The 102184-nt window shown below is 44.3% G+C and overlaps 4 protein-coding genes across 9 annotated transcripts; 3 read left to right on the forward strand and 1 right to left on the reverse strand.

Annotated features, from left to right (window-relative positions):
- Window positions 1–14108: 14108 nt before the first annotated feature.
- Window positions 14109–28524, forward strand: RAB14 (RAB14, member RAS oncogene family). Its single transcript, XM_032708167.1, has 8 exons — window positions 14109–14325; window positions 20923–20981; window positions 21912–21965; window positions 23372–23549; window positions 24481–24547; window positions 25393–25480; window positions 25781–25811; window positions 26604–28524. Exons 2-8 carry the CDS (start codon window positions 20930–20932, stop codon window positions 26779–26781), a joined length of 648 nt encoding a protein of 215 aa, XP_032564058.1. The 5' UTR covers window positions 14109–14325; window positions 20923–20929; the 3' UTR covers window positions 26782–28524.
- A 541-nt stretch (window positions 28525–29065) lies between these two features.
- Window positions 29066–57004, reverse strand: CNTRL (centriolin). Of its 4 annotated transcripts, XM_032708490.1 has the most exons (45): window positions 56778–57004; window positions 55514–55753; window positions 55041–55174; window positions 54384–54514; window positions 53008–53149; window positions 52336–52522; window positions 52048–52241; window positions 51180–51236; window positions 50259–50378; window positions 49182–49407; window positions 48644–48753; window positions 47940–48134; window positions 45637–45790; window positions 44809–45029; window positions 44022–44198; window positions 43579–43713; window positions 43340–43485; window positions 42619–42799; window positions 41984–42163; window positions 41556–41735; window positions 40897–41013; window positions 40343–40487; window positions 39714–39853; window positions 39019–39205; window positions 38433–38749; window positions 38064–38272; window positions 37715–37907; window positions 37222–37352; window positions 36947–37087; window positions 36701–36827; window positions 36380–36544; window positions 35516–35675; window positions 35278–35393; window positions 34598–34815; window positions 34055–34212; window positions 33732–33805; window positions 33180–33368; window positions 32727–32952; window positions 32339–32544; window positions 31933–32073; window positions 31111–31368; window positions 30956–31018; window positions 30222–30422; window positions 29844–29947; window positions 29066–29363 (listed from the first exon to the last, which is right to left on the reverse strand). In XM_032708490.1, exons 2-44 carry the CDS (start codon window positions 55719–55721, stop codon window positions 29852–29854), a joined length of 7056 nt encoding a protein of 2351 aa, XP_032564381.1. In that variant the 5' UTR covers window positions 55722–55753; window positions 56778–57004; the 3' UTR covers window positions 29066–29363; window positions 29844–29851. The 4 variants fall into 4 exon arrangements, with proteins under 4 accessions (XP_032564381.1, XP_032564380.1, XP_032564383.1 ...); XM_032708489.1 differs by having other exon boundaries at window positions 29066–29947; XM_032708492.1 differs by lacking the exon at window positions 51180–51236 and having other exon boundaries at window positions 29066–29947; window positions 38433–38743; window positions 56778–57003.
- A 1464-nt stretch (window positions 57005–58468) lies between these two features.
- C5 (complement C5) lies at window positions 58469–80337 on the forward strand. Of its 2 annotated transcripts, XM_032708566.1 has the most exons (41): window positions 58469–58602; window positions 58834–59026; window positions 59583–59745; window positions 60088–60158; window positions 60735–60826; window positions 61457–61539; window positions 61688–61778; window positions 62094–62199; window positions 62830–62956; window positions 63297–63412; window positions 63592–63792; window positions 64328–64531; window positions 64962–65171; window positions 65421–65570; window positions 65954–66083; window positions 66371–66436; window positions 67073–67273; window positions 67886–67976; window positions 68360–68436; window positions 69011–69150; window positions 69394–69606; window positions 70189–70249; window positions 71154–71243; window positions 71474–71686; window positions 71810–71885; window positions 72324–72483; window positions 72959–73054; window positions 73328–73499; window positions 74136–74341; window positions 74783–74935; window positions 75305–75367; window positions 76121–76202; window positions 76805–76856; window positions 77206–77308; window positions 77398–77472; window positions 77568–77673; window positions 77848–77934; window positions 78280–78369; window positions 78929–79012; window positions 79397–79535; window positions 79754–80337. In XM_032708566.1, exons 1-41 carry the CDS (start codon window positions 58538–58540, stop codon window positions 79881–79883), a joined length of 5028 nt encoding a protein of 1675 aa, XP_032564457.1. In that variant the 5' UTR covers window positions 58469–58537; the 3' UTR covers window positions 79884–80337. The 2 variants fall into 2 exon arrangements, with proteins under 2 accessions (XP_032564457.1, XP_032564458.1); XM_032708567.1 differs by lacking the exon at window positions 66371–66436.
- Window positions 80338–88653: 8316 nt separating this feature from the next.
- Window positions 88654–101721, forward strand: TRAF1 (TNF receptor associated factor 1). 2 transcript variants are annotated; one of them, XM_032708651.1, is made up of 11 exons: window positions 88654–88758; window positions 90166–90374; window positions 91479–91563; window positions 93003–93101; window positions 93682–93843; window positions 96078–96149; window positions 96724–96789; window positions 97216–97629; window positions 98097–98274; window positions 98826–98974; window positions 100090–101721. In XM_032708651.1, exons 2-11 carry the CDS (start codon window positions 90166–90168, stop codon window positions 100303–100305), a joined length of 1650 nt encoding a protein of 549 aa, XP_032564542.1. In that variant the 5' UTR covers window positions 88654–88758; the 3' UTR covers window positions 100306–101721. The 2 variants fall into 2 exon arrangements, with proteins under 2 accessions (XP_032564542.1, XP_032564543.1); XM_032708652.1 differs by having other exon boundaries at window positions 90166–90341.
- Window positions 101722–102184: the final 463 nt, after the last annotated feature.

Below are 102184 nucleotides of genomic sequence, written 5' to 3' on the forward strand. Positions count from 1 at the left end.
TTTGAGGAGCAGCACAGTTATTCCCAGCAGCTACATCTGAACAGGCACAGCCACAAATCTAAAAGAATTTGAGCTGAGTTGCCTAACACAGATCAACAGCCCTGGACAGGAAGCCCAGCATTAGCTGTGAACTGGCAAGCAGGGTTTTTTTGCATTTGTTAAGTTAAAATTCCTACCAAACCACTTTGGTGAACTAGAGGCCGAGAAGATTTGAGTATTGTTCACTTTTTCCAGCTGTTTGTTTGCACTATGAGTCACATCAGCTCTATTCTGGTCTCTACCTTTTGAATAGACCCACTTAGTAAACACAGAGGGCTTGGTCGATGCACAGAGGTGAAAATTTCAACACAAAAGCCTGAGTTTCTCCTCAGCTGCAGAGCTGTAAATTGGGAAGAACATTTACTTACACCTGAGAAAGCTTTGGAGGATATGAAGGTCTCCCATGTGAACACACCCAGATACAATCAGCTGATACAATACAACTTCAGAGCCCTGCCTTGAGAGCATTCGTGAGAGCTGAATCATGCTCTTAAACACACACAGCCCAGGGAAGTCTGCATCACTGGCAACCACTGACTGCTCTCATTCAGTTGGGAGCAAAAATTAATCCTGAGTTACGCTCAAACACAAATCATTTTGCTCAGTGCTGAAAAAATATTTTCTAGAAGTGCTTATGTAACACATAAGACATAAACCAGGGCGTTAAAATGTGACTCCCCCCCCCCCAGAATATGTCCCCTAGAGAGAGCCAGAACACATGAAGGGAGGCAGTGAAGACATGCCTGTGGTCAGCTGCAGGGAAATGACACAGATGTTCTTCCTCCAGTCACCAGGCCCTGACTGTGTCCAGGGGAAATCATCTGCAGCTTTGTGCAAACCCTGTCTCCCTGGAGAACGAGCCAATACATTCCTCTGCAGCACAGAAGGCTGTTCAATCCATGATCCATAAACCGAAGAAGGAGAGAGTAATTCATTATTGCCAGAGAAGAAGGGCTGGAAACCAGGAGAGAGTCCAAAAGGGAAGCGTGGAACGAGGTCTTTGCTCCACGTGCAGCATCAGGCACAGGCAGCTGGGGGAAAGGACTTACAAGTCACTGCTACCCGTGGGACAGGGACAGGAGAAGGACCTGTAAATGTTAGGGCTGAGTGTAAGAAGCACACAAATGACTTTTCTTAGGGCACAGCAGGGCAGGTCCCACAGCCCCTCACCAGTGGGACTGCACAGAACCTGCCCCCGTCAGCTCCCACCCTCCACACCAGCTCCACACACAGTTCACCTTCCCACATCCAGAACCTCCCCAGGAGACACGAAGCAACTCCGAATCAACAGACATTGCTTCACTTAATGCACATTCAAAATCAGGGTGCTCCCTCTAGCCCGGGGCCAAGGCCCAGGACGTGGGGTTGAGGGTTCCAGGGGCTCCCCTGCTGACAGGGCACACCCAGAGCTGCTGGGGGGACAAAGGCCTGCCCAGCCCTGCCCAGCACACACCAGTGATGGAGGCTCCTGCAGTCCCCAAGAGGGACAGGACCCCCCAGTTCCCCATTTCCCATAAAGCAGTTTCCCTCACAAACACCAACTTCCCAGTAAATCAGTGTGGAGCCAGAGGGAGTTGTCAGAGTTCCCCTTTCCACTCTGAGTTCTCCCAGCACAGGCAGGTGTGGGCACTGTGTGAATGACTGTGGGTGAAGATCCAGAGCTGCTCCCAGGGCTGTTCCCAGCTCCAGCCCAGCCCTGGCAGCCCGGCTCCCATCCCGCCGGGCACAGCCAGCAGAGGGCAATGCTGCGAACACACACGCCAAAATTATCCCGGCAAAGTGATTAACAGAGGGGAGTTCTTAATTTTATTTCATTTTAATTCAGGTTTTGGTGTGCAGGAACCACAAGCATTCCCAGAGCCAAGAGCCTGAAAGAAGGGAAAGTCCTGATGGTGTGAGTTGCTCCTCGCAGCAGCTCCATCCATCTTGAGAGATCCCGGGATGATTCATTTCCTCCAGTGTTTTAAAGGCACCGTTTGGAATTGTAGCTGTGTTTTTACTGCGTGTGGAAACACTCAGTAAATAACATATGTTTAAACTTTGGGTTTGGACGGTGTCCCACTGACTGACTGTCCTAACACAGACAAACGTTGTTTCTCCCTCTCCAACTGTGCTGGGACATCAGCTGAGATCAGTCCAGCTCTCCAGGTTCTCAGTGGGAGGTGAATGAGGAACAAGAGAGGAGAAGAGAAAAGGAAGGACCAAAACCACAGTCTGCAGTCAGAAAAGAACACTTTGAAACAGGCAAAAGGAAAAAAAAAATAAATCTTCAGAGCCCCTACCATCCAACCCGAATTCTGATCACAAAACCCTGACAACCTGGTTTGAATATCCTGACTGAGGATGCAGTTACTCACCGAGTCCCAAAATGGGGAATACTGAACAAACCAAAATAAAGGTCAGTCTCCAGAGGAAAGTGTGAAATCCCTGGAATGCCAACCAAACCAACCACTCCCAATGCCAGCAGCACCACCAGCTGTCCTTGATCCAACGTGGCTATTCCAATCTGGCACTTCCAGACTGTCCTGTACTGCAAAGCACCCCAGGACAAAACTGCCAGGGCTCTCTTTACCCCCACTAATGTCAGAGCTCTATTTAACCTTGCAAATGCAGCATTAGAGGATAATCAGAGATAAACACCTGCTGGGAGAGGCTGCTCCTGCCCTTCCTAACTTCTCTGACCAGGCTTTCCTTCCCTGAGCAGGTGTGAAGTGCTCAGAGCTGACATTTCATGGACACTGTCTGACCTGATTTCATCTGTGAGGGGGTTTATCAGTGCCTCATTATGCCTTCCAGTGCCCTGGATCCACACGTGGATCAGCAGAGCACAGACTCTGATGGACACAACCGGACCTGTGCTATGTGAGGGCAGCATTCCCTGCTGCCAGCAGGACATTCCAGCAGTGCAGCTGGATCTGGAGGGGATGGACATGGACACAGAGTCACCCAGCAGTGGCTGGCAGGCAATAAGAGCCTGATAAATCTGCCCTGGCAGCTGCTGCACTTTTGCTATCAGGGTGTAGGACACCGGTGTAAATACTGGAAATCTGCCAACATCCGTGACTTCTTGGGAAGCAGGGATGAGGCAGCAGCATATCCTCTGAAATCCAGGCCTGGTGCAGCCCCAGTCTGCTCAGACACCTCTACCACCAGTTCATTTACCTTTCCTCTCCTCATTTAAGCATCTGAGTGAACCTTCAGTTCAGAAACCCCTGGCCCCGACAGCTCCCAACTGCTCGAGCCACAAGGACAGACCTGGGGAAAACTGCCCGAGCACTTTTGCAGCCTCCTCTTTGTCTGAACACTGCTGTGATCAGCGGGACAGCTCTGCTGCTGTGCCCCCGGGGCTGCCTGAGCCCGCCCTGCCTTTCCCACTGCCCCTGCTGTGTGGAGCCTCCTGCAGCAAAACGCTTCCCCAAGTGCCAAACTCCAGCGTGCAGCTCAAGAGCTGTGCACTATCCCCACCTAGGGAGTCGTGTCTGACACAAGGAAACAGTTCCAGCACGGCTCCAGCTGAGAACTCCTGCGAGTTTAGTGCTTTTATGGGAAAAGAACTAATCAGCCAGAGCATTTCTTTCCGATTCCCTCAGGCTTCTTAGTGTCTGAAGTGATTAATTAGTGATTAAGAGACAGAAAAGACACGGACTTGAACTGATGCTGTGAGAAGCAGAACAAATGACGTGACAGAGGTGCACAAAGAGCTGCACCAAAAGGAGAAAAAAGATAACTTGAGGTTTTCTTCCTAATGCAAAACCTCAGTGACCTTTGAAAAGGTGTCACTGGACAAGACACCCTTTGAGTCTGGAGTTTAAAAGGATCCAAAAGAGATTACAAGCGGCCATATAAAATAATAATATATAAAATTCTCTTTTCAGTTTGTATTTTTAGAAGGGATATCAAATACCTGGTCTGGAGAACCAGACAACGACTAATAGCAGAAATAATACACAGCTTGTTACACACAGATCACCCATATGAGAATCTTCTGCCTTTTCAGGAAAAGCATTGGATAGTAATCAGGCAGAGCAGAGACACACTCAGAACTTGATTATCCAACTTACAATTCCCAAGTGCTGTGGAACAGAAAACAAGAGCAGCTGTTCCTCCCAGGCAATACCTGGTTATTGTGCCCAAACTACTTCGTGTCTGTGTTTTTTAACCGTGTTCCGCTTTGCTGCAACCAAACTGCAAAACTCGACCATTTCAGCTCAAAATAAAAATCTTGTTTCTTTTGGTGTCAGAATTCCACAGCAAAACAGGGAAAGGGCTGGTTTGTGAAGCTGCACGTTCCTGTCCAAAATCCTCTTTCACATGCGTGCTACTCAGTAGCAACACTGATGTCTGAGACTGGGATTAAAATGGAAAGCTTGTATTTGTAAGTGAGCTGAGAGCAGATATAAATCCTGAGTACAAAATACATCACAGGGCTATTTTAAGAATGGTTTGGTTCCCACTGGGATTCTGTAAAACACCCAACCGACAACAAAAAGTTATTTTATCTGAATTTAGAGTGGGAGAAAGCACTGGCTCATGTGGGTCAGATGCTTCTTGTCCCATGGGAAGGCCTGTCCCTCTCCTCTGCCACAGGAGCAGCACTCAGTGACACTGCTGATCGTGTCACCAGCTCAGCAAAGGCCTGAGGCACTCACCAAATTATATAAAGCAACAGCAAAAGCAGCCCTGCAATGGAACATGTCAGGCAGCCTTTTAGCCAGAGCTGGCAGCAATCCCCCTTGGTAACATTATCAGAACCATGAAACTGGACTGTGGAATGCTGCCATCCCTGCTTTGGTGATGAAAGGAATGAATTCACAAACGGGCTGGATTTGTGCCTGTGAAATCCAAGTTACATTAGCACCAGCAGCAGCATTTTTGCTTTGTCACCCTTTCCACATTGAGAAGCAGCCAAAGATTGATGGCTGGTTTGGTTTCCCCAGGGTTTTCCCCATAGCACTGGAATTTCATCCAGCTGGAGAAAGCCTCCACTCTTATGAGAGGAGGAGACATTCCCCTGGGGACACGGCAGGTACTCAGCTCTCACTAAAATTGTTATCTAAACTCTCAACCAACCCCTGGAAAATCCCTCCCTGTATTTAAACATTTCAGCAGCTCACCATCCACCCCTGTCACCCAGGAGGTGGAACTAAAATTCCTGCCCTGTCTTCTCACTGAATTCCAATGAAATCCCTGCAGCTGGACTTCCCAGCACTCCAGCAAGTCTGGTGATGGCAGGGATGGACACTGATCCCCCGGGCTGGTGCCGAAGCACAGGCCAGCATTCCCATTATCCACTGCTCCAGGGATGGACAGAGCTCAGCCCAGAGACTGGAACCCCACCAAGCCCAGGCAGGGCTGTGCTGCCAACAGAGCCATCCCATGGAGCTGATGTTAAACTGGGCTGACTTCTGCTGCTCTCTGCTCGTGGCACAGGCTAAGCTGTGATCTCCCACCTCTCTGGAGTAAAAACTATGGAATAAACTCTCTCATGGACAAGAGAAACCAGCTGCAACAGCCAAGGTTGTGCGAGACCCATTCCTCAGTACTCGGGTTTCCCTTCATTTTTCCAGATGGATGTTACACAATGTTCTGTAAAACAGTTTGAGAAACCTAAAGGAGAAGAGACATTTCAGGAACCCCCCCCACCCCAGGACACCCTGAGCTGAGCCATGCCATACTCCCACAAAGGAAATACAGGAAAATTTGTTTTGCTGATAAACTTGCATCATGCAGAGTTGGTAGTGGAAAATGGAAATTGTAACGATCAGTAAGAAAAATAAGAGACTTAAGGGGAAACAATGCCAGTATCATCCTTGTTAGCAAAGTCGGATTTTTTACATCCAAAAGCAAATAACATTCAAAGCAGTTTTATTCCAAGAGGATCTACTTACTAATGAGGCCTCCTTGAAACAAGTCATCCCCATAACTTTTTTTTTTTTACCACTCTTCCTAGGAAACATTTTAAATAAGTTTTCAGTGTCCACATCTTTGCGGAATTTCTATTCAAACAGAGCTTTCAAACATTCTTCCCCCAGGCAAAGAACAAAGCAAACAAACCCCCGCTGTTCCCCGGGCCGCTCGCTCTGCTTTCACCGGCGTTTGCGGGGGGCTCCTCCGCCCCCCCCGGCCCCGCACCGACCGACGGACGGGAAGGGCTCGGCGGCACACCCCGGCGGGACCTCGCAGCTGCCGCAGGGATCGCCCCGGGACGGGATCCCGGCGCCACGGCCGCCCCTTCCCTTCCCTCCCCCGGCCCCCCCGAGCCCCCGCGTTCCCTCCGCCCGGAGGGGACTCCCGGCAGCCGCTCCCGGCCCTACCTGGTGCCGGCACTCGCGGGGCAGAGGCTGGGCAGGGCCGGGCAGGGCTGGGCAGGGCCGGGCACAGCCGGGCAGGGCAGGGCAGGGCAGGGCAGGGCAGCCCCCGGGGCGGGACCCGGCGCGCCCCCAGCTCCGCCCTCCGCCCGCCCCCGCGGGGCGCGGCTGCGGCACCGCCGGGAGGGCACCGGGACCCCGGGCACGGGTACCCGGGCACAGAGACCCCGGGTACCCGGGCACAGAGACCCCGGGTACCCGGGCACAGAGACCCCGGGTACCCGGGCACAGAGACCCCGGGCACGGGTACCCTCCAGTGCCGGTACCGCCTGTGCCCTCCCTGCTGCCAGGGGCACCTCGCCCTGCCCAGGCGCTTGGCCTTCCCGGTGGATCCGGGCTGTAGGAGAGGCTGTCCCTGCCCTCCCTCCCTCCCGGACAGCCCCGCTGGCACAGGGCTGTGAGTCAGGGCTGACCAGGGGCATCATCCCGGGAAAGGGGCACCAGCGAGTTTGGGCAGCGCTCGGTGCTCCCGCCCCCTGCTCCGCTCCTCGTGGCTCCCCGGCGCTCCCGAGGGAACAAGGCGCTGTTGAGTCCCCGGACAAAGCCGCCCTTCACCGGGGGCCGGGGGAGGCTCAGGCTCGGTGCCGTGTCCCCTGTGCGGCGGGGCCGGGCGGCTCCATCCCCGGCACTGGCACAGGGCGGGAGGGGAGGCCAAAGCACAGGCTGAGGCCACAGTTTCCATGTGGCACCCGGAGCCAGGGCTGCGGTATTTGGGCTGTGGCACACACGGGGTCCGTGTCCCTTCCCACGGCCCTGGCAGGACCATAAGCAGCTTTTCCCTGAGCTCCACTTCACCCATTTCCAGCTCTAATGGCCACAGCCTCTCTTCCAGACTCAGCCTTCTCCACCCTTCTTCTACACTTCTGAGTGTCCATATGCTGAGGTTTGTTCTCTTCTCTGGGTGTCAGTAGCTTTTCCCTGGCTTTAGCCCTGTCACACTGATTTTCTGTTGAGCTGGGATTTTCCTTGTGGTGTGCAAGATGCTGCAGTAACTGGCAAATATTTCCCTGTTTCTTAACATATCACTCTCAGCTGTTGGGATGAGTTTGCTTCTGCCACATCCTCCCACCTCTTCACTTCCAGATAATGTTTTGATGATTTGTTACAAGAATTTCCTTGTTTGTTTTTATCTGCTTTCATGCCAGTATCTGTGTGTCCACACAAACACAGGGAGCCTGTAGAACTGTCTCCTTATATATTATAGTCGTTAATCAAACATCTTCCACGATCCAGTGTGGAATGTCCCAATAAACCCTCTGTGTGGTCTGGGAGGTGTCAGAGTCTCAGAACATCATCCTTGCAAGACTGAGCACCCCTGGGCACGGTGTGTGTAGGAGTGTGATGAACAAATTGGGATGACAGGGGTAACAGAAGTTAAAATTGTTGGTTAGATAACCCAGTTAAGCTCCTAAGAAATTCAACACAACATTAAATTACTTCTATATTAAGTACACACACAAAGACATGGACTTTGTGGCTCATGGACTTGGGAATATCACACAGAGCACATTCATCCCGCCTGTGATCGAAGCTCGAGAAAGGAACACGATCCTTAAAAGCAAAATAGTAACCATTTCTGTGAAACATCCCATGCAATGACACAGCTGAGAGCTCCTCATCCACTGTCAACCCTACTCAGAAACAAGAAACATTTCTAAATTGTTGCATTTTCTCCGTAGTTTTTCCTCCATACCCCAAGTGAGTCGTGGCAAATCCAAGGCAGGCAGGGAGGCCACAGCCAGCTGTTGTTTTTCTTTCCCTTTCTCCATCATGTAATCAGAGAACTGTCTTGTGCTCTCGAGAGGAGCACTGTACCGAGACAGTGCCACCCTGCAGTGGGTGCTCACAAAAAGGGTTTCTATGCCACCAACAATGCCCTCAGTGCTGCTGGAGTGGCACAGGAATGGAACAATGCCACGGGTAATGATAAAGCCAGTGGTGGGGGGTTCTCCTCTGTCGTGGCTGTAACTGAAGAAGATTGTTGTTATGCTTTTGTGTATGAGAGCATTATCATCCAGAATATCTTAGCAGGGCTAAAAGCCATCTGCTAAAAGCCATCTGCTAAAAGCCATCTGCTAAAAGCCATCTGCCAAAAGCCATCTGCCATTTTGATTCCGTGGGCTGGGAGAACTGTGCCCAACCAAGGCAGTGGTAGAACCTTCATTAAATCAGGAACATCCTTTGCAAAGAGGCACCAACACTGTGCCACAGTCACACAGATTTTTATAACTTAAATTTGTCTCCTTGATGTTCTGCACTGTGTTCATATCAAGCACAGGTTCTGTTTAGAGCTCCAGAGGGACAGTAGAGATAATAACTAAGGGAAATTCTACACTTTCAAAATGTTTTTCATCCCAAATGTAAATGTTTGAGTTCTGTTCTTGACTAAAAATAGAGACATAATATAGTGCATAATATGACTTGCATTTGTAACATAATCATTACACAGCTAAACCAAAGATTCTTTACCTGTCCCTCAAACATGATTAATGTCAAATGATTTAACCTTTTAAAAAGTGTTCAGGTTTTTTTTGTCTTGGGTTTTTTTGGGGTTTTTTTTTGGTTTTTTTGAAGTACTGTTAAATTGTAATGTTTCCATGGAAATTTTAGGTCCCAGTTTCCACAAGGAATGTATTCAACTGGAAATGCAGCCACAGCTGTGCTGTTGAGTGTACAAAAGTGAGCCTGGCACACTGAACCAGCCGAGGGAGTTGCTTTTCAGGAAGAAACCTCTCACTGGAGAGTGGGATGTGGAATCTAAAGCAGAACCAGGATAGTCATTGATGTCAGGAGGAGCCTTGGGAATCACTGTGAACGAGGAGGGTGTAAAGTTTTTCAGGCAAACTCATGGCACTTCAATGCTCTGCACTTGCAAAGCCCTGCTCTGTACTGTCCTGGGGGAAGGAAACCCCTGGGATGGTGCCCAAATCCCTGAGGGTGTTTGCTGCCAGCTCCAGGGGTCCCTCTCTGTGCAGGAGCAGCTCTCTGTGGGGCAAATCTTGCCTTGTGTAAGACTTGACTCACCCACTCGTTCACCACTGTCAGGATCTGGGCTCTGGGCATGTTGTCATGTCAACCAGGAAAACCACAGCACTCGCCTGGCTTTGAAAAGCAGATGCTGGTATTTTGCAGACACTTCTATTGCTGCAACAGTTGGGTTTGGGCTAAAATAGAAGCTACTTGCTCATGACACGTACACTGAATGCTTGGGGGGAAGAGAACCAGGCAGCAGAGCTGAAATGTGATCTGCAAAATAAGTCAGATAAACCCAGCGAAGCTCAGATTTATCTTTAGTCAGGATAAAAGGGGTCACAGGGAGCACTGGCCCCATCAGCTGGGCTCGCTGCTGCATTTGAAAGTATTCCTCAATATTAGTGTGGAAATCCAGGTGGGAAAGGGGTGAACTTCCACTCTGTCCCTCCATTCCCTGCCTTCCATGAAATATTTACAGAGAGAATCCAGCTGAGCTGCCTCTATGTGCACAGGAATTACCACTGGCCCAAATTTTCCACTGTTATTAATTTCAATTTGAAGCACTGAGATTGTAGAAGTGCCAGTGAAAACATGGGTTTGGGCTGCCTGCTTTACATGATATGAAGGAACTGAAGAGATAAAGAAGGAACTAAAAAAAAAAACCCTGACCACAGGGACATTTGTACACACACCACAAAACTGAAATGGTAAGAGATGAAAGGAGAACTGGGCAAGTCAAACTTAAAATACAAGTAAAGACCAGTTAGTCACCTCAGACCAATGCAGTGTTATGTGATCAGCTCCCACAGAAGTGCATTTCAAAAGAGTTCCTGAAAAATCCCATGTTTCTCCTTTCTGTCTGTGCCTACATGAACTTGAAGAAAGCCAGAAAGTTGGGGTTCAGGGGAAGGAGACAGACAGACAACCAGGTCTGGATGAACCTTACTTTTGCTCCCTGTGTTTGTGACCTGACAGTTGAAGTTCTGGCAGTCTGGGCTCCAGGTTTTCTGAACTGTTGCTAATTCCTGCACCCACATTGCCCTGGAAGTGTCAGCAGTGGTTGTTTCCTGGAGGTGTCTGTCCAACAGGGCTGGTTCCAACAGGCCTTCCTGCTGCTGCCCTCAGGAAAAACAGTGCTGCAGAGAAAAGATGACTGGGGCTTTCTGTGCTGCTCAATCCCATGTTCTTCATCAATGCTGACATGTAATTTAATCATATTTTAAAAGTATTTTAAAGGCTGCATTCTAAAGAGGGAAGCAGATACTACAGAACATCGTGTGTCATTCATTTGAAAAGAAGAAAACCCTCAACCCTTCTACCAGCTGTATTAACTTGGAGTCTTTACTTTTCCTGGGGTTTGTGGTACAAAAATAAACCCAAGAGCAGAGCTCACATGACCAGAAAATTTGGATGCTGTTCTTACTTCAGGAGGAGACACGTAGAGAAGGCTTTTCAAGAGCAGGCTGGGCTGACCCTGCACAAATCCCCGGAGCAGGGTGGGACCACAGGCAGGATCCCAGCTCTGGCAGTTGGGGATTGTTACCAATTTAGTGGGTTTTAATTACTGCTGTTAGGTTCTGTCCACGTGTTCAGGGTGAACAGGCTGAAGTCAGCCTTTTCTCAATAACTGCTGCAGTTTTTTCGAGCACTCACGAGAACAAAGAATCAAAGAAATCCAGATGCTGTTACTTGATCTGTCTCACTCACATCTTTAAACTTTAAACTTTACAGGAATATTTGAGAAAAGCGTACAAAATGATCCAAACCCAGGAGCTTTAAAGCAAATCTCTGTTGCCTTTTACCTCATCTGAGAAAGGAAGGCAGTTCTTTACAAAATGTTTGGGAATTTTAGATTACAAAGACGGATCTTACTCATATTTAGGTAATGGCTCCTAACTGTCTTCGTTGCAGGTAAGAAATAACAGTAACTATATCCCAAAACTGCTTTTCTTTTCTGTTCAGAACTGAAATTCCTCACAACCCAGACTTGAGATTAAAGTGATTTGCAGAGCTGTGCAGTAACCCTGGAGCTGTGGCCGTGGAAGGAGGGAAGTGCCACCCTGTGAGTGTGACTGGAGAGGTGGAAAGTTCTGCTGCTGGATCAGGGCAGCAGCTCTGAGCAGGGCAACCAAACCCCACAGGGAGCCCAGCCCAGGGCTTGGAATTCCCACTGGAAAAGAAGCTACTGCTTGAATCAGCCACTTACACCCTCAGCAGGCTGTGCAGTTCCAGGGGATAATTCCTGTCCTGAATTCCACCTTGCTCACCCCATCTCACTAATTCTCCCAAGGCTGAACCACAGATAGAAGATTAATCAATGGGTTTTGTGTGGGATATTTGAACCATTTTGAATTTTAAAACCTGTCAAGCAAACCTTACAGTGTCTGTGTTAACAGAATAATATTTGGGGCAATACCAAGGAACCGTATTTTTTTCCAAGGCAGTAAAACCAGACTGTAACTGTGTCAAAACAGTCAGATCGTTCTCCACTTAAAGACTCCCTCTCGTGGAAATCATTCTCACTGGCCTGTTTTGACCTATTTTTTTCTAGTAAAAGTCACTCCATATAAGGTCTTGCAAGACTTGAGAAGGTCTCTGTTGCACAGTGTCACCCGTTTTGAAGTCAGAACCCTGACAGCAGCAGACAGGAGTCCTATATCTGGAGCAGGCTGCCAGCAGATTTTGTATTTTTGCTACTTGGGTCTTTGCTTTTTATTACTCAGAGATTTATTTTTTTTTTTTTTCAGTAGGTAGAGGAAGGGGAAAAAAATTCTAATTGCTTTTTATCTGTGATTTTCACCCCGTGTAAGAGGCTTCTACCCAGGTAACATGGAGTGTTATCTACCATCCAGGGCCTCCCTGGTAGGGGTGGAGTAATAATTAGGGTTTGGGTGATTCATGGGAAGCAGAGGATTCCCTGCATGTTGCTACACTAAGAAAATGGAATTAGTGATGTCACAGAAACAGAGGTGGAAAATGCCCATTCTGGAAATGCACTTCCACAGAAATGTGTCAGTGGGGAAAAGCTGCAATACAAATCCTGGCCAGTGACCCACAAGATTTCGATATTTTCCATAATGTGTGGGACTGAAATAAAATCCTTATTGTCCCCTGGTTGTCTGTCAGGAGAGGAAATCACATTATTTGGATTCCACGTCCACGTATTCGGGCAGGAATTGAGCTGTTTTCCATCACCCTTAAGCCCCAACCCGACTCTCAATCCTAAAATAAGTGGGATCCCCCCACATGCTTTAATTGGAGCTCTTGGCTTTTGTGGCACTAAAGCTGCCAAAGCATCGTGTTCCCTGTGGAATCATAAATCACCCCCTCAGCACACAGTGACAGATAATTCGTATTTAAATAGAGATACAACCACCATTAACAGGTCTGTTGGTCCTAAAGCTTTCAAAAAAAACCCCACTCTCAAAGAGTTTTTGTTAAACACAAAGCAAAACTTAAATTCTGAGTATTAATCTGGAATTTCGGCCTCATTAACTCATTCTGTGTTCCCGTGTTCACCTAAGGGAAGGTTGGACGTGGAGCTGAAAATCGGGGTAAGTTCATTGAACTGGGGATACACAGAGTCCTTCATAACATTACTCAAGTTAAAGTTTTTCATCTCCTGATTTATTTCTAATAAAATTTGGGCAGCGTGTTGTGGTTTTAGCACTTTAGCACCGCCCGCCACAAGCGTTCAAAAGGCCGATTTTAAAAATAATTTAAAAAAAAATCAAAGCCCAAACGAACAACTTAGAGCATTTTGCAGGATATGTTGAAACATATATTTATATATAAAATAAATATATAAATATATAAAATATAGACAATATATAAATATAACTAATAAAATATAAATTATATACATCTAATAAATATACAAATAAATAGTATTAATGAAATAGAAATAAAATATATAAAGAAATACAATTAATAACATATAAATAAATCTAAAAATCTATTAAATATATAAATAAATGCAATTAATAAAACAGAAATAAAATATAGAATTATATAAATAATATAGTTAATTTAATATAAATTAAATAATAAAAATATTATAAATATATAATAATATAATTAATTTAATATAAAATATATAAATTTATTAAATGCATAGATACAAATACTAATAAAATATAAATAAATATATGATTACATTAATTATATAAATAATATAATTAATAAAAATATAAATACATTAAATGTGTAAATAAATATAATTAATAAAATATAAACAAACATATAAAAATAAAATATAAAAAAAAAATATTAAAAATAATGTTACAAGGGACAGAGGCCGAGCTCTGCAGCCCCTCACTGTGGTGGAGCCCCGTACCTGCATCGCGCCGGGCTCTTCTTCCTCGCACCATTTCCTGGCGGGGCTTTGCTGGAGGCCTTCCAGGGGAATCACTAATCGCTTCCTCGCTTTTTCCGTGAGGGGAAAAGCGGGTGAAAATCCGGGATTTTTCCCGGCGGGCTCCTCCCGTTCCCGCCCTGAGGCGGTGCCGCCGCCTGAGGGCGCGCGAGCGCAAGGGGCGGGGCGAAGATGGAGGCGGGGCCGAGTCGGGGCGTGAGGGGCGGGGCCACGCGTGAGGCGCGCGCGCCTCACGCGTGGCCCCGCCCCTCACGCCTCGACTCGGCCCCGCCTCCGGCCCCGCCCCGCGAGGGGCAGCGGCCGCTCTGATTGGCCGCGACGCGGCGCCCTCGCGCCCACTCTTTGTGCCCGTCGAGGGTGGGAGGGGAAACCCCGTGCGAGCGGCGCCGCCATCTTGGCTGCGGGGGTGATGGGGGCGCAGCGGAGCCGCGTCTGAGGGGAAGCGGAGCCAGCGCGGAGCGAGGCCCCCGACCGGAGAAACACACACACATACACACGGAGACACACACACACCGCCCCGCCGCGGGGAACGGGCACCGCGCTGCACAGCTCCCCGAGCCCCGAACACAGGTACGGCGCGCCCGGGGAGGGGCGGGCGACCGCCCGGCCGGGCCTGAGGCGCCAGGCCCTGCGATGGGCTCCACTGGGTTCCGCTGGGCCGGGCGGGTCCTGTAGGGAGGTGAAGACCACCCGGGGCCGCCCTGAGTCGAGGAACGGTGGGCCTGCAAGGAGCCGAGCGGCCCCGGGGCCTCAGGAGGGGAAGGGGCGGCCGGGCAGGACTAGGCCGCTCCGTCCGTGTGGCACCGCCGCCCCCCCGGTAACGCCACCCCCAAATCCGCCTGCACACGCCGTGTATTTATGTGTATTTATATATATGCGTCCCTTACTAGCTGTTGCAGTCGCCCGCAGGGTGTGTAGGTGTATATTATACTCTGTGTGGTCGACGTGCAGCGTTATCTGGACTTTTGATTGTTGTGTTGACCTGCGCTGTCATGAACTTTGACAAAAAAATGACTTTGAGGGCTGAGGGAAAAGCCACTTCCCATTCGAGAAAGCAATGAAAGTGCACTAGATTCGTATTCTGTTTTCTTTTGTCAAAGCTTGTTGGGGCTAAATAGAAGAGAGAAATTCTGCTCTTTCACCTGGTTGTGTGTTCCCACATGGAGTTTCTCTAACGTCTGTGAGGAGCTTTGTCTTGAATCGAAGTTTTACTGAATTGTCCTTGCACTAAGGCCAGGCAAGGGGAGGTGTCTGCACTGGGGTCTGGCTCTGGAGGTTGTTTGGTGTGGCCTTTGCTTTCTGTGGCTCTGAAACAGGCTCTGTGTTTGACATATTCAAAACTTACAGAACCCCTTTGTGAACAAGATTCACTCAGGTTCATTGTGTCCTAAACCACTAAAAAACCCCAAATCACCACAACTTTTTCAATGGCCAGATGTTATCTTGTGGAATGCTTTGGCCTTGGGATTGATTCCTGTCGTGGTTTGGATTCAGGGGCTCTTAGGATTTGCAAAATCGTAAATCTGAGTGGAAGGAAGAAGTTCCTGTTTTCCTTTTCCATTTTATGAATAACAAAAAAAAAAAAGAGGAGTTATTGTGAAGGACAGCAGTTTGGAAACAAACCTGTTCTACTGGAGGTACTGGGATTTAAAATGTAAATAATATTTTAAAATGGCTTGCTCACTCTTGTGCATCTAATGGAACCTGCTTGTGGTTGGTTCTCGTTTTGCTGTGTCTTCTTGAAGCACGAGGTAGATCTTAGTTCATTTTGTTCTGAAATGTCTGTGACTTGTGTTTTCCAAGGTGATGACTCCAGAGGGTTGTTGGGATGACAACAAAACTCTGCTGGTGTCTGTATAAACTGTCCCAAACTTCCCTGATACCTCTGGACCTTGGTTCTCCTGCTGTGAACTGACTGTTCTGTAGGAAGAGGAAAATGAGATAAGTGGGGATATCCCAGTGGATAAGGGATGGCTGAGAGGATGGACATGGGAAAAGTGCTGGTGAGGGCAGGTGTGCCATGATCTGGGTGTGGTCAGGGAGAAATGAGGTGTGCACACAGAAAAGCAGGAAGTTTAGGGAGCAAAATGGAGTAACTTTGTGGAGCAGGATGTGAAACCATGAGAAGGATAAAGCAGCACAATGTGGGAAGCGCTGGAGAGCTGGTGGGGAGATCAGAGAGTGAAGGAAGTGTGATGTATGGCTTAAAGTAAAGCCAAAATTCTCGTGTGGAAGGAGAAGTGAAGGCCTGTGAAGCCTTAGAAATCCTTCCTGGGCCCCAGGCTGGGTTGAGGTGTTTTACATGACTGAAGAATATATTAAATACATTTCTCCAGGAACAGCCTGGAAAAGGCCCTGCAGGGCTGGAGCTGGGGAGGCTGAGCCCCAGAGCCTGCAGGGCATGGGGGCATCCAGGGAAAGAGGAACTGGACATGGGGATAATAAGGAAATGCAGAGGGATCTTGGACAGCAGATCACAGAGACCTGCTGGGCTGCTCTCTGCTCTCAGATCAGCTCAGCCAAATTCACTGCCTTGTGCTCATGGGATGCCTTGATGAAATCCAAGGGGGGAAAGCTGGAGAGGATGACTCTGGAAGAGCTGAGGGGTGAGGAAGGAGCTGGCCAGCAACAAGTGATGTTGTCAGACAGGTGTGGAGGCTGCAGCAGGCTCAGAGTCCTCAGGGATCAGGCTCAGCAGGGCTTTGTGAAGCCAGGCCTGCAGAAATAAAGCAGCAGAGCAGGGCAGCATCTTCAAGAGGGCCAAGATGCTGGTGTGGGTCAGGAACCCTGAGTGTCTTTGGGGTGTGGAAGTCAGAGAACCACAGTGGAATTTCATTGGAACAGACCTCGTGGCTTGCTGTGGACAAGAGACCTGTGGGAATGAATTGCTTGGGGGAATGAATTGATAACAGAACTGTTATCACCTCCCAGCCTGCTGGGATTTTACAGAAGGCCACAACTGAGGCAGTGACAGACTATTCCTGAAGGAAGGTACCACTTGGACCACGTTTTGTGTGCTTGGCAGAAGTCTTCCTCAGGGGAAAAGTGCAGTTTGGAATTGATATAATTCTACCTCTCCATAACCCCTTCCCCTCATCCATCTCAGTGTTCTCTGCTAAGTAACATCCAAGGAAATCTGCAGCTTCAACTGGGAGATCCTTTTCTGTTGCACATCCTTGAAGAATGATGGGAAGAACACCTGGGTGGCTGATGGAACACAAAATCCCTCTGGCTTCAGAGTAATTACCCAGTGGTTCCCTGGCTGCACTGGTGTGGTTTTGTGGGGAACCTGTAGCAAAGGACAGTCCTGAGTTTGAAGGGGGTGTTGTTTCCACAGGTGTGATCCCTGGGGATTGACCATCCATCAGTTAATGGCATTACCCACGTGCAGTGTCTGATAAAACCTGTGCATTGCAGGTTCTGCTCTCTTCTCATAACACACCTGCTGCTTGCTGAGCAGAAAAATATGACATTTCTCTATGTAAATGATGTCCAGGCTGGAGTTCAAACTGGATGTCCTGGAGCTGAGCTGGAAGGAACTGCCCAGGTCCCACAAAGGCTGGTGTGACTCTGATATTTACAGTTGTGGTGTTGTGATACAGAATCAGGGCAGTGTGCCTGGAACTGCCTTTTCTGGGGGGATCAGATGTGCTGATGCTTGGAATAAGGCTGCAGTGAGATCTCTAAATACCTGTGGAGTGCTTGTTGATTAGAGGAGGAAATGGAGATGTACTGGGATCTCATTAAGGTCATCTTTAACTTTCTATTAAAAAATGCCTCTAAGGGAGAAGTCGATGTCTGGAAATGGATGACGGTGCCACTGCTCACTGTGAGATTCCCAGGCTTAACTGGAATATGGAAATTAATTGTGCAGGCTTTGAAATGACAGAAATCTGTGCACAGTGAGCCACGAGCCTCTGGCTGGTGGCCAATCTGGACTAATGCTCTGAACTCCTGGGAAGTGCTGCCTCTGAGAGGGGAGCCAGAGCTTGTCCTGAGCTGGCAGCCTTTCCTGGAACAGGGATGGCAGGTAGGCCAAGCTCCCAGACTGAACTTCTGCTTTCTGGTAACAGTAAATTCATGGCTGGGTAACTTTGATGTCAGCAGTGCTGGAGCTGAGCTGGGGATATTTATGGGCAGTTCTTGCCCTCCCAGAGGAAAGCCCCAACCCCTCATACTGGGATTATTGAGATTCACGTGTCTGGAACAGGGAGAGGGCTGGGAAGTGGAGGTGGAGCTCCAGTTTCTACAGATGGGTGCTGATTTTAACAGCTAGGAGCCCCTTGCACTGCCATGTAGCTGATATTTCAGTGTTTACTGACTCCTGGTGTGCCCTGTCCTTGTCTGGACTTCCTCCTTCCAGCTGCAGTAAATGCTGAGGTGTCAGTTCTCCAAGGCTCAATTCTCCCCAGAGCTTCTCTGTTCAGTTTGTTGCATTTATTTTTCCCCTTCAGCACAGAGTCCTTCTGGAATATCACTTTTATTCCAAGGTCTGAGTACAGTTTGAATTCCTGCTAATCCTTACTGGAATTTGAGCGTTTAGAAGTTTGTTATTTGGCTGTTTTAGTATTGCTTTGGGTTTTATTTCATTTTTTCTAAAAGAAGTCATCTGTTCCCCAGAAAAGATTCCTGACCTTTAGTAATGATTTGGAGTATTTCAGAATCTTTTTTTGTAATGTGACCCTTGGAATAAATGTAATCCCAATACCCAAGTGTTGCTTTATTTTTCCATTTAACTCCAGAAATTCTGATTAACCTTAGTATCCCTATTTCTGCAGCTTTCAGTACAGATGTGTGCCAAACACAGTGACTTCTGCAGCAGCTCTGGGTCTTGAGAGAAGGTCCAGACTCCTCCTATGAGCGAATTCCTTTATGATGTTGCTGTTCATAATGTTTTTTGAAGCCATGGGGCTGTGTGCTGGGTACAAAGGGTGTGTGGTACCTCCACCTCTGGTAGAGCCTGATGTCACTGGAACCATGAGGGTGGAGTTCTAGCAATGAGATGTGGCTTGAATTGGGTCCCCCTTTCCCACCCATTTCTTAACAGAACTTGTTGCCAAGCACAGAATTTGGTTTTCTGTCCCTTTGAAGTGGTTTTGATGCACGGTGTTGGAAAGCTGTGGCAGTTTCTGTTGTATTGAAATAGCACAGTTAGACTTGTTTACTTAAAGGGTATAATGAAGGTGGACATATCTGAGCAAGCAAACCCAGTCTGGTAAATAAACAGAGATAAAGGCTCACTTCAGTTCAGTGTGTGATCCAGCCTGCACAGAGTTCCCAGCTTGTCCATCCTTTGAAGGAGAGTCCTGCTCACCTTCCAGTGCTGCTGATTACAGGCTGGGATAGCAGGATGCATCCCCTTGGCATTCCTGGTGTTGTGAAGGAAGAGAGGCCACCCAGGCTTCTCCAGGACAGATTTTACAGGGGTTGGTTCCCTGTCTTGGTGCTGCTTGGTTTGGTTGGGTGTTTTACCAGCATGAGTTACAACACGCTCCTGTCCTGGGAATCAGGTCTCAGGTGCAGGTGAAGTGTCCTGTCAGAACACAGACACTGGGGCAGAAGATGCCCAGTTTGAATATTCCTGCACTGGGATGTGCTGGAGAAGAGAAGAAACCATCATATGTGAGGATGTTCAGGAAACTTGAAGTACTGGATGTTTCCACAGTGACAAGTTAATTTGGAATTCCATATGGGGCTGTTACTTGTCTTTGTTTGCTGGTATTGAAAATAATCAGTGCATGTATTGGAAGAAAATGTAACCTTAGAGTCTTGCAGGAAATAAGGCAGAGGAGCTGCTGGCCTGCTTGGTGAATTACTGTCCAAAACTGTCTTTAGTTTACTATCTTGGAACACACTTGGTTTGCTAGAACAGCGTGTGTAGGATTTAGTGTGGGTGCTTTGCACGCTGCCTGGGATGGAAGGCCTGGAGTGTTCCCATGTCCTGAGCCAGGCAGGAGGAGAGGAGGTGCAGAGCAGAGCCTGGCACTCAGTAAACCCTTCTTAACTGCTGCTGGAGTTGTGGAGATAAGCATGTTTGCCTTCAATCTCTGCAGTGTGGAGGCTGTTGGTGTGTGCTGGGAATGTTCCCCTTCCCTATGACTGCAGTTCACTGGGAGGGATTAATTGTGGTTCAAGAAACAGTACTTTGCTTTTCAGAGGGTCCCAGGCCCATAAGCTTTCCCATGTTTTTATTTCCTTCCAGTCCTGGTTTCGTTTGCCATGTGAATGACACATGACTGAATGAAAATCTCTCTGGGCTCAGTGTTCCTGCAAAGAGTGCCCTGTGTTCCTGATGGCTGGCTGCCTGCCTGCAGGAGCAGGGAGGGAAATGGGGAATTCCTGGCAGAAACCTTCCACTTGCTTAGCTGGTCTCAGTGGAGTTTAACTTGAAGCCTGTGGCAAAAGCAGGCATTTCTCATCCCTTATGTTACCTGGCCTGTATAGTTGTGGGATCTTGGTAACTGATGTATTAGTTGGTAAGTCAGCCTTTACTCCTTGCAGATTTACACAGCTGAAGTTCTAATTCCCTCTACATTCAGGAAAGCATAGGAAAACTGTGACTCTTTAAAAAAGAGCAACTGCTGCTGTAGCACAGCCCTGCTGACAAAGCCACAGCCCTGGAGACCAACTTCCTGACCATCTGATTTGTGGCTGCACCACTTTCCAGCGTGGCCAGAGCAACCCAGGGCTACTCCAGCCTTCTCAGTAATCCTCAGCTGTCTGCTGCAAGCTGCACTGTTTCCTTTGTTGCTGTTGCAAGTCTCCAAAGTGTGATGTAATAGTTCCAACTCGCTGGTTTTGTAAAACCTCTTCAGATTTTTGTGTTGGAGTCAGATTTTATTTTGAGTTCATACATCAGCTGTTGGGGGGTGAGTGCTGCTCTGCCAAGGGCTGTGAGAGCAAAGAGGGACTGAGCTTTCCAATAGCTTTCTGGATAAAATTGAATAAGTATCAGAGCATTGTTCTGCTTAGAGTTCAGAGCAAACGATGTGGGAGCTTTGCTGGGTGTCTGTGGCACTAAGTCAGTGACTCTGGGGAGCTGCACAAATTTGAACTGGGAATGAAAGGGTAGCTGGGGGGAGTTGCTGATATGAACTAAATTGGATGAATGGGGTTGAGTTTGGTGACCAAGTCCCAGTTCTGACGTGTTCTGTTTTTCTGTTTTAGTGCCACAATGGCAACTGCACCTTACAACTATTCCTACATCTTTAAGTACATCATTATTGGTGAGTACCACTGGGCACAGCCCTGGTTGTGTGGGGGTGTGGATGGGTGAGGAACCTGGGGCTGTGCCACTGCTGCTTTCAGGGGGTGTCTGTCCCACCTCAGTCCCCCCAGGTCACCACACTTGCTCTGAAGCTTCAGCAGCAGTGACAACATGAAGGCAAAAATGCCTTTGTGTGCCCCAGAACTGCTGTGGGGGGAGGCAAGGCCCAGTGCCTGTGCTGAGTTCCCTCAGTTGCTGAGGGAACCAGTTCCTCTTAAAAACTGGTTTGGATGGGAAAATGGGGAAGAAATGACTGGGAGTCAGCACAGCTGGGATGTTGTGTTGGTTCAGGTTTGCTCGAGCACTTTGCATTGTTAATCTCAAAGGTTTCAGAATTTCTGTTGAAGGCACAAGTGCTTATAAACCTCATGCAGAGAAGACAATTTTTGTGTTCAAATGTTGCTTTAGCTGCAGCTTCCTTGGCTGTTTGGAGTCAGGGACTTGATTACATTCATTACTATCCTGGAAGAACTGGTCTGGCTGTTAATTGTTTAATTGCTAATGACCTTGTGTAGGTGTAAGTGATCTGCAGTGTTACTGTACAGGTTTGTGAGGCTGCTGTGAAGCCTCAGCCTCTGGAAAAGTTAGTTATTAAAACATCTTGCTGTGCCTCACTCTTGGCATTGTGCAAGTGGATCAGTGGAAGTGATTTCTTGTCAGTATTTTTATAACCTTGTGAAATACAGTTGTAAAGTCAGGAATACAAATTCAGTTATTTTTGGAGTTGCTTGCAGTCCTGTACCTGTACCCAAGGCTCTGGGGCAGAAGTGACAAATTTAAGGGCTGGAGCTCTTGGGAAAGGAGTGGCTGCCTGTCTGCACCATTTGTTGTGTGGGATGAAGGAAACGTGCTTGTTCCAACAATGATTTAACTCTTCTTTCTGTAACAGGGGACATGGGTGTAGGAAAGTCCTGTTTGCTTCATCAATTCACAGAAAAGAAGTGTGAGTATTTCAGTTCCCAGCATTTTTCCTGTATCTCCACCCCTCTTTCCTGCCTGTTTGCTTCCATCGTGCATGAGCTGCATTTGGTGTGTGAATCTGTCTGGACTGTACTGGGTCAGGTTTTTGCTTTGACTTCTGCAGATGTAGAGACAAAATGTTGATGTAGCAATGGTAAAAGTCCTGCCTGTGAGGAGTGGGAAGAACAAGATCTGGTTTTACAGCTTTTCTGGGGAATTTTGACACGGAACAAAGCGAAATCTCTTGTCTGAAATGTTATGGTTTCAGTATTGGTGTAACTTGCTCACAAGCACCTGCAGTTTTTAGGGCTATTCAGGAGTTCAAAAAGAAAAAAGAATTAATTTTTCTTGTTTGCAGCCTTGAGCAGCACTGCCATTGCCTGCAGCTCTGTGAGTCAGGACACTTGGCCTGCCCTGGGTGATGGTGTTTCAGGCTTACTGCAGTCTGTCTCAAACATTCTTTTAGACATGGTATCATCCTTAATTAAGAATTAGCTCCTAAAGTGTGTTGCCTTGTGGTTTGCAGCAGTTGTTACCTCACTCCCTGAGTAATTCTGCAGGTATTTATCAGCACAAAGTCAGTCTGAGCTCACCATGTGCTGCTCGAGGTGTGGTAACAAGTGGGTAGGAGCTGCAGTTTAAAATACTTGCTTTTTAGTAGAAATAGGATTTTCTGACTGTTATTTTTGATTAAAATGCAGTATCAACCAATTATTTCAATGCTGCTTCACCTGTGATCAGATTCTCAGTGAGGATGTGTCTTGTTCTTGGTCTGTCAGCACCAAACCCCTCTGCTGTGACTGTCACTAACTGCAGGGAGCTTGAGGAGCTCCTCACCCTTCCTGTATTTTCTTGCTCTTTCTCAAAGATGAGCTTGTTAACATGAGTTCATCAGAAGTAGAAAGATGCCTTCTGGGGTTTGATTTGTTGTGTTTAGAGCTCCTTATGAAAGTGGCATTTCCTGTGCACAGTCCTGTGGTTGCCCTGTCTGAAACAACCCAGATACTTATTTTTGAAGATGTTACAGACTTTTGAACTGTATCTTTCTTGGTAATTCCCTAAAAGTTATCTTTTCCCACTGCATTGAAATAGTTTCTGCAAGGATAGACTGGGAATCAGCTGACTTGATACCTTCTGATATGTATGGCCAAACAGCAGCAGAGAAGGCAAGGAATTTTATAACTGTTTTTAAAACTTAACTGCAGCTCAGGAAATACAGCATTTTATTTCTGTTTCAGTGATACAGTTTGGGAACTGTAGCTGTAAAAATGCTTTCTTAGAGACTGAAAATCTAGTAAAGATAACTGCAAACTGCTGGTAGTCACATCTTTGCAGCAAGGAAACCTTGTCCTGGAGAGATCTGATCTTTGCTTTTATTTCTCATGGCAGTTATGGCAGACTGTCCCCACACAATTGGTGTTGAATTTGGCACAAGAATAATTGAAGTTAGTGGCCAAAAAATTAAACTACAGATTTGGGATACAGCAGGACAAGAGAGATTCAGGGCTGTCACACGAAGCTACTACAGAGGAGCAGCAGGAGCTCTCATGGTCTACGACATCACCAGGTAAGGGCAGGAGCTCTGGGTGTGCTTGTCACAGCCTCGTGTGTCCTGTCTTGTCTGTGCCCTTGGCTTGTGTCTGGATGATCAGTGTCCTGTTGTGTGACAGTTCCACACTTTGTACAGATACTTCAGGAGTTGTGTGGCTGCTTTCCTTGGGAAATGTTGCTGCTGACAGGCCTGAGGATCTCGCCATTTCGGGCCGTGGCTGCCCGGGTTGAAGCTTTTTTAAAGAACTGGCTTTGTCCTTAAAAGCTGCTCCTCAGCACGTGGGTTTGTGTCTCCTGGGAGGCCCTGGGTGCTGCTCTCACCTGGCAGAGTGTTCCCAGCGTGGGCACAGCCCCGGGCACTGCTGCAGTGCTGGGATGGTGTGTGGAGGGAGCACAGCCCTGCTGCCCTGGGCCTTCCCAGGCTGGCACTGCCCAGGAGAGGGGAGAGCTGAAGGTGCTGCTGAAGCAGCAATTCAGCAGATGCACCATGAAGTACCTCTGTTTCACACCTCTCCCTCTGGGGCTGTTCTCCATACTTGTCAAGCACCTCTTGTTTCTTCCTGCACGTGGAGGTGCACTTCCTGTTAAAGTCTTGAGTAAAACATCATCTGCAGTTTGTTACCAAAGTGCTCTTCTGCTGCTCAGTGTTCTGTGAGAATGACTGACAGGAAACCTTTAATGTGTTCTGTGCAGAACAACACCAAGGTTGTCTGTGTGCAGAAATGGGAATTGCTCTGGCTTTCCACACGTGTTGTAAGAGCTGCTCCAGGGGGTTAAAGTTGACTTGAAATTGTGGTCTGAGCCCAAACTGCTGCTTTGTGTGTCTGGAGTTGGGGAGAAGAGCAGGGATGGTGGATGTTTGCTTGGTGGATGCTGACTGTGCTATAGGCACTTAAATATTTTATAAAATACCCAGGCTAAAACTGTACTCGCTTGGTTCTTTGCAGAAGAAGTACATATAATCACTTAAGCAGCTGGCTGACAGATGCAAGGAACCTCACCAATCCAAATACTGTAAGTTGGACTTTATTTAGCTGGAAAAGCAGCATTTGCTGCTCCCTGAGCCAGAGGGGGGAGGCTCAGCCCCAAGCACCTGCAGTGGCTCTGCAGGAGCTGCCTGTGTTCTCTCCACTCCTCGTGTCCCCACTTGCAGTGCTTCCCTTGCTTCCTTGACTGCAGCTGCAGCAAAAGGGGCTCCTTCTAAAAGTCTTGCTGTGCCACTCACCTTTCAGGGGCTGCTTGAAGCAGTTGGAGATAAACTGTGGTGAAGTTGGACCAGCTCTAACTTCTGTTCCTCTTCTTGCTCTGTGGTAGTAACGAGGTGAACGCTCTCTTGTCTGAGGTTGGAATGTGAATTGGATCTTCAGCAAAAGCTGACCAGGTCTTTCAGAGGGAGGGGGAGGAAGGTTGAAGGTTCTTCTTCTGTGTCTCTCTGACCATACCACACAACTCTTGTCCGTCAGCCTTTCCCTGAATGCCTCTAAAATACTTTAGCACCAAACTGATGAGAAGACTCTGCTGTGACAAAAGAAACCTCTAAAGATTCTGTCTGGATTAGCAGATGATTAAACAAACACAAGAAGTGGCTCAGGGTCCAGCTCATGAACAAAGAGTAGCACCACTGCTTTTTAGGACCTGGTCTCCTGAGAACAGCCTAAAGCACTGGAAGGCTGGAGATGCTGTTCCTGCCTTCCCAGAGTGGGGAATGCTAGAGCAGAGCTCTCCTGGAGGAGCATGGCCTCTGCAGATAATCTGCTCTGCATATTTTCTTCTGGTTTTTCAGTCTTATCACTAACGAGGACGGCAGTGAAAAGGCTCACGAGCTTTTTCCCAGACTAACTCTGTCTCTCCCAAACCAGGTGATAATCCTCATAGGAAACAAAGCAGACCTGGAAGCACAGAGGGATGTTACATATGAAGAAGCCAAACAATTTGCTGAAGAAAATGGTGTGTTTTTTTCTCTTGGGCTGGTACATTTCCTACGAGATAGTGCTGTTAAAGTGACTGCTGAGCACTGATAGCTGCGAGTTTACTCTTCCAAACTCATGGAATTGTATGTACAAACTCCTGTGCCCAGGGCAGGCTGGCTTGGTGCTCACTGTCTTAGTTCTAGAAATCAGTTTGTGTCGATAATGTTTAGTACTAAAATAGTGTCTTGCATGTAACTGAAGGTCATGTGTGTCTGTGTCTGACTTGGGGCTGTTTGGTGTGTTGTGCATTGACTGTTAAACCTCTGTTTCTGAACAGGTTTATTGTTCCTCGAAGCAAGTGCAAAAACGTAAGTGGCTTTTATCTGCAGTAATGGTTCAGATCCATCTGTTTAAGAGGAATATGTTGGTCCTGACCAAGAACAGCCATGGAGCTGGGTATGGGAGGGGGGTGCAAATGCATAAGAAAGCAGACAAATGTTTCTGAGCTCCCTTGGAGGGTGAGGTGTGTTCAGCAGCTTTGACTTGAAGGTAACTCAGGAATTAGAGCTCTGGCTACATTTCAAACACTGGTTGAATCCAAATGAACCAACTGGGATATAAGGCCTTGTCTGAGCGTGGAGTGTGTACACGTGGGTCAGTGTTTCCCAGCCAGACATTCCTTCCCTCGGGTTTTTTGGGCTGTAGAGTTTGTTCTGGTCCCTTCAGTCCCTGAGGAGTTGCTGTGCCTGGGGCTGGCTGTGTCCCTGGGGGAGCAAGTCTCAGGGACACCAGGAACTGGGGCTCCCACTGGCACCTGGCAGAGTGGAACTTCTGCTCTGGGGTGGCTCCCTTGTCTTTGGGCCTCTGTCAGAGCTGTCCCGTGCCCGTGGCTCGACGTCTTGGTTTACTTTTGCTGCTCAGTGGTTCATTCTCTCATTCCTGCTGCCCCTGCTGGGTGCAGTGGCCAGGAGGGACCTGCTGCCGGGTCCGTCCCACGGACGGGGTTGGAGCTGGGCCTGGGATCCAGCACGGTGGGATCCAGCACGGTGGGATCCAGCACGGTGGGATCCCAGCATGGTGGGATCCAGCACGGTGGGATCCCAGCACGGTGTCCCTGCCGTGCTGAGGGGCAGCCCCGTGACTCTGCCGCTCTCTTGCAGTGGGGAGAACGTGGAGGACGCGTTCCTGGAGGCTGCCAAGAAGATCTACCAGAACATCCAAGACGGGAGCCTGGACCTGAACGCGGCCGAGTCGGGCGTACAGCACAAACCATCGGCCCCGCAGGGCGGGCGGCTAACGAGCGAACCCCAGCCCCAGAGGGAAGGCTGTGGCTGCTAGTGACCCTCCAGGGCTCCTCTGACCCTCCAGGGCTCCTCTGACCCCACACCTCTGCTCTCGGGAGCGCTGCTTTTGGCCGCTGCCCCGTCTTCTGTACATCTTACTGGGTTTAATTAAAACTCTGAGACAAGTTTAACACAGTACTAAACTGCTAAACAACTTTAGATGTAATCAGGTTATCAAAGGCAAGTAGAGTAATAAAACCTCTCCTGCATGGTAAATCTAGAAGTTTTTTTTTTTTCCTTGATTGTCCTTGTGATAGTGTCACCGATACATAATTTAAACTGAGCACTGATGCTGGACTCCTGATTTTACACTTTCGCAGGGCTTTTGTCTTGTATGGTTTAATTTTATGGTTCTTTGGCCTTTCTCCCCCACCTCTAACTGTTGGAGCTGTCCATAGTAAAGGATGAGTTTTTGCTGTGAAATGACTTCCGATGGTAGCGAGGGGCTCTGTAACGATGTGCTTTGTTGGAAGAATTCCCTGTGGGATGTGTTGGGGGTCGGGGTGGCGCCGGGGAGTGACCTGTTCATTCTTGTGCTCAATAGCTTTATGTCCTTTTTTTTGCCACTTCTCTCCTTTCCATTTGTTAACAGAACGTAAATATGTATAAAATTTGAAGGAACTGAGCTAACAGTTAAATACATCCTGTGTATATGATTTTATTGAAGAAACCGATGCCTGGCATTAGAACAGTGTGTAAGAAACCCCGTTTGTACAGTCTGAGCTCTCTGTGCCCACCTGCCCTGGCAGCACAGCCCGGCCCTGGCTGCAGCTCCCAGGCAGCATTCCCAGTGTCCCCAGGGATGTGGTGCTGGGGACACAGACATTAACACTAGTGGGATCTGTCTCATCTCTGCACTGGGGGTTCTCTCCCCTCTGCTTCTCGTTGCCCTTCTCGGGCTCCATCCGTGGCCGGGGCTCTCGCACACCCCCTGCTTTTGTACCTGTACCTTTGGGAATGGGCAGAGGCTGAACTGGACACTTGGAACAACATGTGCTCTCCAGGGATTTTAACTGCTGTTGTATTTTTTACCAGTCCTGTGTGAGGGGTTTTTTTAAGGGTTTTGCATCCAGCCTTGGAGTACATCCTTCCTGTGTGCGAGGGGTGTCACGTGGTGACCCTGCACGGGGGGGTGTTGCTGCACTAAGGGGGGGTTTTACTGTGGCTCCAAGTGCAGCTTCACTTGGAAAACATCACATGGTTTAAAAATGGAAGGGTAAGTGCTTAATGTCCCACCTCAGGCTCACTGCAGCGTTTCAAATACAAAGTAGCCTTAAAATCCCGCTCTAGACACTAAAACTCCACAATGTTCAGACTTGTAAGTAACCAGTGGTACCAGAGTATTGTACAGTCCTTGTTAAATAAAAGCCAAAACTGGAATGTGCAGACAGTGGGTTTGGGTAACTTGTGCGCTGTCCCTCTGTTTTGTCTGGTTAGTCCTTTTTTACCTCCTGTTCCTCAGTAGATGGGTATGTCTGAGATCTCCAGCTCCTGCATCCTGCTTCCCCCGAGGCTGCACCAGGGCTTGCCCAGGGACCACGACCTGCTGCTGGTGTGAAGTCAGTGTTGTAATGACTACAGCTTGTTGAGGTGCAATACCTGTACTCCCGGAGTCAGTTCAGTAGGTCTGATTGTTTCTGTCACAGAAAGGATCTGGTTGGACTGCTGTACTCCTCATTTGATGTAACAATGCTATTAATCTAAATATTTGTAAATAAAGTACCTGTATCTAGATAAACGTCACTGCTGTCTGTCATTTGCTGGGGGACCTCTGAGGGCTGAGAGATCTTTCTAGTGCTGGGTTTTGTGCTCAGCCTCCACTCTGGACCTGATGGTACAACCCCCAGTTTATAGAAGGAGTTTGTCCCCCTCTTCCAGAGCTGTTCTTTAGGGGGAACAGGGCAGAGCCAGCAGGGCTGTGGTGTTTGTTTGTTCCCAGTGAGCTGTGAGTTGCTGGATGATGCTGCATAGAACAGGTTTATATTAATAATGTGGATGAGAAAGGGCAAGACTGAGAGTGATTCCAAAGCCTGTTCCATAGGACAGGGAGAGAGGGCTGGGACAGAGTCACTGTGTCATTTCCCAGGAGTTGCTTGGAAATTTGTTTCTGAAGCCATTGACTGTATCCACAAAGCCTTTGGAGAGCCAAGGGTTGCTGAGAACTCAGCCCCAGCAGCCAGGAAGAGTTACACACATTCCTGCAGTGGGAGCTGCTGCTGTCCAGGGCTCAGTGTCCTGGAGAGCAGCTTTAAGGAAAAGAACCCACAACCACCCCCCTGTAAAAGCATCGATCACAAAAGTTTATTTTAAGGAAGTACTCAAAAAAATAATTGTATTTAAAACCTCCATGTGTTTGGCAACAGGTCAGGGGACAAGTCCAGCCTCGTAACAAGGTTTCTGTAAAGTCAAAATTGGCCAAGAGCTGAGCACTTAAATAGGAGGTGGTTTTGGGCACATTTAAATACTCATTTAAAATAGTTTGTTTTTTTTTTTTTTTTTAAAAACCCAACATATACATAAACCTGTTCTTCAGTTGTACAAAACCTTCACAGCACAGTGCAGGCCCTGCAGCAGCTCCTGTGGGCAAAGGCCTTGTCAGACAGGGCTCACACAGTGAGGTAGGAGAAGTCTTCAGAGGTGGCAGCTGAGGGCCCACATCTGAGCTGTGGGTGTGCTCTGAGCTCTTCCAATGTGAAGCCACTTTTCAAGTACCAATTTTAACTTCAGCTGGTCCAAAAGAACAGTTCTGTCCTGGGCTGCTGTGGAATCAGCCCTGCCAGAGGTTCAGCCACTGGGCTGGACAGTTCCTAAGCCAAAAACGTGTTACTGAAAGGCCAAGGATGGCAAAGCTTAATGTTTAACTTGGTCCCTCTGTGTTCCAGGAGAGCTCCCAGCAGCTCCTGCCCAGAGACTCCTCCTGCAGAACACACCCCTAAACCAGGACAGACACCACGGCCCTGGGAAGGGACAGTGGGCTGGGAACCCCCTCCTGCCCCTGTGTCCCTTGGCATTCCAGGCTCTCAGGGAGGCTGGGACCAGGCTGAGGTTGTGTCTCACCTCTGGCTTCACCGAGAGATTCCTTGGGAGCAGGAACGTGTCGTGGGAGATCCTGAGACGCTTCCCAGCCTGCTGGGGACCCCGGCAAGGCCTGGCAGAGAGGCCTGGGAAAAGCAGTAAAGTCTGAGTAATTAATGCCTTCAATTAACAGAGACATTAGACTTTGTAAAAACAAGAAAAAATTTGATTTTAGAGAACAAAAGATTAAGAAAAAAAAAGCCCAAACCACTCCGAGGAAAGCTCAGCCTTTCCAAATGCATCAGCTACTGCCAGAGTAAGTGCAGGGTGTGATCACCCCCCTTCAGAAGCCCCTGCCCAGTGAGAAAAAAAACATTAAAACCCCCCCAAACAGAATTGCTGCCCACAGCAGCACATTACCTGAGTTCTTGTTGAATTCAGAGTGCTGTTGAGGGATCCCAGGCTGGAGCTCCTGGCCAGGAGCAGCGAGTCGGAGGCAGAGCTGAGCAGGTGGTGGAGCTCATCGAGCTGTCTCTGCAGGCTGTGCAGGCTCCCGGCCGTCTGCTGCTTCCCCCGGAGCAGCACCTCGGCCTGCTGGGCCAGGGACTGCCAGAGCTGGGCCTGGGCATGGACAGGGGGGTCACACCAGGGCACTGCCCACTGGACACAGGACAGGCCTGGTTACACCAGGCAGGGCCACTTCCCACCCTTTTGAAAAGGTCAAGTCAAGCCATAAGGGCTGGAATGTTCAGTCTCACACCACAAGCAGGGGGCAGTGGGTTAGGGAATTGTTTTTAAACAGGCTCTGTTTTGATGGCCTTTGCCATGTTCTAACTGAACCCCCCCATCACCTTCATGGGCGGCCCTGAACTCATCTGTCATGTTGCTGATATACCACCGTGTGATAGAAGTGAGGGAATCTTCTTGGAATACTCTAAAATCCAGTTAACTGCTAATTAAAATTACTCATCTTGCTCCAGCCTGCATTGCCAGGCTTCTACTGTTTTACTTTTCCCCCACCCAAAGCTCCTGTCCCTGGTCACTCCAGAGTGGATTTGGCCGAGCTGGGGGTGGATCCCCCACCCCTGGGGTGTTTGGGGGGGGGTGGAAGTGGCCCCGGGGCCGTGTGGGTGTGACAGGCACAGATGTGGCACCTTGAGCCGGTCCTCGTGCTGCTGGAGCTGCTCCCGGAGCGCCTCCCCCCGCCACTGCTCGTCCTGGGGAAACAGAGGCACATGAGCACAGCAGGGACAGGGACCCCACACATGGCTGCAGCACCAGCAGCAGCTGCTTTCCCAAAGCTTTTTACCATTATGAAGATACTGGAGATGTTCCACTTGTCTCCCCGGGACAGGAGCTGTCTGTCAGCAGCAGTGAAGGGCTCCCAGTCCCCAGACTCACACAAGAGGCTTCCCTTTGCTTCAGAGGATGTTTCCAGATCCTCCAGCGGGTACAGAGAAGAGGAGTTGGGAGATTTAAACCCCGTCCTAATTTCATCTTCGACCTCCAGGTTAAGCAGTGTTGCTGCACTCTCCATTTCCCTTTGTCTCTCCTCCAGGGTTTTGACCTGCAGCACAGAACAGTCTCAGCACTGGGTTACAAACACCTCATCTGTCCAGAGGGGCTACTTTGAAAGGGTTACACCAGGACCACTGCAGTCAGAACCCCCAAAACCTCTGCCCAGCTGCAGCTCTAGTTCCAGCATTAACTCTGCCAGGGAAACCCCCTGGATGGAAACAGGAAACTCCAGGACACAACTTGTTCACTTAAACCTTGCAGGGCCTTCCTGAATACTTTCCAGTTGCCAACAACATTCTTCTCTGCAGGACCCTGTTTTTAAAGGGCTTGGAAGCAATTTATAAAGGATTTATTAAAGGACTAGAAGGCGTCAGACAAGGTGGAATCCCTTTTAATTCAAAGTGAGTCTCAAGAGCAGAAGCTGGCCCAGGCTGGCACTGACAGGTCGTTAAAGGCTCCCTGAGTAGCCCTGAACGTTGATAACATTTAGTGATTTGCATAAATCATGACTGGTTATGCCAAGGAGGTGTATTTGTAATTGTGACAGAGCAGACAGGAGACTCAAACCCAGCACAAATGAACTTGACTGGGAGTGATCAACCCTCAAACCCACCTGGCTCTGGAGGTCCCTGTAGTGCTGCTGGATCTGCCCAAGGTCCTTCACGAGGCCCTTGGCTCGTTGGTGGTTCCTGAGGGCCACTTGCTCAGCTGTTGCCACATCACTCTGCAAACTGGTGTTTTCATGCTTTTGTTCCTGGGAAAATGCAGGAAGATGCCTTTTAGTGGGAGCATCCAGTGCACAAATATGAACTGAGAGAACCCACATAATTTCTTCAAGTTAAAAGGCTGAAACAGGATTAAAGAGGAGTAACTCAGGTTCTCTGCAGCACAGCCTGGAAATACCAGAGGTTGGTTGTGTCTGGCCAGGGGGTTTTGTTCCTCCTGTACAAAAATGGGTGTTCTATCATTTTGCTGTTTAAAATAACCCCCCAAACCTTCTCCCCTCAGCCAGGACTTACCTGCAGTTTTCTTTCAAGCTCCATCCTTTGCATGTTCTGTTTTTCTTTCAGACTCAAGATTTGTTTTTCTGCTTCTCTCCTCTCTGACACCATCAGATCTTGGAGCTGCTTTAGCTCAGACTTGGAGACTTCCAGTTCCTCCTGAAGACACTGTATTTCTCTGTCTTTCCGTTGTAACTGTGATTCTCTTTCTGACAGCTGCTGTTCTGTAATTAACATGTTTTAAAACCAATCCTGATTAGCAGAGCCTGAACCATCCTGGCACATTTCACACACAGCAGACGCTTTTCAAACACCAAGAAACCAAGTGAGATGAACAGAAATGTTTGTTGGTACCCTTAGACTGAGGGCCCAGAGGTGGAAACAATTAATTTGGGCAATGACTTACTGCTTTTTCTGACAGTTTCTTCCAGAGCTGCACATCTGGACTCCTCCTTTTCCAGCTTCCCAAGGTTTTCCTCTGCCAGCCTGACTTTTGCTGTTGTCTGCTCCAGTTTCTTGTGTTGATCTGCAAGTTCCTTTTCCAAGAGGATTCTCTCCTCTTTCACTTTAGCTGTACATTCTTCCAGCTTTTTTCCTTCACGCTCTGAACTTTGCTTGAGGTGATGGAGAACCTGCCAGAAACCCCCCCACTCAGAGCTTGAACACCAAGGAGAACAAAAACCACCTCTAAGAAACATTACAGAAGCTAAAGCAGCACAAATTGGAGAGAACTGGAGGAGCTTTAAGGTCCCTCCCAAGCCAAGCCAGGCTGTGGTTGTTTGTAAACTCTCCCCCCACACTTTTTGGCTGCCTTACTTTTCAGCTCAGGGGAAGTGAGGCAAGTCAGGGGGCTCGTTACCTCTTCCTGTTGAGCCAGTTCTGTTTCCTTCTCTTCAATCTTTTTCTGGAGCTCCTCCAATTGGTTCTCCCTCTTCCTCTGCCTCTCCTGGTGATCCTTACGCTTCCTCAAATACTCCTGGATGTCTCCTCTCAGGGCTGCCTGCTCCCTCAGCAGCTCCTCCTGCTGCCTTGTGTTGTTCTTCAAATCCTGCAACACAAACCAAACCCAGGTGAGAGGAGGGGCTGGTGAGAGGAGCAGCTCTCTGGCCAGAAGGGTTGTGTCTGAGAGCACAGAACTCACCAACCCTGGTCACCCTGAGCATTTCCTTCCATGCAAACCCCCTGAGTGGACTGGCACAGCAGGAACCACCAGGGGAGAAACCAGGGCTGGCTGGTTGGTTGGTTTTAAAGTATCTTAAAAAACAATCAAACCCACTCCAGACTCAGTTTCTGAGCTCTGCCAGGCTCTGAGGCTGAGCTGGAGTGCCCAGACAAACAGGGATGGGCTGTGCCTGCTGTGCCTCAACCTCCTCCCCCTGTGGCAATAAATTTGTGTTTCACTAAAACCAACCTGTGCCACTACTTGGAGCTGCTCCCTGGAGTCACTCAGTTCTCCTTTCACTGTTTCTAGTTCTTCCTTTTTTCCTAGAAAAAATATTTGGCAACAAGAGTCTTTCAATCAGCAGTTTGAAATCCCTGCACACAGAAATTCTCTCTTAAGTAAAGAATGAACAATAGAAGCAGTTTCTAAAATTTCCATCTTCTTGACACTTTCTGCCTAGAGACATCTGAGCATGTTGGATATTTAACATAAGACACCTGAGTTAAAGTGTGTCTTTTAACACAATTTCTCTTGAAATGTATTACAGCTTAAGCCCAAAAACTGATCTTTACCTTGAAGATCCTCCTGGACAGCAACAATCTCTCCATTCAGTGATTTCTTCTGCTTGCTCAGTAGCTCCACCTCCTGCTGCAGGTTCTTAACCTTCAGTTCCATTTTTTCTACATTGGACAGTGCAGCTCTGCTGCTGTCTTCAGCAGCAGTTAAGTCTCTGTAAAATGTGAATAGATATTCTTGGTTGGTTGAAAATCCTTAAAAAGTGTCAGTGAAATCTCCTCAGCCCAAGGGGGTGGTACCCAGCAGTCAGAGCAAGACAAATGTCCCGTTCCAAGATTCAATATTTAACTTTTTCAACGTTTCTCGTGGCAGTGCCAGGATATAACAAATGCTGTTGAATTCACCAGCTCCACTGCTGAGTATTTTCTCTAAGTTATTGCATTCAGGCTTAAAATAAAACCTCCCCAGGACAGAAGGAGCTGCACATTCTGTATAATGGGGCACCTCAAAGTTACAGCTGTATTTTTAATTCCGACAAACGGGCATTCCAAGCACTTCCCAGCCCTTCTGAGCTTTGCAGCAAGAAAATATCCCCCCACCTTCTGGTTTGTGACAACCTCTTCTCCAGACTCCAGGAGTCTTCCTGGAGCTTTTCCTTCTCCTTAGCCAGGGCCTCGAGGTTGTTCTGCAGAGTTTGCATTTGGGAAACCAGCTGTTGGTTCTCCTGCCGGTCTTTCTCGAGGAGCTGTTCCTGCCTCTCCACTTCCCCTTGCTGGCACTGAAATAACCTCTGAACCTTCTCCAGTTTTAGCTTCTCCTGCAAAAAAACCCCAAAAAAACAAAAACCAACAGGCATTTTGAACATGTTTCTATGATCCAGAAGGGGAACAAGTATTAATGTCCTGCAGCAGTTTGAAAACCTGGCCGGGTTGGAGGGGATTTGTGAGGAAGGTTGTGGTGGAAATGAGACTCACCCTGTGCAAGTGAGGACACAAACAGAATCCAGAGAAAAAGACTCTGGAAGCTCATGCTAAGGAAACTGTTCCCATCATCCAACAGCCACAGAAGAGCCTTCTGTGTTTCTGCCCCCTCTCCCCCCCATGCACCAAAAAATCCCATTATTTTAAAGGGTCTAAGCAGACTTAAGGCTTTTCTGTGATAAGCTGAAATCAGATTAGGAACTGATTGATTTAAAAGCATCAGGACTCTCTTACCCAGAGCTTCACAGACCCACAGAACCTCTCCCAGTCCCTGTATCAGCTCCAGAGGCAACACTCACCTCCAGAATTGCCACCTGAGTCTTCTCCAGCTCATTGACCTTCTGCTCGTGCTGCAGTTTCAAACCTTGAAGTTCGTTCTTTTCGAGCTCCAGCATTTCCAGAACATGTTTCAGCTCTAGAAAGGTGAAATAAATAAAGGTTATTGGATTAGGATGAGGAGACTGTGGTGATGCACAATTAAGAGCTCTGTGTGTTTCTTTCCAATCAAAACAGCAGTGAGTAAATGCAGGGACATACCCATCTTGTGCTTGGTGATCTGCCCAAGGATTCCTTGAAGGTTTTCTTCCTCCTTTCTAATATCCTTGTTCAGGAATGAAAGCTGTGCTCTTTTCTCACTCAGCTGGGCATCCAGTTCTTTCCTCTCAACATTAAGCTCTTCTAAAATGACTTTTATTTCCTGTGGAAATATATCAGTGTCACAAGGAATGCCATTATTTGCAATCTTTTAAATATAAGGTCTAAATATTTATAACATCATTTAATTAAGTCTGTCATCAATATTCTGCTCCATTTGATTCCATCATACTGTTTAACAAACAAAAAATACAGAATGTTTAGGTTAAAGTCTTGCTTGTTGATTATTTACAGTAATTCTGCAAAGGTTTTGATCTACAAGTCTGACCATAACACTGTCATTGCAGTGAATAACAGCCATTAAAACAAAGCCAGACAGGAAGCCCCCACGAAAAAAACCAAACCACAAAATATAATTAACCTCATACTTTGTTTTTATTTCAGAAAGGAAGCACAGAATCCTCTCAGTGTAAGTGGGGCTGGGCACAGGCAGCTGTGTTGTGTTTGACACACACTGATCACACTGACTTGCTCCAGCAGCTGCTCATCTCAGCAACAGGAAGTCATTAATGTCATTTAGTTCTCAGGGGACCAATTCTGTCAGAATTACTGGAGCTGGGGAGTTCTTAGTTGTGCATCTGGACCAAACCCATAAACTTGCACGTTTATTTTTCATAACCCCATTTTTCAGCGGGTTTGGGGAGGTGGTAGAAAGCCAAACTGACTTTGTGGAAACTTCATGGAATGTTTTTGCTACTCCAATCCTTTTTCTCGAAGGAACTGGGAGCTGATGTGGAACAGACTCACCCTTATCTGGCGCAGTTTCTCATGTGCTTCTGTCTCTCCATCCCGAAGGGCTTCCTTGAGGTCCCCTTTCTTTAGGGAAATGCACTCCTGCAGGACATGGAGCTCTTCTGTTCTCTGGTTCACCTGCTGCTCCAGGAACAGGAGCTCTTGCTGCTGAGCAGAAATCTACAGAGCACAAGGTTAACAGAAGAATCAGCTGAAAGATTCTGGTTTTGTGGCTTCACACACAAAAAAGAAAAAGTGACTTAAGGCTCTTCTCAGCCTTCAGTTCCAGCAGAACCAATAAAATTGGTAGCCCAGGGTCAGTAAGCTGAGCTTTACCTGATCTTTCAGTGTTTCCAGTTCAGTTTTCTTGCCCTGAACAAGGCTTTCTGCTTCTCTAATGATCTGGAGGTGATGGTCCTCATTGCCTTCTGCCAGTCTAATATCTCCTTGAAGCTTCTGAAGACTGGGAGGGAGGATAAAAACATGAGTCAAAACAGGAGAGAATATTTAAGGCAGTGACTTATTGGAGGAGGACTTCTTTATTTAATCTAATACAGTTTATGGTAAATTCCAACCCCTTACCTTTCAGAGAGCATTTCTATCTTCTGGTTCAGTGACTGGAACTCAGAGTCTCTTGCAGCCACCATTTGGTTGATTTCCTTCAAAATACCTTCTTGTTCCCTCTTGTACTGTTCCAAATCCTTTGTATCTGCCTGTAATAACCTAAAAAAGGATTTTTACCTTTTTATATTAACATTTGAACAGCTCTCCCTCTCCAAAAGCACTACTTTGATACTGGAAAGCATCTAATCCTTCTCCTCATCCCCCTGGGTCACAGACCCACAAGAACAGTGTACCTGAGTTGCTGAGCAGCTCTCACAAGTTTAGTGGCCATTTCCTGAGCCCTCTGCTCCAGCTCCTTTGCCTCTGACTCGGTGCAGGACAGATGCTGTTTGGCATGACTGTACTTCTGAAGAGTCTCTTTAGTCTAGAGAAAAATTGAAAACTGAGACAACACATCCCATCTTGTGATTTCCACATTCATATCCTGCAGTCAGCTGTTGGAAAGGGACCTCCTAGCTTGAATATTCCACCTGAGCCTTCTCCCTCTCTACCACGAAGTAGAACCTTTTGTCTTGGCCAGAGCAGGAAATCTTCCTCCTCTTTGGCAGGGACTAAAACATTTTCTTTTAGCACAGGTTATCCCACGACTTATTTTCATATAGAAGCATTTTAAGAGGCTTCAGGTTATCCACATGAAAATGAACTGCTTAGACAACCAAAAACCCTCTGCTTAAAGTAACCAATGCAACACTTAAATCCTTCTGCTCTCAGTTCTGGCTTTCTCACCTTTCCCCTGGTGCTCTCCAGTTCCACCTGAGCCTCTGAGAGGAGCCTGTCTGCCTCCCTGAGCTCAGCTCTGCGCTTCAGGAGAGTCTTCTCCACACACCCAACCTCCTCTGCAACGTCCTCCTGGTGCCTCAGAGACCTTTCCAACTGCAGCTCTGCCAGCAGGTTGTCGGGGTACCCATCAATGAAGTCCCTAAAAGGTCAGGGAGGAAAAACATGGAATTAAAATACAAAAATACCAGAGGTCTGGAGCCTCTTGGAGTTCTAGAGCTGTGAATGAGTCAAAACTGACTTTTACTGGGCAAGAGTTCAGTTATTTCCAATGCTGACTCCCAGAGCAGTCCCTCACCTGCGCCTGCTCTGCCTCTGAGCCGCTCGCCGCAGCTCTGCCACCTCACACTCCAGCTCTGCCCTTTCGTGCTCAAGTTCTTCAACATTTTGAAGCAGTTTCTCCACCTCTCTCTTGTATTTCTGCTCAGCTGCCTCTGAGCACCTCTCTTTGTATTTCTGAGACTTCAGGTAGCACACGGTGTCCTCCAGCCTCGACACTTCGCTCTCCTGCACACGGGGAACGCACCAAGAAAATCAACATCCGGGGTCTGGTTCCGTCCTCCCGAGAGGAGAGGATCTGCTCCTGTCAGGAGCAGATCCAGAACCCTCCCAGCACAGGGATTTTTTTTCTAATCCATTTGTCAGGCAGTTCCCCCCTGGTTCTTACCAAATCGTGGTGTTCAGGCACGTTGCAGTGGAGCACTCCCAGGGGAACGAGAGGGACAGTGAAGTTTGGAGGCAGAGGGCCATAAACCACCTGGGCTCCCACAGGAGGAGGGCCATGGATGATGGATCCAGGAGCAACTGCTCCTACACAGGCTGCTGCAGGAGGGGGGCCATAAACCCCTGTTCCCTGAGGGGCAGGGGCACCATCTGGAAGGGCAGTGTACAGAACTGTGCCAGGAGGTGGCACAAAGGGAGGCTCTTCTGGAACAGGAGTTCCTGCATTTCCTTCACCATCTTCTTTCGCTCTTCTATCTTTACCTAAAAAAAAAAAAAACCCAACAAAACCCAAACCACAGGTTAGTTTAAATCATTTTTTTAGTAGTTTAACCCCTTTTTTCAGTAGTCTTCAAATATTTTAAATTCTATAAGGTACAAAAATGTATCAAATGTTGCTGAAACTGGATAATGAGTTCAACAGTAATAAGCATTTATATTCCCTCATGCACATCAAAACATTCACTGTGATCCCTAAGCAAGTCCATCTTTAGTGGGCTCCTGAACATCCTGAGCCTGTGGCACTGACTTACCTCTACCAGAACTGGCTTTGTACGACCTATTTCTGGCTGGGGAATAAACCCAACACCCTCCTTGGCTGGGTAAGTCTTCCCTCCCACGTGGCCTGTCCTGGACACCCCCTCTCCTGGATGGGGATGAGCCAGAGCACCCCAAACACACTCCAGAGTCCTTTGTGCTCTGGGAAGCAGGAGTTGAAGCCTAAAGAAAAAAAAAAATACAGCGTGTGTTAATCTAGAAATGACAAATCATGTAAAATAGAGCATTTGTTGTAGATGTTCTAATGATTTTTCAGGAGCAGGCTACACAAACACTCTGCTGGCTCATTTCCAAACATGATGTTGCTTTAAAAAAGGACCATTAAATATATTTTAACAATATTTCTTTTAAACTCAGACAAATGCTCCTTTCCAGTAAATGCCTGTCTGTAACATCCCCTTTTAACCTTTACCTAAATGAATTTGCAGCACTGCACTTTGAGGAGCTGTCTCTAAATGTTATGTACACTGGATTCCTGTTACACACAGTAATGGGCTTTATCAGGGAACATTTGGGTGTGTTTTGTTTCAGTATTTCTCTTACATGGCATCCAATGTTTGTTCTTCAGTTCCTCCCAAATCCAGTAAGTTTATAATGCACTTTCCCACACCAAATGGCTTTCCATAAGGGAAAAAAAAAAAAAATCTATAACAGGGTTTTTATTCCTGACCTGTGATGGTGGCAGGTAATACCAGTATCCTCTTCTTTTCCAGGGATCTGCTGTGCTGGGGATACAATCACTGTGGTGGGAGAGCACATTTCTGAGGGCTGCAAGTTCCCCCTGTAAGTTGTCAACTTCATCTTTGTTAACTGTAAATTAATCACAGTTTTAGAGGCATGCAAGGCAAATAATTAAATAAACACTGCATTCAGCTTTCCCCCTCATTATTATCCTGGTAACCTGAAAAAATAATAAAAAGTTTAACTGCTGGGGGAACCAAACTAAATGTTGGATTTGGTGACAGACATAGACTGGCCCTGGGGGGTTTGGCATTTTAAGACTGTAGAAATACAAGTTCATATCCAGGTAACTGCTGCCCATTTTCCTCACACAGATCTCTGACAGTGTTCCAGAGCAGCATAAATTAAATTCATAGCACAACCTGTTTTCCAAATAGCTATAAAAAGTGCTGTTAATACAAACTAATGAAAATTAACACCTATCCTGTGTAGAGCTGTACAAGGAGGTGTTCTGAACACCTCATTCTCCAGATTCTCAGCTCAAACAATGAGAAATTTGGAATAGTCGTCTTTTTTGTCCCTGCCTCTCTGCAATAAGAGGAGAGAAAAGAGAATTACCTGTCCCAATATTATCCAACAACCATCTTAAACGGTCGATTTCTGCTTTTTGCTGCTCCATGACTTCATTTAATTTATCCATTTCAAACTTCTGAGGGCTTGATGCAACAGCCTTCTCTCCAGCTTTCTCCATTTCACGCTGAAACTATTTGAAATGCAAGTTTAAATCAAGGCAAAGCACTTCAGCTTAAATCAGAGATTGTGTTAAAACTTTTTGCCCATGCCCAATCCATCCCTACAAAAATTCTCACTCAGCAGAACACAGGTATCACTTTGAGGGAACAAAATTGTTCTTCCCATTCCCTCATGAGACAGAGGCTCATGGGGAGATGATTGAGTGAACAAGGAATGATTTTGCTTAAAAGTCAGGGAGGGTTTCATTTTGTTCTTGGGCAGGTGACGGGGGGGGGGGAAGAACATCATGACTCAGGAAAACCTGGGGGAAAAGGGCAGGGCAAGAACCTCTAAATGTGGCATTCTCAGAAACTCACTGATAGGTATTTTCCCATAGAACATGATACAATATAACATGAACAAACACCAGTGCAACCTACTTGCTCTTCCTTCTCTTTGAGTTGTTGTTGTAGCAATTCTATTTCTGCTTCTGCCCTGGCCAGATCCCGGGCAGCACGAGCTGCCTCAGCACAGAACTCCTCAGCTTCCTCAATCTCCTAAAATCGAGATTTTTATTGGAGCTTTAGTTTGCAGGAACACTTCAAAAGCTTGCATAGGTGTCATTAGGAAAAGCTGACCAAAAAGAAGCATCAGCATCTGCCTGTTCTGGCATTCCAGAAACTGGCAAAGTTCATGGAGAACAATGTTTCTCCTTTAACTTTGCAGTATTTGTACAGAGGAGGTGTCAGCACAGAGCCAAAAATGGTTCCCAGTTTTAAAACCTGTTTCCAGTTTGTGCAAGCACAAACTTCCATAGTCCTTTCTTTTGCTTTCCTATCTCCCAGAACAATAGATTATCTATTGCTTGACTTTCCACTAACAAGAGGTTTAATTTGCCTCTCTCTCCCCTTCCCTCACAGGAACACCTGCCCATACCCAAATCACTCCTTCATCCTCTGGATTTCAAACCCTGGCCCAAGCAAGAGCTCCTGTGCAGCAGGACAGTGCAGAAGGAAGCTCTGAAGCTGATTTAAAGGACACCAGGACTGTTCCCACTGCGATGGCACTAACAAGCAATTAATTAGCAATGCTGATTTACCTCAGCCCTCTCCTGATTAATCCTGAGCACAGTCCCCCGAAGAGCCTTGAGCTGGTTTTTAGCAAGGGAGAGCTCTGTGGCTGCCAACTTATCTGAGGTGACAATGGCTCTCTGCAGTTCCTTCAGCTCCTTATCCAGACTCACAACCTGCAGTTGTGCCCTGGCATCTTCTAGTTTTTTCTGAAAGCAGGAAAATGGTATGTTTGAAAAGCTTGAAGTAAAAAAGGCTCTCTATCCCATTTTGTATTATATGCACAGAAAAAAAACTAAAGCAAGAACAAACCATAAAATTTAAGGAAAAGGAAGATGTTATATTTAACCTTTTTATTCCTGCCTGTTTTATCTTAGAAAGCAAAATAAGGCAGAAGTTTCTGAGTCTTCTTTTCTGAGCAAACACAGTGCATGGACCTGCCCTCACTCATTCTTACCCTCTTCTCTAAATCCTCCAGTTGAGCAAGAATAGCCTCCTTCTCTTCATCTGCCTCCTGGAGCTGCTGGTCAGCAAGGCCCTGAATCTCTTCCATGTTCTTTATTTTATCATGTAAATGCTGGATTTCATTCTCCAACTGATGGACTTTGTTCTTATTCTGCCTGTTTTCAGCTTTAACCTGTAAGTGAAATAAGTTAGAATGAGTAGCCAGAAATACTTTTATTTCTTTTCTGATTTAATAAAACAAACTTTTGGAAAATGCAATCACCAGCACACTTGGTACCAAAAGAGAAAGGAAAAATAACTGCTTTGCCCCTGTAACTATAACATTTTAAGAGTGCCCAAGTTATTTGTTAGTGATATATACAGTGATCTTTCAAGAAGGTTAATAGCTGTAATTTTCTCCTGATACTTCAATTCTTTGTTGCCTCTGAGACATATTATTGAGTCTAAATTCTAATTTGCCAAATAATCAGGCAAAAATCAGAAAGCTACTAAAAAATAAAACCAGACTCCACTGTCACATGAAAGACAAAGTGTAGCAAAGCTCCATCTGTAATGAAACTTGATCCTTCAGCTGCAAGTTTTTTAGACTAAGCTGAAATACTCTTGCTTTAGTTGTTTGATACTTGCCTGTCTATATTTCTCCTGTAACTCTTCCAGCTTTTCCTGCTGGGATACCATTTCTTCCTGCAATTGTCTCTGTCTAGCCCAGGCTTTCTCTTTTTCCCTCTCAGCATCAGCAAGGATGTCATTAAATTCCCTCTGCAGATTTGCAAGGCTTTTCCCTACAACATCAGCTGAATTTGGGCACCTGAAAGAGAAACAATTCAGGTTCCAAGACAGAAAATAACCATTTGAAATTGTGATGCCCAGTACTGAAATAATGAATCCTGAGACAATAGTGCAAGTTTAAGACATACACTATACATTCATTCTGCCCTGGGCAGCCTCTTCCAAGGCTTGACAACCCTTTCAGTGAGGAAAATGTCCCAAATATCCAATCTAAACCTCCCCTGGCACAGCTTGAGGCTGTTTCCTCTTGCCCTGTCCCTTGTTCCCTGGGAGCACAGCCTGACCCCCCTGGTTCCCCTGCTCTTGTCAGGGAGTTGTGGAGAGTGAGAAGGTCCCTCCTGAGCCTCCTTTTCTCCAGGCTGAGCCCCCCCAGCTCCCTCAGCCTCTCCTGCTGCTCCAGCCCCTTCCCTGGACATGCTCTAGCCCCTCAATGTTTTTCTTGCCCAAAACTGCCCCCAGGATTCGAGGTGTGGCCTCCCCAGTGCCCAGCACAGAGGAACAGTCACTGTCCCTTTCACATGCACACATCTCACACTATCTGTACTTCTGCTTTACTCACTGAATCTCTCCAGCCCCTGACTGAAGCTTTTGCCTGAGTTCATTTATACAAGCCAAGACTTCCTCAGGGTGAATTAAGTTCCCAACTGCATGGTTTAGCTGGTCCTGAAGATCTTTAAGCTGTTCTTTCAGGAGATTGTTGTCTCCCTAAAAAAAAAGACCGAAAAAATCCACACAGACATAAGTAAACAAATCTACAAATGATAAAAGCTTAAATTTTTAATACAACAAACACTTCACCTGCAGCTGTTTGAACTGAGAAAGGAGCTTGTAATTTTGTTGTTCCTTCTCTTCTGCCAGCTGTGCTTTGGTCTGAGCATTCTCTAACACCTGCCTTTCTTTTTCAAGTTCAGCTTGCAGGGCTGACAGTTCCATCTACAAACACAGAAAACCTTCAGATTAACACCCCCACTCCCCAGCCCAACCTGGCACTAAACACACAACAACAGATGCATTCCTTAAAACAGTAACAGTATAACAACACCTCCTAAAAATAAATCCAACAAAACAACTCCAACCAAACCATCTGGACCCAAGCAAAGTTCTAAAGCCCAGCAAAGTGGTGCCACCTTCCATTTGGGGGCACAACTAAACCAAAAGTTGGAGGTGTGGTAGGGAGGGAAGTTTGGTCCCTCATGCTGGGGCAGGTAACACCTCTGGCAGCACCAGAGCTCTGTCCTTACCTGGCTAAGTTGTTTCAGTCTTTCAAATTCTTCTTTTTGCTGCTTGGCTTCAGCATCCCTCTCTCTCAGCTGGGCCTCCAGCTCAGCCTCATAGGCACTGACCTTCCCTTGGGCATCTCGGAGAGACTCATTTATTTCTTGCTGCTCTTGGAGGGCCCTCTCCAGCACTGCAATTTCCTGGAATTCCAGAGTCATTTGAGAAGGATGTACACAGAGAGCCAGGATTTCTTAGGAGTACAGTGCCTCTCTTCCCCTTTAACCCAGGTACTCACTAAACATTAAAACTTGAAGGGTTTAATGTTTAAGGTCGGGTCAGTGATGCTGCTCTGACTGGTCAGAAATGGACACTCAGGTTAGAAAGGTGGAGCTCGAGGTGCCAGAGTGACAGAGTGATGTGTCCCTGGAATCCAGGCTCACATCAAACTCCTCAGGGTGCCAGGACAGCTCTAAATCAGGGCTGACAGGACAGATCCAAGCTGGTAACACATCCCTGGCCAGTGTCCCACTCCCCACGGGGTCACCTGCAAGTCCATTTGTAGTGATGCCTGAAAGGTAAAACCTGCATTTCTGAGGCATCTCCCATGAAGTTCATATTTACTGTAAGTCTCTGGCAACTGGTTTTAAAGGCCAGATTCTATTCTCAAGGTGTGTGGGCACATCTAATTGATGTTACCATACCAAGTCCAAGGAACTGTGCTTCCCTAGTCCAAATCTGCTCATCAGCCTTTTGTTTTTTCAAGGTTACTCTTAGACATCTGAATTTGGGAAGAAAGGTATTAAGCCTTACTTTTCTCATATTTTCTGCATCCATGGCAACCATTTCCAGGTTGTTTTTATCCTCCTCTAGATCTGCCAACCTTTCTAGCAAAGATTCTTTATCCTTCTGCAACTTCTTACATTCCTCACTGGCCTGTTTTGCCTGGCACTTGACACTTTGCAGGTATTCCTGCAATCCCATGATGATACTTTCCAAGTCCCTTTTCAGGGCTTCATTTGTTGCTATCTGACCTGCAGAAATGCAGAACAAACGTGAGATTGTTAAGAAGTCACATTTCTTTACAAAACAAACAAAACTTGCTTTCTTCATCTTCTTTAAATGTTTGCCTTTTGGAGTAAGTAATTACAACAAGTACCTAGAACTCAAGGAGAAAATGTCTGTGCTTTCAGGATTTCCCTGACCACTGGGAGAGTTAAAAAGAAACTCTTTTTAACTCTCATTCCTCCCTCCCACCTAAGGTGACATTTGTTACCTTTACACCTAAATCAATTTTGTTTCAATTTTTATAATCATGTTCTTTTCTGGGATAGTCACTTTTACATAGATTAGGTGTGTAGTAAATGCATAAATTTACTTCATTGACTTCAAGTCAGTTTTCAAACCCTAGCCCTTACCTTAAGGAAAAAGAAAACAAGGGAAAAACCTCACAAATGACCTTCCCCAACCCTGTACAAGTGAGGTGAACACACACAGTGCCCTTTTACATCAGTTAAGAATAGTTTTTCAACATTTTCCTACACATTCCGTATTTCATTTGCACAAAGATAAACAAAACTGAATCCTTGACTGTCATGTTTTCCTAAAAATAAATACTGTAAGAAAAAAATTCAAATTTACCATCAGTGAGCTGCTGCTCCAAGTCCTTGATTTCCTCAGTCTCCTTTGCAATCCTGGAGAGCATTTCATCCAGGCGACTCTCCAGCTGTTGGCAATGTTTGTTCATCATATCCAGCTGCTGTTCTTTACCTGCTTTCTGAGCTTTCATGTGAGCCTGGTAATGAGCAGTTGGAAAGGGAAAGCATAGATTTAAAAAACTCCAACCAGTGATCTGTCTCAGCTCTGCAGTGTCCCTCTATCAGCAATAAAAGTCATACATTGTGGTGTTTGGGGTTTTATTTTCCCCCCCTCCTGCCCCACAAAGAACCCCAGATAAGCAGCAATCTGTGACCAGCAGCATTGTTTGGAGCCTCCCCCTTGCCCAGGCATGGTGGATAAAGCCTGCATTTATAAATCATTCCTCATGACTACTATCTTTCTTCCTGCCTTTACATTGTGTTCTACCATTTCCTCTCTCAGTCAAGAACAAACATGATTTCTTCCAGAACCTTTAATCCTGTCGTCCTGCATTGCCTTCGGAGCAGATGATGCTTTAGAACATGTCAGGTCAGCACTCCAAGGAAAATACTCTGAGCAACCAGCAAGTCTGGCCAACTTTACAGTTAAGCTTTACTTAAAGCAGAATATTTATTATTTTGTTAAAACATTTCTCGGAGATACACAGACTTTGGTCAGGACTTGATGCATTTAGGATGAATCAGCTGATTGTTTCAGCTGTATACAAAACGTGGTTGTCAACAGAATAAAGTGTTGTTTCTCACTGCTATGAAATTGCTCAGAAACGACTCAAATGCCGGAAACTTGGGCAAATACAGAATTATACTGTCACGACAAACAGCACCTTTTTGTCACTTTTCAAAAAGAATAAATCGAGCCAGCAGTACAAAATTTAAATGCAAGTTCTCAGGAAAATAGAAACCAAAACCAACTTTAAAAGTTGCTTCCATAACAAAAGTAAAATCCATATTTTCTTGGATTTTTAACGGATTAAACCGGAAGTTAATTTTTAACATCCATATCAGCGCGATTCGACTTGTAACCTTGCTAAAAACAAACCACCCCTCAGCTTTCAAAAGTGAAATATCAACAAGTAAATCCCAAACCGAGTCGCCGCTGCAGCTGCTGAATGTCACCAAGAAATGATGTTTAAAAACAACAACCGCGAACACTTACAGCTTTGCCTTTGTCCTCTCTCCCCGAGATGCCCCTTGCCGAGCGCCCCACCCCGGGCCGGGCTTCATTTGAATCCCGAGCCGGTGCCTGGGCTCGGGAAGGGATTAAGGGGCTGTGCCATGGCTGCCGCTCGGGAGCGGGGCCGGAGCTGCCGCCCTGGCCCGCTCCGTCCCCGCTCCTGCTCCGTCCCCGGTCCCGGTCCCGTTCCCGGCCGTTGGCCCCGGCAGCGCTTCCTGTGTTGTGATTCGAAGCGAGGGGGGCCGCGGGAAGGGCCGGGCTCGCTCCTGCCGTGCCCCGGGAGCCTCCCCGGCCCTTCAACTACCCAGCAACTGCGCAAAAAAAGTTTTAAAATGCTCTTTTCCCCCCCTTTTTTTAAAAGAGTGTTTGCGGGCTCTGCCGAAAACAGGAGCCAAGCGTAACAATTCTGCCATTGTTTCCTCAGAAGCATCCAGCCGGCCCGACACGCTTCCATTGGAGATAAGCTTTTTAAAAACACCAACTCAATTTCGGTTCGGTTTAAAATGTCTACAAGCACGTGCTGTTCCTGAACGCAGTGAAGAACCCAGAAATCAAAAGCCCTGCCTGCCTGAGGGTAAAAACAATGAGACTGTGAAGCTCGAGCTCTGCTTGGCACAGCCGGCTTTGCCCCAGCCCTGGAAGAGGTGACCTCGGAGACCTTGATTCTGTCAGCACTGAGGGGAGTGTGTGTGACAGGGAAGGGCCATCAGTCCCCCCAGAAAGGCTGGAGAAGCACTGCCAGACACAGAGCTTTAACATCTTCAAGGCCAGGTTCCACAAAGGGAGGCAGGAAGGGCTTCTCCCACAGGAGTTGCCCCCCAGGCTCTGCACAGTGTGTTTGTGCAGAGCACAAAGATTCAGTTCTTAACATGCTGGGCAGCAGCTGCTGTGGAAATTAATTGTTCAAGAGTTTTGCCAAAGTCAGTTGGTTTGGAGGTGTTTTTTTACCTGTGAGGAGTTGTGTGTTTTTCAACTGGTAACAGTTAATGACTTTGATAAACAGAAAAGGAATATATAACTGATGAAAGGGGCACAATTGAATGCTGGTCTGTTAAAGCAGCCTTTGCTCCAGTTCTCAGTGCATAAAAACTTCAGATTTTGGTTTTACTTACATGTCTTGGATCCTCAGGATTTACAGAAGCAAGAGAACTCTGCAAGTCTTCCAGCTCTTTCTGTTTTTTCCCTATTTCTCTTTTCTGTTTCTCTATTTGTTTTTCCAGTTCTAAGGTTTCCTTCTGTAGCTCCTGCAGGATTTGTATCTTTTCACTCAACTGCTGCTCGACTGCTTCTCTGTTGGCCTGGGATATCTGGAGGCAGCATTAGGGGGTTGAGTGGGTTTAACTGGAAATACACAGCTGATCAAGACCATACTTACCAGTCAAATAAAGATCCTGGGCATTGATTTTAAGGCGAGTTAAAAGACTAAAAATACCAATAATTGATGACAGTTGAAGTAATGGAAAATACAATTTTAGCTTAATGCTGATAAATGGCTTTAAATTAATTCTTGCTGCCAATTATGGAGCCAGGTTGCTTATTAACTGCACCACTAAACCTACACAGCAGGTTTCTCAAAAGCATTCTGGGGAAAGTCAATCAGCAGCAGCAACACATGTTTAGATGCCATTAATTGCACCAAAACTCTGACAGGTGGTTTATAAACAAGCTCTTTAAAGCCTCTCAGATTTTTCTGAGGCATGACAAATGGGTTTATATATGTGCAGTGGCCTCTTGAAAAGAATGGGGAGAAAAAGTTACATTTTCTAGATCAACAGTTCTTCAAACACTTTCCTTTGTCACTTGTGGAACAACTTACTTTTTTCTGATCCAGAGCAGCCTCCAGTTGTCGCAGTTCCTCTGTTACCTTCCAAACTCGTTGCTCTGCATCTCCAATTGCACTTTGCAGTTCTTCCAATCTTCTTTGTGCTGCAGACAAAAAAAAAACAAACCAACATAAACCCCACAATCCCACAAGATACTTTATAATATTGTGTATGACATTGATACACAGTTTCCATCACCAGAAAATCAGCGTTTTCTTAACACAGTGATAATCACAGCCAACACATTCTGGTTTCTCAAAAAGTGTGTCTAAAGTTCTTTTAGTGAGTCTTACACAATGAAATTAATGCATCAAACATGAAACCTCCCTAGCTTTGTGCTTTCAATAACGTGCAATCCTTTCCTATGGAGTTATAGTAAAATAACAGCCATAAGAAATGGCAAGAGCTTTGACCCAAAATGCAAGCACAGTGTGTAGAAATGACAGCACTTCTTATGTCAGCGGAATAAACCACATTTCATATGATATACATATTTAAATTTTATTTGATTAAAAAAGGATAAGATTTTACCTGAATTAATCTTTTTTTCTTTACTCTCCAGCAGCTCATCCAGAGTTTGGAGATGCAGTTCCAGCTGGGTTTTCCTCCAGAAGTCCTCTCCCTGTCTCTGCACTTTGCCCAGGTGCAGCTGCTGAGCCCTGTCAGCGATGAATCCTTCCCTCACAAACATGTTCCTCTTGTACCTGGCCTTGCCAATGTAGGGGCTCTCCCCGGGCACATCATCCACCTCAACCTCCTGAAATGCAGGAAACAATCTCTCTTTATCCCAGAAATCTGGCTGCAGACAATTCATAACAGACATTTAAACCAAACTGAAATGAGAATAATTAGAAGAAAACAGATTCCACTTGACTTGCTTGGCCTTGAATATTGTTATTTTAGAACAGAATTAAAAACAAACTGACCCAACTGGGGGGCGACCAGTTTGTTGCAAATGTGTAATACAAGTTCCTGTTAGGAAGAACTTTATCTTTGTATTTTAGATTTACTTAGATTATACTTAGTCCATTACATTGTTGCACTTAAATTTTACTCAGACATAACTTAGTTATAGTTAATTATTACTGATCTTCACATTCCTTGTGAGACTGCTTTCATTCAGGCATCTCCATATTTGTTTGCAGGTATGACAGAGAGGGTGGGCTCTACTAGGAGAAAAATTCAACAGAAAAAGCACAGAAATTTTAATACCATCTAACTCAGGCCTGTGGGATTTCTCCAAGTAAAAGGGCCTCCAAAATTAAGCCAGAAGAAGGGCCTATCATTTCTTTGGTTATTAAGAATGAAATATTTGCTCAAGGACTCAGCTAAAACACACACATATAGATGTGTACACTAATATTCAGCACATTAAATATCACTCAATGTTTGGCTGAAAGCTTATATCTTATGATTTTAAAATGAATATATTTTGTATATATTATATATACAAATATACATATATATTGTATATTCAAAATATATTATATTTTGTAGCTAATAACTTTTAATCAAGCACTGTCTATTAGAATTCTAGAAAACTTTATTTTCCAAGTTGAAAATCCAGAGGAAGGGCAACGAAAAAATCCGTTCTTCTAAAATTATTACCTCAGATGGAAAATAATTCAGTGGCTCAAATTTGGCGTCGATCTTGTAAAAGGCCAGTTCCTGCTCCAGCTCATACTGCTTCTGGCAGGCTCGGGTGAGCTCCACTGTCTTCTGCTTCAGCTGAGAAAGCAGGGACAGGGTCAGCTGAATTCATCCAAGTGCCATCAGCACACCCAGCTCAGTTCTGCAGAGAGCAGGGCACAGCCACAGCTGGGGAACACAGCTCACACCTCACACCACAGAGCGGGGACATCACAAAGTGCAGCTTTATTAGGAGGTACAATGATGATTAAGAGGAGACAGAAGCCCCACAATTAATAGAACACAAATGATCACATGAAAGGCCTTTGAAGTTTCTGTGCATCAAAGGTTTAAAAAGAAATCTGTTACTAACTTAGGATAAAAAAAATAATTTGGCTGGGATCCTCTAGCAAAATCCAGGCCAAATAATCAATGTATTTATTGCTACCAATGAGCATAGAAGCTTTTAACACTCACAGCCTGTAAAAGAAACAAAATATCTCAATTGTCAAATGTACAAGTTTATGCATTTCATTTTAGATTAACTTTGTAGGTTTTGATGCTATTTTTAAGTAAAGGTCCATCATGTGATTTCATCTTAAATCAACTTTTCACACTGAATACCTGAGGGAGAACATGCAGCACAATTCCAACAGACAGTGGAAAGCAGGACTAATGGAGGAAAAGATAAGAACAGGAAAGGCTTAAAGGAAGATTTTAAAACCTGATAAAACGTCATGCAAAAATTAACTGTGTTTCAGAGAAAAGGAAAACAAAATATCAAGAAAATTGTATCCAAACCCACAGTGAGCACTTCATACTAATGTTGCTACGTCAGTGAAAGTGCAAATACATCCTAGAAATAAAATAACCATGCAGGTAGGAGCACAGGGGGGCTACCTTCAGTGAGGAATAAAGGCTCTGCAGAAAGGGGGCTGGGACAAACCAACACACCAGCTGAAGGAGGAGAGAAGCAAGCAAAGTTTGTCACCCCAAGGATAACAGTGGGTCCCAACTGCAAAGTATTTGCTGCTAAATCTCACTATACTGAAAACTGCATTTTAGAAACAGATTGCTGGTTAGTGGGGGTGTGCTCAGAGAATAAACAGCTGGGGAAGTGTTAACTATCAAAAGGCTGGAGGATGAAGTTTTAGAGGACAAAGTCTAACAAGACAAAAGCCATCTATTAAGTTCCCATCAGGTCACTCACAATTCATCACTATCAAGTCAACAGGACTTTCCTTGCATTTTATAGCTATCAATGAAAGATATTAAAATATAAGATTTTAGGATTATGTGAATAAAATAGAAGTAAACCAATGGACATTACCCAAAATAACAGTCAAGGGCTACTACTGACATACAGCTCATATGCACATCTTGGTTTTGGAAAAGTATTCACTTTTTCCCTCGTTGCAGCAGCAGGTTAGAGCCTGACCAAGGCAGGATATTTCAGTACATCAGCAATTTAGCAGCCAGAGGACACTTAACCTTTCATCAATTGCCCAGATTTTAAACAAAAATAAACAATTACTAGAGACAAACAAACAAGTTGCCATAAATGACAAGAGTGATACTGACTGCTGGTTCAATATACTCACTTTTTCTACAGAAAGAATGTTGAAGAACCACTGGTAAATAACCACTCTTTAGAGAGTTGAAGTCCCTAAGGTTTGTCTCAGTTTTAACCATAAATCTCCAGCCATTTGAACCCTCACACTGACAACTCTGTGTCCAAGTATTTCCCTAGTGCAGGTGATTACCTTACCAGCTCATTTTTGGTGCCCAGGTCCCTTTGTAGGTCTTCAAAGCTTTGTTTCTGTTGCAAAGTCTTTTCTTTCAACGATTTGTTGACCTCATCTTGATGGTGAAGCTGCTCGAGCACCTTGGACTGGGTCAGTTTGAGGTTCTCCATCTCCTTGACTGTGTTTTCCAACTCTCTCTCTAATTTTTTTATCTCTTCTGCAAAACAGAATGACAGAAACATTCAAATAGAAAAGTCTTCTCCTAAAACTTCGATTTTCTGTCACTCCCTTTAGATTTAACATACTAGTACCTAAATTAAACCTCTGCAGAGCTTCCTGCCTGTCAGGATTTGTCACGGGCTGCCCATCCAAGTTTTCCAGTGCTCTCAAGTGGAATATTGTGTACAAGCAGTAGTGAGGCAGATTTCCAACTGGATTATCAGCAAGGAATAGAGAGGTCAGATCTTGGAGAGGCTTTAGTTTAGCTATATCATGGAGCTAAATCAAAGAGAAAGGGAACAATGATCAGACATCCTTCCAAGAACAATTAAACCCCCAGGAGTGAACTTCTGATTATGTAGAATGGCTTATGTTAGGTTTGTATCAAAGGATCTATTTTAATGTTTATGCTAAAGAGTAATCTCTAAAACCCTACCCAAACACACAGCACTATGACTAAAGTCACTTCCTAAAATCAAATGGCTTCTTCTATTAAAAAATGTAAAGAGGGTAAATTTAATGAAGTTTGACCTTGGAAATTCAAGCCCCCAAGGCCTGTGGATATTCACAACCTCCCAAAAACTCCCACTGTCTCAAACAACATCCTACAGGTTTGTATCTTCAAAACCCTGCACAAAAGGAGTTTTTCTGACCAAAAGGAAACACACTCAGCAATTCTTCAGAGTAAGTCACTCAGTGTGGACACAGCAGCTCCCTCAGGGAAGGATCCTGAGCAAAGCCTGTCTGTGCCTCCCATCACTTACTGAGGACAGTTTGTTCTGGTTCAGGTTGAGGACACGAAGGGATCTCAGCTTCTTCCCCAGCCACACAGGGATGTGCTCAATCTCATTCCCTGCCAGGTTCAGCTTTTGGAGGTTCTGCAGATGTTCTATACCTTCGATTTTGCTGGAAATGAGAAGACAAATCAAGAACCGCCACAAATTTACAGGGAAGCTGAGGCATTATGGATGAGCTACAGCAAAATCTGCCTCACATAATCACCAAGAGATCAGTAAAAACAGTTATTTACTGCCATGGACTCACAATTCAAGTTAAATTATACCAACTGACTTACAAGTACTAAAGTAAGATCAAAAATTACAGAATGACTTTCTGTCTCTGTGGCAAAACCTTTACTTTTACATATTTAGATTATTTTAATGTGTGGTAATTCCTTTGTTCTTTTTCTCCTGAGAACCTTATGGGAGAAAGATGAACCCAAATAAACAAGTTTTAGTGTTTTGTGTTTTTTTTTTCCCATACAAAGAAGGATCAACTGTAAACTGACAGCATGAAGAGCTACATTTTTCAGTGTTTTATTAAAACAGTAAATAACCATTGAGGAAACCATGTTAGGTTTTAGTCTATTCAGGCATTTATCTAAAGATGTGATTATTGTTACAAAGGACAGTAGAATGTGCTCATTTATATACTATTTATTGAATATATACCAGCTGTACATAACTAAGGTCTGAAAACATGGAGCAGCAGCTAAAAGCTCCTCTGCCTTTTCAATTCCTGTTGAGAGAGGAAGTTGTGTGAATGCCATGTGTAGAAACCTGTGTTTTGCCCACTTCCTATTCTTAACTTCTCTGCTGCAAAGTGGGTTTCATCACAGTAAAGATCATAATTCACTGGTAGAAACATTAAAAGCAATGAAAACTCATTTGCTATTGTATGAACCATTACTCTTCAACAATTTTAACCCACTCAAACAAGGCAGCAGACTCTCAAAACAGTTAAAAAGCAATTCAGTGGGTTTCCTGCCTGCCTGATCAAGCCCAGTCAGCTCCCTCTCCTAAAACAAAACTTATTATATTATCTGTAATAATAAGCAGTAAAAGTTTAATTAAATTTTTAAGGCATTTAACTGGCACACTCTGCACTGTGGTATCTGGAAACCTGCACTTCTGGCTTGGCTTCCAAGGAAAACAAATTTAACCACAGCACTGACAGCACTTCCCAGAACTATTCATGCTTCCAACACCAAAGAGATTGTGCTTTTTAAGAAGATCTCACCAGAGCCTGTTAGCCTTGAATACAACTGATGGGAAATGCATTTTGGAGAGAACTCAAGCAGCAAAAGAACATCAGCTTTACTGTCCCTGGGCTCACCAAACCTGCCCAGGTTTCCTCTTACCTGATCCTGTTGCAGGACAAGTTGAGCTCCCGTAACTTCAGCAGTTTATCCAACTTCTCCATCTTCTCTATTTGGTTGTTACTAAGATTTAGTATCTCTAGTTTAGAGCACTTCTCCAGATTTTCTATGTACTGAAGAACACAAAATGAGTCCCTCAGCATTGCAGGGTTTTTTTTAAAAAAAGAGAAAAGCAGATTTCTGTTTTTAACAACCACCTGTTCACTACAAACACCAAGTGTTCTAACATTTAATTAATCACAGTTCCACTGTTGGGTTCTAAAACCTCACTTTAGGTACAGACTTCTATAGTGCTGGAAGAGAAAAACTGGATTTTAAGTTTACAGTGGACCAGTCTCATTTACATAAAAGAGAATATGCCATTAAAAAACACACCCCAGAAAAAAACCTCTCCCAAAAAACCAAACCCAAACCAGCACAACCCAAAAGCTAAAACATTACACAAATTAATGGTGTTTTAGACATCACTCTAATGAATCAATTGGTTTTCTTTCTGCCTTTTTTTTTAACAGAAACTGTTTGCAGGACTAAGCTAACAGAATATGGTGTTCACAACCATTTAAAACAAACCTTTGCTAAAAAATAAACCAAAATCAACTTTAAACTTGGTTTAATTACCAGTTATTGTCAAAACCTTACCTTAAACTTTTTGTCCCCATCTTTTGGGGAAGAAAGATTCAGTGAGCTTATACATGCCAAATTTTGCTGTTTTGACAGACCTTTTATAAGGGGCTCAGTGATGTACTTAACTCCTGGGGTAACACCATTTTCACCTGAAATTAAACAGAGAAACTACATTTAGCAGTGAAAAGAACCTGGTGATTTTTATATTAGTCTTTCATTTCACACCGAATATTGGCAAAACATTGAAAATTATCCCCTCCCTCTCCAGGGAACGAGAAGAACCAGCACATCAGGAGCATTTACAGAGAGGACTAAAAGTCTCATTATTCTCATTTCTTCATTTGAGTTCCCAAAAAAAAAAGAAGAAAGCAAGTTTTTCAGGCTTCTTTCCAACAGACCATACATCTTTAACCACACAACTCACAGAACACTGGCTTTTTATGCTTGTGGTATGTACTTTCATACCAACGGTTGTTCATTATACAAACCTTTATGAAACTTAAAAGCAGGTCCCACGTTTTCTGCTGGAATATCCAGGTGTTGGTACACCTGCTCCATGCTTTTGGGAGCAGCTGGAGGTGTCTGTTGGCCAAGGGGAGACGGGGATCTGGTATCTGAGCTGACAGGTGACATTGGACTTGGTGTCGGAGAAGTTGGTTTTGTACTTAACACTTTTCTTACAGAGCCTTTCCTCATTGCCAGAAATCCCAAATACCACAGGACAAGATCTGGAAGAACAGAAATGAACATCAGTCTGTGTATAAGGATAAATCTTAAGGGTTTGCACAACAACAAAAGGGCTACAGGGAGAACGTTGTGCCAAACCCACATCTAAGCCAGCTCTCCTGAGGGTGCCAGCTTCCAGTTCTCATGGCACTGGGAAGAATGAACACACCTTTCAGGTCTGCAGATACCCTCAGCTCAGACTAACAGAGCTGGCAGAGGGCAGAAACACAGGATTGCATCCCAATTGCTTTTACCAGAGGTAGAAATCAACCACTTTGCACCAAAAAGAGCGAAAAAACAGGCAACAGAGAAAAACTCCGGCATTGCCAGAGCTTCCCTTTCTGCAAACAAATTATCCCGTGACTGCCTGGGAAATTCCAGAGAATGTTAACAGACACTTCCCCCAGTGAAGAAGATATTTCCCCGGGGATCAGAGCAGAAAAAGCCATGTGCAGGTTCTGTGGGACAAATCTCTTGTAGGGATCATCCCCCAGAGACTGAGTTTTACTGACACCCACACCCAGTGAACAAAGAGCACGTTTTAAGACAGTCTTTAAGATAGAAAAGTATGATTTTACGGGAACGTGGAGGTCTGTGAGTGATCGCGTTGTGTCTTGAGAATATGTTCTTCGTTGAAATGGATTTTGTTCCCTCCAAAATTGGAAGGGAAAGGTGGTCAAGGAAAAGAGCGGCAAGGAAAAGCCACTCTTTTCCATCCATTGCTTGGAGGCACAACTCAAACAGGACCAGGAATGTGAGAGTCGAAGAGACAGAAAGATGCTGCGGGCGTTTCTTCCTGTTTTAGGGAGCGCGGTTGTCATTGTAACGCTGTTTCCTGAGCACAGATCGCGGTTTGCAGTGACACCCACGGCAGAGCAGGAGGGAGGGGGGACTGGCCTGGGGGTCCCCCTTCCCCGGCGGGGCCCTGGGTGGTCCCAGTGCCCCCCATCCCCTCCCCGGTGACCCACCAAGGCCGATCCCGGTCCCGCCGCGCCCCGTCTCCCCTCAGGCCGCCGCTTTGATTACCTGCGTTGACATGGTAACGCCGTGTCACCGCTCGCCGCCGCGGCGGCCAGGGCGGCCCCTGGGGCGCTCCCGAAGGACGGCACCGGCTCTCAGCGGACCTCCACGCCGCCTCTTCGCCCCGAGCGAGCGATCGCCACCAACCTCACCCGCCGAGCCGCGGGTGCTGCGGCTCCTTTAAGGGCGCCGCCTGAGGGGCCGCCCCGCCGCCATTTTGTCCGGCGGCCCCGGCGGGTGAGAGGGAAGGGGAGGGGGGGGGGGCTTTGCTGAGACCCCGCCCCTCCCTCACGCCGTTCCCGCCCCTCCGGCCCCACCCCCTTTTCGCCGTTTCCCGCCGCGTCCCCTGAGGGCACGTCCTGAGGGGGCTTGTGGTGCTTAAAGCACAAATCGCGGTAGGAAAATAAAACCTTGAGGAGTTTGGGGGTAATTAAAGCCCGAATCACTGTATAAACAATAAAACTTGCTCTTCTCATAGTTATTTTTTCCTTATGTACCTTTTCTGTCTCTCTCCCTGTGTGTCACGGTAGCGTGTCGCTGCCGACCTGCGTAAATAGGTTTTGTGCTGTAACATTTGGAAATACTGCGTTCAGCTCCGCGTGGTAGGTCTAAATCACCACCATTTCCACAGAGGCGTGTAAATAAATCTCTTTTAGCGCTTCTGGGCTGTGTTAGTTTGGAATCTTTACATCTAGTTCTGAAACGCAGGGCTGAAAAACCATCAGCCTGTATATGAGAAAAAACGTGTGGAAGGAGCATCATTAGATTCAAAAAACATTATTTCAGAGTATTGTTAGGCCTTCAAAGCGTTTTCCAATACGTTTTACTATTTGCATCTTATCATTTACATACCACCCACGTAAACTTACTGGTATTTAATAATAGGTATTTTGGCCATTCACTTTATTAAGCACCTCACATTTCATAAGATTTTATCATTGCTTCCCTGCAGTTTATTACATCTGGGAAAAATCCAACTTGGCCTTACTGTAATTTAATTTTATATCGATCAGAAATAGTTTTGTAAATGCCTTTCCCGTAAAGGTTGACCACAGTATTTGTTTAAACTTCAGCATTCTTGCACAACTTTGTTTAACTTTACTTTGTTGTGGTGCTGTCTTGGATATCAGACCTGCAAAGGTTTTGTCACCAAAAGTTGTGGGTTTTTTTTTTGCAATTGCTTTTTAAAACAGTGCATGTTGTTGATATATTGTGCCCTAATGTTTTCATGTTACGAATTTTATTTGTAATGGAAGTACTCAAAAAGTTGGCATAATCAGGAATGAAAATGGCTAAAAGAAATTTGGAAGGGAAGAGTTATTTCCAAACAAAAAATTCTGATTTCAACCTATCCGTGCATTATGTTTGATAGAATTCCAAATGCATTTTGTCCTTGAGATAAAAATTGAAAATCACTTGGATTTAAATAAAAATCATTTCATGAAGGGCAAAAATCTACATTTTTGTTGGTTGCTGGGGTTTTTTCTACCTCGGAAAATGCTTTGATTTAATGTAATTGTCGGAGGGTGAGGACTGACTCGGGGTTGCTGTGGACATATTAAAAAATGGAAAGCATCTATTAAAAAATTCCTAAGTTTAGCTGTTCTGGCTTCCTTGGGAGAGGGAAATAAGATTTTAATAACAGGTGATCTGTAATTAATGATTAACTGGGAGTGAAGTGTGTTGGTGGCTCTGCTGTTCCTCCCCAGCACAGGGGGTTTAACCCAGCACCAGTAACTCCATGCTCTGCTGTTATCACAGACACAATGACTATTTTGATTTATTTGATTGTTTTGCTATTTTCTGGAACAGCTTTTAGCCAAGAGAAAACGTAAGTAAAGCAAATGCAGAATTTACTGACAATGGGACTTGATTGTTTTCTGCTCTTTTAGACAAATGGAGCCAGAATTGAAGTAGAGCAAATACAAAAGGCACCATTGGAAGAGCTTTTGAATTGTCTCTTAGATTATCTTGTTGGCTTTAAGGACTGAATTAAAAATAGGCAAAATCCAGAACAAATCTAATTCCATTACCCTTGTATTGTTTTATATTCCCTGTACAGATATGTCCTTACAGCACCAAAGATCTTCCGAGCTGGGGCCTCTGAGAAAGTTGTAATTCAAGCTTTTGGTTACGACCAGGAATTTCCAGTCAATATTGCCCTAAAAAGCTTTCCAGATAAAACTGCTGTTTATTCTTCTGGTCGGATTTCTTTAACTCCAGCCAACAAATTCCAAGATGCTGTAACTTTAATAGTAAGGAATTCAGACTTTTCTTACAGTCCTTCTATTATCACGTTTTGTGATAAGTGTTAAAAAAGATTATGGGAAGTTTTCAGTTGTTTCAACTGGGAAAGGAAGCCTAAAGCCCCAATTTGTTATGTCTGAAATTCAGGTTACTTGGAATGAAATCAGTGAAGGTGAACACAGAATCAAACAGGTTTACAAAATAAAGAGAATCAAACTAAACTAGCAACCACAGCAGCAGCTTTGGTGTGGCCAGGATTTATGATGTGTATAAATAGAAGTCTGATCATTTGTACTGTTGTAACCTCATCAGTGGGCTTTGAACTTCGCTGGTTTAATTCTGGGCATAAATAAATGCAAAATTTCAAAGTATCTGTGGCTTAATCCTCCAGATCATCATCTCTCATATAAGCAAGAATAAACCCTTGTGAGTGTTGGTATTTTTATTTCAAGATACTCAACCACAGGACAGTAATTGCTATTCAGATACTCTTCTCACCAAAAAGTACTGTAGGAAAAAACACTTTATAATATTCTTTAAAAACCTTTCTTTCATCTGCCTCAGCTTCAACCAACAGATTTACCAAGAACTGATAATTCAGTCAAATTTTTGTATTTGGAAGCTGTTTCTCCACATTTTACAAGAGAGAAAAAAATCCCTGTTTCCTATGAGAATGGGTTTCTCTTTATTCACACGGACAAACCAATTTATACTCCTGATCAGTCAGGTAAGTAGGGCTTATTTATCTTGGCTGCTATTTCATTTTTAAAGTCTGTGGACTCTGCCAAAGAATGAGGATTTAAATGCTCTTTTAACAGCTATCAGCTGCTATTTCATTTTTTAATCAGCTGAATAATGTCTTGAACTATTTGGTAATATTGTAAAAATTAATCACTTCTCCCAATATCCTCTCAGTCCCTGCCCTTCTCACCTGAAATGACTAATTCGTGGCACAAGAGACTTTTCTGGGAATATATTAAAAATATTGGTGATTTTTTGGTTGTTCAGGGTTTTTTTTTTAATCTCTGTTATGGTTTGACTTTGAGATTTCTTGCTACAATTCTTCCAGTGAAAGTCAGGGTTTACTCTCTGAATGAAGAACTGCAGCCAGCTCGGAGGGAGACTGTCCTGACTTTTGTGGTGAGTTGTAATTGAATTCAATAGGAATATTCTGTAGCTCTAATAACAACTAAATAGAGTTAGATAGTGAATCAGTGTTGCAATCAATATTTAATAAAACTGTCAGATGTTTTTGCAGGTAGCCACACAACTTTTCAAAGATCTAAAAATGCACAGCTGGATAGAAGTTTTCAAGTCCCAGGTCTGAAGCTGTTACAGAATAGAAAAAAAAAAAAAAGGAAAAAAATTATCTTTAATAGTAATACTATATGGGTTTCCTACTGTTTGTTTCATTTAATATATAAAAATAATGAGTATCTACTATATTTTTTAGCCTTGAACAGTTGCCTTGTTATTACAGTAATTTTTTAGCCACTTTAAGTTACAGCTTTTACTTTTAGGAATCAGAGTAAAATGTCTTCTCAAAATTTCAGTCTGAGTTGTTTCTACAGATGTTTATGTTTTCATGCTGTGAAATGGGAAAAACTCTTAGAAAAATAACTTATTGACCAGGCTGCCACTGAAATCACTGATGAAGAGTCTCCTGTTGATAAGAACAATTTGTAAGGAATTATTCTTTCCTCTTCTGATTTCAAGGATCCTGAAGGAGTAGAAGTGGATATTTTAGAAGAAAAAGATTTTACTGGAATAGTTTCTTTTCCTGACTTCAAGATTCCTCCTAATCCTAAGTAATTTGTTTTGTGCTTTTTGTGAATTATTAACATAATAATGCCTTTTTCAAATGATTTTCATTGAGCGGTTTTGCGTGATGGGCATGACTTGAAACTTGGAGATTTCTGACCAAGAATTCTCCTTAAAGAACAGTTAGTGGTAGTTTTGTTGTGCTCAATTAAAAAGGAAGATAATTAACAATTAAAATTAGAAACAGCACCAAAGACGTTTTGATTTCAGGGAGGGGAAATGTTCATCTTTCACACATGTTTTTCCTACAAATCACCAGGATTTTTCCAAGAACAGCAGCATAAAAAAGAAACATCCCTTCAGTTCTCCTTTCAGTCTTGAGAGGGTGCTGGAGCTTTACTGGGCTGGCAGAAGGATGCAAGAGGGGCTTGTAAAACTGGGCTTTGACTCTTTTCATTTTCCAGTTCCTTCCATTGCTTTAATATAAATTTCAAATAATTATAAATATAGCAAAGAGAATTTTCTCAAAGCAGGCATTGAACACATGCAAAGCTTTGATGCAGAACTTTCCTCTTGAAATCATTATTAACACAAAATATTGTCGAGCAGCAGCATTGATTTTTGTCCTCAGCATTAACTTTCCTCTTAAAAACTGTTTGGTTGTTGGCATTTGGTAGGTATGGAATTTGGAAGATTAAAGCCAAATATAAGAAGGACTTTGCAACCTCAGCTGTGGCAGAATTTGAAGTTAAGGAATATGGTAAGATGTGCCCAGACCGTGAACTTTCATTTTTATGTCTTTTTATTAACTCAACCCCCTCGAAAGCACAACGATGCTTGGGTGGCTGTACAGGAGCATCTCTGGGTCAAACACATCTAAATGCCTTTTTTTTCTACTCCATTTTCAGCAATGCCAAGCTTTTCCATCCTCATAGAGCCAGAAAGTAACTTTATTAGTTCTGATAAATTTGAGAGCTTCAGGATCGTTGTGAAAGCAAGGTAAGGAAATCTGGCTTGGATTTCCAAATACATTTGTATCTCTTCTTCTTCCACCTGAAGGGTGATTCTCCTGTGTCCAGTATTTTCCTTCTTCAAGAAACCTTTTCATCCAAATCCTCTCTGCTCTGTTAGAGAACTAAATGACCCTTCCTAAAATCCTTCCAAAGGGGTTATTTTTCAACCCAAGTGTTTAAAGCTACTCAGACATTTGTGTTCTCTCTCTTGCCTGGGAAATTCATCTTCTTCAAAACCAAATGTTTTGTTGCACCCATTAAAACTGTCTGAAAAGCATTTCTATTGTTGTTTTATTCTCAGCTATTTTTATAACAAAAAGCTTCCAAGTGCTGATGTTTTCCTTCGTTTTGGAATAATCGAAGAAAGTGAAAAAAGGATGATGCCTCAAGCAATGCATGTAACCAGGGTAAGGAGCAGCAAGTCTGCTTGGTGTAGATTTTATGTGCTTGGCTCAGGACTGATCTAATTCCACTGAAGTTTTTCCATTGTTTGGTGAGAATGGGCCTCAAGTCCCAGTTTGCATCCACAGCTCCCCACTGCCAACTTCCTCTGTGTCATCAGGGGCAGAGAAATTTGCTTTGAACTGAAGCTCAGAGGCAGCATCTGAGATAATGCACTTTCAATCTGCTTTAATTCCTTTCTTGACCAAACTGGGTGGTTGAAATTTCTATGAGATAACTGTAGTGCTGGCAGAATGAACAAGAGAAAGCCAAGGAGACAAACAGATCAAAATTATCTTGATTTATTGTGGGCAGTCTGTTCTCCACTAATTATCTCCTTTCCTCATTTAGTGAAGATATCTTTGTGTTATTTCTGCCTCTTGTTGGCCCTGCATGCAAACTTTGCAATATGTGCCACAGGTGGACTAATTATCAATAATTATAAGTAATAAAGAATTCTCCTTCATTAAAACAGCACCTTTGTTTTCCTCTAAAAGTAGACACTGACCAGAAACACATTGAATTTGCATATAGCTTATCAAATTAAAATTTCAATATTATTGACTATAGAGTGATGATTTCTGTTTCATTTCCAGATTGAAAATGGAGTTGCTGTGATCAATTTTAACAGTAAGAAAGCAGCAAGTTCCATAGGGTTCCAAAGCCTGGAAGAATTGGATGGGTCCTATTTATATATTGTGGCATCAGTGTTGGAGTCTACAGGTAAGTTGCTTTTGAACTGAGATTTTTTTAAACACATCTGTAAATGTGAACAGGACTAGAAAAGAAAATTATAGGGATAACTTTCCTAATATCAGGCTTCTTTTAATATCCAGAAGTTCTTCCAAAAACTTGTAAGGAAGAGCAGCCCATCCTCACTGTAAAAATGTTGAGGGATTCAACTTTATTTTTTTTGGCTCTTTGTTTTCACAACAGTGTCAGGAGTTGAGTCTTTGAATGCAAAGGCTTCACTTTCCCAGACAGGTTGTGCTGCCCTGGGAAGGCAAGGGGAGCACAGAGTCTGGAGGATGGGAATGTTCCAAAGGGCATCTTGTTTTGGTAGGTGGCCTCAGTGGGGAAGTGGAATTTGCTGGAGTCAGATTTGCTGTGTCTCCCTACAAGCTGAGTTTGATTGCTACTCCTCTCTTTGTGAAGCCTGGACTTCCCTTCTTCATTAAGGTCAGTGCCCATTGCCACATGAACCCCACGAGGATAACCCTTATCCTTTTTTTTTATATCTTACTGTACACTTCCAATTTCCACTGACTTTGGTTGCAGAACCAGCTGAGCAGCTTGGGAGCTTCTTCTTCAAAAACCACCCAGTTCACCTCAGAACTGTTCTTTATTCTGCTGAACAGGTGCAGGTGAAGGACACAGTGGATGACCCTGTTAGAAATGTCCCCATAACTGTCACTGCCAAATCCCTGAGCGAGCAAATGGACGAGACCCCGCTGATCTCGGAGGGCTCCGAGTCTGGGAGACGCCAAACGAGCCTCAGGGATGGCACTGCTTTGTTTGTTGTTAATGTGCCATCAGACAGCAAAGTGTTGGAGTTTCAGGTGAGTTAAATTGTTCCATGGATTTGTTTCTTTGAGGGTTTCGTTGTATCTTTGGAATGTACACAACCAGGAAGGTTTTGCACTCAAGAGTTTGTCAATTTGGAGGCTGTTACAAATAATCAGTCGTGAAATGCAGCTGCTGTAAGGAAACATGGCTTCTCTATTAAAGTCTTTATTTAACTACTCTGAAACTAAATAGCCTAATTGGTCATATATTTATTTGATAATAATAATTAAACCAAAGCTCCAAATTCATGGTGTGAAAACAAATCTCTGAGAGTGATTCCCTCACTGTGTAGGGAGAGAAATCCTTCACCTTTCCTGCTCTATTTATTTATTTATGTGCTTCTACACTGCCCTTTTATATGTGACTTGATATTGAGAGATACTTTTCTTAAAGAAATCATTAAAATCTTGGCTTAACTCTTGTTCTGTTAATCCCTCTGAACAATACATTGCAGAATGATTTTAGTATTGTCATTCCTTAGGTATAATTCTGTACTTAAACTAGTCAGACATTTTGTTCTCTTCTCAGGTCAAAACTGCAGATCCACGACTTTCAGGTGAAAACCAAGCAAGTAAAACCTACGAAGCCAAAGCTTATTCATCACTGAGTCAGAGTTATCTGTACATTGACTGGGCTTCAAACCACAAAACACTGGAAGTAGGGGATGTGATAAATATTAATGTTTATCCACACAGTCACTATATTGATAAAATACACCACTACAGCTATTTGGTGAGTAACAGGTATTTCTACATGAAATATTGAATTGTAATGGTCATTAATGAAAACCTCAGCATAGAACTGCTCCCTCCAGGTACAATCTGTCAGTGTTAGAGGAAAAAATTGTTGGTAAACTCATGTTTAAATTATATATTCAATCTCCATTTTTTAAAATTCTCATCTGACATTGACTGGGATTGAGAGCAAGTAGTGCCAGTCTCAAGAGCTCTTCCAGAAGCTGAAATGTGGAGGAAGGAAAAGAGGGGCAGAGATAGCACTTTGTTTTAGGGGAAGAGAGAGAGAAATACCTTCCCTTGAACTACAGCCACTGGTCCCAAATGCATTTTTGTCAAATTTATATCTAAATGCAATTAATTCCATGAGAAAAATACATTGAATATAACATTGGACTTTGTTATTCTCCATTTGTCTTCTGTTATAGATCACATCAAAAGGGAAGATAGTAAGCTTTGGAACTCAGGAGAGAAGGAAGGATTTGGAATATGAACATCTAACTTTTGAGATAACCCAAGCAATGGTTCCTTCAGCACGTCTGATTGTTTACTACATAGTGACAGGAGAAGAAAGTGCTGAGTTAGTGGCTGATTCAGTTTGGCTGAATGTGGAACAGAAGTGTGGGAATAGCCTTGAGGTGAGTAGCAAAATAGGCACTGAAATTTGTGGGTTTGCTTTCATGCTATGGTCAGATTTTATCTTGGCCTTACACAAGTTCTTTAGCACTGGAATTTGTGGGCGTGCATTCACTTCTTGGTCAAGATTTTATCTTGGGTTTACACAGGTTCTGAAACACTTCCTGACTTATGAAAGTGTCTGCCTTCAGGTGGGTTGATTTTGGAACAGCCTGCTTTCCAAATGACCGATATTTGTTTTCAATTTATAGATTAAGCTGCAGTCAAGCAAAGAGACACAGAAGCCAGCAGAGGTTGTATCACTCACCATGAAAACACAGTCCAGTTCCTTTGTTGCTCTGTCATCTATTGACAAGGCAATAGATGGAGTCACAGGAAGAAAAAAGGGAGCAAGGGAAAAGGTGAAGTAGCAGCCATAAAAGAAAATCAAGTTGCTCTTTGTTTCATGTTCACATCCAGTATCTAGGGCGTGCCATGCATTCAGTCAGCCTGAAAACAGGCAGAAGGGCAATTCAAGCCAGAATAAAAGTTGTTGGTTAAAATCTACAGCTCAAAATTATAAGAAGAATTCATTTACAGCCTTTTGATTTCCAGTAAAAGCAAAGTGTGGTTTTAAAGGCAGATCTGCACTGTCTCATCAGTGCTGGCACTTGAATTAGCTCCAGTATTGCTCCAGTGTGCTGTGAGCTCATCTTTCACACTGAGGTGGCCTTTCTGCACGTTTTCCCCCTCCTCACCTGATGTTTTGCACATTTGAGTTGGCTGATGGGGTGTTTCTGCTCAGATAATGCTCCATTTGGAAAAGAGTGACCTTGGCTGTGGGGCTGGAGGAGGAAGGAACAACATCGACGTGTTCCGAATGGCTGGGCTCACCTTCCTGACCAATGCCAATGCTGATGACTCCAATGGAGCAGGTACATTCCCTTGGATCAGGCATGGAATTGTGGATCTTGTTCTCCCAAACATTATGTTATCATTCTCAGTCATTATGTTGGAACTCAATTAAAGTAACAAGAGGAAAACACGACTCGTGGATCAGTTACTGTCATTAAAACGAGAATACTTTTATGCAATTAAAGTAGCAAACAGAAAAATTTTTGCTCATTTGGGATGTGATTTTGTGGCATTATTTTGAAGAGGACTCTGCTGTCACAAAAGAAGTGAATGTCTTTTTCTACTTGTTTATTTATTTTTTGGACAGGTGAACCTTGCAATGAAGTGTTAAGAACCAAACGGTCTGACTTCGAGGAGAAGATACACAAAAAAGGTGTTAAAAATATTTTAAAGTATATAATTATGAAAAAAAAATCACATCCATTAGGAATCAAGAACCTGAGTGTTTACTTAATACTTGTAGTATACTGGAGAGAAAGAGAGACTGGCAAATATAGAAGATAACTTTAGAGAGGACCCTATTTATGAAGCCTTTTAGACATTTACTGAATTTGAAATCAGTAAAATTTAAATTCACATGGAAAATACAGCATTTGTTTAAGAGTAGAGTGCCTTGAGCTAGTGGAAGGTGTCCGGGCCCATGGCAGGAGGTGGAATCTTTAAGGTCCCTTCCAACCCAAAGCAGCCTGTGATTCTATATTTTCTTTTTCTGAAGAGACACAGCTGAAAACTCACAGTGCTACCCCCTGACAGTCTTTCCCACTGACCTCCTGCCAGAAGAACCTTTGACTGATAAACCTTAAAATGTAATACAACACCTCTTATCTAATTTAAATTTTTAATTCAGAAGAGTAATTATAAAGTGTGTGTCACTAGCTTTTGAAAGACCACAAGTTCATGTTCCTCCTCAAAGCTTTGCACCTTCACTGCAATTCTGCAAACAAGTCAGGATGCTTTTGGAAACAAAACCTTCATCTCAAGGCAGTGAATTCTTTTGCTTTTCTTTCAGCATCCCAGTACAAACATTCAAACATTCGGAAATGCTGCATGGCCGGAGTCAGAGCATATCCAGTGCTGGAGACCTGCAGTGACAGAGCCCAGAGAATTCAGAGTAATGAAAGGTGCATTTCTGCATTCAAAGATTGCTGTGAATTTGCCAACAGGTTGAGGCAGGAAGAACCAAACAAGCTCCTAACCTTGGCCAGAATGCGTGAGTATGAGAGCTTGGAGTCCCCTGTTCCATTAGAATTTGGGGGAATACAGAGGTTGGACCTTTGATAATCTATTAACCCCTCCCTGTTTCCTGTCAGGGTTAGTCCAGGAAGAATTTTACCAAGAGCTTGTGGTCTTTGTAGACCCTAAAGAGGGGTTGGAGAGCAGTTCTTTATTCTGTTCAGTTCTCTGTTCTGTTCACTCACATTTAGGACAAGCAGTGTGCAATTGGAGTGTGTTAAGAGTAAACTTGAATGCTAAATTTGAATTCTCTGCCCAGCCCCAAATAGCCAATGAGTAACATCTCAGGAGAGATCAGTGGGAGTGTGGAATTCCTTGTCTCCCACTCTCTCCCTATAATTGCTTGTTAACAAGTTAATCTGTCAGGACATTGGACAGGTATTCATGTGTGTAAATGGATGAGGTGGGATTAACACAGACTTTTGTCTGAGGGTATTCACACACCTTTTTACTTGTCTCAGGACTAACCTGAGGCAAGTGAGCAAAATACAACATCAGAAAAGAAAAAAAGATCATTTTGAAGCCTTTGGTGGCCACTGGCAGATGGTTTTGTTGGGGTTTTCTGACTTGCTTTATTTATGTCCTTCAGATTTTGAGGCTCTCTTGGAACTGGATGAGGCACAAATTCGTAGCTACTTCCCTGAAAGCTGGTTATGGGAAGTTCACCAAGTTTCCTCAAGGTACTACTTTTCTCAAATCACCTTTATAGAAAGGAAGTGCTAAACCTGAGGTGAGCTGGGTAACCTTGGTGTGCTGAAATACAGTGTTATCCAAAAAAACTCTTCCTGCCCTGTTTCCCTCGTGCAGGATATTCTCTGTGGGGCCAGATTGGAGTCACTTCTTTCACTTTTGACCTTGCTAAATCCCACCTTCTGTGAAATCAGCTCAACCCAGGTTTATCCAAACAAAATTCCAGAATTTCTGTTCTCTAACTGTGTTCTCACAGCTCCTCTGAGGCTCTCTTAGATCCAGGAGTTGCTCTGGGCAGGTTCTGTTGTTGTGTTGATGAGCTGCTGGTGTTTCCAGGTGGCTGTTGGTAAATGGACTAACACTTTTCACACAGGTCCAAGACTCTGTCTGTCACCTTGCCTGACTCCCTGACCACCTGGGAAGTCCAAGGTATTGGCATTTCTGAGAAAGGTAAGCACTGCAAACCAATTAGATTGGAACTAAAGAATTAGGGAGCTTTGCAGAACCCCTCCTTTAGAACACGTATATTCTAAAATGTTCACTTTCTGGTTGATAAACAGGAAAAGAAAACATCAAAATATATACTTCAGGGAAAGGAATTAATTTCCTCTTATGAGTATCAGTGGCTGGGAAAACAAAGCCTGTCTTGTGTGTGACAGTGGCCCATAATAAGTAAGAAGAATGTAAGAACAAACAGTGAGCAACTCTTCCCTGGCACAACTTTGCATTGTCCTGCTACCAATAGCTCAGGGATTTTTCCAACAGATTTGGTAATCCAAGCAGAAAATCTCACTTTGGGAAGAAGAAACCCAAAGGAGCTGGTGTGTCAGTAAGTGTGTGAAGAGGGGGAGGCAACAGCTTGGAACAGGAAGCAAAAGCCTGGGCACTTATAAAAAGGTTGGGCAGCTTTCAAGTACACCCTGAAAAATGAGAAGTCACCACCAAAGTATGTCAAGACTTTTTCCAACTTGTTTATCAAGAGGGTGGCATAAAGTACTCTGCTTTATATTTTTAATTTTCTTAGGTATATGTGTTGCTGCACCTTTGGAAATCCAAGTTGTGAAAGACATTTTCCTGAGCATTTATGTCCCTTATTCTGTGGTACGAGGAGAACAAATTGAGTTAAAAGGATCAGTTTATAACCATAAAGCCTCTGCAATTAAGGTAATTTGTGTTAATGAGTTCCAGGGAAAGATTAACATAGTAAAGTAAAAAAGCATTTCCCTTACCAGTATCCAGTATGAACAGATCCTTGGATCAGATTTCTCCAGTCCTTATGCTTGTGTTATGTGTATTGTAAAGAGAAAACACCATTAAATTAATTAACAATATTTCAGTGGCTTTATTATGTCTCTGCTGTTGTACCTGTCACGGAGGTGAAACATTAAAATCTTCCCACCTTTTCAGTTCTGTGTTAAAATAGCAGCTGGAAATGGAATCTGTACTTTTGGAGACTCTGCAGCCTCTGGATCGAGCTGTAAACTCAGGAATCTGGGGGGTGAGTCTTCAGCCCCGGTGACATTCCGGATACTCCCCCTGGAATTAGGACTCCACACTGTCAACTTCACCCTGCTGAGCCCCAGTAACAGTGAGATTGTGGTTAAAACTTTGCGTGTCAAGGTAAGAAAAAACAACCTAAATGTCCACAGCGGGTTTGAATTTCGTGTTGATTCAGTCACAAGAACAGAAATTAAATCAATATATAAATGCTGCTTGATTTTCATAATGTCAGAATCCAAAATAATCACATGATGTCCTTGAATTCACTGATGTGTGTGCACTGGAAAAATGCCTGACTGAATATTGGAGCATAAACATTTTTAAACCTTGATTATCAGAATTGTCAGAGAGATTATATGTATAAATAGATATAACTCTGTAAGCAAGGAGAATACTTCATTCTAAGTTATTTGGTCTGCATTTTCAGCTGGTTGAGAATGCTTCACTGAAAGACACTTTTTTTGGTAATTTTTCCTAAGCTTTTATTTAAATACTTTCTTAAATTTTCTGAAGAGTTGTGGGAGATGGAACTCTGATTTAAATTTACACAGAGCAGCTGTAGAAGAGTGAAGTAAAACTCAACTACAGGAAAAGTTGTAGAAGGCAAAAATACTGTGGTTTTAAGCTGTTGTTTCAGCTTATATATATTTAATTAAACAAGAGTGTTTCCATTTCCCACTTCTTTCCTCTTGATGATTTCAGCCAGAGGGCATCAAGAAAGAGCTTCATGCAGGTTTCACTTTGGATCCACAGGGTGTTTATGGTGAGAATTGATCCTGTGTCCTTGGATTATTTTTTCCTATTCTTGATTCGTGATGATCAGGTTTTCCATAATGTGAAAAAATTGGAATTTCTCCTTCCTGAGATACTGTACATACATCCTTTCCCAAGGATTTCCTGCCCTTTCCTTGACTTTGAATCCATCTCAAATAGCAAGTCTTTAAAATATACTTGGATTAATTTCTTAAAGGAAGCTTTATATGTATCTTTTAGTGTGATATGACACCAAGCTTTTCTCAGGGTGCTTGAAAACCAACCAGCAGGTGCTTTATTAATGAAAATAAAACATATTCTCATTTAACCACAGAAACCACAGAGTTCAAGTCTAGATTTTATTTTATTTTATTTTGTAATATGTAACAAAAAAGGCAAAGGAAAGATGAAGAGCTTGCACCTGCTCTTTGAAAAAGACCAATATATATATATCTGTGTATATATATCTCTCTATATCTGTATGTATGTGTATATATATATGAATGTATATATATATATATATATATAAAGGGATATATGTGTGTATATCTATATACATATATCTATATACATTTTTCAATTACAGGTTCAATCAATATATATATGTGTATAAATATATATATAAAAAGGGATATATATGTGTATATATATATACATATATCTATATACATTTTCAATTACAGGTTCAATCAATATATATATGTGTATAAATATATATATAAAAAGGGATATATATGTGTATATATATATACATATATCTATATACATTTTCAATTACAGGTTCAATCAGTATATATATATGTATATATATATAAAGGGATATATATGTATATATATAGATATAGATGTATCTATATACATTTTCAATTACAGGTCCAATCAATATATGTGTCTATGTATATTTTGAATTACAGGTTCAATCAAGAGACGACAAGAATTTCGATACAGAGTCCCCCTGAATCTGGTCCCTAAAACACAAATTGATAGAAGTGTCAGTGTAAAAGGTAAATTGAAACTTTCAGTGCACTGCACATGTACTTTCTACATCTATTTCTCCTAATTTGCATTAAATTTATGCTTGGGCTCTTGTGAGAAAAGGCTTTGCAAGCCACCTTTTTGTGTAGGAATTGAAGTGCTTCACGCTGAACGTTTGCTTATAAATGCTGCATAACTGCCCTTGGGTTCTCTTTCCTGACCCCTTCTGTCAATAAATTTTGGTTTTTTCTTCCCACAGGCCACCTGATGGGTGAGGTGATTGCCACAGTGCTCAGTCCCAGCGGGCTCAGGACCCTGGCTGAGCTGCCCAGGGGCAGTGCAGAGGCAGAACTCATGAGTGTTGCCCCTGTTTTTTACGTGTTTCGCTACCTGGAAGAGTCGGACAACTGGCACTTACTGGGGCCTGAAACCTTGACCTCGAGAACTCGGATGAGGAGGAAGATGAAAGAAGGTAGAAAAATCTGCCTCTCTTGCTACAGAGCTGGAGAGGTGCATGAGTGAGTGAGAAAGGTAACACACCTGAGGGAGCAAATGTGATTCTCATGGCTTGTTTTGTGCCTGGTGCATCCCTTAGGAATTGTGAGCATCCTGTCATTCCGAAATGCTGACCGGTCCTACAGCATGTGGAAGGATGGGCAAGCCAGCACATGGTGAGCTGGAAGGGTTTTTTTGGTTGGAATTAATTAAAAAGGCTTATTTCCCTCCTTTGCTTTCATACTTCTGGTGAGCCTGAGAGGTGAGTGTGATGGTCGATTTAATCAGACCCTACAGCTTTAAATAACACCTTTTGTTTCCTTCCTTTCACTTGCCAAATCTTTTGTTTGTGTCCACAGTTCACACCATGACAACCCAGATGGGTTTGGGATGCAATGAATCCATTCCCTGAAACATAGGAATTGATCCTAGTTTAAAATTCTTTCATTAACTATTGCCCATTTGTGAAGTTAAATTTAAAATTCATCTTCATTAATTCTCTGAAGCGTGGGAGGGTGTGGGATCCCCAAATCATAACTAGTGCAGATCCGTGTGTGCCCCCAGCAGTGTGGGAGTACCTGCTGATCTAAACAAGTGTTTGGTTCCCTTGGCAGGCTGACAGCTTTTGCTTTAAGGATCCTTGGACAAGTTTATCAATATATCAATCTTGACCAGCTTGCTGTCTGTGACTCCCTGCTGTGGCTGATTGATGACTGTCAAATGCCAGATGGGTCATTCAGTGAATTTTCCAGCTACCAACCGGTGAAACTCCAGGTAGGAAACCCCAAACATTTTCTGTGCTTAGACAGTAAAAGCTGAAGTCACCAGGAGATAGAGTGTTTCAGCAATGCAGAAGAGATTTTAGGCTGCACTTCACCAAAACACCCATTCGAGATGATTTTGCTAGGTTTGCCTTTTCCTAAATTCATTTAAGAAACAGCACAGTATTGCAAACCTTTCTGCCTTCCCACTCAAAGTAGCTGCTTGCCACTTCTTAATATTTAGAAAAGAGTTATGTAGGATGATTTTACAACAAAATAGTCCTGCCTTGTCGATAAATTTATATATTTTGGTCTCCTTTTTGTACAAATAAGCTGTTACCTTCCAAAGAGCCAATGTATTTTCAGGTTAAACTAAACTGATATTTCTTACAGGAATTTCTGTTAGTTTCCTCACCTAAACTGTGAAAAGTTCTATTTATTTAATTAACTTTATTTTCTATTTAATTATTTTCTTTTGATTTTTGTAGGGCACATTACCTAGAGAAACTAAAGAAAAATCTCTGTATCTCACAGCATTTTGTATCATTGGGATTGACAAGGCAATTAAAATATGTCCTACTCAGGTAAATAAGATTTTTATTTCTGCCAGTGGGTTCTTCTAATTTCTTCCATTTTCTTTAACATTTGTTCAAAGAAATCAAGAGACTTTGTTCAGTTCCAAATGCTTCCTTGTTTTGTTTGTCTTTCAAAATCAGTGAAAGAACAACAAGGGGTTTCTGGGTCAGTTTTTCATGAGATATATTGCAGAAAACATCACATATCCGTATTTTCTTGCCGGGGGAGATGTGTTTCTTCAACTCTGACAGATGTGAGCTGTAGCCTGTTCATCTTTCCAGAAAATCCACGATGCCAAAAGCAAGGCAGGAGATTATTTGATGAGGAATGTGCAGTTTGCTCAGAGCCCCTTCACCATGGCCATCGCTTCCTACGCCCTGGCTCTCGTGGACCGGGACCATCGCTCCGCACGGGCGGCCTTCTCTGAGCTCCAGAGGGAAGCTTTTGTCATAGGTATTGTTCAATCCTCCTGGTCTGTGCTGGGTTTTGCTCTCAAACAGGCTGTTCTCCCAGTGGTTTTACACCCTGATGTGATGGCACTGCTTGGAGAGGGAGTTTCAGTGCTGCCTGCTTTGTTTGGTCGCTCTGTCCCTGTTCGTGCAGCAAATCCCATCAGCTGTTTTACATCAGGTCTGTTTATCACCACTTTCTAGTCTAAACATCAGACTTCCCACTGCAAGGGAAGTGTATCTTCAGCTCCTGGTAGATGCAGAGTGAGTTCCTCCTTGTCCCCTTGTCCTGAGTGGGCAATGCCCACCTTGTCTTCCCAACACTTGCATTTTGAACCTTTCCGTTTTGAACACTTCCATTTGGAAACCCTTTTGCATTTTGAACCCTTTTGCATTTTGAACCCTTTTCTTGGCAGTGTTTCTTACTAAGAATAAAACTGTAATAAATTCTTCCACTTGCTAAGTGCAAAACTGGAAAAGAAATTGGTAAAAGCCTTTCCAGCCCTGTTTGCAACTATTGTGCAGGGGTTTAATTTTCAGTGCGTTTCTGTGGGGTACATTTTTAGTCATTTGCACCTCGTGTATCCTGCAGAGCTGTTGCTGTGTTTCAGCCTGGAACCTTCCTTTTACCCTTGTGCAGGTAACCCTCCTATCTATAGGTTCTGGAAAGACACTTTCAAGACACAAGACCAAAATGCTCCCAGCTCTGTCACTGCCCAGATGGTTGAAACCACAGCCTATGCTTTGCTCACCACTTTGCTGAGAGGGGATGAAAGCTATGCCAAACCAATCATCAAATGGCTCTCTGAGGAACAAAGATATGGTGGAGGATTTTATTCAACTCAGGTGGGCTTGGAAATATTTTGTCCTTATTCTTCAAGAGCCAAAATCTGTGACATTTTGCCCCTGGATCCCTGGAAGTGTCCAAGGCCAGGTTGGATGAGCAACCTGGTCTGGTAGAAGGTGTCTCACTTGGAACAAGATAAGCTTTAAGGTCCCTTCCAACCTAAACTATGCTGGGATTCCATGATTTTATGATATAAACATTTTTAAAGGATGATATAATTAAATGATCACAGTGACAACTTCAGTGTCCCTTGTATCAAGTGACTCCATGGCCAAGATATTCTTTGTCTCTGGGGAATATGACTTCTTTGCATGGAGTTGTTATAAACAGAAATTTTATAAATAGAATTCAATTGATACATATTTTATTAATAGAATTTGATACACATTTTATAAATAGAATTTAATAGGAGTTAATTCTTTATAATTGACTTCTGACAGGACACAATTAATGCCCTTGAGGCCCTGACTGAATATTCCCTTCTTGTCAAACGGCTCAATTTGGACATGGATGTTAAAGTTTCCTACAAAAACAATGGACTCTTGGACATGTTTAAACTGACAGAAGATCGTTTTGTGGGAAGAGCTATGACAGTGAGTGAATAATATTGCTTTCAAAGGGAAAACAGAATTCTTAGCAACTTGTTAAATAATTATTTGAACTTTGAAATTGCTACTAAAGTGCTTTTTCTTATAACAAACTGGTGTTAATTTGGTATAGGAAATGTTTAAGGACTTGTTTATCTGCTATATTGAATGCATTTGAATATTCCTTTAAAAATTAATATCTCTGCTTGTTCCTATAAAGTATTTTTTGATAGATTATGTTTGTAGCATCAGACCTTATTGTGTATTTGAAATGTAAACAAGACAAGCAGATCATCTGACCTGAATCGCTGCTAATTGGTGCTAATCTTAATTATTAATTTATTAATAACTCATTACTTCTCCTCAATCCTTTAGGCACCTTTGCATGATGACATCTATGTGAGCACTGGCAGCAGCACTGGCATAGCTACAGTAAATGTGAGCATGCAACCAGGTTTTTAAATGGAATTTAAAAATTTAGTAACACTAACAATGAAAAAGAAACTGAAATTTCCCATAAACTCTCCCACTGTTGCCCTGAAGTATCTTCCTTTCTATCGAAGGTTTTCTATTCCATAAATCACAGAATCCTTAAGACTGGAAAAAACTCTTAAGACCACCAAGCCCACACTAAACAGATGATCCACTTAATTTTAATGCTCATCGATTTTACTGTCTCTGCTTAATCAGCCAAACAGGGAAGACCCAAATTAGTGATCAATTTTGAGAAATAATCCTCTGTTAGTCTGGTGTTTACTCTCAGTTTATTAAGCACTGTCATATATTTAAAGCAATATTTAAAGTTTTTTGTGTGCCTAAACATTAAGCACCATGTTGCCATGAAACATTTTCCAATCTTTCACAGCCTCCTCCAGCATCAAATTTAGACAAATCTGAGCTGTGGATATTCTTGTGTGCTCGTATTCACATTCACAAAACATCAGGAATTGTTTAGAAAATATATTTATTCTCTTAAACACGACCAGTAAGAGTGATGTGGTTTTGCTCAAGAGTTCCCTGTTTCTTTCTGTGCTGATAATTTATTTACTCTGCTTTGCTGGTATTTTTATAGCACCAGTAAAACAGACTTGTTTATGCTTTTCACAGTATGATTTTTCACAGTTTTATGCCTGTTTTGAGGATTTTTTTAATGTTGCTTCTGTTCAGTCTGGTTCATTTTTACCTGTACAGGTGAGGACAGTGTATAACACAATTGGCACTTCTGAAGAGTCCTGCAACTTTGACCTGAAGATTGTTCCAAAGAGAGATGATGGTAAAGGGTTAATATAACTTTAAATGTCACTACTCAGGTCAGTGCAAGGGAGGGATAAAATCCTTGCTTTTTTAACAGTGTTTCTTATTAAGAATGAAACAAATTCTACCACTTTCTATGTGCAAAACTGGAAAAGAAATTGCTAAAAGCCTTTTTAGCCCTGTTTGAAACTATTACCTTTCTGTGAATGGAACTAATATTTAATGTATCTCTGTTAGGTGCATTTTTAGTAATTTATTTTGCAGTGGGGGGAGTGAGAAGACAGAAATATGATGGGAGTGGGAGGGGGTGACAGAGAGTTCTACAAACCAGTAGGGTTCTAGTCCATTTAGATCAGGGTATAAAATCACACTCTGAGCTTTCAATAGTAGTTTCAATAACATAAACACACATTAAACTACATTAAGCCTTAAAACTGTGATTTCACCTGAGCTGCAAAAGAAGTCAATGTTACTTGTTTGTGCCTGGAAAATGAGCTCCTTTAAAAACAGCCACCAAAACAACTCAAGGAATTGTCTTTCGGTTATGAAAATGCTTTGTGGAAATGTTGGGCTGCTGGAGAGCTATAAAATGGCTTTTTTGACTCTCCTTGGTATGAACAGGTCACCCAAGAAGAGAAGGGGAGCCACTGGGGCGCCTGGAGGCTTGTGCAAAGTAAGGGCAGCTCAGGAGTGGGTTTGTCAATAATTGCACCTGCTCTTCTCATCTCTTCTTTCTGCTTCCCCCCTTTAATGTGTGTGTGTAAATAGAAATAGAGCCAGAGGTTGTGATTTCCTTGGGATCTCTTTCTTCAGTTTATATGTGGGCTCTCCTGGAACATAAGGATTAAGAAAAGCTTCTTCCTGGCTTCATAAATCTGAAATGCTTCGTGATGAGTTTACTGTGGTCTGAATGTTGACAGAATTTTCCTTTAGTTTTTCTGGGATCACATACAAGTATTTTTAATTTCAGTCATGGTTAACTAATTCTGGGTTCAAACCATTTTATTTTTAATCTGTTTTAGGTACAGGCCCAGTGCAAGGGAGCCCCACTCGGGGTCTGCCCACACCGTGATGGACATTGAGCTGGTCAGTGGATTGGAAGCAAATCCAGAGGATTTATCCATTGCAAGTATTAGAAAACTTTTTTTTCTCTTGCTGACTCTTTTTGGCCAGAACTCTGATATTTACTGTTCATCTTTTCCTGTCCCCTCCAGCTTGCAAGTGGAGTCGACCAGTTGATAGCAGACTATGAGATCAAGGACGGGCACGTCATCCTGCAGCTCGACTCTGTAGGTCACCCCTTGCTCACTGCAAGCCCTGCTTTTGCTCCTTGCAAAGATTTTGGTGCCTTTAGAGCTCCCTAATCCCTGTGCCTGTCAAACAGGTGCCAGTTGGGAAGTTCCTGTGTGTTGGGTTCCGAATCAGTGAGCTTTTCCAGGTGGGAATGCTGAGTCCTGCCACGTTCACTGTGTATGAATATCATGCCCCAGGTATGTGTTCCATGGCCTCACACCCCTGTTTGCCCTCTAACTCTGTATTCCTCCTGCAAGACTACATTTTTCCTTCTTTCACAGCTTTTTAGTCTGTATTATTTTAAGCTCAGTTAACTTTTGACTCGAAGCTTCAGTGTTGGTTTTCTATTATGTGTTTATTATTTCTTCTAGAGAAAAGGTGCACTATATTTTATAACCCCTATGGAGATGAAAAACTTGTGAGATTGTGTGAAGGAGACGAATGCAAATGCATGGAAGGTAAACTTGTTTTAAGATGTTTCTCCATGTCAGTTGGTGGGAAAATGCAGGGTTGTTCTTTGAACAAAACAACACTGAACAGAAGGGGGAAATCCTCATAAGAGCACAGCTGGTTCCTCTCCAAATTTTACACTTTAAAATAATTTAAAAAAACCAAATGTGCAGCATGATCATGGAATTCTGAGTGGATTAAGTCAGGTGATTGAGTGTGTTATTTTGTATTTTAAATATTCATAGTTCCAGCATGCAATTCCATATTATGGTGTTGTCAGAGTAATTATCCCAAGCAGGTGGAGGACACGTGATGACATTCTTTTAACACTGACTTTTCCTTTCTCAATGTAGCTGAGTGTAGTAAAGTCCAAAGGAGACTTGATGAGTCAATAACTGCTGAGACCAGGAGAGAAGCTGCCTGTCAGAGGGACATTGCATATGGTAATATTTGTATATTTGTCATTATTTCATGAGCTCTGAAATGTCTGCTTGCTTACCAGGGCTGCAAAACACTTTGTACCAGTTTGTTCTTGAGTGATTAAAAACTCAGTGGGGTTGACAGTGGTGGAGGGTGAGGGCAGGTGACAAACTGGAGCAGAGAAGGGCAAGTGCTGCTGAATAAAAGTCCCATGAGCAGGGTCAGGGCACCATCAGATCAGCCTGATCTGATGAGTTCTGCTACTAAACACTGAGTTTTGCTACTAAACACTGAGTTTTGCTAATAAACACTGAGTTTTCTCTTGCTTGGTACCATTTGTGTGGCTTTGGGCTCAGAGGAAGTCGTGGGGTATCAGCTGAGAGCACGGGTAGAGCTTCCATCAGATTAGACATGGGTAGAACTTCTCAGTGTTTCCTGGCCCTCCAATGTCAAGCTACCCTGTGTTCCCAGACATTGGTGTTGTAAAGGGACATGAAATTCTCCTCCTGAGCAGCTGGGAGACTTTCCAGATGTGTTGCAGGAGTAAGGAATAACAAAACCTTGGTCTGTGTCGTTCTGCAGTTTATAAAGTGAACATCTTGTCTCGCAGTGAGGAAGGGTCTTTTGTGAAGTATTCTGCAACTCTTCTGGATCTCTACAAAAGAGGTGAGAGTCCTGCTTCCTGTCTCTGTTCCTGGGAGAAAGGATGTTGGAATGTTTTTAGGCACTCACTGTCTTACCTCTGGCAAAGGCAGATGCTCATAGGTCCTGCAGAACTGCAGCTGATCCTCACTCATTTTTCCTCAGAGTTTAACCATCCAATTCATCCTTAAAATTACTATAATATAAAAATATTTAATGTGCACAAGGTTTATTTGCCACTCAGTTTTAACTGGAAAGATATTTTACGAGAAACATGTTTTATGTCATCAAATATTGCTGTTACAGAACTAGTGGCTGTGCTGGACTGGAGAACAATTTGGTGTTTTCTCTCTGAGTGACTGGAAATTCCCTTTGTGAAATTGTCCAATTCTTGTCATTCTACTTCAGGGCAGGCTTTTGCTCAAAAAAATGATGAAATAACCTTTGTTAAAAAGAAGACCTGTGCAGATGTTGAACTGAGCCCAGGAGAGCAGTATCTGATCATGGGAAAAGAAGCCTTAAAGATAAGCGTTGGTTACAGTTTCAAGTAAGTTATTTACCACCAGAATAGGCAGAGATTTAATCTTAAAGTGTGAAGGGTTTGCATGTAATAATTCTTGTGGAATAGAATTGATTTAATTTTTGAAGTATTACTTCCACCAACAGAGCGTGTTGCACACGATTTCACATTGGAATTTTTTTTCTGTTTGACATTTTCCTTCCCAAATCTTAGCAGCAACTGATCATTTTCTGTTGTTTTCCTAGATTCCAGTACCCTTTGGACTCCAGCACTTGGATTGAGTGGTGGCCTTCAAATCCATCCTGTACCTTCTGTGAGGAGTTTTTAAACACCATGGATGATTTTGCTGAAGATCTCATGATCAGAGGCTGCTGATTTACTTGGAGAGTTTTTGAATTAAAAAGCCAGATCAAACCTCATGTAAAAAAAAATCCTCACCTGTTTGGCAATTCCTTCTTGAACTGAACATTCATTAATAGTTACCTTGAAAAATGAGCTTTGCTTGTATTTTATAGCAATGTTGTTACAACGTAGTGATGCTCAAATATGATTTTTAAGCTTGGATGGGAGAATCACATGGACTGCTGCAAAGACATTTGGAGTCAGATGAAGTGGATCAACTGTAAAAAACACACATGGAAAGTACTGTCTTGTCATTAAATCCCATGTCTTATTAAAACACAAATATTTGCAGCCACTTCACAAGCTCTTTGTGAAAGAAACTACTTTATTCCTCAGGTTTTCCTTTTGTACTCTGTTTGAATTCCTGCATTTCCATCCCTGACAATAACTGATGCTATTTTTGTACTCTGCTTTCTTGTTTTAAAAACCACCCCAAAGTTCTCAGATCTCACGTGTACATTCATTATTTGTATTTTCAGTCCGTGTCTGCTGTAGATAAAACAAATGTTACCTTGGCATTTGATGGCTGGGTTTGACAGTTAAAAATCCTGCCTTGCCTCCAGGAAAGTGGCAGATGAAGGGCCAAATTTCCTTCTCCCAGCTCCTGGCACAGCCCAGTCTGGTTCCCAGTAAAGCTGAGGAGGGAGTTTGACACAAAGCACATTTGCACACTCTGTTATTTTTATTGAAGAGCTGCCCAAAAGCAGCACGGCCAAGAACTTTAAAATTACTGTTTTCCCTCTCTCTTAGGAATATCCTTGATCCAGAGCATTTAAGATGTGGAAAGGAGATAGCCAGAGATGATGCAATCTTTAATTTTCCCTCTGTAAGTATTTCACTTTTTTTTTTTTTAATCCTACCAACTTTTCTAAGAAGCACGGGAAGATCCCACTGTATCCAATAATAACTGGATATAAATTCAAATTGCAGGGAGAAGCACATGGAAACACTCAGGGAGGTTGTCCAGGCAGTTGACCTGGAAACATTTCTACTTCTGAACTGGTAACTGTGTATTAGGAGACCTAATTATCCCTTTAAATGACAAGGAGCCTGTCCTATTTTCACAGGTGACTTGTGACATTTAAGTTCCATTGATTTTTACTGAGCCAGACTGCAAAAAGGCTGCATTGCTCCTGAAGACCAGGAACCTGACTTAAAAATAACCTACAAAAATGCTGCATTAAGGATCAAATTGCTGCCCTTGCTTTAAAAAATTCTCTGATCTTATTTGTTTTGCCTCTGTTTCTATCCAGACTTAACTCTATCCCTGAGATCACTGTATCTGTGTATTTTTTTGTGTGCATTTTAATAGATATTTAGCCACGTGTGAGATGGCAATGTAGGAAGATTTGCCTTCCTTGTGTGCCATGGCATGACTTTCCCAGGAAAACCATGTGGGGAGAAGATGTATCTGTGTCTTCATCTGTTTCCACATGCAAATTATGTGGGCAGATTTCCAGGGGGTCTAATTAGCAGGACAGGAGAAGATGGAAATGGATTTTAGGATTCCCTGCTGTGGCTTTAGTGACTCGGAGTCAGAGAGTCCTGAGGTTCTGAGCATCTCACAGGGTTAATCCCAGCAAACGTGGAAATTCTTGGGATAATCACTGCTGAGGTGACTCATTCCATTATGAAATGGAAATTATTTCAGGACACACTCTGTACTTCCAAGCGTTCTGTGGATTCTGGACATCAGAGTGGGGCTTTTATATCTGAGTTGTACACAGTGTTTTCTGTCCCTGGGTTGTTTATATATACCATGTGCAAGTCTCCAAATGTTCCAGGCTTTGAATCACCAGCCAAGAGCTTTAGTGCTTCCAGAAAAACATGAATTCCAGTGCTACACTCCTGCAGTGTTCCCAAACTCTGTGTGTGTGAGGTGACTGCTCTGCCTCCATGTTAATGAACCTGCCCAGAAGGCTCTGTGCTTCAGCCCAAATCCATCCCCCCATTTCCTGGGATACAGAAGGCTGGCCTTGCCTGCACAGAGAATCTCTGAAAGCCAATTAAATAAGTGTGGTCATTCTACTTTTATCCCTTTTTCATGTGTTTCCCTTTGAATAGGAAAACTCCCCAGATGCCACTGTAATGTGATTCTCCCTGAACACTCCTGGCAGATGCATGAGATCCAAATTGGTTGAATTCCTGACATTATAACAATTCTAACCATGTGAGCCTTTAGCTCTTTTAAAAATCTATATTTCTGTACATTTCCATTTGTGTTTTACTGGCTTTTAGATAGTTAAGTGTTCCAAAAATGAGCTGATTTCTCTGTTCATTTCACTCCATCCAAGCTGGGAAGTGGCTTGAATAGCCCAAATTCCAGCCTCTTGTGCACAGTGACACATGAAGCTCACACTCTGGGCTGGGCTGAAAGCTGCTGGGCTGTGCTTAACTGCTGTGACTAATTTGGGAAGGGAGCCAAAGGGTGCCTTTCTCTGGCCATTGTTCCACTGGCAGGGAAGAAATGATTTTGTGGATATAATCTTTCAGGATGTGCCCCCAGCCCTCAGCAGCCTTACCCACACACGTGCTCTGTCACAAATGGTTTGGAGTTAGGAATCCCCTATAATTTTATCAGAGAAATCCTAAATCTCTGTAGCAGGTTAATGGTCTTACTTTTAATACCTCAACAGTGACTGTCATAATTTGATTGACTGACCTGAAAACAGACATTAAATACTGTGTGAAAGAGAAAATGCTCACACAAGGGAGGAGGCTGCCAGTCCAAATTACCACATAATCTTTATGTTGTTATGATGCTGCACCTGCATCTGAAATCATCCAGAAGAGGAGAATTGCTCACTTCATCACACTGAGGCTGTTCAGTGCATTTGGGCAATGCAAAGCCAGAACATCCCACCAAAAGGACTTTCTAAATAGCAATGAGGATGTTCAGCCTCTCTTCTTAGTCAGCAAGTGAGCTCCTGCCTCAGGTAAAGAACACAAAACCCTCACATTGAATCCTTACTGACATTGCTTTCAAGCTCAAAACTCTTTTTTAATAAAAAAAACCCTCCGACCCCCATTTCCACAAACAAAGGGTTGTGGAACCTACTGCCAGGGTCTGTAAATCCATTTATAGCAGGGGTGTGGAAAACGTGAGTAAACACATAGTAAGGAAATCCATCTTTTTTTTCTTTTGAGTGAATATTATTTTGTAATTAAAAATAATCACTCTCTGAGAGCTGCCAATTTTCATCTGTCCTGAGTTGTCTGACTTGACCCTACAGGGGGTTTTATTTTCAGCCTGTGTAAATGTTCATGTTTGGGATGTCTCCCAGTAAAATGTGTTCTCAATCTCCTGCTGAATTCTTGCATCAGAACACACAGAATTTTGGCATGGCCCTCAGTTATTTTCCAGTAAAACACCCACCTTATAGGAGTTACATATGCTTCCAATTTTTCAGATATTTAATAATGTTTTCATCTCTAATTAGAAGAAATATCTGGCTTTGGCTCTGTCATTCTCCTGGGAACCAAGGGTTTGGTTTTGCCAATTCCTGCATCATTACAGAATTCCAGTCCCTGTGTTAAATTTTGCTTTTCAGGTTCTGAATGAACTTGGAATTTGGGCACATGTTGAAGCAGCAACTGATTTCCTGGAAAATACTGAGCTGAATTAAACACCACAACTGTCATAAAAAGGAACATTTAAGTTCAGAAAACAATAGCAGAGAAATTTGAGTAAAGCTTGGTGTGTTGAACCCTTTCTTTTCTACCCCAGGAAGTAGTTGTTACACACAGGGGGTTATTTATAAAATACATTTACCCACATTCAGAGCAAGAAGTCACAAAAAGCAGATTATCCCTGAAGTGCTGTGGGTCAGGCCATAGTTCCTTTGCTTGTTTGCTACTTGACAACCAAAATAGCAATTTCTTTTACAAGTAGAGTAAACAAAAAGTTATATTTGAATCAGCTGAGATATTGGATTCCCATTTCACTGTGCCAGTCTGTACCTGCTGAAAGGTGATTTACAGTATATAGACAGAAACTCTACTGTTGGGCACAGATTGGGCATAAGTGTGACTTAAGTTACTCACTTACTACCTTGCTGAGTTCTCTGTCTCTGCCAGGCTCTGATTAGCCAGATTTCCTTCGTTATTTATAAAAGCAAAATGCCATAAAAATGTCATTTTCACTGCCTAAATCATAACATTTTCCATAAAAACCTTCTGCTGTGAGGTCCGAGAGAATATTCGTGCCCAGGCTCTGACAGCCTGGTACAAATACGTCTTCATTTCCACCACTGGTGTCATTCCAAAAGTTTGGAGTCACCCATCTGTGTAATGCTATGTTTTGTTCCTAAGTTTCTGTTTCAGTCAGGAATCTCAAAACCAAGACAGGATCAAAAACTTCCCATGGAAACAGGAGGGATCAAATTAATCTGTGATTGAATTTAACAAGATTCCATGGATTTATGGCAGAATGGGGGTTATAGTTAAACCTCCAGGAGTTCAAAGCACACTCCTGTGCATCCCTGTGTCCTGCCCATCCCAGTGCCCAGTTCTGAACTGGGCTGGGTCCCTGCATAGGATATCCCAGCCCAGAAACACCTCCCTGTCAGTCTCTGGGCTTTGAAACAAAATATTCACAGCAAGAAAAAGTGTTAGATGTGATTTTAGGTGACCAGATCGAAGAAATGCTGGATTTCCTTCCTGTTTGTGTCTTGCCACAAGGAAAACCCAAGCTCAGCTCATGAAACCTCACCCCAATTCTGGGCTTTGGCATCACAAATCCAGCCTGTGGTTTGATTTCTTCCAGGGTTCCCTTGTCCCTGAACCTGGACAGATGGGAGCATCCACTTCCAGAGCACTTTGTGCCTCCCTCACTGGCTTTGGGGATTCAACACCCAGTTCATGATTCAGGCGCTCGAGGTGGAGCTACAAGTGTTGTTTCCTTGGCTGGATTCCAAGGATGCTGCTGGGAACATGTTTGGGATGATGTGCTTCTGGAGCCCCATCACTGCCAAAAGACTTGGCCCCATGAGAGGGCTCTTTCTGCTGAGGAATTTAAGCACTGATGTGCTTGCCTGTGTTCAGAACACAGACCTGCTACTCTCTATACCTTCTTTTCCCACTTCCAAAGTTTATTGTCCTTTCTCCTTCAGATTCCTCCTTAAAACCTCTTGGTTTGTGAACAATCAGGAGTTTTCTTCCTTATTGTAGCAGTGTTTTGATGGGGGGCTCTGGTCTTTCTTTACACCTATAAAGAGTATTTAGTTTTCCCCCTGTGAACCCTTGGATAACACTTGGATCTTCAGTGTTCCCCGGGTGTGTCGCCCCTGAAATGCAGGTACAAGTAGACATTTGCAAGTGGTGGTGTGGAAATTATTCAGGATTATGAATCATGCTGAAAAATACTATTGGAAAGCTGAGCCTGATGCTATTAGTCATCCCACAACAGCTAAGTGAATTGTGGTCTCAGAGAGATGGAATTCAGTGCACAGTCTCCTTCTGCTTCTGTCACGTGCAAAACAACAGCTAAACATCTCTTTTTTTTTTTTTATTAGCAAAATGAGCATATTCTGAAAAGGGTTAATGGACATTTACCCTCTCCCCTCAATTTTGTCATTAGTGAGAATTAATGAAGACATTCTTAAAGAAACCTGCTGTTTCCTTTTTTCACTAATTAGTCCCAGTCAATCACGCTGAGTTTTCTGATCACTGTTTCTGTCCCCTCTGTGCAAGTGACCTGGGCTGTCAATGGAATATCCATATTTTCCCAGCTGGTTTAGACTCAAAAGACACTGGATCTGAACTTGTTTTTTCATGTCACATCCAGGGCTTTGGAGGAGAGTTTTGGCAGCCTTCCCCTGGGCACAGAGCCCGTTCCCAGAGTTCTCTCCAAAGCATTAAGAATGGAAATAAGCAGCTAAGAATTTTCCAGTTTAGCTCAGGCCCTGTGTACATCCAGAGCAACAGAAGCACAACCACAAGTGGAGCATAACCCCTTCACGTGGCCAGGCTGCAGCAGAACCTGAACTGGGGAAACTGGCACAAACTGGTCCATGCTGGGCTCACACCCCTGGTATGGGGGGGAGTGACTGAGACAGGAGCCCACCAGGAAGCTTCTTAGTGTAAAGAAGGTCTGCCTGGCTGCCTAAAATCAGAGGCAGGCTCAGAAATCTCCTCGTGATTTGCTCTGAAATCCCGTTGCTTGTAGGAAACCATCAAGGCCACTGTGACACAGAGAAACACTTTCATTTTCTCTCTTCCCTTCTGGGGGATTCCTTGGCTTGTCTTGTGGAAACTGCTTTAGTGAGGGACTGAAATAAGAGACAGATAGATAGATAGATAGATAGATAGATAGATAGATAGATAGATAGATAGATAGACAGAGTGTCCATTTTTGGGTGCTTTTCTCCTGACGAATGCTGGAGAAGTGCTCCAGAGCATCTATTCTTTAGGGGGAAAAAAATCCCTGGGAAGCTGAGGATAATACTATCTTACAGAGAATATGATCTGGAAAAAATCCTGAGGCAGAGCAGGGATGAAGAAAACCAAATTGATTCTTGATGTCTCTTCGAGGATTTCAGTCCAGCTCTTACAAAACTTAGTGGGAAACTTTCTTTCTCCTTAAAGGGAGTTGGGCTGCTCCTCAGGGTATCCCCATAACAAAGCAGTTGCAACTGGTAGTAGACAGAGGCAGAGAGAACTAAAACATGTAAAAAGGTTTTATTAGAGGCGAGAGACTGAACTGTGGCAAAGCTGTCAAGTTTGCTGAGGATTGACAGTATATCAAATTTAATGATTCTTCTTTTTTTTCCATCTTGAATTGATGAAATCTCAGATACTCTGGTGTACTCCTATTTCATGGGTAGTTTTAGTCAGGAAAGTTATAGAACTACTTAATATCAGAGCCATGAACAGGCAGGAGTCTTGACTTGGAGCACTCAGCTCCAGTTCCTGGGAGAACTGCATCTCATGGGGACTGGAGGTGCTTGGAAAGCAATTTTTCCTTCCTGTGTTTTACCAACTTTTCAGGGTTTCCTAGAACAGGTGCACATTCCCAGGTAGTTTATACTAACTGAAAATCACATTTTCATAGAATGAGACACCCCTATCTCAATCATCTCTCTGAAATGCAATTACCAGACCTGAAAATACCATTTACACTTCGATTACCATCTTTATAACAGAGAGCATCTGAGCCCAAATTCCATTTGAAATGCCCTGTGAAATCTGTCATGTTAAAAATCTCAAGCCCTTTGCTTATTTTTAAAAGGTAATATTAAATATATTAATATATTCCCTTACGAGCTTTTTTCCTTGGGTATAGAAATGATCATTCACCTTAAATAGTGACACAGGGCCCTGCAATGCTGAGCACTGGGGGAATGGTTCTACAGTCAAGTTAAGCTTCACATTTTAATCTCTCTCTCAGAGCCACATCCTGTTTTCAGTTAACTGATCTCATCAAGGGGAAATCTAACAGAGGAAATCTCTCTAGTTTGGAAAGTACCAAACCTTATCTTTGGTTCCTTTGTGTAATTCAGCACCTCTGAAGGCAGAGGTGTCCTAGAATCACAGAGACTTCTGAGAAGTCTCAAAGCAGGAGAAAAGGAGTGAACTGAGAGCCCAGAGAGCTGCCCCTTCATCCCCAAACAGAACCTGACCCCGTGGTGTGTAACACTGATCTTTCTAAATTTAATAACATCTCACACCTCTTTATAGCCCCAAAGCTGAAAAAGCCACATCCAGGAATCTTTTAAAAAGTCTTTCAGAACCTCACTCACATCCTGGCAGAAACTGCCTGGGCCAGATGAACTCACCATGAATTTTAACAACCCTAATGAAAGCAAATGGTTCATTGGGGGGACTAACTGAGGCTGTCTCACACTTTTCTCAGGTGATGCAGGGCCCTGATGACTGCACTGCAGATCTACCTCTGGATCTACAGCAGACCAGCACCTACAAATTAATTTACAGCCCAGAGAAGCAGAGAGAGGGAAGTGGAAATGAAGAGCCTGTCTGTGCACACACAGCACAGGAAGGTGCCAGACTTCGAGCAAACAATCACTGATGTCCAACAACCCCTCACACAGTCCCAGGTACCTGGAGCTGGTCACTGTTGTCAGTGCAGCTGAGAGAAGGCCCCAGAGAGCCACCTCTGCTTTTGAGTTTTAATTTTCAGCAAGAACCCACCCTCGGGGATATTCCCCAAGTCTCCTTCACAAGGAAAAGTGAACAGATTTGCATCTGCCACTGCTTTTCTGACTGAATCCTCAGTCAGAACTTAAGAAGGTGATGGCAAAGTGAGCTCTGTCAGGGGTGAGGAGGACCTTCTGCTGATAGTGAAACCTTCCTTTGTAGAATTTTTACTGCATTCTTAGAAGGATTTGCATATGTTACTGAACTCCCTTGAGTTATCCCGTAACTCATAGCCCTGTGTGAGTTACGATCAGCATTGAAGGGGAGGCACAGCGGGGTTGGAGGGGGAGGTTTCCCGTAGGTCCCAAGGAGTCAAGGCTCCCGTCCCGTATTTGGGGCAGGGGCTCTCCCGAGCAGCGAGGGCTCTGCAGGGATATTTTGGGCTGTGACCGCACCCTGGGCAGGCAGGACTTTCTGCCCGAGTGCCCGTGCGGGGTCACCATGTCAGACGGCACCTCACCCCGCGTTCAGGAACCAGCCGCCAGCTTCTCCCTTTCGGCTCTCCCGGGGGAATTCGCTCCCTGGGGCATTTCCTCGGCCACTTCCCCGTCCCCGCGGGCCGGGACTGCGCCGGAGCGGGGGAAGCCCCGCGGGTGCGGTTCGCGCTCCCCGCTCCTCCCGGCCGGGGCGAGGCAGCAGCGCCGGGATCCGACCGAGCGGCATCTCCCGTGCCCGCGGGGAGCGCCGGGCCCAGGTACGGGGAGGGATGCAGGGCAGAGGGAGGGACGGAGAGGAGAGGGAGGGAAGGATGGAGGGATGAAGGGATGGAACCCGCAGCCCCCCGCCTCCCGCCGCGGGGACCCGCCCGCTCCCCCCGGGCACACGGGCCCGGCCCCGCAGAGAGCCCCGGGAGGGCAGCGGGGGCTGCCCGGGGGTCCTGCCCGTCCTCCGCCCCGCTGAGCTCGGGTGGGGCTCCGGGGACCCCCCGAGCCGGGGCTGCGCGTTCCCGATATCCCGGGATGGCTCCGAACGGGAACCGCGGCCGGGAGAGGGGGAGGCTCGTCCTGGGCTCCTACCCACGGTCCGCACCCCAAACCCACCCACGGTCCGCACCCCAAACCCACCCCCGGCCCCCCCAGGCTGCACTGCCGGCTTCCCTTTGCGGCTCTGGCAGGTTCTGCAGCTCCTGCGTTCGCTGCGGAGCTCCCGCCAAACGCCTGCAGAGGCCGCGGGGATGGGCTGAGCCAGGCCGTGGAAAACGCGGTTTGTTCCCAAAGCAGAGCCCGAACCCCAGGGCCCTACCCCGGCCCGCTGCACAGCGCTCAGCCCACGGGCCTGGCCTGCCCCAGGCAGCCTCGATTCGGTTTTTTTTCGGTTTTATTAGTCAGTGTGGCTTCTGGTAATACCGAGGTAGGTTATGGTGTGTCAGTATTGTCACAGGAAAAAAAAAGCTTTATCAAGGCATTGTTACGATCAAACTGCACCGTGTCCCTGAGGGAAAACATTCCTTGAACTTTCCAAGAGACACCAGAATCCATTTTGGCTGCATTTCCAAAAACATCCCACTGCACAGCCCTTGTTACCCAAACCAAACTGGAGGTGCAGGACACCTTGGCACGTGTGGCTCCGAGTGTACCTGGGAAGACCTCAGGTGTTAAGGATTTCTGGACTTGAGATTTCCTTTGTCATTTCACCAGTAGTTTTATGACTTCAGGAGAATCACTGTCAACACACCAGCTGCTCAGTTTTTATACCTATGAAGTGAAATCACAAATTTTGGCTGCTGGGAAGTGAATATGATTGGGGATTTACTCTCCAGGAAACAACTCTGTGTGATGGGGGCCGGTGGGATTGTAGCTCATCTTCCTACAAGCTGAAAAAACTCTGGAAAGAAAACCCCAACCGCTCATTTTAATACATTGTCCATTATCACGTCGTGCTTGAGGGAAATTTTAGATCTGTGCAGTAATTTCCTGCTGGTTCCTGGTCAAACCCCACTGTGACATTTAGTCAGAGCCAGTCAAACACATCTCTGTCACTGCTCTGGGCTGGAGCTGCTCGTGGGTTTTGATGCCTGATACATCCTCTCACATCAAAGTGAGAACGTGCCTTGTTTGAGCACCTGCTTTTTTTAACTTGTCTCTGACAATATTCACCCCAGATGGCTGAGAACACGAGCAGGGGCCTGCAGGACGTGCCGGGCTCTTCTCCTGATGAAAACGAGTTCCCTGTTGGATACCCCACCACCATCTGTGAGGATGTGCCTGGGCAGAAGTACCTGTGCAGCAACTGCAACAACATCCTGAAGAAGGCCCTGCAGACGCTGTGTGGGCACAGGTACTGCTCTGCCTGCCTCGCCTGGATCGTCCGGTACGTCCCTGGGCAGGGCATTCCATGGATCCAAGGGCTCCTGGGAGCTGGGCCGTGGTGCTGAGCTCAGGGACAAGGCTCCGAGAGCTCCCGGGAGCTGTCATTGAGTTCAGGGACAAGGCTGTGGCTCCAAGAACTCCCTGGAGCTGTCACTGAGCTCAGGGACAAGGCTGTGGCTCCAAGAGCTCCCTGGAGCTGTCACTGAGCTCCCAGGAGCTGTCACTGAGCTCAGGGACAAGGCTGTGGCTCCAAGAGCTCCCTGGAGCTGTCACTGAGCTCCCAGGAGCTGTCACTGAGCTCAGGGACAAGGCTGTGGCTCCAAGAGCTCCCTGGAGCTGTCACTGAGCTCCCCAGAGCTGTCACTGAGCTCAGGGACAAGGTTGTGACTCCAGGAGCTCCCCAGAGCTGTCACTGAGCTCCCTGGAGCTGTCACTGAGCTCAGGGACAAGGCTGTGGCTCCCTGGCCCACAGTCATTTCACACTCTGGAGGACTTCCCTTGCTGGACTGCAGGATAACCCCTGCTTCCTTCTTGTTCCCACCATGGAATGTGCAGGGTGGATGCTGGGCCTGGCAGGTGCCACTTTTTCTATCTGTGACATAATAATTCCGATTTAACCTTGGCTACTCCAAGATTTAACCTTGATTAAGTGATTTAACCTTGACTAAGTGATTTAACCATGACTTAATCCTTCCATGGGACTTTGCAGTCCTTTGATACGAGATGTTCAGGATTTTAACAGACATAATGTCTTATTTGTCTTGGCAAAATAGGAATTTTCTATGTTTTAAAAGACTTTAGTTTTCATGTTACCTCCCCTACACGGGGTTCTTGCATAATTCATGAGATAAGTAGTTTTCCATCTTTATTCTTGTTTATGATCCAGGTTGCTCTTATTTTACTGAAGCAGAGATAAATTTATGGGCCTAGTCCTGGTCTGGAAGAACAGAAAACAGAGGTTTTTTTATGTCAGTATGTTCAGGAATTGGGTTTATTTGGTTTCCATGGGGTTTCCATGGGTTTATTTGTGTCAGTGCCTATCCAAGGACCTCCTAAACTACAATACACTGATGGATTGTATTTCATTCCTGTTTCTTTTTACCAGAAACAATAAAAATGCAATTTGCCAGAAATGTAAGGAGGAAGATCCCAACATTTTAAGTGAGGAAAGCCTACTGGCAGAAGAAAGAGTAAGTTGTCATTAATTTATTATTATCATTATCTGGGCTACCCTGGAGTCATCCCCGGACTACAGTTCAGGAGAGAATAATGTAAAATGTGATTGCAGCTAATAGTTACACATTTTAACTTGGGCTTTAGTCATTTGGATTTCCCACCCTTTGTGATTTAAAAAAAAGTAATGGCAGCCTCAGGACTTTCCAAGTCCATGTTCTGCACTGTAAAATCCCACACTCTTCCATATAATTAACTTTTTATTGCCTCAAAGTACCTGGTGCTTTCCTACTTTTAATAAGATGTCTGAGCTGTTACTTATTATCCTTAGGAAGTATCCTAAAGGATTTTCCAACCTCATGGCTTCTTGTACCCTTCGAACATGGAGCTGAACGTAATGATTGACAAAAACTATGCACTGGCAAATGTTTCATCTGCAATTTAATGGCACAGATCTGTTGTTGTTGGGTTGTTCTTCAGGCAAATTGCTGTGCTTTTCTATATCCCAAACACAAACTGGGCCATAGGGCCCAGTCCCAGCTTGTCTTTTTCCCTCCTTTCCCATTACATGCAGGAATATCAACAGACACCCATTTTGCCTACATTTTTTAGGGAAAAATGAAACCAAATAGGCAGTAAATAAAAGTCAAAGTTTAGGAAGGGGCTGCAGCAAAATAATGAATCTGCTGTTAATTCTGAACTTGGTGACACCTCAGAAAAATTCCTCAAACTTTATTGAAATATGGACATGATTTGTAAATGCTTCCCTCCTTGTGTTTGTAAACCTTCCTCCTCCCAGTTCTAGCTCTGTGTTGTTCCATGGGATATTTGCTGGAATTGCCTCCAGAGTATCCAAAAAACTTGTTCTTGTGTCAGGGCACCTCTTTTAATTGCTCAGGATGCAATATTAAAAGAGTGTGCTGTATTTCCTAATTTACATAACAATTGTACCGTTTTTCATGGTTCACAAAATGCAAAAATCTATCTAGTGCATAAAAAAACCCAACAACCCCAAACCACTCCCACGTGGTTCACATTTCTTTTCTTTAGTGCCCACTAAATGGAAACAGCCCCATCTGAGCAACCGAGTTCTCTGTGCAGCACGTTAAGAGGTGTTAATGACCTCGATAATTAAATGCATTCATTAAGAGACCCCGTAGTCAGGCTCCTGTCAGCACATTCGTTGCATGGGCCATATTTCAGGCTTCTGGGAAAAGGAATGTAAAATAAGAGCTGTGCTGGGCAGATTTTCAGTAAGTTTAGAACACATCAAGAAGCTTATTTTTTAACAGTAAGAAATTATTTAATAATTATTTGGGTTTATTAATTATATTGGATTTGCTGGGTTACAGAGTCTTATGGCAGTGCAGTAAATTTTAAAAAAAGTAAAGGATAATCAAAAGAATGGATTACTTTCTGACCAGTGGTTTTTTTCCTTACTCTGTTTATTTTTCAGGCTTTTGGTGATGCTGCCATTAATAAAGAGATTTCTGAACTCAAAGTCCACTGTGTGACCCTGGGATGCAGTTGGTCTGGTATCATGAGAGATTTTGAAGTATGTTTAAAGACAGTTTATTTAGATTAACATAATGTCTTACTAAAAGGGGGGACAGAGAGACAATGAAAGCAGGTTCTCAGCAAACACAGATTAATACAGCATCATTAGGATCAGTGACAGCACTGGTATTTATAGCAACAAAACATCTAAAAACATATCTCCATCATTCTTTTCAGACTGATCTGTCCCAGGTGAAATATTTAAGTGGGCAAGATTTGGGAATCTGCCATGCAAATTAGAATAGTGGATACAAGGGGGAAAGCTGAGACCAGTATTGAGTTATTGCTAAAGAAAATCACTTAAGAGAGACAGTTCCAGGCAGATCTCGTGTTTGAATTTACCAAAAGTTGTTTGGTTTTGCTTTTGGTTTTTTTAGTTAAGAATTACCAAAAAAAGCCCCAGTAAAGCTGGTGAATTTTTCACCAGTAATCTCACAACTCTGTGCAGTGGGACTTTACCCAAAGCTTAGAAGAAATGCAGATCAGGGCTCTGGGCTGCCAGAACAGGGGCTATTTATAGAGACATGTGAATCAGCACTTTAGTAACCAGCGGTTGCTTTATAACTTTTGACTTCCAGGAGCATCAGAGCTTATGTGAATATGCTTTAATCCCCTGTCACACTGGTTGTGGGCACGTGGTGATGAGGAAAAAACTGGCAGATCACTTGGAAAACGGCTGTGTCAATAATGTGATGGTGTGTCAGCAGTGCCAGCGCAGCTTGTCCAGCACTGAATACCAAGTAAGAACAGTTCTTTCTCAAATTCGGGCTTTATATTCTTATTTTAAATAATCTATCATGCCATTTTCCCATCCTGATTTCACTGCACTCAGGGGATATTTAATTTTCCTGAGTTTGCTGATTTTTTTTTTTGCAGCAAAAATGAGCTGGATGTTGGAGGGGAAAAATGAGCTGGATGTGATAACCTGCTTCCCCAAAGAGGGAAGTGCCTCTGTGATCCCCCAGGGCTGGGGCAGCCCATGTTTCAGCTCTGGAAAGAAAACCCCAATCCCTCATTTTCAGCCTCAAAACACATCCCAGTATGAGGTAGGGGAGAAGCAGAAGAGCACAGACAGTGGCAGGGAAGAGATCTTGGAAGTGGCTGAAATTTTATTCAAACTAAAACCACCCACAAATTTATAAGGAAGGACTGTCAGATATTATTTCTATTAGGTACAATCAGGTATAATCTCCAAATTATCAGCAGTGTCAACAGCAGACCAGGAAGGTCCTACTCTGAATATGCCACAAATTTCCCAGTGACTATTTAAACTTATTTACCTCATAGTTTTTATGGTGTTTGCTCAAAATAATGAATGTTGTTCCCTCCAAATGATTTAAAGAGAATAATTGCCAACCTTGGAGTTTTGTCCTGGGATGGGGGCAGAGTGATCCAAGACCCTCCTGGCAGGAGGGCTGGGAATATTTTGAAGGTGTTAAATAGCAGTGGGCAGCTCTGCATGTCCAAACTGTCACAAATTGATGCCTTTCCACATATTGAGCTGTGAGATTTATTCAACGAGGGGGTAACAGTCTTGTGGGGTAAGGATAAGGTGCTCTGCTAAAACCTGCTCCTTGGGAAGCTTTTGCACGTGCTCCTCACACCTCACCAACTCCTACAGAGCAAGGAGAATATCTGGACCCAGGCAGGTCTTCCCAGAGCTAAATCCACTGTGTTTTCCAGCTTAAACACCAGAAGGTGGCAACACTAAATCCCTCTCAGCTCTCTGGGAGCGCAGGCTCGGGCTGGAGGGGGAAACCTGAGCCGGGTGTGCTCCCCGAGCACCTTTCTCCTCTCGGAGCTCTGATACCGCAACTCCGGCTCGGCCCCTCCACCTTCCTCGCTCAAGAGCTGTTTTCCTCCCACTCATTCCGGTTCGCTGCCACCTAATTAATTTTTTGGTCAGGAAACCTTGGCAACCGAGCCGGGGGGTTGGCCTGGAGATGTTGCTTTTTCTCTGCCTCCTTTGGTGTTTGTAAAATTGGAGCGTTGCTCCTTGCATGCTCTGCTTTATTAACTTCGCAGCCAAGTGGCTCGAGAATTTTGATTATTTGTGGGTATTCCATGTGTCCACAGCCCTCTGGGAGCAAACAGTAGTTTTGGGGCACTGCTCTCCCGCTCTCCATCTCAGACACTCACTTGTGTGATTTTTGCATTTCTCTGTTTTCAAGACATTTCTCTCCAGCCCTTTTCCTCTCGAGATGTGAAGCCATCTCCTCAGATCAGCGACCTGAGGGAGTAAAAGGGCAGAAAGGAAGGAAATAAAGGCATATTTTGTGCAACAGCGAGATAAAGAGTGTTAAAAACCGAGTCAGAGAGGGAGAAAATCCTGTGGCTGCATTTCTGAGAATCAAAAGAGAAACTTCAGGACTGGTATGAAGAGAAGTTTATAAAGATTAAAGCCAGTCCCCCCTGAGCAGTGTGAATGGAAAGCTGACAGTTTCTGTGCTAAATACAGATATTCCAGCTATGAGCCAATGGCAGGGGAATTACCTTACCCTTCTTGGAGCCAGGAATGGCAGGAAGCCTCATGTTAGTGGTGATGCATTTTGCATAGCACATCACGCTGGAAAATTTGGATTCCAGCCTTCAAAATGTGCATAAGCAGGATGCAAGAAGGGTCTGCACACTGAGCAAACTACATGAAGTCAATGCAGGAAGAGTTTATATTTGAATTTGACTTTATATTTGAGTTTCCTGTTCTTGAGCTTGTTTATATTTATATATATATATATGTGTGTGTGTATATTTGAATTTCCTGTTCTGCTTGTCAGTGTTGCTTCCTGTTCTGTAACACACCTGCTTGTCATTGCACATACATGTGTGTGTAAATACATGTGTGTGTGCACATAACTATGGTTTGAACCTGGCAAGACTTGTATATTGTCAGTCTTCTATCCAATATCCCAGGGGGACCTTTCAGGTCAATAATTTAATCATATACTGAATTCTTTTCTTCTGGTTTTAATGACAGGAACATTCATGTGAAGACAATTTCTGTAAGGAACAAAACCATGTGCAAACAGAAACAGCATCCAAGGAAAAGGTGGGTAAAAGATGAGTGACTGCAATGCAGTTTTATTTCAATTAATGAAATTATCACTTGTTCACGTTGATTAAAGAGCATCTGAGAACATCTTCAGGTACAGCAGTTGTATCTGGGTGCTCTTTACATCCCAGCAAAGCTCTGCTGCCTCCTCTTCCCTGCTCCCACAATTAACTTTAGTAAATTATCTTCTCAATCAATCATATAAAATGAGGAAATACTTGTTGCCTTTCGTATACTCAGGGAGACCCACATGAGAAAAGAGGAGTGTGCTGTAGAGCAGGGTATTTAAAGTACCTTATTTATGAGAAGTTGTGGTTTATTAAATTGTGCTGTGACATTATGGGGTCTGTTGGATGGATACTTCACCGTGCAAGAAACCTGCAATCAACCACCTCTTAATTGATTTACCATCAATTTTCAGAGCTGGTTGGACACTGTGGTAATGCCCTGACTTGAGTGAACCTGATTTATGGCTGCTGGGATTGTGGCCTAGGTGTTTGTAGGGAAATAAAAGAATCACTTTCAATTGGTATTTGATTATTTTCTCTCTTTTTTTTTTTTTCCCCAACAGAGCCTCTCTACCCCCTCAGCCAACAAGGATGGGTGTCGCTTTTCTGAAGTGGGCTGTTCATTCAGGGTGAGTGAAATGGAAACAGAAACAGCACTTCTTTGCATTTTAGTTGCCTTGTGTCACCTTTTGTGCAGAGTTTCATGTGTTAAATATTGGCTTATCTGGGAATCTCGCAGGGACTCTGCCTGGCATCTTATTTAATACCAAAGTTGCCACCAATTGTTTTATTTTTTATGTAGCACATGTATATGGTTGGACTTGATGACCGTAAAGGTCTTTCCAGCCTCAGCTGTTCTCTGATTCTACACGTGTAGCCTAAGCTAAAAGGGCTCCCTGTGCCTCCTCTGGTGCCAGCTGATGTAGCTGCACCCTCATCTTCCAGGTTTTCCACCTCTGTCTCTCCCAGGAAGCCACAGGATTGCTGGATTTGGCCCCACCCCACCCGTGGGGTGGTTATAGAGAGGGTATTGACAGTGTCTCACCTTCTTCCAGGGAGGCAAAGAGAAGATGAAGGAGCATGAAAAATCTGCAGTTGGGGCCCACATGCTGCTGCTGCTGCAGCACATGAGGCAGCTGAAGGGAACCTTGTGCTCTGACGCCAAGGCTGTGCTGAACGGGAACAGGGCAGGAAAAAGCATCTCCAGCCTGCAGATCCCAGCAGGGCTGGATGTCAGTGGGGATCTGGAAGTGGACTGCTTGCCTGGATCTTCTGTTTCTGAGGATGAGTCTGTTCTGCAACAACTCATGAGGGAGAAGGTGATTTCCGAGCTGGAAAATAAGCTGCACGTGTTCGAGAACATCGTGGCAGTGCTCAACAAAGAGGTGGAGAGCTCCCACATGGAAATCATGGCCTTCCGGAGGCAGAGTGAGCTGGACCAAAACATAATCCGAGGCCTTGAGCTGAAGGTAAATAATAAGGATTGTCAATGTCTTTGTTCTGTGGAGAGCAAATATTGACACATATCAGTGAGAGGGATCAGGGCAGGGAGTGTGAGCTGGGAAGTGTTAAGTTCTGGACACATCTACGGGATCCCGGTGTTGTTTTGGATAAATTTTCAAGTGGGGATCTCTAGTATTTGTTCTCTAAATCCACATTTAGGTACTAAGATACTCCTGAGGCTTTTGAGTGTTCAGAGCTTGCCAGCATCAGACTGTGAGCAAGCAAGGCAGTTGTTTAATTGACTGCTCCTCTTACAGCAGCAGTTTGCCTGGAGGCCCAAACAACCATCTATCCGCTTGTTTTGACACAGAGCTGTCACTTAAAAAGAAATCAAAGGAGAATTTCGGAACAGGAGCACTTCAGAACGATTCAGCTGCTCCTGCAGCACAGCCTGAGGAGGGGAGTTGGCTGAGAAATGATTTCTTTCCTCCAGATTGCAGAGCTGCACCGGTGCCTGACACAGAAGGACGCGGGGCTGAGCAGCCTGCACAAGAGCCTGGTGTTCTCAGAGCAGGCCTCCTACGATGGCATCTTTCTGTGGAAAATAACAGACGTGGGCAGGAAGCTCCAAGACTCTGTGACTGGCAGGACAGTGGGGTTGTATTCACCAGGTAAAGCACGTCACGGGTCTGTGTGTTTGCAAACCTTCATTCCTCCAGGACGCTGCTCCTTTCTTTGCTTGTGCCAACAGGGCCTTTAAAGCAGCTCCTTAAACCAAGATGCTGTTTATGCAAAGACCTGTAATCCAGCTTTTCCAAGGAGTTGTGCTCTATTCTGGGCTCTCCTTCTGCAGTTTGCCCTCCACCACAGCTACTTGCAGTGTCATTTGCTGGATCCCTCCCTCCCAAGCCACAGCTCGATGCCTGTGGCACCACAAGGCTTCCTCCTGCAGCTATTTCCCACGTGGGAAGTAATTGGATTAGGTAAAATACCCTTGTGTGGCTAATAACAGGTAATTTTCACCGAGGCATGAGGCACTAAAAGGATTCCAACCACTGGAATTTCATTGCTTGTAACCCCCAGGGGGGACTGATTTGTCTGCTCTCCTCCCCGGGAGAGCGAAACGCGGCACACGCCACCTCTTCCCACGTGGCAGAAACGCTCATTAGGCCTTTTTGTTTTTCCAGAGGAGGCTTTGCTAACGAAAAGTTCTGATTTTCAGCTTTCTACACCGCAAAGTATGGCTACAAAGTGTGCCTGAGGGTGTACCTGAACGGGGATGGCACAGGGAAAGGGACCCACATGTCCCTGTTCTTCGTGGTTATGAAAGGAGACTACGATGCTTTGCTCCCGTGGCCTTTCAGGCACAAGGTAAGAAGGGAAACCTTTCCATGCCTGATCCCAGCCTGAACCCACTGCTTCTCCCAGTCAGCACAAGGGGACTTTTTCCTCTGGTTGGGCTGTTTTCCCATTTTCCCCTCCGAAGGCCATCCTGGAGTCCTGGGTAGTAATTTGTCTCTGACTGGAGTCACTTCCAGGGAAAGCTGCTCCTGCTGATATTCCGTAATTTGCCTGGTGGGATTTTCAGACACCACAACGTGGTGTTTGAGATATTCCAGATATTCCAACCTGTGTCCACCTGGGCTAAAGCCAGAGACACATTTTCTCCTGGCTCTTGCTAAACATAGATAATATCAATTTATGAGGGAATTTGCTGCCTGAAGGTGTCAGAAGGGTGAGAGTTCCACTTACAAAGGTGCCACAGGTGTCTCATGTGATCCTGGTCTGATTTTTTTCTCCTAAGTGTGGCCTGATAATGGCAACAGTGGTTAGAAAAGCAGTGAAACCCTGGCAGGGCCTGATCTCTGCTCTGTGTGTGGTAATATTTCCATAAGCCTTTCATGTAAATAGCTTTAAATAGCTGTACTGCCTGTTAGCAGCCAAAAAATCAGAAATCAAAGTTCCCAATCTTCACTGTATTAAAAGATTATTACATACATTTCATATTTAAAGCTAAAGAACAGGAGTTAATAAAAGGGGTAATGAGATGGGGAGATTCTATACTGATATTTAGGTTGTGTCTTTTCCATATTTGTGCACAGGCAACTGAGCTGTTTCTTCTGAGTCCAAACCACAATAACAGAATAAATGTAATGACTGTAACCAGACCCGGGGTTTGTTTAAGCTGTCGTGAGAGAGGCAAAAAAGCCTTTGGACTGTGCAGTTCTCTACCAAGAAATAATGCCCTGCTTGATTTAATTTAATTTTGTTTGAGGGGTGGCAAAGTCTTATACATTTCATCTGGGAACTGTTACAATCCCCCTCCTTGGCACGATCTGATCATGGCTGGAAACATCGGTCACAGTTTGTGTTTAACCATCAGTGGAGCATCAGCTGCTTTTGCAGCACTTCCATCCCTGGTGTGTCCTGTCCTGGTTTAGTTTTTTGACTCCAATAACCACCATTGCCACCTCCTGTTTCCCCAGGTGACGTTTATGCTGCTGGACCAGAACAACAGGGAGCACGTCATCGACGCCTTCCGGCCGGATTTGACCTCCGCGTCCTTCCAGAGGCCGGTGCACGACATGAACGTGGCCAGTGGCTGCCCCACCTTCCTGCCCCTGGCCAAGCTGCAGTCCCCCAAACACGCCTACGTGAAGGAGGACACGCTTTTCCTCAAGTGCATCATCGAAACCAATTAGCAAACCTGGAGGGCTGGGAAATCACCCCCGGAAGGGCGAGAGGAAACGGGGATGAAACCGCCCGTCTGAGGGCTCGGGGTGGTTTTTCGTGTGCACACAAAGCCCACTCGTGTCACCTGGAGATCCCCCTGTGCCAAGGGCTTCCCCCAGTGCCCACGGAATGGGCTCCTGCCCAGGGGAATGTGATTATCCCACCCAAACAGCCGCTTTTCCTGGTTTGGGTGTCGGTCACAGTCACCCCCAGCCCCTCAGAGGGATCTGTGGAGGAAGCACTGCTGTTCCTCACACCTGGCCCGGGCGTGGGGGTGGTTCTGCCGGGGTTCCTGGCAGGGAGTGAGGCTCAAATCCCTTGGATTGACGGGTTTGGGAAGTGCAAGGGGGAAGCTGAGCTTTGTCATCCTCCGGCAGCACCGTGGCACATCCAACTCCCTTTGCAGGGGGCACAGTCCCTGGACTGCTGCCTGGCAGCCCCAGGGGGGAATTTTGGCTGTTCCCAGCAGGAACAAGGACAGGTTCCTTCCCCTGAGGCCCCCCTTGGGTGTCTCTGCCTGTGCTCATGGTGAGCTCAGGAGCCCTGGGCAGCTCTGGTGGCTCCAATCCCTGCCCAGGGGGATTCCTCCCTTCCTTTATTTTATTTAACCTCTATTTATGTGCCCTGTTGTGTTGCAGCAGCAAGGGACCAGATTACACTGTGCCTTGGGGGAATTACTCTTGGATTTCCAAAGGAGCTGTTTGACTTTCCCATTGCAGATCTGGAGCTCTGGGCGTTGGAAACCCCTGGAAACCCAGAGCTCTGCTCCAGGCAGGATAGGGATCCCTCAGTGGCTTTGCTTTCAAGTGTCCAGTCACTTCTTGAACCTTCAAGGCAAGTGACTTATTGGAAATTATTGATTTTTTTTTTTTATTGCTTCTTTTCATGTGTTCTGATGTTTAAGTCTTTTCACACGCTAAAACAGAAGTAACTGCAGAAATGGTTTTTCCTTTTTTTTTAAGTAGAAGTAAGAAATTAATTTTTTTTTTTTTTTAATATGCAAGACCAGCTTGGGACTGTCTGGATGTATGCAAAATCTCTCATTTCTATCTTGACAACATCCTTTAAAATAATTAGTTGTGATAAAGTATCACATTTCAAAACCACCCACCCTATAAACAAATATTTATCAACGCTTGTTTGGGAAGAAACTGGATATTCTTTGCCATCACAGACACACAGTCTCTCTCTCTGTCTGGCTTTTCCTCTATTCCATACTTAAAATGTCTTTCAAGGACAGAAAGTTATTTTTCCAGCCCCTGTAACCACACTGGAGTAATTTGCCTAAAAATAGTATGCTTCTCATGGCTGTATCACTTTGGCAAGTGCTGTATTTATTACAATCATTCCTATTTTCTTACCATTTTATTTATTTCCTAAATAAAGCTCACTAACTTAAGAAAGGTTTGGGTGTTATTTTCCCTGTAAAACAGGGACTTGAGCAACTTGGAGATGTGATGATGGGGGTTTGTTACAGAAAAAGCTGAGCTGTGCTACAACACTTCCCTTCCTTCCTTCTTTCTAGGGGAAGGAAGTTCTCTTTGGAGCTCAGGAACTGCAGCCATGCCCAGAACATCCATTCTCCTCAAACCTGCCCAGCTGGGAGAGCACTCACCAGCTCTTCATGTCTTATGCAGTCGCACAGAGCACGCAAAGAGAGCTAAATTAAAAAAAAAAGATGGATATGGATCAAATCCATGCTAAACAAACGAAAAGACACGAAACCCAATGCCTGATGCTCTTCCTTCCAAAGGCACAGCTGGCACAGAGCAGCCCAATGTCAGATTGAACTGCTCTGGCTCCAACTGGAGCCACACCTCGGACCCAACGCTGGATCAGCATCCTCGG

This window comes from Chiroxiphia lanceolata, chromosome 21 (assembly GCF_009829145.1).
Source record: "Chiroxiphia lanceolata isolate bChiLan1 chromosome 21, bChiLan1.pri, whole genome shotgun sequence".
NCBI classification, from domain to species: Eukaryota; Metazoa; Chordata; class Aves; order Passeriformes; family Pipridae; genus Chiroxiphia; species Chiroxiphia lanceolata.

Excerpts from the sequence above, each read along its gene's own strand:
- RAB14 (XM_032708167.1), top strand. The coding sequence starts at position 20,930 with ATGGCAACTGCACCTTACAACTATTCCTACATCTTTAAGTACATCATT. Across the intron at positions 20,982-21,911 it reads CTTTAAGTACATCATTATTG|GGGACATGGGTGTAGGAAAG; the intron begins GTGAGTACCACT and ends TTTCTGTAACAG. Across the intron at positions 23,550-24,480 it reads ATGGTCTACGACATCACCAG|AAGAAGTACATATAATCACT; the intron begins GTAAGGGCAGGA and ends GGTTCTTTGCAG.
- CNTRL (XM_032708490.1), bottom strand. The coding sequence starts at position 55,721 with ATGAGGAAAGGCTCTGTAAGAAAAGTGTTAAGTACAAAACCAACTTCT. Across the intron at positions 30,423-30,955 it reads AGCACGAGGACCGGCTCAAG|GCCCAGCTCTGGCAGTCCCT; the intron begins GTGCCACATCTG and ends GTCCATGCCCAG. Across the intron at positions 29,948-30,221 it reads TGAATTCAACAAGAACTCAG|GCCTCTCTGCCAGGCCTTGC; the intron begins GTAATGTGCTGC and ends TGCTTTTCCCAG.
- C5 (XM_032708566.1), top strand. The coding sequence starts at position 58,538 with ATGACTATTTTGATTTATTTGATTGTTTTGCTATTTTCTGGAACAGCT. Across the intron at positions 70,250-71,153 it reads GGATCCACAGGGTGTTTATG|GTTCAATCAAGAGACGACAA; the intron begins GTGAGAATTGAT and ends TTTGAATTACAG. Across the intron at positions 71,687-71,809 it reads GAGGAGGAAGATGAAAGAAG|GAATTGTGAGCATCCTGTCA; the intron begins GTAGAAAAATCT and ends TGCATCCCTTAG.
- TRAF1 (XM_032708651.1), top strand. The coding sequence starts at position 90,166 with ATGGCTGAGAACACGAGCAGGGGCCTGCAGGACGTGCCGGGCTCTTCT. Across the intron at positions 93,102-93,681 it reads GTATCATGAGAGATTTTGAA|GAGCATCAGAGCTTATGTGA; the intron begins GTATGTTTAAAG and ends TTTGACTTCCAG. Across the intron at positions 96,790-97,215 it reads AAGTGGGCTGTTCATTCAGG|GGAGGCAAAGAGAAGATGAA; the intron begins GTGAGTGAAATG and ends ACCTTCTTCCAG.